Source organism: Ochotona princeps, chromosome 2, assembly GCF_030435755.1.
Source record: "Ochotona princeps isolate mOchPri1 chromosome 2, mOchPri1.hap1, whole genome shotgun sequence".
In the NCBI taxonomy this organism is placed as follows: Eukaryota; Metazoa; Chordata; class Mammalia; order Lagomorpha; family Ochotonidae; genus Ochotona; species Ochotona princeps.
In genome coordinates, this window is record NC_080833.1 from 116,612,709 (window position 1) to 116,756,887 (window position 144,179).

At 40.9% G+C, this 144,179-nt stretch overlaps 1 protein-coding gene and 1 pseudogene across 1 annotated transcript; one reads left to right on the forward strand and one right to left on the reverse strand.

Moving 5' to 3' along the window:
* Positions 1–12,728: 12,728 nt before the first annotated feature.
* On the reverse strand, positions 12,729–74,531 carry RGS5 (regulator of G protein signaling 5). Its single transcript, XM_004589130.3, has 5 exons — positions 74,352–74,531; positions 37,455–37,562; positions 30,186–30,247; positions 18,222–18,388; positions 12,729–13,117 (listed from the first exon to the last, which is right to left on the reverse strand). The coding sequence occupies exons 1-5, from the start codon at positions 74,393–74,395 to the stop codon at positions 12,956–12,958; spliced, it is 543 nt and encodes a 180-aa protein (XP_004589187.1). The 5' UTR covers positions 74,396–74,531; the 3' UTR covers positions 12,729–12,955.
* Positions 74,532–82,993: 8,462 nt separating this feature from the next.
* On the forward strand, positions 82,994–84,030 carry LOC101525441 (glyceraldehyde-3-phosphate dehydrogenase-like; annotated as a pseudogene).
* The last annotated feature ends 60,149 nt before the right edge of the window (positions 84,031–144,179 follow it).

The following is a 144,179-nucleotide window of genomic DNA, read 5'->3' on the forward strand; positions in this document are numbered from 1 at the left end:
AATAGATTTAAGAAAGGATAGGAAATGTTTGCAAGAATAGATGATATTAACATCTCCTGAGGTGGAATTTGGAAATCTGAGATGCTACAATGACTCTGAAGGAAGAGAAACTGGACATGGGAAATTAATGTAATGCTAGGCACAGAAACGTTTTGGAAATTCAGGACACATCCATCTGTAGGAGTCATTAACACGCATACAAAAAGAATAAGATCATGACAGAACAAGTCAACACCAGGCTGACATAAGTGGACACAGGAGTATAACCTTAAATGGTGGCCAAGAGCTTCAGAGTTAGAATGGAAACAAAAGGTAACAGCATAGATAATGTAATCTGAGATCAAACAGCCCTAGACAAGGGCTGCAAACAGTATCTATACTTGTGCTCCTATGCCCTTCTCTTTTTCATATCCAGTTGGATGAATTGTGGACCTATTCATGTCAACCCTTCAATGAAAAAGATTTAAAAAGGAAAACATTTGTATTTTTATGCATGCACACTTCATGCCAAGGATCTTCAACATAGAGTATGCAAGTATCATTCGGAGTCCACCCTCTATGTTGCCAACCCTGCACAGATGCTGTAATGTAGCGTTTAGCAGCAACACACCACAGAGGAGCACCCAAAATAAAGCCATAAGACCCTTCTTTTAGGCTTGGCTCTACTGATACTGATTGTGTAGCCTTGCAAAGTCCTGCAAACTCTCTGAATTCCAAATATTTAATGGGTAAAATAGAGATTTTTTTTTATCTTGCATAACTTCACAAAGTTATGGCAATGATCAACTGAAATAAAATAAAGGAAAGCTATGCAAACTTCAGGAAGGATTAGGTCACTTAATAGGCTAGGATTGCTGAACAGTCCAAAGAATCCATGTAGATGGCTGGTTGGCCAGTTAACTGGTCATAAATCTGCATAAATTGGTCTTTTAAGCTCACAGTTAGGAACTGCTTGAGGAAAGGAGAAAGTGATGTAGAAACAATGGCATGTTACTAATTTCTCTCCTGGGAATGCCTAAGGATGTACTTACTTTCTCTGATTGTCTCCTAATGATTCATGCTAGGAACAAAATGAAAGGAAGCCAATTGCCCAGATGCAGATCTAAGACACCAGTCTCATTTCATCTACTCCTTAGCACCCATGTTATATAAAAATAATCTAGACCCTCCCAAACTCGCCCCACCTCTAGCTTATGGCCGAGGCGCAGAGCTAGCCTTCTAGCCCTGTTCCTGAGGTTCCCTCATGGCGGGCTTACCCGGGGGGAGGTGGTAGCTCTTGGGCCTGGAAAATAGCCAGGGACCCCCTCACTGCCAGGGACCCCCTCACTGCCTTGCGGCGGTGGTCTTGGCATGCTGAGTCCTAGTTCTCGAATCTGGCCTGGCTGGGGCGCCCCCCTGGGCCGCCCAAAGCCCTGGGGGGCTGCCAGTCACCCCTAGCCCAAGGTTCCAAACCCTCCCAAACTCGCCCCACCTCTAGCTTATGGCCAAGGGGCGGAGCTAGTATTTTTAACACATTGGTTACTCAATACTATGTCAATTAATTCCATAATGATGTAAATTTTTGCTGATGGTATGTTGGAGCTTTTAGTTGATCGGGATGATACTCTGCGGGCTCTGCCTTCAAACCAGAGAGGGTCTTCCTAAGAAGCCATTGAACTTGACTGACAATCAGATGCTGGACTCTATGTTTGGCATATGCTTGCAATGAGGGAATCTCAACTGAACTTGAACTATGGTTATGCAACAAGGTGGAGGAATCCACCATGGGGGGAGGGTTTGGGGAGAATCCCAGTACCTATGAAACTGTGTCACATAATACAATGTAATTAATGAATTAAAAAAAAGAATCATAAAAAAATCTAGATTGTTCTATTTCTATAGATAACAAAAAAAGGGTCAGGGTTACTTGTGTTACCCAAGATCATATAAAGGAAAAGCCTAATTTATGATTCATAGGCTGTCTCTAAGCCAGATAATCCTGTCAACTAGAGTGAATCAAAGGTTTAACTATAAAAGTCATTTCAAAAAGCTTAATATTATCAACACTCAGTATTTTGCTGATTTATCTACCAATAGTTCAAAGAGTCATAGGTTTAGATTTTATCAAACATGCCATCTATATCTTTGAGATGTCTTTTCAATCTGTTGTCTGTCTTGAGGAGCTAAGATATTAAATAAATGGCATCATCGGGTTTCAATTATCTTTATCCTCAGATGCAGTCACTTTGTAGGTTACTGATTAATAAAATAGTCCCTCACACAAGCTAAAAATATATACACTTTGCTTCTCTCTATATTGAGTCTTTCTAGAAGACCAGTCTGAGAAGACAGGGCCAGATGAGAGTCATGTAATTGCCAACTGCCATTAAACCTTTTAAGAAGAATAAAGTACAGTTTCAAAGGAGTATGATTAGCCTTGTACTCCTGCTTACCTCCTAAAGTGAAACAGAAATGTATTACTGGAAAAAAAATCAAATGCTATCTACCAAGACATCCTCAAGAATAGTGCATTTATTTTTTCTACTTTTTAATAGAAAAATTGGCTGGTGATATGCAGGGTAAAGACCCTGACACATGTTTGACCTGCTTTTCCCGAAAGGAACAAAGTCTCAGAACCAATATTCAAGGCACAGCTAATTTGAAACAGATAGGATAGATGGTAATTTACAGAGAGGGGTCCAAGGTCATCTATAGTCTCACCAGCCTCACATCTGCCGTGACATCAGTCTCGTCCTCCACCCCTACTGCCTCTATCTTGCTATTTATGATGCTGGACAACATAGAGATGTGGAAGGAATATTTTTTTTTCTTTCCACAGCAATTCCAATTTCCTCTCCTGGCCTATTGGCCGAGCAATTTAAGGGGAGTTTGGTATCTGGAAATTTTCATGTCCAATTATTTCAAAAGCTAAAATGTGAGACCTTAAAAGAATATCCTTTAACTGTCTGACACAGTTACCCTATGTAACTGTCAGGGACATATTCTTAGAGGCATACCAAGTTAGAGGGTGGTCCCCATTTCTATTCACTTATCCCTGGTGAACTGGGAAAGACGTTTCCTTGAGGAGGGTATCTGGTTGCTACTGCTTAAAGCCTGTGTAGGTGTAATCCAAGTGATTTGCGGAATGCAACGAAAGGTCTAGAATATGAGGAAGCATGATGCATTTAAGATTTTGCAAACAGTAGTACTTCTCTGGGTGTTTTAGAGGCCTTTGTGCATCAGGCTGAAGATTCAGGATGCTGTTAGAAGACGGCAATCAAAATTCTTGAAGTACAGCAGTGTTTTACAATTCAGACTGATTTTTTTTAAAGATTTGTTTTATTTTTATTGGGAAGTCAGATATAAAGAGAGGCAGAGAGACAGAGAAGAAGATCTTCCATCTGATGGTTTACTCCCCAAGCAGTCGCAACGGCTGGAGCTGAGTAAATACTAAGTCAGGAGCCAGGAGCTTCTTCTGAGTATCACATGCAGGTGCAGGGTCCCAAGGTTTTGGGCCATCCTAATCTGTTTTTCCAGGCCATAATCAGGGAGCTGGATGGCAAAGTGGGGCTGCTAGCATTAGAACCGGCGACCATATGGGATTCTGGCGCGTTCAAGGCAAGGACTTCAGTGGCTACACTATTGCGCCGGGGCCCAGACTGACTTTTTAAGAGATCTGTATGAAATACAATAATATCATTATGTTTTCATTTGAAGCATTTAAATGTTAAGCTGATAACAATTTTTAAAATGTTGGTTATCAGCGGCAGTCTGTTGAGCTATGTTGCCATCATTGTAGCTAATATAATTTTTAAAGTGAATTTGTATTGCACTATTAACATGAGCCCCTGAGCTAATTTAAGATCACGAATGGCTAGCTAGTCAGCTTCTTATTACTTGAGCTGAAATACCTGAGTTATACTCACTGTTTGAACCTCCACAGTTCAGGACCTCATGTCCCAGCGAGCTTGGTGTGTCTGGCAGAACCTACCTATGATGGAGCAGACAAAGAGGATCAACCACTTTGTAATCCAGGAAATAGAAACTGGGCAAAACGTGGCTTAAATAATGAAGCTTTCTGCAAGAATCACTTTCTGTGGCGGCTTCTAATGACCTAAAGACCTTCCAGTAAGCTGCCCTCTCAGACACCACATACAGACCAAGTGTTCCGCTGTTATTCGTCAGTCCTTCAAATATGATTTCAGAGTTAAGACAGCTGTGTGAGTTTGGGGAGCCAAGTCCTGTTGGGCCAAAAAAACAAGGAGGTGGGGTGGTGGTGGTTATTGTTCTTCCAATAACAAGGGAGGATGCTTGCGTGGGTTTTTAGATTCAGCAAAGCTCCTTTTCCCTGGGTCCACAGTCTACAAGAGACAACAGAAGGCTGGAAAACCATCAAAAGATTTAAACAAAACAATAACAAGATTGGATAAATGATCTAAACAAGTTTTTTTCCCCACAATTCTGTAAGAGATTTTTGTGTTACCTTTTTTTTTTTTTTTGAGAATTTTGCTAAAGGGAAAACTCTTCAATAATGGATAATACTTAACAAAATGAGATAAATTGTAAGTAGTGGCTTGCAATGGAAAATTAGCAAATTTAACAATCACTTTGGCTCTCCAAGTCCCAGAAAAAGCTGGAGGGATGGAGTATAATTGCTTTAATCACATATGGATGGAACAATGTTCTGTGCCCATACAGAGGTGTTTATTCCTGATGCTTTCAGAGAATGGAGCCATATATAACACATGGACTATCCAATCAAGAAATATCATGGCATGAGACAGATTGCTCTCTCCCTCCTTCATATCATTCTTGTCCATCAGAACACCTAACCCTCTGGCTGTCTTCAGGGAGAATTTTATGAAATCAATCTATTATACTATTGGGATTGCATCAAATAGGGATAGCTGATAGGATAGTTTACACTTAAAGAAGTGTTTTTTTCAGTCCCTGAAGGTATGCAGTTAAGAAAATTATTACAGAGTTAAGAAAGAGGAGTCTATTTGTGTGATACAGGGTTTTTCTAAGCCAACCCTCCCATTTCGCTGTTAGAGCTCTTTGACATCAACTTTAAGACTACCTGTTATCACGTTACTCAGGACATGATTGTGGTAACACATGAAGTGTTTTCTAAAGAAATAGTGTTCTACATTAGGAATCTGATAATCTAAGAATCGTGACATTATCCAGGTGTATGGTTTTGGACAAATCCTTTTACCTTAATGAGCCTCCATTTCATTATTACAGTTTCATTGTAAGAATGGATCTTAGGTACGATAATCTTTCAGGTTATAGGAGTGCATCTTTGTGTCTGGTGATGGCTACCAAGGGCCTCCTTTGTGCTCCAGGTTTCAATTGTGTCCTTCTGCAGGGGTGGGCCTCTTAGGCAAGGAGGATCTTTGAAAAGAGGATGAGTGAATTTTCATTCAGGGACAAAAGACACTTCTCTCCCTGGTTATTGTCAAGTTATAGAGAAAGCTAAGTAGGAACAGAGCTGAAGATTCATTGCCAAATTAAGAAACAATCAAAATAAATATTCAGTTAAGAAAAATATAGGGACATCCATCTCCCTCATGCTGTTTAATTAAGGTCCCGAGGCTCCAGTTCCACTCTGTCCTTAATGTTTTCCAAGAATTCTGCTTGGAAGCAAAGAAGCTTTGACCATGAGCAATACAGACAAGGCAGGCATCTATTTCTCGCATGTCACAGAAAGTTCTTTCCAACAGTAGTCACAAGACATTGCTGTTTCAAGGCATCCGTAAGGCCTCATTGATCCATAAGTGTACACAGTGCAGGCCTGTGATAAGCAGCATTATCTTGCAGAGGCTGTGACTTAGACGTGAAACTTTCTTCTTAGTTGTTTTTCATTTTTTTAATTTCTTTTTTTAAAATTTATTTACTTTTATTGCGAAGTCAGATATACAGAGAGGAGGAGAGACAGAGAGGAAGATCTTCTATCCAATGATTCACTCCCCAAGTGAGTGCAACGGCCGGTGCTGTGCCGATCCAAGGCCAGGAACCAGGAACCTCTTCCGGGTCTCCCACATGGGTGCAGGGTCCCAATGCATTGGGCCGTCCTCAACTGCTTTCCCAGGCCACAAGCAGGGAGCTGGATGGAAAGTGGAGCTGCCGGGATTAGAACTGGCGCCCATATGGGATCCTGGCACATTCAAGGAGAGGACCTTAGCCACTAGGCCACGCCGCCGGGCCCTTTAGTTGTTTTTTTCTTTTTAATAGATTTATTTGATTGAAGTCAGAATTACAGACACAAAGGAAGGCTCAGAGATATCTCCAATCTGCTGGTTCAGTCCCCAGATAGCTGCAAGACTAGGTCTGGGCCAGCCCCAAGCCAGGAACTTCTTTCTGGTCTCTCACATAGGTGCAGGAGCCCAAGTAACTGGACCATCTTTCACTGCTTCTCCCAGGCCATTAACAGGGAACTGAATTGGAAGTGGAACAGCTGGGACAAGAACAATTACAGAGGCAGTGTCTTCACTCACTACACCTTAACGCATGAAACTTTATTTATTTATTTATTTATTTTTGGTATTATTGGAAAGGGGGATTTACAGAAAGGAGAGACAGAAAGGAACTCATCTGAACCCAGAAGTCAGAAGCCAGGAGACTCTTCCGGATCTCCCTTGTGCGTGCGCAGGATCCCAAAGACTTGTGCCATCCTTCAGTGCTTTCCCCGGCAATAAGCAGGGAGCTGGATGGGAAGCGGAGCAGCTGGGACATGAATGGGTGCCCATATGGAATCGTGGCACTTGAAGCAAGAGGTTCAGCCAGCCTACATGGAACCTTAACAGAGATCTGGCTATCTGGCAATGGAACATGACTACCAATGCTGAGAAAACTGCATGTTCCTCACTTTGCTTTTTCATGCATTATTTTCATAAAATGGTTTAGCCTTAATCTCTTCTTATTTTAACATACTATAACACTAAAATGCAGGATTTAATGAAATGTGGGAATATATGGGGAGTGCCAGATGAGATGAACTCAGAATGCTGTAGGGAAGTTAGGAAGTCATCTGGAAAAAAAAAATCAATATATTCCAAAAAATGGTTTGTGAACATAATAATGTTCAAATTTTTGCTAATTTTGGAACATGTAAAAGTAGCAAATGTGCTTTAGTGATCTTAATGCTTGAAGAGTGTGGCCTACCCAGCCGAGAGATGGTAGAGTGGGTTCATTTAGTCCGTGTCCTTAAGTTAGAGACAGTAACGCTTGTACCTTGAAACCACATAGGATTTCTCTGCTGGTAGGGCAATCCAGGTAATCTCTTAAGTTCCATTTGGCCATGGAACTTACATAGTAAGTAGATGGGGAACTGTCAGGGATCTTTGCTCTGGTAGTACTTGTTGGTGAAAACTCAGTGATGAAACTAAAGAGAGTAAGATGTATTTAGATAATTCAGGGGTGACGTATCTATATTAAATATTGCTGCACTTTATTGGAATAGCAAACTAAGAAACATCTCATAGAGGGAAATTCCATTTTATCTGAAAGACAAAGAGATAGAGAGAGAGAGAGAGAGAGAGAGAGAGAGAGAGAGAGATCTTTCACTCAGTGGTCTACTCCAAAATACCTGAAATTGCTGGGATGCCAGGAGACTGAAGCTGGGAACCCCAAGATCAAGTCCTGTTTCCCACAGAGGTGGCAGGAAAAGAAGAACCTGCTTGCTGCTTTCTAGGGTGTCAGCTGGAGGGATAGCACAGAGTCAACATGTTCACCTAGATGCTTTAGTATGGGATAAAAACAGTTTAATTTGTATATTAACTGCTGTGCTAAATGCTTGACAGCCTGTCTATCACATGAACGCTTAGGATTTTTTCTCACTGTAAATCTGTACTTGTTTGTACTTCTCTCTGTGTGCAAGCTTTCTACTGCTTGCACAATCCAAATGCCTTACCTAATAATCCTAGTAGCAAATCTAAAGTGCAATCTCTCACCAGTGCAGGAAGAGAAAGGAATTGCCTGCCATCCTTGTTGAACATTGTAGGATCCAAATGTATTCAGTAAGTTCCCAAAAGTGAGTTATTGTCACCTGAAGCCAGGCAAAGGCGTCACCACAGTTTGAAAATGGTCACTTTGCATCTTCTTTTCTGAGTTTTGCATGTCAAGTTCTGCTAAAATCAGCACCAACCAAAGATCCTCTCAACAGATTCACCTGGTATGAGAAGCATTTTGAAGTCTGTATGAAGCTGCACATTAAAAACACTTGGGAGTCAAGAAGGACTCATATGAGGCTATTACAGAGTGATATGGATATATATTTAATGTAACATGTGATCATGATTACAGATCCATATTTGGTGCTTTATTTATCAAGAAAGGTGAGTTGCATAGTACAAATGTATTGAATACAAAAATCAGAAGATGAACATGTTCTGACTTTAATAGTTATGGAATAAATGCAGACAAATGGATTCATAGACCCTTCATTTCTGCTTGCTGTGTCTTCTGATGGCAAATGGTAAGTTATAGTATTACAAACAAGTTGTTTCCCCAAATTCTGATCCTGTATAGCACAAAAAGAAACTCTAGTAAAACTTAACTAGATTACTGTTCTCTGCTAGCAAATTCTCACATTTTTCTTTTTCTGTTTTGATGCTTTAATCTTTACATTTTCCTTCTTAGAAAGTTAAATGCTTTCAATGTGCTCATTGTAATTACTTGATTTATATGTAGAATATTAGAATGATAATTAGACTCAACTATTGTAAATATTGCCTACTTCAGGGGAGAGGAAAAGGGGAGGTACAGGAGAAGGGGGAAGAAATACCTTCGGTGAGAGAACTTGGAAAGACTTAATTAACTAGATGTGAATGTTAACTGGTTGATTTGTAGCTACTATATTAGAAAAGTAAATTATTATTGAACTGTAAGTTGAGAATAATATCCCTGTTGTTTTTTTTTTTCCTGCCTGTCACTCTGCTGTGCATTTCTGTTCAAAGCCATGCACATCTCCTCAATGGGAAGAGTTGACCCTTTCATTTCTAGGATGATTAACTAATTCTGGGAAATTCTTTTTGGGTAAATTATGCTCTGCTTTGCTGAAGAAGCTGGTGAAATGTGAACTTAACAAAAGCCACAAATACTGAATGGTTAACCAAAGAGCCTTCCACTGAACAATTTAAAAAAAAAGCGTTTGCCTAATACAGTGAAGAAGACACAAATCTAGAGAAGGCAACCAGCAAATCAGCTGGAACTGGCTAACGTGCACCTAGACTTCATGTCCAAAACCCACATAGAGTTTCCTAGCTCTTGGGTTTGGAGGTCTTGCTTCTCTGCTCCCTGCATAGTCAAGCCCAGTGGAGAGATCAGATGGTTCTTATATGTTCTTTTCTCTAGGCTTTCTGGGTCACTGAAATAATATTTTTCCATCCAGCTGCACTGTGAGTCAAGAGGCACCTTGCAAGTCTGGAAGAACATGAGGGGATGTGATTTCCAACCAGGCTGAGCTGCTCTTAAATATCCCCTAGTGAGTGAATTCGTTTCACAGCTCTGAGCACTTACTTGCTTCTTCCCACTTCTCCCCTAACCTCCCTGCTTTCTCATGGCCCACTTTCCTCCCAAAAAATTCTACAAAAACTGGGAAAATGACCTGCTAGCAGAAACATTTCCCTGAACTCTAACTATGCTTTCCAAAGAATCTCAACCTTTCAAATTTGTGATAAGATTGCAGTGTGTGAGAGGGTAATGCTCGCTTATTTATCTACTTATTTGTGAATGCTTAAACTTATCTTGAAACTTCTAGACACTTATTTTTTGGAAAAATTCACAGTTTTGTCCTATTCAAATGGATTTGGTGTTAAAAAAAACAACCACATTAAGCAAGTAAAATGCATGCTTTTGCAGATTGCAAATAAAAAAGCATTATTTTTCACCAAGTTATTTCTTTTATGTGTTAAAACCTGAAATCTACTCAGAACCTAACAGCCAGCATCTAGGAAAGGAAACACAAAATGTTTCCATATGAATTGACTTTGCTGTTTTGAAAGCAACGTTCCTGCAATGCCTCAATTCTGTATTTCAAAAAGTGGCATGTGGGAGGAAAAAAATTATCTGTGTGTGGGAGTGGAGAGGTAAGGGGTACAGAAACACTGCTTAAACAAGGATTGCTGTGGCAGATACACAGGGGCCATAACCTATTCTTTTTCTCCTGAGGTGCTACTCTCTTTTTGTCCTGGTCTATTTCAGATTTTCATTGGAGCCCAATCCCTACTAGATCAAACCTACGCAGAAAAACTTAGGTTCTGTTTTAGATCTTGGGCTAAACTCTCAAGAGTGAGAAGCGTATATACTCCTATTTCCATGGGTCATAATTTGGTTCCAACACCACTCTATTTCCCAAGTCCACTTACAACTATAATTACATTTTCACAAGGAAGGAAAATGCAAGCAGCCCAGGACTCTTACATAAACCTTCATACTTTCCCAGGCCGTTGAGTCAAGGGAAAGAAGAGAGGAGGCAAGACAAGGGAAGGAGAGTCATAAAAAGAAGTTATATACTTTTTTTTTCCTGGAAAGGTCTTTCCCAAATTTCCTAGTCTCCCAGAATGAAAAGAATGGTATTTTCTTTGTGTTGTTATGGAAACTAGTAGCAATATCAGTTTGTTTCATTCTTTTTATGTTTCAAAGAAAAACTTTCAAAGAAATCCCTTGGGTAATTTTAATATAATTGCTTTCCTAATTTGGGTCTAGAATAATTCTATTCCTTTTGATTTCTTGATTGACTTCTCATGTTGGAAGAGTTTGTAATTATGGGTGTATATATTTCTTTAAATTTGAAAGTATGGGTGGTAGATAGAGATAGATGAGATAGATGATGGTAGGTAGAATGCCACCCTCTGGAGGATGTCCTTTCTTTCATTCTTTTTGTAGCCTCACAGTCCTGTCCTCCCTCATGATGCCTTCCTGACCTTGGTCTCCTGCATTCAGCTCCCGTGAAGGTGAACGGGGTCCTCCTCCACTGACAGGTCTGCACGGTTACCTGGGGTATGCAGCGCATGCGGGCAGGAGCCAGCTGGAGTCTGTATCATCTACTCTGAAGATATGCATCTGCTTAATGCTCTTCAAATATATACCCATTTCAAATAATGTGAATACTTGACTTTTACGTTTGTTTTTCTCCCTTGAAAATGTTTTGGCATTCAAGAAAAAAAAAATAATTGATGTGGATTTTAAGGTTCCTATCATTTCTGGCTCTATTACAAATGAAAAATTGGAACTTTTTGTTTGCTTGTTTTACTAATTTGGGGCACAATAGACAGATGCTGAAAAGGTGAGGCAGAGTGCACCCTGGAGGGTTTGTATCTGAGTTCTTTATCAACCTCACACAAACAGAAGAGGCAGGAACATTTTTGTGCTTACGGTGGTGATGCAGCCTACGGTGGAGTCTCTCGGACCACCTCCCGCCACTGTTGGCAGCATACCCAATCACTCGGATCTGCTTTCATAGTGTGAAACGGCAAGGATTCAGTAAGGGAGTGTCATCTTTTGAAATCACAAAAATAGGCAAAATCAGTGTGTCCTCCCCCCCAAAAAGCAAAGAGTAACATAAATGCTTCACGTCTGATATTCTTAGGATATAACTGCATACATGAGCTACATAGGTAAACGTAAAAAAGAAATAAAAGGAAATTCAAGACTAGACAATCTTGTCTTCTACTTTAATATTGTGGAATTTTATTAGTCCTTTCAAATACCTCTTCTTTATTCTTCAATCACCCTGTATCCTAACCTTGATTACTTTCACACATGGCTTAGTTTGATTCTATATAGGACTAAGTTTTGTAAATCACTACCTTAACCTCCTGTGCTAAAGATAATTAACAGTTTCTAAGACTTACAATAATGAACTAAGGAACCAAAAGCTAAAACCTACTAAAAAAAATAATGTGACTTATAACGATTTGTGCATAAGGTGTATCAGGAATACGCACTTTTTTAGTACAAATTAATATTGCGTGAAGCAAAATAGTGAGGGGAGATGGTGTTGCTAAAAGTTCTATTATTCTGCAAAGCAGGACTCTTTAAAATCCTTTTACTTCAAAAGCCTCTACATGGAGCCTCAGTAACTTTTCCCAAGATATTTTGTACTTTGGAAGGAATTCTCATCATGGAAAAAAAGATAACAGAGTCACGGAATAATTAGTCATTTTAAGCTTGATAATATTTTCCCATTTTTTTTATATATTACTATAATCAAGGCAATGAACACTTCTATGGATACTTTCATTTTACATCATGGGAATTAGAAATCTGTGAATTTTATACTTACGAGCTTTCAAATATGATAATTAAAACTTTGGCCTACATACGAGGGGGCAAAGATAGATTTGTTATGCTGGTCTCAGGTCATTGGTTTTGAAAACAACTTGAGAACTTAAACAGGGATATAAGAGTGGGAGGTAAAACGGTATAATCAACATGAATTTGTGTTTAGATTCATGCTTGTATCTCTTATTCTAATGCCCAAGCTAACATGAAAATGTTGTAATGGAAAGATAATAGTTTAAATAATGAATCTGCTTAAAAATTAAGTAAGGCTACTCCAGAAATAGAGGGGTGATCTCCCAGGGTAGGAAGTAAAATACCGAATGAGGTGACCTTTCCTCATCCCTATTCTTTTGTAAAACCGTTGTAGGTGGGGATTTAATGCTAAACCCAAACATAGCATGTTTGTGATAGGCATTTCTCTGCCTCAGACACGGCTTTTCTGTGCTTCAGCTTGGACCTGACAAACTTGCATAGGGTTCAAATAACACTGGGGCAGGAAGAACAGAGCATGAGGACCATGGGCAAACATCCAACACAAGGTAGGAAAAATAAGCAACACTTCTCGGGAAGTTTCCTCGTAGATATCTTCAAGCAAAGCTGCTATGGGAAGCTACGGTGTTACGGCGGAACCTGGGGTGATGACGGAGGCGCTAACTCACTGGCTGATGTTCAGAGCCTGACCAAGTTACTACTTGATAAGCTCCTGATAAAACTCAGAGCGCACAAAGCGAGGCAGGGAATCCTTTTCCATCAGAGCATGGATTCTTTTCTGGGCCACATCAAAGCTGCTCAGCGAAGGTTCCACCAGGTTCTTCACTGTGATGTCTTTAGTGAAGTGGTCGATATTCACCTGTGGAGCAAGAGACAGGCTCACTGAGTCATGGACAGCAGACTTTGACAAGAGGGGAGGGGCGGGCAGAAATTCTCGCTGGTAACATGCGTGGAGGAAATTCACAGTGAGAAATGACACGTTTATTTTATGGGAAATCTGGGGAAGCAACTGATACTCCAATAAATAAATGACTCAGATTAAAATTGCCAACATTAGATACCCACCAAGTATCAAAACTTCTGCCAGAAACTCATGCATGTCTTGTTTAATCCTGATTGCTTTAAGAATAATGCTGCCTTTGCACGCGCGTGCGCGTGCGAACACACACACACACAGACACTCACGTGTGCAGAGAATTACGTGGTCATAGAGCCAATAAATGAATCTGAACCTAGGAATTAGATTTTGAATCCAGGTGTAATGATACCTGATTCCACTATTTTTCTACCCTTGCATTTGGTTTCGTGTCTAGTGAAGGGAATGGAAAATGAGAAAAAGATAAAGACAACCATGCATGACCTTTTATCTAATTGCAGAAACAGTAGTTCAAAAAAATAATATGGTGGCTAGCAGATGTTCGCATTTATTGAGTGTTTACTCTATGCCAGATGCCTGGCTGAGGACTTTAAAGGATGAAATTCTTTAATCTTACAACTCTATAGAGTTGATACCATCCTGTGTATTTCTTAGCTGGGGCACGGAAATGTTATGTGTTCCACTCAAAGTCCTTAGAGGTGGGCAGAAAGCTCAGAAGCCCAAACATGTGTCTGTAGTAGCTGAGCTGTCAATCTGTGTTGGAAGCAAGTGTGACTCCTGAGTCCTGAGTACTGGACTACTGCCTGGCACAGTCCCCAAGGACCTCATTCATATCAGGATCTAGGTTAATGGTTTCCCTGGAGTTGGCTGGGTACAGCCCGTATGCATTTCCCTGACTACCCTTCAGGAGAAATGCATATACAATTGTGAAGCAGTCCAACTCTGAAACAGAAAGAAAGAGAATCCAAATTAAGCAAGTATTTTGCATCAGAACATTAGAAAATGCTTCACTTCTCTCCTGAGCTCTAATGAAGCTTCTGGGATTGAAAGGAGTTATTTGGTTCAGATAACATTCAGACAGCTGTGTTTTAAAAACTGATTGGTGTGAGAGGCAAAGACACACACACACAAGACAGAATGCACTCATCTGCTCATTCATTCTCTAAACAACCACAATGATCAGAGCTGGGATAGGACTGGGGCTGCACTCATAGACTGGGAGTCCAGTCCAAGTCACCCTTGCAACTGGCAAGGACCCAACTTCTTGAGCCATGCTCCATTGCCTTGTAGGCTGTGTGTCAGTCAGCAGGAGCAATGCGGACCTGGGACTGGAACTCAAACCAAGGCACTCCAATGGGGAACATGCTCCTGTCACTGCATTGTAGGGTCACAAAGAAAGGCATGACTGCAGAGTTCCAGGCTAGCCTGAACCATCTTTGAAAGCTCTGCACATGAGCCTTAGGCAAGTAGAGTGGAACAGCCTCAGGTGATGGAGTCCAATGTCTGCCTTGCCTCGTGCAGACCGAGGTCCGGCCCAGAAACAGATAGGATGGGGCAAAGGTGAGACTGCCACACAGACTTTTTTATGATCAAGTCCAATTTTCTTCCCCTTAGATGAAAACAATGTGTTTTGTTTCTCTTATTATAGATATTGTTATATACTAAGCTAGTTAGGCAGCTTTACTACAACTAGTGACATTTCCAAAATAATTGTAAATATCTACTAATGTAACTTTTTAAAGTCCTCTAATAGTGCACACCAATAAATAACAGCCTCTTCTAGTAAATCATTCCGGTACTTGTGCATCTGTTTGCTGAAATAGGAAAATACAATTTCATTGTCTTTCAATATGAACAAATGTTAATTTGCAATGAATAAATGATTTGCTTGTTGAACTATATATGACCGTGTTTACTTTTATGACTCACAGTCCCAATTCTTTTTATTTTATAAAAGATTTATTTATTTCTATTGGAAAAGCAGACCTACACAGAGAAAAACAAACACGGAGACAAAGGTACTCCATCTGCTGGTTCACCCCTTGAATGGCTGTAACGGTTACAACTGAGCCTGCTATACGTGACTGAGTCCATGATTTGACTCAGGTGTTAGAAGAGAAGTGGGGAATGTTATGGAGTGCAGCCAGTGATTGCTCCTTCATCTCTCCTTGTACACTCTTCCCCCCACATGCTAATTCGGCCGGGATGTTGGACACAGATGAGTCCAATTAGTCTTTTTAGCTACAAGCCCAGTTCCTGTTCCTGCCATCCCAATGAGCACTAATTAACTCCTTAACCCACAATGCGTATTCACTCCTGCCCACCTGTGACTCGCCTATCAACTGAGAGGAGTATTGCATTATTGTGTAACCACTCCCCTCACAAGCCCCTGTAAAAGGTCCGTGAAGCGGGGGCTCACTCTCTCTCTGGTCAGGTGTTTCCGTTACTCTGGCATCTCGACTCTTGGCTGATCCAAGACAGGTAATCCCCTGAGCATGGTCCCTGTATACAGATTTGATTGGACTTGTGACCTGTTGTTTTAGAATGTTCTGTTATCACCAAGCTTGGTTAATAAATACTCCTTAATAAAACCTTAGACATGTTTGGTGTGATCTCGCTCACACCCCGTAACACGCCAACCTGAAGGCAGGAACCTCCCATGTGGGTGTAGGGTCCCAAGACCCCAGAGCCAATCTCTGCCACTTTCCCAGGTCACAAGCAAGGAGCTGGATAAAAAGCAGGGCAGCTAGAACAAGAACTGGATGCCAGTGCTTGCGAGTGGAGGACCAGCCAACTGAGCCATCACACCAGCCCTGCAGTCCTTCTAACTTTATCTCTCAGTCAATTCTGGTGTTGAAGAGCTGATGTAAATACTCAAAGAGGAAAAAAAAACCTTTAGGTTCCTAGATAATTTCACTGCATAAGTCAATATTATTGAAATGAAATGGTAAATGTTTAGATTGACACAAGAGCTGGAAAATTTCTTAAGACATACTGCAGAGGCACATTTATTTAATTCTGATATATGGAACATACAATTAACAGAATCAAGGATTAGAAAAATTCAATTGAAGACTTGGCCAAAGTCACACATACATGTAGGATGATCAGGAGTTAGATATTTGCACCCATTTACCTAAAAAACATCTACTTAATAGTTATTAGATGCCATGAGCAGGAATCACAATGGCAAGTTCAGGCTCATCACCTTGGCCTACCTGCATTGGAAGGTCTTATATATACTATTATACCTCTACACAAGTATAGACAATTTAGAACAGAGACCAAAGCTGTTCCTGTCTCCTGGTTTTGAATCAGCTCGGCTTTAGCCATTGCGGCCACTAGGAAAGTGAACCAGTGGATGGAGGCTCTTTCTTTCCTCTCTTTGCAAATCTGACTGTTCAATAAAAATAAATAAATTCTTTTAAAAAAAGGAATTGGAATCTGCATAAAATAGGAAATGAGTGTCCAACTTAATACTAAATTAACATATAGTTAGCATTATACTTTTTAACATAGGCACTTTTCCAGGAGAAAGGATTGGTAAGCTTGAGGGTATCACACGTAAAGAAAAGCTGACATGTGCTGGGGCTGGGAGGTTGAGGTATATGAAGGAAGATCCAGAGAGAATTCTATATTGAACATCCACAGAATGACTAAATCTAGTTCCACGTTAAGACTATTCTCATATTCATGACTTTGACTCCAGGCACCAACCTTCATACTCTCACACCCCTAAGTTCTATTCTCTATTTCTTGGAGGGACCATATTTGTTGGTTTCAAGGTATACAATATACACTAAAATATATTTGCTGTTTCAAAAGAGCTAGGGATACCTCTCAGCCATTGGACTAAATATGTAATGGTAGAAATCCCACAGTCCATTAGGCTTGTGGGAAGGAAGGGATATTGTGGGTTCTCTGGATTTATCTTAAGTAGATTAATGCCTACCCACAGGGCTTGTTCAGATTCCATTTGCACTTTGACTCCAAATCTTGAAGAAATGTTCAGGTGCAGATCAGATTCAAGGGAACAGTGTGGAATCAAGGTGATCTAACTAAAATGTGAGGAATATGTCTTGTTACGGCTCTTCCGAATTCCACCATTCCATGGTACTCAAGTCCAAGCAAAGAGCTGCTAATGATCCCTAAGACTTTTTTGATGTCAACATAGCTGCCCTTTAAGTGGATCCATGGCACATTAACTTGAATATATTTAGCACTATTATCCTATAATATCTTATTTTTCATGACTAGAGGTCCTGCTGCCCCAACTAAACTGTAAGTAGCAGAGACCAGTAATGAGAAGAAAGAGGGGAGCAGGGGGCGGGGAGCAGAGCAGTGCCATGGTAGGATAAGTCACTGTGATGCTGCTTCCTACATGGATACTGGTTTGAGTCTCAGCTCCTCCACTTTGGATCCAGCTCCCTGCAAATGTACCTGGGAAAGCAGCAAAGGATGGGCCAAGCCCTTGTGTCTTTGCCTCCCAGATAGAGTTCTAGGCTCCTAACTTTGGCCTGGCCTAGCCAGGCTATTTCAACCATTTGAAAAGTGAACCAGTAGGTAGAGGACCTCTCTCTCTCTCGTTCTCTCTACCTGTGTGTGTGTTCCCCACAAGAAAACCTTCCATAATTCTGCCTTTCAAAACATAAATATATCCTTAAAAAAGAAGAGAACAGAGAAGGGAGAGGGGAATAGAGGAATTCCAAGGTACTGTTAGTGCAGACACAGATGAACATGTTTATATCCACTCTGTTTAATTTAATCTTCACAACAACTGTACAAAGTAGTCTGCATTCTTCTCTTTTCTTTTGAAGTAAGAAACTACCATCAAGGAGAATCAATACTACATTCAAGATCACGTAGGTGTTCTCATGTGAAGATTAGCAGTGGTGGAGTGACACCCTTCTAGTGAGTGTGTGGTCTGAACAAATTCAAATTCACACTTGGTTTGTACTTATAAGTGCTCAGAGGAGCAGCTGTCAGGGCCACACATCATCCTTTATCTCAGATGTCAACCTTTTCTGCAGACTGGTCAAGCTGACCCTCAGTTAACCGCACTCACCCCCTACCCATCAGGACCAACCTCCTTAGGAGCCTCAGTCTGGATGAATTCCTCGTAAATCTGCCTGGCCTTCTCAGCCATCTTAGCAGGGGACTTGATCTTCTTGTACTCTTCACAGGCAATCCAGAACTCCAGATTTTCCTCGCTGAATTCAGACTTCAGGAAGCTCTTGAAACTGGCAAGTCCATCTAGCCAGGAAGAAATGAGAGTTGGGGAAATGTTTTAATTTAACAAACACTACACCCTGTATCATAATCTCAGACTGCTTACTGTCAAGTGTATTTCAGCAATTTCGTTTAGAAACATTAACCAAATGCGAAACTTCTGCAAAGCTAAGAGGGAGGTTGGTATGAATACCCCACACTGTAAATGAGATTCAAAAGATCAAATAACTTGCCCATAGATTACCAATTGCTGTCGAAGCTGCCATTCAAACCCCAGGCAGTCTGACTCAAGAGTCATGCATTTGTCGATTTGCATACACTGCTTCTCAACAGGTGCATGGATTCAGCTTATTGGAACAGAATTTCTACCACATTTGTATGGAGAGAAAAACATAGACCAGTATGAATGCCATGCTCACGAGAGAACAGGAAAAGGCTTGCCAGTGTCCTCCTCTGACAAACTTTAACTTTATTCAGGAATGCACTCCACGCTCCCTTTTATTCTAGCAGAGGAGGGATACGACAGAGTTATAGGGAGATGGCAGAGAACCCAGGGCTACAGCCCTGGTCATCATGAAGAATCACAGAGACCTGGCACTGGATTGAGAATTTGCCACACTGACTTCCAAAACCCCTGAATATACTTAGGTGATGAATGTTTACCTGTTAACGGAGCCAAGTAACACCTTCAACACTGACACCTCTCTGAACACTTGCCACCCAAGAGGGAAAAATATCTGTACAATTTGCATGGTCTGTGTGAGCAGCATTGATGTTGAGACTCATGCGCACATTGTAGACAGGTCTTTTTATTTCCTTTTGCAAATGATTTTTTGAAAGCTACCATGTGTCAGGCACTATAAAAAGAACAACAGATGGTTCTACCCTGAAGGAGTTTGTGGGTTCTGGAGGAAGCAGAGGAAGATGAAGAAGCAAAGATTTACCTATGCATAACAAAGGAAAAGACTGTCATAAAATCATGGAGGAAGGGGGGGTCCTAACTTCATTTTAGGATTAAGGAAGAGGATGAGGGAACGTTCAACTTGAGACCTGAAGGGAGAACAGAAAGGGGCTAATGAAGCCATCACAAGAAGTTATACATACCGATCATATATAATTTCTTTAAGATTTATTTATTTTTATTGCAAAGTCAGATATATGTATATGTATATATATATATATATATATATATATATATATATATATATATATATATAGAGAGAGAGAGAGAGAGAGAGAGAGAGAGAGAGAGAGAGGAGAAACAGAGAGGAAGATCTTGCATCCATTAATTCACTCCCCAAGTGGCTGCAACAGCCAGAGCTGAGCCGATCTGAAACCAGGAGCCAGGAGCCTCTTCTGAGTTCTCCCACATGGGTGCAGGGTCCTGAGGCTTTGGGCCATCCTTGACTGCTTTCCCAGGCCACAAGCAGGGAGCTGGATGGGAAGCAGGACTGCCGGGATTAGAACTGGCGCCCATATGTGATCCTTGTGCGTTCAAGGCGAGAACTTTAAGTCTCTAGGCTACCATGCCAGGCCTGATCATATATAATTTCTTATACTTAATCTATAACAAGCATGTATTAATCCACATCTATCATCTAAGAAAAGGAAAGGTTTGTGAAGGAAAGAGGGAGAATAAGTAGTTTTTCTACACAGTCCATCCAAATCGTAAGCATTCCTGGCTGGTCACTTTGCCTCCAGTGGCAGAAGGCAGGACTGGTGAAAACTTGGATCTGTGGTGTTCCTACCGGGAAATACTTCTGCAGTCCACGAGTTTTGCTTAGAGAACATATTCATGTTCCAAATTCCTTTCCTTTGACAGAATTTCAATGTATTTCCCTCCATTGAGTATTTTTCCTCATCCTTTATTCTAGACTAAATTTTCAGTCAGTGGCCACCGGGATCTCATGCAATAAGTACAAAATATATGTGAAGATTAAACCAGAGATAAATACTGTTTTACTGCTCCTATGTTCCTCATGGTACCCCTACAATGATATTAAACTATAAGGACAAAAATAGCCAAATGGTATTTATTTTGTATTAGGGTCATCGTCATTCAGGATGCAAAAGACAAAATTCGTAATTTAATCTTCTTTCCTTGTATTTACTCTAAAAACATTTTCTAATGGATCAACATCTAATCTGAGAACAATGGTAGCTATGATAAAGAAATTTCTCTAGAATAACTAACTGGAGGAATTGCTTTAACAAATATTTGCAAGCTGGTATTTTGGGCCACAGGTTAAGCCCACACCTGAAATGCTGCAGCTTTGTGCTGCCGTGCCTGAGAAAACAGCATACGATATTCTAAGTGCTTGCACTCCTGCCATCCTTGGAAAAGACCCAGATGGAATGCCAGGTTCCTGGCCTCCATCTGGACTTACCCAGGTTTCTCTCTCTCTCTCTCTCTCTCTCTCTCTCTCTCTGCTCTTGCTCTCACTCTCACTCTCTTGCTTCCTTTGTAATTCTTCTTCTGCAAAAAATAAATCTTTTCTAAAAATTTAATAACCTGTACTTGGATAAAATCAGCTAAGATCTCTTCCTCTTCTTACCTGTATTTTTACTCTATTTCTAGCACTGTCTGTAGTCATTTGATGATATGAAAATCAGCATATTTGTTGGAAAAAGAAATAAGGTGATTTCTCTTGGTACTGTGGTTAACATCTTCATTGTTTCTTAAATAAAACATGTTAAGCAGTCCTTGTTGAAATGGCAAAATTCATAGGTGCTTTCTAGCTGCCAGGAAATGAGGCCTTTTGTGTTCTCTCGTATAACTGGCTTTCAGGCAGGAAAAAGAAATATTTCTGCAGAATAAGCCTATAGGAAATTTATCCTCATTAGGGTCATATTCCCACAACCTGCCCACACCCTGAGTCACTCATCCTGTCTCTTTGTAAAGTACAGTGAGGAAGCTCCAGTCTCAAGCACTGTTACTTCTGACCCAAGGACTCGTGCCAATGTTCTGCAACAACATTAGTATTTACTACCTGTCAAGCGCATGCTCGTGGAAAATCACTTCCCAGCAGCACAGCGAGTGGATTTCCTGGGTTAGGCTTTCATCATTTGCGTCGAATTCCACACTACTGTTTCACGGACTTGTTGATGTATACCTTTTAAGCCAAGGCTCATAAAACGGCTTTACACTGTCTTGATCTGCATGATGTTTGCAACTTCTCTTTCTCTCACCTGACACTGCAGAGTGCCAGACTGGAGTCCTCCCAGACCCCTCTGGAGGCATATTTTCCTTTGCAGCCTCTGTTTCCTACTGGCCCATTACACAGACTCTTGGTTGAATTCCCATGATTCCTGAAGAGATTTCATTGGGTCCAAGTCAGAGTATCGATGTGTACTTTGCCCAAAACACACGTCTCCTTTGCTTCACCACCATTCTCCTGCCCACCATACAACAGTAGAGCTCAGGAAAACATCACTCAAGAGCCACCATGTTCCTCCTTGCTGAGCCTGCGTGACCTCTCAGATTCGCTTACTGTATAACTTTACTGGCATCTGCTAGCTAGAAAACAGTTAGCAGATGCCAGAGGATGCCACCTGATTCTCTGGCTTTGTGGAAATAGTCTAGGTTATAACCCACACTGTAATCCCTGAGCTGGTGCCAATTTTGACATCTATGTAAAGCACAAGAAAACATGGAAAAATTTGTGAGGATCAGTGTTGTGACACAGTGCGTTGAGCTGCTTCCTGCAGCACCTGGAGCCCATATGGGTCCTGATTTGTTACCTGACTGCTCCAGTTCTGATCCAGGTCCCTGCTAATGGCCTGAAAAAGTGCCGGAAGATAACCCAGAAGTTTGGGTCCCTGTCACCCACATGGAAGATCTAGAAGAAGCTCCTGGTTCTTGGCTTCAGCCTGGTATAGCTCCTGCTGTTATGGCCATTTGGGCAGTGAATCAGTAAATGGAGGATTTCTCGCTGTGTGCCTCTTGCTTTCTCCCAAAACTTTCATATAAGTAGATAGGTATTTTTAAATAATCGCAAGGAATTAAAAGATAAGTTTATTTTAGTTTAAAAAGTTTTAAATAATTCATGCATAGTTCTTCCTAAAACACGTTTTCTATCAAATTTTTAAATATCTTTCATAGAGTGACAGCTGTAACCTGGGAACATAAGGCAAATGGATAAAGAAACTGAGGTATTTATCTACTCCGTGGACTACTACATAGCTATTTAAAAGAATGCAGATTTTACCATTTGGAACAAAATGGTCCCAACCACTATGTTAGTGAAATCAGTCAATTTCCAAAGGAATTGTTCTCTCTGATACAAAATAACATTTATGGAAAATATACAACACATAGATTTATATGTGAACAAACATATACATATATACTCATAGCTGAATTGTATAAGGTAGACTAGTATACCAGGAAGCAGATACGTTGCAGTAGGCATCTCTACTCCCAAATAAAAGGAGGACTCCCAATAAAACAATTAAATTTCTCTTGACAATACCAGACTTTTTGCTGTGCTATACCTGTAATACTATGACGCACTTGAATAGCAGAATGTCAGATTTTGAACTATTGCTGAAGAACTATACTACTGTAGTCAGGAAATAATGGAAGGAGACAGTAGGAGGTGGGATTGGAGAGAGAGAAAGGGGAGGGAAAGGAAAAAATCCCTATGCCTATAAAACTGTATCATGGAAAATAATACAAATAATTTAAAAATAAAATTAAAACACTATTAGGCTCAGGTGTTGTAGTGTAGCCAATAGAAATGCTGCTTGCAACACTGGCATTCATATAGGATTTCAGTCCTAGCTTCTGCACTTCCAATCCATTTCCCTGCTAATGGCTTTGGAAAAGCAACAGAAGATGGCCCAAGTGCTTCAGTCTGGCTTAGTACCAGCCCCTGGGGCCAACAGAGCTGTGAAGAAGAGGATAAATGATCTGTGGGGCAGGGGGGGAATGGGGGATTGGGAGCGAAGGGGACTCCTCTCTCTGTAATGCTTTCTTAAAAGAAATCGCAATTTCAAGAGCCAAAAAAGAGAAAGAAAAATTTGGCAACCAAAGAGAAAGAAGCAAAAAAGGAAATGCAAAGATGAGGATTAAAACTGGGCCTGGATCCAGTATGCTTTATTCCCCATGGAAGAATTCAAATCTCCAGTGTTAGCCCAGGAAATGTTCTGACCTTTCCGGACTTCTGGGAAAGGAGATCCATGTAACCCCTTGCTGGTACTGGACCGAAGGTCATTTTCCTCTACTCTTAGAAATGGTCAAATCTGGAAATTATTTAATCTCTCTGTCTCATAAATTCCTGTGTGTAATTTATTTCTGTGTTTAAAGGACAATATATGGACCTACTAAATGAAAACAGATGGCTCTCCCTATAGGCCTGAAAGGAAAACATGTAAAGATTCTAATATGTTGTGTGATCAAAGTTTCTTTTTAAAATGAGGAAAATAGGTCCCCTACTCATTGAAAAAAATATTTGGTTTCATTTTAACTGCTTTAGGGTCTTAGTGGCTGTGCCAATCTCATGCCTACTCAAGAAAAATTAAGAAAAAGTGGATTTCAGCATGACTTGGGGAATTCTATTAACTGTAAGAGTCAACATCCTACATTGGGCCCGGCGGTGTGGCCTAGCGGCTAAAGTCCTCGCCTTGAACGCCCCGGGATCCCATATGAGTGCCGGTTCTAATCCCCGTGGCTCCGCTTCCCATCTAGCTCCCTGCTTGTGGCCTGGGAAAGCAGTCGAGGACGGCCCAATGCTTTGGGACCCTGCACCTGCATGGGAGACCCAGAAGAGGTTCCTGGTTCCCGGCATCGGATCGGCACGCACCGGCCCGTTGCGGCTCACTTGGGGAGTGAATCATTGGACGGAAGATCTTCCTCTCTGTCTCTCCTTCTCTCTGTATATCCGGCTTTCCAATAATAGTAAATCTTAAAAAAAAAAATAAAAAAGAGTCAACATCCTACATTAAAGTAAAAGGAAGCAAAATATTGCTTATAAATCAACAAAAATACCATTCTTCAAGTTTCAATGTTTAAAACCGATCAAAGCAAACATTCAAGAAGAGACTAAAAGGGGATTTATATTTTATTGTACATTTTGTAGTTAGAGCAAGGAAGAGAGAGCTTCTAATTTTCTGGGTCACTTCCCAAATGGCCACATTAGCTCAAGCTGCACCTAGGTCCCATCCTGCAGCTGGTAATCCCATCTGATTCTCCCATGTGGGCAGCAGAGACTAAAGCACTTGGGCCATCTTCTACTGATAGCTCAATGCATCACCAAGAAACTATTCTGGAAGCAGGTTGGCTGGGAAATAAAACAGGACTCCAACACGGGTTGCCAACAATGCAGGTTGCCAACAAAGAAACTTCATCTGCTGTCACAATGCTAGCTCCTTTATTTGAAGTTTTTAAATGCACAATTATTCAGCTATGTCATTCTTCATTACTTGTGTTACAGAATATTAGTTTGCACTGACTTAAATAAGAATGTCTCATAAAAAGCAATCAATTTAACCTCCAGTTATTTGTGATGCACAGAATCTGATGTTTGGGGACATGGCTCAAATCTTTTTCCTTCAGCTTTATAATTCTGGTATACAATTGTGGGGCTCATTTATTATTCCATTTATTCTCTAGGAACAAAGACATTTGGTTAGGAAGAGACAGCAATAGAATGAGGGAAAAAGAAAAATAATGTAGAGCTAGGGAGAACAGACTAATAGAACTGGAGGTGAACTGTCTTACTAACCTATGGCTTTGCCTCCTGCAGGGCATGACCTCCTCTGCCTCTCTGACATCTCTGCATCCCTAACATCAATTGTTTTTTTTATTCTTGGACCAGTTTAAATGGAAACATGTCTCTTTCATGGAAGGAACTGATAGTGTAGTTATCAAAAGCTTTCGTATGTATTGCTTTAGAGAAACTAAATTCCAAACTATATATTAAATAGAAATATATTTATTTTTCTTTCTTTATTATTTTTATTATTTTTTGAAGAACAGATTTCATTTAATTCATAGACACAGCTTTAAGACTATAATATTTATCCCCTTGTCCCCCCCTTTTTTCCACACCAATATCTTTTTTTTTTTCTGTATCTGGGGTAAGAGGAGAACCAAAGAAAGAAACCCCACCCAGCCTCCCACTCATCCCAGGTCCCTGATGTGGGGAATGCTCCGAGGGTCCTGCTAAGCAATTTTGATAGTTCAACAGTTCTGAATTGCTGCCAATCTTGCCATTCCAAGCACGATGAAATCTATTCAGAATCCACTGGCTGACATAGCCTCTTCATGGCTGAGGTTCTGAGATCAGCAATTCAATTTGGGGAATCTCCAAATAAACTTCATCTGAGGTGATCCCAGACCTATTTCTTGTGTGTGCTTGCCAGTACAGGGTCCGGCAATGTCCATTGCCCCAATCAGCTTATGCACATGCTGTTGCTTGCAATTGTTGGGTCAGTTCTGTTTCCAGTCCTGTCTTCCACTTGAACCAATGGGTGTTACAGTGCATCCTGATCCTGCCCACATCACATTCTGCCTTCACGCAAACCAATGGGAGCTGCAACCTAGTCAGGGTGACTCCCCATCACCCTACCAGGCCTGCTCCCTACCCTGGTTCTATGCTTGCCATTATGTACCTCAGATTTGTACAGTCTGTTCCAATCCCATTTAGCTCTCATACACGTCAATGGGCATTGAAGCCTAGTCCAACCCAAGCAGCCCTACCATCCAGTCCACACACATACTGGCAGGTGCCACCAAAATATGTTCATTATTTAAGAGGATAATTATGTAAATCTGATGATTATATACAAATGTATATTTATACACACAAGCACACATATACTCACTATGTACACACATATAATTTGAAAGTATATATGACATACAATTTAAAATATTTGACTCATACACTGTGCTTGCCTATGACATATGCAAACACATTGGTGTGCATATACGTGAGTGATCTCCAATAAGCTCAAGCAGAGGCTGGTATTTGGCACAGCAACTGGCACAAGAACCTACTTGAGAAACCCACATCCAGTATTGGAAAGAATGCTTGAGTACAAGTTCTTGAACTTCTATTTTCCTCCTAATGCACACTCTGGGAAGTGAGACTGATGACTGAGGTAACTGGGTTACTTCTGTCCATAAAGGCCTGAGTTGTGTGTTAGGTTCCTTGCCTTGGCCTGCCCCATCTCTAGCTATCGGAAGAACTGAAAGACTAAAGATCTCTGTATCTCTGAGGTACTCTGACTTTAAATAAACAACTGAGAGAGATTTTGCTGTTTTGTCTAGCGATTCAACATGTATTCTTCGTCACTGACTTTGTGCCCATCAATCACGATGGCCCAGTGAAGAACTCTTAAGTGCTTGTGTTTACAAACACACTAGCAGCTTTCACGTTTCATTCAGATTGTGAAGATGGAGAAAGAAGGACTAAGCATTTTAAAGTGAATCACAATTTTGAGAGTAAATTATTCAAAAATATTTGTTTTCCCCATACTACATATTTCCTGTTATGAAATTATCCAGATGAAAAATTTCAAGAATTGGTTGTCAAGGCAGCAAGTATTAAGTGATATCAAAAAAAAGTGCTGACAACAGCGCTAAATGTTCAGAGAATGAATGGTTCATTCTAAATGATCAAGGAAGACTAGACATTTGAGGTTTAGATTAATTTTTGAGAGAGAGAATTTCAGCACAGAGATATAAATGCAGTGTATTTCAGTCACAGGGGTTATATGGAGAAATTCTGAATTGAACAGGGAATGGTCCCATTTGCTCATGGACCAGCTACATTGTTATCATTGTATAGCTTGATTATGATAGACTTGGTACTTTAAGCCTTGGAGATCACTAAGAGTCTCATAGTAGGGCAAAGGCAAGTAGAGCTCGTTGATACATTGCTATTAGCTTGGGAAAGAGCTCCAGACTAGTCAACAACTTCATCATGTCTTGGATGAATATGTAAAAGAAATGCTCTTCAAAGAGAAGATAAAGGCTGGAGTGGGAGGAATTCACTGGGCTACTTGGTAGTTAGGGTCTGTGGTCCCTAGTGAAGCTATTTTTTGAATATTTTTTGAATATTTTCTGAATATCTTGTTTCTTCCCCAATTTGTCCTTGGAAGGACACTGTCGGTCTCCTTGCGGGAAAGCAAAGGGACAAAACCAGAATGGCAATCCCCATCTGAGTTGTGGTGATGATCAAAAGCAAAGGGATGGTACCTGATTTTGAAGTCTCTTATAAAAATGGGAGCAGGTGTGGCCAGTCACACCCTGTTGGGAAGGATGGAGGTAGGAGCTCTGCCCGTTGGGAATGGGTTCCCCTCTCCCCTTCAATTCATTTGCCCTCCTCCCTGAGATGCTGTCTAGAAGACACCACTTACACCCTTTTCTTATGTCTTTCCTCTCTCGGAGCCCCCTCCTGGCACTATGACAGAAGACCAACCTCTCTTGCTCTCTTAAATAAATCTTGCTAGGCACACTGAAATTGCATGAAAATTCTTCTTTCATGTGAGACAAGAATTGAGTTTGCTGCAGTCTTTTGTATTGAATTCCCCATAATAGGAGAAGACAAATATCTATGTCAGGTGACAAGGGCAAGTGTTAGCAATTTGTACCAGGATGCACTACTTATGACTTGTCCAGTGATCTTTACACTGGCATGCCTAATCCTATCGAAACTGATTTTCCTGGCTGATGCAAGAAAAGTAGCTTCTTTTTTCTTCTTGTTGGTGAGAACATTCAGACGCATACAACTCAAACTGCTTCTTCTGGCTCACCCAAATGACTGGGTGGGGGGTGCTTAGAAACACAATCTACTTTGTTGATTGTTTCCTTTGCTGTGCAGAAGCTTCTTAGTTTGATGAGGTCCCATTTGTTTATTTTGGTCTCGATTTCTACTGCTTTTGGTGTCCTTCTTAGGAAGTAGGGACCTACCCCTAGATCTTGCAGAGTATTTCCAACATTTTCTTCCAAAAGTTTGAAGGTTTCTGGATGCAGGTTTAGATCTTTTATCCATTTAGATTTGATCTTAGTATATGGTGAGAGATGTGGGTCTTTTTGTTTCTACAGGCTATCAACCAGTTGTCCCAACTGCATTTATTGAAGAGACCTTCCCATTTGCCTGGATTATTGTTTGTCCTTTTATCAAAGATTATTTGACTGTATCTGTGTGGGTTCCCTTCTGGTGTTTCTATTCTGCTCCATTGATCTTCCTCTCTATCTTTGTGCCAATACCAGGCTGTTTTGATAACCACTGCCCTATAGTATGTCCAGAGGTCCGGGACTGTGATTCCCCCTGCTAACTTCCTGTTCTTCAGGATGGTTCTGGCTATTCGTGGTTTTTTGTGTTTCTAGATGAACCTTTGGATCATTGTTTCCAGTTCCATGAAGAATGTTTTTGGCAATTTGATTGGAATTGCGTTGAATGTATATAATGGGAGAAGATCTTCGCGCACAACATAGGTGATAGAGGACTAATCTCCAGAGTATACAAAGAATTACAAAACAGCCAAAACATCAAAATAAACAAGCCACTCAAGAAATGGGCACGGAAAATGGGCAGACATTTCACAAAGGAACAATCCCAAATGGCAAATAAACATATGAAAAAATGCTCAAGCTCCCTGGCAATAAGGGAAATCCAAATTAAAACATCAATGAGATACCACCTAACGCCAGTAAGGGTGGCCCACATGAAAAACACCAACACTTGCTGGCGAGGTTGCAGGGAAAAAGGAACCCTACTCCACTGCTGGTGGGGCTGCAGATTGGTACAGCCTCTATGGCAATCAGTATGGAGAATATTCAAACAACTCAAAATCGACATACCGTATGACCCAGCTATAGCACTCCTAGGAATATATCCAGAACACTTGTTTTATGAGAAACCAACATGCACTCCTATGTTCATAGCAGCACAATCAGTAATTGCAAAAACATGGAAACAACCAAAATGCCCATCAGCAGAGGATTGGATAAGAAAGCTATGGTTCATCTACTCCATGGAATACTACTCAGCTATTAAAAAAAACAAAATGCAGTTCTTTGTGGCCAAATGGGCCAAACTGGAAACCATAATGCTAAGGGAAATGAGCCAATCCCAAAAGGTTAGATACCACATGTTTGCCTTAATTTAATGTGATATGATGTTAAGCATATCATGTTATGTTATGAATATTATGTCATTTGTAGTATATAAACTAAAATTGAACTGTGAATGGGGGGTCACAGAAAGTGGTTAAGAAATCGCATTTATTTTTAACATGTTGACTGCTCAATACCATGTCAATTAATTCCATAACGATGTTAATTGTTGCAGATGGTATATTAGTGCTTTTATTTGACCGGGAAGATACTCTGCTGACTCTGCCCTCAGACCAGAGAGGGTCTACCCAATAAGTAGTTGAACTTGTCTGGACTATGGGATGTTGGTCTCTATGCTCGGCAAATACTTGCAGGGAGGGAATTTCAACTGAATTTGAACTATGGTTATGCAGCGGGGTGGAGGAACCCACCATGGGGGAAGGGTGGGGGGGAGAATCCCAGATTCTATGTAATTACAACACAATATAATTAATGAATAAATTTAATGAAAAAAAAAGAAACACAATATCTACAGGATAAGTCTTCAGGACTCCTTGTTTTCTTGTTCTCCACAATATGTTGCCCTCCCTCTTCTGTGATTTGGATAACCACATTTCATAATATCCTTTCTTTGTTAACATCACTGAAAACTGGAAGAAATAACAACATTCAGGAAGAAAGACGTGACAACCCAAAAGTGTTTTGTGTGTCTCTCCCTCACTTGTGTTCTATTAAGAAACAGGGCCGACTTACAATTGTTCTGTAGGAGTCTGTCCAGAGAATCACGCCACTGCAGGGCCTCATCCAGCGAGGGTCTGAATAAAGAATAAGGGAAGACGAGGTTGATGACACAGAGAGTTAGCCACATATGCCAAGAAGGACTTGATTCTGTTTATCACAGATATAAACAACACAACCAAGGACCCATGCTCAGAGCAAGGATGGTTGACTTATTTTTTTTTCTTACTACTATGTTGTGTTGAACTGTGTTTGTTTCCTTACATCTATATCACATATCTTCATCAATTCCTGTATAATTGGGTTAAATCTGTTTTGTTCAAGAAACAGTCTACTTGTCATGAAACAGTGTCTTGATATTCTTTTATATCCTCTGAGAGTGGCTCCAATTGTGGTCATTTTTCCAAATATAACTTAATGAAATCCAGTTTTCCCATTACAGGGATTGAACTCATGTTCAATCATGACTCACCGACGCTATACTAAACCACTTGATTTAATCAGCAGATGACATTGAGTTCCACATTCACAGCCCAAGGCCATCTGATTAGGCTAGTGGAAGAAGGTATGTGTGTCATGCTGTCTTCTGTAGGAAATGTGTTCATATATATACAGTCACATGTATATATATATTTTTTTTCATTATTTCCTGCCCAATTAGAAAAGGATTATATGTGTCTAGGCAAGCACAAGTGCACATTTTTTGTGAGCAAAAAAATGTGCATAATATATCCTAAATAGAAATGTTACAAATACTTGAGATGCTGACTCAGAGAGAGGAAGGTAAGAGCCACTAGATCATTTCTCCTTAGGTTGTTTTTATTTTCACTTTTATGTATGCAGAAACCCTGTGGCTATTTCGTTTGAACCACAGATCTTTCTGGCACAGCAGGATGTATCAAGTGGAAAGGTTGTTGTCTGGCAAAAATGGCTGACTGCATTCTCCCGGACTCACCCTGCTTGAACTTTTACATTATGATGCGTGTTCCTATCAAGTCAAAACAGACTGACAAGGCATTTATTAGAATATTGAGGCCAAGGGGAATGTTTTCCCATATCAGAATTTCATTAGCTCTTAGATTGTTTATTAATGTCTCAGACAGTCCAGGAATGTTCCTGCTTCCAGTTCATATAAAATAATATTTATACTATTTGCATTATTTATATTAGCAGCTAAGGTTGACTAGACAACTGTTTATTGTGCTTCTCAATTTTTTTTTTTTGTCCCAGGCTTAGATTCAGCCTTACTTTATTTATGTCACTATGTAAATAAATTCACTTTATTTATGTAAGAAGTCCAGCAGTCAGTGGACTGTTTGCCCAAAGTACTGTGAATAATTCCCTTATTTCTCTAGCCCTCACTACAGAAGAGTTTCAGATTCTGAGTTCTATAGGTACGGTCCTTCACTGAAAGTCACACATTAGCCAAAGTGAGATACTAGCCCTTGCAAAATAATCTTAGTTTTTTTTTTTTTCTGGTTTCCTTGCTGGAAACATGGGCATCCTCGACTGCAAACATAGAAATTCCTTGGAAATTCAATTGTACCAATTGAGCTACCTTCCCTTGCACCCCTTTCCTCGGAGCACAGGAAGGAGAAATGGCATCAACAGGGGATGAAATGTATCCTTAGCATGTCTGTCTTACGTTTCTTTCTTTCTTTAAAAGATTTATTTATTTGAGAGTTGGAAATAGGAAATACAGAGAGAGTGGGAGAGGCACATGGGGATCTTTCACCGACTGCCTGATAGCTTCAACAACCAACGCAGAGCCAGGCCAAAGCCAAGAGGTCTCCCACGTGGAAGAAGCCAATCACTTGGGCCAACTTAAGCTCTTTCACCTGGGCCATGAGTGGGGGGCTGGGCCAGAAGTGGAGCAGTTGAGACACAAACTGAAGCTCATATGAGAAGCTGGCATAGCAGGGACGCTTTACCCACTACACTACTCTATTTTATTTCTAATGAGAGAAAGATCTGTTTTTCTAGCAATCAATAACTCTTTTTGAATCTTTCGTTTTACCTTATACAGTAGACCCTTCCCAATAGCCATTCTGCTTCACACACACATACTTTTATGTAAAGCCTTAAATGTTTTAATGTTCCATTACCAGGGACTCAGTAGTGTGCACACAATCAGTGCCACCAAATCCCCATAAATGGTTGTCAGGAGCTACCAGGCACTAAACTACTGGCTGAAAGAAACTGATTCAGAGAGCGGCTTGGTTTGCTTCCTGACTATCCCATCTTTTTAAACAAATATTCTCTTTAAAAGAAATCTATTTTTTAAAAAAAGATTCATTTATTTTTTGGAAAGTCAGATATACAGAGAAGAGGAGAAACAGAGAGGAAGATCTTGCATACATTGATTCGCCCCCTCCCCCCAAGCAGCTGCAACGACTGGAGCTGCTCCAATCCGAAGCCAGGAGCCAAGAGCTTCTTCCGAGTCTCCCACACGGGTGCAAGGTCCCAAGGCTTTGGGCCGCCCTCGACTGCTTTTCCAGGCCACAAGCAGGGAGCTGGAAGGGAAGCAGGGCTGCTGGAATTCGAATCAGCACCCACATGGGATCCCGGTGCGTTCAAGGACTTCAGCGGCTATGCTATTGTGCCAGACCTTTTAAAAAAATCAGTTTCTCACTCCTCATTTCTTCTAACTACTATAGAGGGGCCAGGAAGAAGAAATGACACAAGTAGGTACATCAAACTTAGGTTACCAGACCCAATTTGTTCCTGATGGTCTTGTTCAAAACAAACTAATCATCAATATCAACAGCACATTGCAGTCAAGATTCAGTTTTTCAAAGGACATGGGCAAACCCCACGTGGGGGTGAAGCTTCCCCTACACATGGATCCTGGGGTTGTGACCATCAGCCTAGGAGGTAACAAAGGTCCACTCCGTCCTTAGTCTCAGAATCTGCCAGTCCTCATTAAGTCTGACTTCTTTGGAAACTAGATAGATGTAGATCCAAATGATCATAAGGTCATAGCTGAGCATTGATGGCCAGCGGTTTCTCTTTGTGAATGTGAAGGGGGACGAGAGAAAGCTAGTTCAAGTGAAAGTTAGAATAAACATTGATGGAAATGATTAAGTTCATGGTTGACGACGCTCACTGTAAATGCCCCCCGGCTCAGGAAGTGACCGTTCTGTCTGCAAGCATGCTCTCTCTTCACTGTCACTACGTTGAGTCACTGAGTCTCTCACGTGGCAATGATCCACCCTCCACCTAAATGTGTCGCTTGTGACTCATGGGAAACATCAGCCATTCCATCCCATCCTCTTCCATGTCTTCCTCTGCATCAACCCAATACACACAAAGATATGTATCAGGTTGATAAGGAAACAAATAGCAGTTCATTTTGTTCAGGTTAACCTGGTTGCCGAAAGCTACAAATGGTCTCATACGCCATTCAGTAGCATGTTATTTAACTTCATGCTGTTGTGAATTTCTATTTTTCTTCCTGTTGTTGATTCTGTTTTGTGGCTTTTCATTTAAGGGGATGTACAGTAACTGTGTAATGGAGACTATCATATCCAGATGTGAGGATACAATGCAGTATGCATCTCTACTTCCAAACCAAAGATGGACTCCCAATGAAACTATTAGATATATCTTGACAATAAGATGCTGGGCTCTCTGCCATTGTCCATACCTGTAATGTCAGGATACACTTAAACAGCAGAATGATGGGCTTAGGACTGTTTCAAAAGGACTATATAGTATTGTAAAACTATGAGGAACATCAGTCTAGAGGAGCGGATTTGAGGAATGGGGAAGGGAAATCCAAGATCCTATGGAATTGTACCATAAAAGCACGAAATTTAAAAAACATATTTATTTATTTGAAGGGTAAAAAATGGGTGAGAAGGAAAGAGAGAGCTCCTATCTTCTAGTTCCTTCCCCCTAAAGACCAGGATAGCCATGACGGGGCCAGTCCAAAGCTAGGAGCCTGCAACTCAGTCTGGATCTCCTAGGTGAGTAGGCGGGATCTAGGGACTTGAACCATCACCTGTCGCCTCCCACAGTATGTGGTAAAGTCAAGAGAAAGTCAAGACTGAAACCTCGGTGCTTCCATCACCTTCTGCACGTATTGCTGTGTCAAGCACTTGCCTCCTCAAACTTGGATTCCAGTGGTCAGTTTCACAAACCATCATCACACTTTTGGCAACTCTGACACTAGGTCTAACCACAGTAGAGTATTTCAACCTCTCTAAGCATCAGTGCTTGGTTTTTGTTTGGTTCTGGTTTTGATTTACTTTGGTTTGATTTGAAATTGACACAGTCCTATCACATATCTAAACATGTCTTTCCCCTCCTCTATTTTATTTTCTAGATTTTCCATTAACTTTAATACTGTACATTTTTATAGGGCATCGTGTAATACCTCAAGACATATGGGTAGTTTAAATCAATCAAAGCAAGCAACCGGCCTCTCCATTTTCTGTTTGTGTGTACTTTCCAGCGTTAATAAGGAAAGTAAGAGAACAAGGCTGAAGCAGAAGGGAGAGACGACTGGGAGAATATTTTGCAGTGAAATCTGGGTCTTGTCTATTCCTTGTTTGAAAGGCTGAAGAAAAAAAGCTATGGGGGGGTACCAAAATAGCAACAGAAGCTGGCTTGGGCACATAAGGAACTTTTTCTTCTCTCTCTTTTTCTTTCTCTCTCTCTCTTTTTTAAGCATCAGATTTTTCTACCAAATGAAAAACTTTAAATCATATATAAAAAAACCAGAAAGCTACTCTTTGAGATAGGAGTCCGACTGATGTCCAATAATCCAAAGAAGATGAGAGGGCTTAAAAATACCTTCAGTAAAAACAAGGTTTATTTTGTCCCCAGGAGGAGGATGACATATTTTGTTTTAAAAAGTTGCAGAGAGATTTTAAAGTGGAGGCAAAAATGATGGATCAACTGTAGGCAGAAGACAATATTTTGCTGTCAAGTAAAAAAAAAAAATCACAGACATTTGCCAAGCCTGAGGAGGTGGCATGAAGTTGACAGGTTTGGAAGAGGCTGAGAATCACTTTTAGTGTTCTCTGCTAAAAATGCAATAGAAACACATAACATTTTTCCAAAAAAAATATTCAAGCTTCTCAAAGGAGAAAAGAGATGGCAGAAGAGAGAGACAAGTCATCCACGAAATGTCAGCCCCAGGTTTTCTTCCAAAACAGATTTTCTCTGAATCTTGTTAAGCCAAACAGTTCAAGCGTCCACGTGTGGCGGTCAAGCCCAGAATCAACACAGGAAATGTAGTACTATAGTTGTGGTTTTTTTTTTTTTTTAACTCACATGGATCAGTAATCATCACATTGTTTGCTTCAAAACAGACTTTTTGATCTGTGACTGCTCTGAAACGTGGTTCTCTTCTCCAGGATTGCTCGGTGCCTGCTGCTCCACATTGAATTAGCTTCCTCTTTTTAAATGGAGAAAACTCAATTATGCCTCACTTCCGGTTTGAGATCACTTTGAAGTAATGAAAGCAAGAGAATGGAAATATCCACTTATGTTGATGGAAAAAGAGTTTTTTAAAAAGGCATGACCCATCTCTCTTATCTCCCAACCAACCCAGTTATATTAAGTTGAAGGTCATTTGGTCGCAGGAGGGTTGTCCAACTTCTATACAGGTTAAAAGAGAAATGAAGAGACTCCTCAATGTTTACCACACTTCTGAGATCTTTTTAAGGATCAGAGTGAAAGAGTTTGAACATACTAGACTTCTCCTCTTTCCCTTTTCTTTCACTGTTTGATTTTCCTAAGTATTTTTAAAGGAAAGATGGGAGTGGGCATCCATTCGGGAAGGTAAGATGCTGCTTGGAACATTCAGATCCCATCTCCCCTTGTCTATGTTAGAGTGCCGCTCCACTGGATTCCAGCTTCCTGCTAATGCACACCCTGGGAGGAGACAGTCATGGCTTAAATAATTCCGTCCCTTTCATCCACAGGCAAGACCTGCAATAAGTCCCAGCACCCCCACTTCAGCCTGACCCAGCCCTGGCCTTTGAAAGCTTTTGGAGCCAGCAGATGGAAGCTTTCTCTCTCTCTCTCTCTCTCTCCCTCCCTCCCTCTCTCGCCACTCTTCATTTCTCTTTCTCTCTTATTATCTCTCAAATGAATAATATGTTTTAAAGGTGGGGTAGGAACATGATGTTTGTGTATTAAGACCATGATAATGCAGCTATTTGATGGAACCTACACAGTTACAATGTTATAATGTTACCAATGACCAGTTCAGTGGGAGGAGGGGTGGTATAAACTGTAGGAGTTGAATTCATCACCCTAACATTTCGTTTCCTTAGAATTACAGGCTCTCCAGGGATGAGAGAGAAGAAGGACTGCAGAAACAGTCTAGAATATTAGTGAATGGACTGGCAAAATTATTTTATATGCATTAGATGAAAACGGCTGGTCCAGTAGTCACTTCTCCCTTAAGTAACACTCTGTTTGTTTGTTTGTTTAAGAATTAGTTATCTCTTTGAAAGACAGATTGAGAGAAAGAGAGAGGGAGACCATTTGTGTCTGTTGATGGAGAAATCATGATAGCCAGCACGGAGGTAGCCATATTCAGGTGCCAGGAACCCCCTCTGGGTCTCCCACGTCGGTGACCCGGACTTAAGCAGCTGAGTCCTAATTTTCTACCTCCCAGATACATTAGTAAGGAGCTGGATTGGAAGTGGAGCAGGCAGGACTCGAACCGGCACCCTGCTGTGGGATGTAGTCATCCCACCTGGCCAAGCAGTCATCCTAAATTGTGGTTGCCTCAGTCACAATACCTGCCCATCACAGCCTTCTTCTGTTCCTTGTTGGACCTGGATGTGAGGCTACCCTGGACATAAAACTATAAATAGCATGCCTTACTTTAACATCTGCAAGTGAAGTATTCTCAGCTACATCTCCTTGTAGAAACCATAGCCTTGGATGGTCCCTCAGAAGATGAACAGAGCGTGCTCCCCACGAATGACAAAGAGATGTTTTCCCGACCCAGGGCAGTAGGCAACAATAAGGTCTGCTGATCACTTGATATGGAAAATGACTGAGAAGGTGGCCACAACCCTTTTACAGTATGACCCATCTTCCCAGAGACAAAGCAAGATTCTATTTTGTGGGTTTTTTTTTTTTTTTCTTGTTATTCAACCAGTACTCAGTATGATGCTCCAGACGTGGAATAGTAAAATCATACGGCTGTTCAAAAATGTTTATTGACAAACTACTTCCTTGTGGGGTCTAGGGCCTCGAGAGTCATTGCACTTGAACATCAGCTGAGGGAAGGAACTAGGCTGTGAATTTGTGACTCACCTCTGGGCCTTGGCTGGCTTCTCCGGCTTCTCGTTGTAAGGGATGACAAGATCAGCCGAGTCTGGCTTCTGGAGGAGAATTCCCAACTTAATCTTAATCTCCTTGGCCCTGAGAGAAGAAGAGAAGTACAGGATAATGAGAAGACCACACAGGCATTTAGACTGCTGAGAGGTGTTTCCACCTGTATCACAGACACGCATGCGTTGTGATGGGAAAATATTAAGGCAGGAACCGGGACACGTCCACTTAGCATTCACCTAGCTCTTATTCTGCCCCCATCTTAATAATTGTTTTATGCTTTTTCTTCGTTTTATACATGCCAGATACTATGAAGAGTGATCATTCTTGACTGTCAAATGTCAGTTCCCTTAGCCACGAAATAATAGAATGATCTAGGTGGCTTGTTCAGCCCTTGGTAATTATCACATCAAATTATTCTACTTGCTGATGTAGCTTTCTAACGGTCTTCTTTTGCAGCCCTCTGCCATTGTCCCACCGTGGAAGCTGGAGTAACTCCCACACAGGAAACCTTCAGGCGAGGGCTGTTAGTTGCTAGGGCCCCCCCAATACGACATCGACTTAGCATTTTTGATATTTTAGTGAGTAGATATGATCTGAATTCTGGATACTGCTCTGCCATCAATGCAGCTGCTTCTCTGTTCAGCTTTGAAGCCCCTTTCAGATGCTGCACCACTTGACTGCGCTTCTGAATGTAGAAAGCACCCTGCAGACCTCAACGAGTAAGTTACAGTGTAAGCTGTCGTAGATGGGGAAACCCAAAGATCCAGCCTTCCTCGTCACCCTGGTACTCGACTTTCCAGTATTCTATTGGAGTTCAGGATGGATGTTTTTGCCTTCCAGGCTGGCTACTAAATTCCAATAAGAAATGGAGTCTCGAAAACCTTTTCACCCTTGTCTTTCACCCGATGCTTGGCAACGTAGCAAACATGAAAAAAGAATTGCCATCTTGAACTAAAAATATCCTCATTTTGTTTCTTGCAGATCTGCTAACATTTAATCCCCTGATTGATACTAAACAAAACCCAAGTCTGCAGAGAGCTCGGGTGGGAGGATTTTGTAAACTCACTTTCTCCATTTATTTCCAGAGAGACTGTAAAGAGGAAACTTAAGCAAATACAATATCCAAAATTAGCAACCATGGGTATTAGGGATAAAACGCGAAGGAAATCTATGATAAACTTTTCAGAAACTGCAAACATATGCAACAAGCATATCTTTTTCTCTAGCAGCGTAAATATCCTGAAACAAGGATTTACAATTAGTCACCTGTGCACGGTGTTCTCACTTCTGCTTCCATTTCTCTCCAGGACTAAAGCCATCACGGATCCCACACACCGCGCACAGCAATAAGGCAGAAACTGTCTGCCTTGCCATGAGTGAGCTTACGGGACACACCAGGAGGCCTAAGACCCAGCAGGTGTCTTAATTTTCAGCATAAAAACTGGGACTAACAAACCACAACATCCTAAGACTTTGGTGATGATTAAATATGATAACGTCTGTGAGTCACTTGGCTCGGGATTTAGCATGGATTACTCCTTTTTTCAAAATTTAAAGTGCACAATCATTTTCCCCTGCCCCCCCGCTAAAAACAAGACCCATATTCTTTTAGATTTGAGCACCAAACTAGAATATTGGAAAAAGTGCCACAATGTTACTAACAAAGATTGCTGTGCCTGTCACCCACCAGCTCCTAACTCTGAGGACAAGAATCGTCAATTAAATGTATCTGAAGTACAAAAAACATGAAGTAGAGAGAAAATGCACGCAATATCTGTGCCTGCCATCTGCTGGCTAAAGCGTAGTACTACAGTTAGAGACGCACCATTCATCTTCCCGGTAGGGCAGAACTTCATCCACAATGCCCCTCCTCCTGACTCCATTTGCCCCACACTTCCCACCCACATGCAGCAGGTGTCGACATACAGTTAGATGAATACTATCTAATAAACATCTAATTTTGAGTGCTTTTGATTTTATTTATACATCCCCCCCAACCCACTTCTTTACTTATCCCCTGCAGCCCCACTAAAGAATTGTGTTTGCGGCTAATAGTTGCAAGTTGGATAGTAAGGGATCATTAGGATAAAGAAACAAGTATCTTTTAAAATGAAAATGCATTCATCTATTCCTTCCTAATTTCCTCCTCGTCCATATTTAAAGTGCCAGGAGGTATACAGTAAAATGTTGGAATCCGCAGGATGGTGGGCTTACAAGTAGCCACAAGGAGCAGGGCCAGAGACAAGCCAGGGACAGGTGCAGGAGCACACGTGTGTGAGAGGTACTTCTCAGAGGAGGCTCGTGGAAAGGAAAGGGCTGGGCCTACTGGGCAGAGACCAGGATGGGCACACAGTATTGGAAAGGATACAAAGGCAGTTTGTGCTGTTGGAGTGTGCGTGAGCGAGGCTAAGAGACCGCAGAGCCACCCTGTGTGACGGCAGCTCCCCAGGCTTCCCCTTCTGGATGGAAAAGGGCCCTGTGCAGCACCCAGCCTGCAGCAGATTGGGCCTCAGAGGATGAAGGATTCTGCAGGTAAGGCGACAACATCCTCTCTTACCAGCTCCGTGGGTTTCGAACATTTCTTTCACTAGTTCAGGATGTGGTCCCCCCAGAGCACTGTTGACAAATGTTGGTTAGATTCTCCAAACATGTCGTAGTTTTGAAGAGCCACATGAATCAGAACCCTAGTACCACTTTGTCGCTGCTTACAGAGTATTGCTGTGGGGTTGATCTAGACTCAACCATTACCGAGAACATTGCTTACAGAACATCACACTCCACTTCCTTGGAGCACACAGACAACACGGGGCACTAGGCTACCGTCTTCCTCATGTCTGTTCTTGTCATGTAAAGCAGACAGGGAAGTCAGAGCTTTGGAAAATGCATCTTCCTATGGCTTCATTTCATTTAAACAGGAGGTTGAAATCATTCATAAAATGATCAGCAGTATTACGGTTCTGTGCATTATGGAAAAAAATGCATGGATTTCAGAAACCTTTGCACCAATTACCCCATGAAGTAAAACAGTGATATTTCAAAGTCTGAAGAATTGACAAATTGCTGAGGCTCAAAACCACATGTTCAATGCACATCTTTGAACATGTAAAAGTTATGACCTGAGGATGAACTGACATGGAAACCAGCGAAAGTAACTACCAACACAGAAACATGGTTGGATTTTTAGAAACACAATTATATCCAGGCAAAATGTATGGAGAACCACCTATACATAGAAAGTTTCACGGGGTTACAACGGCATTCTTTGCCATAGAATTCAGAAACAACTGCGTGTAAGACAGATCTTTACGTATTTGCGGATGTAAGGCATTCAGCAGCTTCCTTTCCAAGCGTGGTTGGAGTGGGCAGGTTCTAACAGAGAAGCCCCAGGATCCCAGGGAAGACTATTGGTGGGAGACACGGAGGTGTTCTAAGCACTGCCCCCTACTGTCTGGACCTCGCATTCTCAGTAATCTTTGTACTTTTCTTTTGGATCCATTAGGATTTGAAAATTACATGTGTGTATAAATGCTTGGTTATTGTTTCTCCCATTCTTGTACCAGGTCCACAAAAGCAGGTGACTATTAACTTTGCAGTTCAGCCCTCAGTACTTAACCCAAGACCTGGCACTCAATAAATAGTTCCTATGTGAGAGAGTGAATGAATGAACGAAGTCAATAGAAAAGTTATTAATAACATTGTATTTTGATGTGGGATAGGTGGAATATTGGGGGGGTGGCACAAAATGCAAAGTGCAGGACAAGGACAGCCCTTGGTTAGCTGGACAGAGGTACAGTGACTACAGCATCTCAGAGTAACTGAACTCAGCCAGCTCCTCGCATCGTTTAAGAGACACTTCATAAGGAGAAGCATGAAGTTCATTGACGCTAATTGCAAACATTAACCATTTGAAAATGATCCGTAATGAGGCCATCATTTGTCAGGATTTGAGAGAAACAGGAGGAGCTCTGAGGCGTGTCTGACAGGAAGGCTGGAAGAACTGAGAGTCACAGGCGGATTAACCCTTGCTTACGGTATGCCATAAGCAAGAGAGGGAGCAAGCCTGGAAAGCACTGGGTGGGCTTTCCCCAAAGCACTGTGTCTCCCGGTCCCCTTTCCCCGCCGCCCCACCGCCAGAAGACGATGCAGTTTAAATTACCAACACTGAAATCCGTGTTGCGGATGCCCCCTGCTGGCTGTGGGAAGGAGTGAGTCGGAAGAAGTGCAAATACACCACAGCACCAAGTGATTTCAGAAACCCTCCCTAGAGTGTAAGGACATGTCCTGAAAGACTGGGGCCGGGATGCTCAGCAGAATCCTCTGAACATGTTCTCTGAATCAAGGTTGACCCTCAAGGGCAGCGGGAAGGCATTGGGGAAAGAAAGAATAGATCACCTTGGCGGTTACCCTGTTCCTGAATTGGCCTACCTCAGCGTGGAGTGAAGCAAATCTGTTCATTGTTACTGCTTTTATAGAATCTGAAAGAACACTCTATTGATGGAAAGTGACAATGACACTAAAAAAATACATATTCAGTTTCTTATCTGATTAAAGAACATACTATATATTATGGAAAATGACTCTACAGTTAATGAATATAAAATACTTCTCGGTGGTCCAAAGGATGGATGAAGAAAAAATACTAAAGAATGCTCTGTATTATAATTATTAATGTGTCATAAGACTTCAGAAACAACAGCTGTTTCCAATTACGAGCAAATCCTTCTCTGGTAGTGCTTTAGGCTTTTGCTCATAAAAGATTAATTACATAATAACCCACTTGAAACTACGAAAAAGATACAATTGATGTCAAATGTGGGGCCAGTGTGAGGCATGACAGGCAAACCTGCCACGGGTCCCACAGGTATCCCTTATGGGGACTCATTCCTATCTTGGCTGCTGCGTTTCCAATCCAGTCCATGCTCACGGCCTGGACAAGCAGCCGAAGATGCCCCGTGTGTTTGTGTCTCTGTGGGCGCCCCGGATGAAGCCCCTTTTCACTGGCTTCCGCTTGGCTTGGCCGTGACCATCTAGCCGTCTCGAGAATCGATCAATGGACGTTAAGACCTCTCAGACTGTCCCTCTTTCTGACTTTCAATGAAATAATTTTTTTTTGAACAATCCAAAATGACACCACATAAAACACATTCATCTGTTATAGTCTTCTAGGTTTTATATTTCCTTGCAGGAAATTCTCTGAAACACAATTATTTTCTATTCTTGTTTCTAAACTCTTCAGCTGTCCCAGATCCCTTGTTGTCAGCCATAACGCTTCATAGGCAACTTGCAAGAAGAAACCGGAGAGGCGGGCATTTGGCGTGGCTGCGAGGATGCTGTTCAGCATGTCTGCACTCTGTGTCACAGCTCCTGGGATTAAGTCCCAACCACTCCACCCTGGGAAGCAGCAGTGACGGCCCCGACACCCTCCTGCAAAAGCCTGATCGAGTTTTGGTGTCCTGGCTCTGGTTTGGTCCAACTCTGACACTGAAGGCATTTGGGGAATGAGCTGGCCAGGTGGGAGTTTTCTCTCTCACTTTGTCTCTCACCCTCTATCTGTGTCTTTAAAATAAGTTTAAAAATCCCCTAAAGCATGGTTAGAAGCCTAGGGACTCTCAATATACTTGTTTAAATAAGCAGGTTTATAATGCTAAGGGAAATGAGCCAATGCCAAAAAGTTAGGTACCACATGTTTGCCTTGATTTAAGATGAAATGATGTCAATATGAAAAATAGTACCTGTAAAATGTAATATTATCTCAACCTCAAACAGCCTATCTCACATGCAATAAGATATTGTGAAGTAACCAACGAACCAACCATCAATGTGAGTCAGACTGCTTATTATCTACATCAAAGAATTGTAAAACCTAATATGCTTTTAATACCTTATGTTATTCCATAATGGGGCGGGAGAGCAGAGAAATCTTCCGTCTCCTTAGAATGTGTGAGGTAGATGTGAAATACAGCCTACCAGGATCATAATTGGTAACTCATAGACAACAGACTCGAATCAGTATTAGACTATAGTTAAACTACAAAGACATACAGGGGGAATCAAGAGTGATCCTGACAACCTCTTAACAGGAGGTCATATGCACAGAGCAGGGGGGTCCCCAGAGTGGAGCAGGGGGACAGGAGAAGGCTTGTATCCCAACCCTGAAGACTCCCGGATTCTCACCAAGGACTATCAGTACGAGCACCGAGGACTACATCCCAACTGCCAAGACCACCACAGGGAATTGGAGTGCCTTCAGAGGCCAAGAACTCTGAGGTCACCCACTCCCATTTGTATCTACCACATGGGATGGAAGAAGTCCAAATCCTTCCTCGCAGGATCCAAGGGCATCAGAACAACAGCCAGGAGCCCCGAGCAGTCCGCAGAAACAGAAGAACAGAAAACTTCTTCCGGTACTAGGGAGGAGAGCTCTCTCTGGTCCTTGCTTGGTTCCAACTTTGGGTCCCCACCCTCTCTCGCAATGACCATCAGGATCGCTCCGGAAACCCCTCAAAACAAACAAACAAACAAACAAGAAATCTAGAATAGAGAACAACAAGGAAAGCTTAGAAGGGGGAAGGGTTTGGGGAGGGGAGGAATCCCAGTACCTATAAAACTGTGTCACATAATGCAATGTAATTAATAATAAAAAAAAATGAAAGAAAAAAAATAAGCAGGTTTATTTCAGGATGATGGTGAAAATGCTTGGCCTACATATTTTCTCCTTTTGTTCATTTTTTTATTTGACAAATTAAAAATCAGCTTACTGAATGCCTGCCACCTGTCATAAATGCTTTCAAACATCTTGTGAAACAGAGACGAGGTTCTCTCAGGGAGGTTTTATTTTTGTAAGATGATATAGACCAAAGCTAGAAATAAAAACAATGAGACAAAATTTTGAGGTTGTAATTTTAGTTGGTTGACTGCTATCCTGTGACGTTATGTACACAGAGAATTTCCGAAGCTTGCCTTAGTTAACAATTCACACCTCAGTGGTGGCCAAGCTTTGCAGAAAGATTGTGCCCGGAGGGTTTACTGTAGGTGCCCTGGCTGTTTATCTGCTGTTGACCAGTCGGTTTCCAGCCAGCAGACATGTTCTAGAAATGAGTCCACTAGACAGCGGCCCCTCTACAACCACCATCATTCAGGGCATTGGACTGGTGGCGCTGAGGCGGAAATGCCTACACATTCCATTGACGAGTTGTAACCAGCTCTGTGTGCTGAGAGACAACCCCTTTGGCTTAGCCCTGCACCGTCCTGTGTCCAGGTGTGGATCTGAGATTGCTTGTTACCCGGTCTCCGTGATGAGTCTCACAATCCCATCTCAGCATCACTCTTGTGACTTGGTGCTCCTTTCTCGCTAGGTATAATCAGAGCAGCGGAAACCGGGACTATGCTGGATTATGAGACAATTTGTCAAAAGCTTTTGCATCTGCTTATTGATACGTATTTGATCAAAAAACATGATATAACAGGATTTCCTTGTAAGTGTGGTGGTCTTGCCTCCACAGATAGCAAAATTATAGATAGATGGCTACCATTCTTTTTTATAGACACTCAGTAGTTATCAAACATAACCTAGCAGTTAGATATATATAAATTGACTTACTAAGTGACCTTACACAAGGTATGAAGCATATCTAGGCCTCACTTTTATCATCTGTAAAGTGGAGATAACAGTAGTACCTATAACAAAAAAAAATTTTTAATGAATATTTTCACTTTTATTGGAAAGTCAGATTTACAGAGAGGAAGATCTTTTGTCCATTGATTCACTTCCCAAGTGTCCACAACTGCCAGAGCTGAGCCAACCCAAAGCCAGGTCTCCTGGTTCCAGGTCTCCCACACGGTACAGGGTCCCAAGGCTTTGGGCCATCCTCGACTGCTTTCCCAGGCCACAGCCAAGCAACTGGATGGGAAGTGGGGCTGCCAGGATTAGAACTGGCATTCATATGGGATCCTGATGTGTGCAAGGTGAGGACTTTAATTGCTACGCTATCACAGCGGGCCCGATTTATTTATTTTTATTGCAAAATCAGATATACAGAAAGGAGGAGATACAGAGAGGAAGAGTTTCCATCCGATAATTCATTCCCCAAGTGACCACAACAGCCAGTGCTGTGCTGATCCGAAGTCAGGAGCCAGAAACTTCCTCCCAGTCTCCCACATGGAGCAGCGTCCTAAGGCTTTGGGCCGTCCTCGACTGCTTTCCCAGCAGGGAGTTGAATGGGAAGTGGGGCCATTGGGACACCAACCAGTAACCATATGGGATCCCAGTGTGTGCAAGGCAAGGACTTTAGCTACTAGGCTACTGCGCTGGGCCCAACAAAAATGGTTTTGCAAGGAGTACAGGAGACAATATATATAAAAGATAACACACTGCTTGGCACACAAATTATATGCAATTTATGATAGCCAACATTATTATCTTTATATCATCATCACCATCACCATCACCACCACTTCCTTCACATATTTAGTATCTCATACCCCTAGTGGTACAGTTTGTAGAGGATTGATTCATCTCTTCAGATATGAGTGGTTTCCTCTCTTACCTCATTTTTCTTGGTTGAAATATGGATTCTACACCATAATTATTACTTTCCTTGTGAAAAAAAGAAAAGAAAGTGAGAGAAGTAGGAAGAAGGATCAGAAGCAATTCCTGGGGCGTGCACACTGAGACGACAGGGGAAAGCTACTTGTTGAAAGCCAGGAAGGCACTGGATGGCAAAACAGGTATCAGATAATGAAAGTGAGGAATACAACATCAAAATGTCTGTGTTTGACCCCTGCCTCTGCCTCCTGATCCCAGCTTTCTCTCCACACAGACCCTGGAGGCAGCGATGGTGCCGGAAGTCACTGCACCCAGCTGGCGGACCTGCCTTGGGGTCCCAGCGCTCAGCTTCAGTTGTTGCTAGTTTGTAAACCAGCCATGGGTTCTTTCTGTTTTAGTGAATGAAACCAAAAGAAAATGAGACCCAGATTGATTTCGAGTCAGTGTGGAAAGGTCTGCTTTCACATTCCTCGTTGTTCGCTTACTGCTGGACCAAGGCTGATCGAGTCTAAGGTTACCACTGTGTAGCTTGCAAGGGTGTCTCCCTGTTCGTTGGTGCATCTTCTTCCTCAACCACCGAGGGAGAAACACACTCTGTCGCCTCACACCCCTGACACGGCTGAAGGTGGAAGAACACCTGAGGTCATGGGACATTCAGTGTAGTCGTAGGGTCCCTGAATTTGGGTCCAATGACTCCACCATCGTTAGGCAGGCATCGCTTCTCACAGCAAACAGGTGAACTGCAGCAACTCTTCCAGACAGTAGAAATAACTTCTACAGCTGCCACTTCCCTAAGGCATTGATTGCTATCTTCCTGCATGCAGGTCTCTAATGTTCTTTGCAGATGGCAGCCAGGCATCAGCGCTTTCTTACACGTGAGAAATGGTTTTCCAGGAACACAGACTGATGGTAATTAAAAGCAGCATCTTAGTTTTCTCAGACCCTGAACTCCGAGAAGAGATATACACTGGCTTCCTCCCAAAGAACAGACTGCTTTTTGAGACATGATCAAGAGGATTTGTGGTCTAGAGGTTTGTAGACCTCTTTTAATTGTAATGAATTAAACCTTTACTCCCCTTGCGTTCACACACTTTGACAGGACTCCGTGGGAATGACAGAACCACAGCAGGGGGCAGATATCAATGTCCACAATGAGACTTGAACCCGAGTGCCAGAACCCCAGCCTCACTCAAGATGATACCCACACTCCAACCACAGACCTCTGGTGCACTTCTGAGGTTCTATGGAGATTCCAACAGGAATATAAATAGCAATGTATCTACTTAAAATCATGGATACAATGTATCTATTTAAAATCATGGATACAGTGTATCTCTTTGAAACAGTGGATACAATGTACCTGTTTAAAATCATGAATAAATGAGCACCCTGAGAAGAGGCACACACACAAAAACACAAAGATTGCTTAAATTATTTAAATTATGAGAGTCAGTCCCGGAGAACTTCCTATCCATAATTGTGATGGAGCCAAGGCAATAGTTACAATAAATACTAACAAGTTTCTAATAGTGCAAAAAGTTTCCAGTAGTATACCAAAAGAAGGCTAGCAACAAGCTAGTCTGATCACCTAGGTATGTCCACATGACCCCATGAGACATTTTACAAATGTGTATTCCTTTTTTACAGTCACAAAAAACAGTCTGCTCCCTGCATTTGGCAGAGAAAATGGCCAGTTTCTAACAGTGGCAGAAATTCTGTCTCAGGTTCTATAACCAGAAGAGTTTATGAAACAGCCAGCATACAGGTCAGAACAACTGTCCCTAGAGAGGTAGTCGGAACAGAGGGGAGCGGGGAGAGGGCAGGGACAGGGTGCAGGCAGCAAGTGCTTATCTAGATAATATAATACCAAAAGTAAGCTCTTTTTGCTTACTGTCCAGGAAAGAAGGAAGGAAGGAAGGAAGGAAGGAAGGAAGGAAGGAAGGAAGGAAGGAAGGAAGGAAGGAAAGAAGGAAGAAAGGAAGGAAAGAAAGAAGTAAAGAAAGAAGGAAGGAAGGAAACCGATTGGGTGAAAAGGCTCCATATCCCCTCTGGATCAAATAAAGACTTTAAGATGATCATGATCAACACTTGCAGTAGATGAAACATAGAATCAAAACTGTGAGATTTTCCCAGGACTGTGAAGGGTACCTTATATTCCTTTCTCTCTCAACCATCCCTCTCAACAACCCATTTTTGTCTGTAGCCACAAATTTGTATTTCTCTCTTATATAATTTATGTGCTCAGATCCACATTCAATTCTTTATTTTCCTCACTCCCAAGAGCTAATGTGTCACAAATGTTGTTCTTTCTCCCTAGAAAATATGTCAACTATGTGCTTCTTTCCCCTGCCCGTCTGAATTCACTACCTCTCCCCAGGCATGGACCCTGTGCCATCTCACCGTGCTATTTCTGTCCTCCTGCTGCAATATCTGTACCCCTATCAGCCTTTTGGAAACAGTTCCCTTTTATTTTGTTAAGATTATTGCTTTTCCCAAGAGTAGCCACTCATTTCTCAAAGATTCCCATGGAAATTGAAATATTTCCCAGGCTTTTATGGCCTGTCCCTGACACACTCATCATGCAGAGTAGGTTATTGGGGGTAACAGAGGAGACAGTGGAGGGACAAGCCGGACAGGACAGAAAGATTTTATTTCCTTTTGACCTTTAATTCCCCATCTTATTCAAAATATTGTTGGCAGGCTTGCTGGACTCTTGGCAATTCATTTTGGAAGCCACATCATGAACGGTGGGAAAATGGTCCTCAAGTTCAGGAAAAGAGACATGTGGGCTTATTTTGAGTTCCAAAGGTGGAGGGGTCAGAAAGGATTCCCATGGGAGTGTCTCCAAACAGTGCTTGTCACCCACTGAGCATCTCCAGGGCCTTCTGCTTTCAATTATAGGGAAGGACTTTCCAGACCAAACGTTTCTTATCGTACAGACACCCTACCTTTAACTCATGTGATAGGTCACCAAGGAAAGAAATTTAGAAGGTTGTGAAGTATGCCAGTGATAGCAGGAGCACAAAAAGAAGCAACATTAGTTGAGATCCAAATACACATTAACATCTAGTACATGACTTAGTACAACCACTTTTCCCAGGACTACATGTGCTCCAATGCATATATGTGGTAGATGCAAACGCATGATCTCCAGTAATCAAACATTTGCTCAATATTGACCCCTGCCCAATTCCTGAAAGATTTTTCTAAGTAAAACCATGAGGACTATAAACAGTGTCTTTGAAGCACAGAAATAAATTACAAATGTTGTAACAGTGGGCCATAGTCCTGAGATGTCTACTTTAAAGATTTAGGTATTGATTCATGCATTGTTGTGTGTTTGCTTATTTGTCAGACTTAATAGGACCCTACCATCTGTCAGCTTCTGCATAAATACATAAAGGAGATGTTTTAAGAAACTGATAAAAGGGGCTGGTGCTGTGGCTTGTGGATAAAGGTGCTGCCTATGGCATCTGCATCCCAGGTTCAAGTCCTGGCTGCTCCACTTCCTATCCAACTCCTTTATAATGTGTCTGGGAAAGCACAGACGATGGCTCGAGTGCTTGGGACCCTGTGTCCACTTAACCTACCGCTCCACACCAGTGCTCTGGCCTCAATAACTAAGCAATTTTTAAAGGCAAAATTAGCTCAAGTAAAGTTTAGTATTCAATCAAATTGAAATTTGAGCAAAATAGGTTGAGAGACAAAAGGAATTTTAGGGAAGGAAAAAAGTTCTGTGAGCATTCCGAGAAAGAAGGGATAGAGTTTTCCTGACGGAACTTTAGGAGAAGCTTCCCGGAGGGTTGACATCTGCGCATGCGTGACTCAGCTTAGCGCTCCGTGCCAGAGGAGTCGGGCTGCTGGTTTGGATGCCAAAGCCTGTGCCCTCCGTTACTCTTCTGCCCAGCTCCCCAGGGCTTCCTACAAAAGTTTCCTGTGGACATTCACGTTTTCTCAATTTGTTTCCTCAAAATATCAAAAATGTTTTCCTGGCGTGTGAGTATGCTGCGGGGTCACACTTCTGGAAAATCTTCCCCAGTGATCATACAAACAGTCCCTGTCTTCCTGCCTGGCTGTGACACAGCAGGAACTGAGGAATGGAAACACCCTAAGTCGTGTGGTTACTGAGATGGAAGTTACGTAGGCAGAGATCTGGTCTTAGGATAGGAACTGAATTCTAGAACCAAGTAGGTTCTTCCCCAGTTACCACCAGACAGGGGCCACGCCGGAGTCCTGAGGCCGAGCACATTCCTCTAGGCTTAGACCTGCGTCCTCTTGGATAATTGAGAATGTAATTTTATATATTGATAACACAGGTTGTCATTAATGCAGGAGACCATCCCCAAAAGGAAAAATGACATGAAAACTTGCGAAAGGATGCCTGGAGAGAGTGCTCCTGACACCGCACAGGAAGGAGGAGGGGAAGAGCATAAGCAGTAGCTTATCAATAAGAAAGGATCTAATTAAGCCCTTGATAAAACCAACAGATCTCCACTTAGGTGACGGAGAAGGCACCAGAGTTGTGGTGTAACAAATGAAGTTACCTCTCATATAGGTACCGGTTTGAATCATGGTTGCACCATTTCCTTTCTAGCTCTCTGCTAATGGATCCGGGGAAGCAATGGAAGATAACCCAAGTTCTGGAGCCCCGGTATCCAAGTGAAAGACCTAGTAGATGAAGCTCCTGGATGCTGGCTCCATGTGGCTCCGCCCTGATGGTTGCGGCCATTTGGGGGAGTGAACGATCAGATGGACGGTCACTCTATTTCTCCCTCTCTCTCTGCAATTTCTTCAAAGAAAGTAGATAAACCTTTTTAAAAAGATGACAGAAGAAGAGTTAGCAAGATCGAAAAGCAAATGAAAAAGAGGTAGGGGGAGTGTGTCATACGGCAAAAGTTACGTCTTCTCATCTTCTCAGCAGCGCTCCTCCAAAGATGCCCACATGCTAACCCCTGGGATGAGTGTGGAGGTATAAACTTGTGTGCCAGAGGCAACGATGGAAATGTGAGAAAGCTAAGAATTCTGAGGTGAGATTATCCTGGATTATTTTACATGGACCTGATGGAACCACAGAGTCAGAGGCTTAATACCATGGACGGAAGCAGAGAGCCACACTGGAAATGTGGTGCTCCACCTTGCGGATGAAGGAGCAGGCTACGGGTGGAAGGCAGATGACCTCCAGATGTGAGAGGAGCCTAGCATGGGACCCACACCCTGATTTGAGGTTAAACCTCTGCCTGCAGCACCATCATCCCAGACAAGCATCAGTTGGAGTTCCAGCTACTCCACTTGGGACACAACTCTTTGCTAAAGTGCCTGGGAAAGCAGCAGAGGGGGTGGCCCAAGTGCTTGGACTCCTGGAACCTTGTGAAAAAACCCGGATGAAGCTCCTGGCTTTGGATCAACTGAGCTCTGGCCATTTGGAGGCCATTTGAGAAGTAAGCCAGCAGATAGAAGATCTTTCTGTTCTCTCTCTCTGTGTGTTGCTCTGTCTTTGAATAAAAACAGATAAACATTACAGCAGAAGAAGCAGGAGGAGGAGGAGAGAAAAAACTTTTGAAAAAAAAAGAAGAGGGAAAAAATGGTTTCTCCTAGAGCCTTCCTTGGGGATACAGCCTCTCCACCCCAATTTTGATTTCTGACCTCCAGAATCACATGAGAACAAACTGGTGTTAAGCCGCTAACTTTGTGGCCACTGTTAACAGCAGCAATAAAAGTTAATCCAGTTTTACATAGTGTTTACTTTCTGAACTTTGTGTTTATAGAAGAGAGACTTAAAACCAATCAGATTATTTGGGCCCAGCGCCACAGCCTGTCCACTAAAGTCCTCTCCTTGCACGCGCCAGAATCCCATATGAGCGCCAGTTCTAATCCTGGAGGCCGTGTTTCCCATCCAGCTCCCTGCTTCTGGCCTGGGAAAGCAGTGGAGGATGGCCCAAAGTCTTGGAACCCTGCATCCATGTGGGAGACCTGGAAGAGGCTGCTGGCTCCTGGCTTCGGATCAGCTCAGCTATTGCCATTGCGACTGCTTGGGGAAAGAAATCAGTGGATGTAAGGTCTTCCTCTCTGTATCTCCTTCTTTCTGTATGTCTTCCTTTCCAATAAAAATAAATGAATGTTTAAAAGGAAAACCAATCAGATTATTTGCTGAGCTTCATTCTATTGTGCTGGTTTCCATTCACAGATAATGTTCACTATCTTAATCTTTGCAGAATGGTCTTCTCTTCAGTTTTTTGTTATGTAATCTCCCTTCCCTGAAGTAACTACTTATTCCAACAATTCTTCTCTCTTAGACCCCAAAACCCAAACTAAAGATTAAATGCTGTTGTGTATAATATTTTACATGTGTGTGAGCTTCATTTTTATATGCAATATATAAATCATTCCCTATAAATCATGCATATGAGAATGACTCATAATTTTTAAATGAAACTGATGGCTAGGAAGTATTGAGCAACTATTAAAGTGTCTAGTAAGGTCAGAGTAATGGATTCTCTGATCCGATAGCATCCCAAATTCCTGAAAGACAAGGTCAGAGTTCAGAAAACTCATGCCTGCAAAGAGTTCACCCTCCAGGCCACCCTGTTGTGACAACAACACCGGTATTCTTTTTGAGGGTTCAGTTGTGGCCACTGAGCCTCCCTTCTCTTCTCTGGCACTCTCAGGCACTCTCCAACTCCTTGCCCCGTATTTGACTAATCTTCACACTTCTATTCAGTGCTGTTCGGGAATGAAGACAGTTGCTTCTGTTTTCAGTTTCCTTGTTTTAGTTCCTCCTGAGGCTGCTCCAAGTACCTCCCAACCCGAAGATAATTAGAAAAAAAAAGTACACATTACAAGAAACCAGAGAGTCCCCAGTGAGCAAAATGGTTCACTCAACACACAGTGTGTAGCCTTACTCAGTGTTCTCAACAAGCCTGCGAAGGAGCTATGACTACCAACTCCATCTTGCAGCTGAAACGTATGGGGGTTAGCAGCTCAAATTCATTCCATAATTGGCACGGATAGGATTCAAAACCACTTTCCTTTCAATATTTGTGCTGCTAATTATTGTGCAAAAGCTGTTAGCTAAAGGTATTCTGATATTCTAATGAGCAGTTATATGCACTTGGCGTTAAAAAAATGTTTAAATTGCCATGTAGTAATCAAAACTTTTGGAAATTCTGAAAACCATGTACTTTTTTTTTATTTCTTTGTAAAAGAAGGATGTATGGAGCAATGAGAGAAGAGAAAGAGCATACAGCTGCTTGCTCTTTCTCCAAATGTCTACATCAATAAAGAGTGGGTCAGGCGAAATCTAGTCACCACAGCCTTAATCTTCACCACCTCCCCAGGCGGCTGGGAGCCAAGCAGTTACACTGTCACCTGCTTCCTCCCAGGCAGCACAGCAACAAGAAGCTAAAATCCAAAGCAGAACCAGGACTCAAACCCAGACCTTCCAGAATGGAATGGAGGTATCCCAGACATAGACTTGGTGCTGCACCAACTCCCTAGCTCAACCAAAACCTTTTGAAATGTGGTGTTGATGGAAGAGTAAATATCTTTAACAGAAACACAGAGTTATGGTTACATCGCCAAAACTGGGAAATAAAATTAGGAATAAGTGCCCGGCGGTGTGGCCTAGCAGCTAAAGTCCTCGCTTTGAACGCCCCGGGATCCCATATGGGCGCCGGTTCTAATCCCGGCAGCTCCACTTCCCATCCAGCTCCCTGCTTCTGGCCTGGGAAAGCAGTCGAGGACAGCCCAAGGCTTTGGGACCCTGCACCCGCGTGGGACACCCGGAAGAGGTTCCAGGTTCCCGGCATCGGATCGGCGCGCACCGGCCCGTTGCGGCTCACTTGGGGAGTGAATCATCAGATGGAAGATCTTCCTCTCTGTCTCTCCTCCTCTCTGTATATCTGACTTTGTAATAAAATAAATAAATCTTAAAAAAATAAATAAATAAAATTAGGAATAAAAAGTATGAGTAAGGTGATTCGTAACTCTAAAGACTTTGCACTAGCTCCCATGCTTAGTATCTATGTTGCTCTGCATGAGTTACCAAAAACATTTTGGATCTCTTTCCTCCTACATAAAAGTGAACAGGTTGGTCTGGTACCCGACACCACGGGTCCATCTGTGACTCTAAGCTAGTCGTAATAGAAAGAGGGGGCACATCCCATTTGAGAGGCAGAATTTATCCCTCTATTCTCAGACTGTTGCTGAGACTCTCAGTGTGATCAAACTGTGCTTCGGAATTCCTTCCTAGACTGTCACGACTGTCACTTGTCTTTGGTGCCCTCACCTCCTTGGCTCTTTAGGCAGCATCCACTCAGGAAAATGTGCTGCCTAAGTGGCGTTGATGGCTGAGGATGTGACTCTTTTCCGGAGCACAGCACAGCATAATTATTAACATCAGGGCCTGTCAAGACCAAAATGGGAGATAAAAGCTGAGCTATACTTAGTAGATCTGGATAAAATAGTAGAGGGGAATAAAAAAAAGAAGCTAAAATGTTTTAAAATTTTCACATGAGCCTTTTGAGAAAAACCTCCATTTCTGTCAGCTACAACGGGAAGTATATGGCTACCTAGTCTCATGCCACAGAAAAGTGTAGCTGTGCTGTAGTCAGTTACTGAGGATCAGTGATGCCAGGGGAGTTTAAAAATGATAGCTCTGGGCCTGGTGTGATAGTGTAATGGTTAAGATTCTCGCCTTGAAAGTGCTGGGATTCCATATGGGCACCGGTTCTAACCCCAGCAGACCTGCTTCCCATCCAGCTCCCTGCTTGTGACTTGGGAAAGCAGTGGAGGATGGCCCAAAGCCTTGGGACCCTGCACCCACGTGGGAGACCAGGAAAGAAGTTCCTGACTCCTGGCTTTGGATTGGCTCAGCACCAACCATTGTGGTCACTTGGGGGGTGAATCATCGGATGGAAGATTTTCTCTCTGTCACTCCTCCTATCTATATATCTGCCTTTCCAATAAAATCAATAAATCTTTAAAAAAAAAAATAATAGCTCCATCCCCTGAAGCGTGCATTCATTAGTATGTAAAAAAGAGTGAGCATGCTAACCCCACAATCCCTTGATGTTTGTAATTTTCACGTAATCTTAGCCAACAGGCTGAGAAGCATATGTGATGTTTGCTATCTGTAATACCTCGAGAGAAAGAAATTTCTCCTGGGATTTGAGCCAGCTCCCTGCAAGGGGAAAAATTCTTCAGGCAACAGAAAATGCCAACAAGACCTCTGATAATCAAAAAGGCAGTCAACATACTGCAAAGGCAAAACCAAGGAAGTCCTGACACCGTGGGAATGGAGTTATTTCACTTTGGAGATCTCTGTCCTCTGTTTTCAGAACATTTGTTACAATAGATTCCAGGCTGACACCGGAGCACAGCTCACTGCAAACTCACGGGCGGCTCTGAGGACACAGACACCCAGCTGTTGCTGAGGGAGGAACCTGTGGAACTGGAGAAACGCCACTTCAATGACTGTACTAAGAAGGGTGCTGCTCCTTTCCCCCTATGAACATCAAGAGGGTCACATGTGAATAGGTGGATCCTATGCCAACTATATCCATTGACTCTATTGTGATAGCTACTCACCAAATACCGATTTTATCCCTGACATATAAACGCTGTGGGCAAGGGACTCCTTCTGCATGGTTGCTCACTAACATCTCATGGCCACGAAATTCAGCAATGGGAAGCCTGATTGAATTTATTGTCGTGGCTTCCTCTCATGATTCTAACAGAGGTTAATCAACAAAGGGGATTCTTTAGCAAGAGGACTGGAAAAAGCAAGGGAGACAGTCAAGGGATACTTCTAAACAAGGTGGGAAAGTTTAGCCAGCTACTGAAATTAAGTGAGTTAAAGAAACACTGACGGATCAAAATAAAGAGAGAGAGAAAAAAATGAGATGTATCAGGAACATATTCAAACATGGTGAAATCTTTAAAACATTAAGAAATGGAGGACCCAGCGCCATGGCCTAGCAGCTAGAGTCCTCACCTTGAACGTGCCAGAATCCCATATGGGTGTCGGTTCTAATCCCGGCAGCTCCACTTCCCATCCAACTCCCTGCTTCTAGCCTGGGAAAGCAGCAGAGGATGGCCCAAAGCCTTGGGACCCTGTACCTATGTGGGAGACCTGGAAGAGCTCCTGGCTCCTGGCTTCAGATTGGTGCAGCATTGGCCATTATAGTCACTTGAAGAGTGAATCATCAGACGAATATTTCTCTCTGTCTCTCCTCCTTTCTGTATATCTGTCTTTCCAATAAAAATAAATAAATCTTTCAAAAAATGAAATGAAATAAGTAAATTTGGACACTGATGTGGCTATGACAAGGCTCTTAACACACACACTATCAAAGGTTGGATGATTCAAGCGGTCAGCCCTGATTCTCCAACAGGAAAGACCCCAAACCCACTCTATCTACTCCAGTTTGGAGGGGAAAACCCAGAAAGCAAAGATCACAGCAACAACCCTGACCTGAAATGGCTTGGAGCAAGTCGGTTTACTCAATCTGAACAAACATGGAAAAGGAGGTCATCATCCTTGGGCTCACTCTGTGCTGGGAATCCAACGTCTTTTGCACATGAGCAGGTAAAATAATTACAGAGTGGAGAAGAAACATTTCTGGACTCCTTGTTCCTGGAACCACATTCACCTAATATCAGAATTCGTTGGAGAAGTCCTAACTTGGACTACAATTAGAATTAGAGAACATAAATTATAGAATCTATCGGATTATGTAAGCTGCAGTATTTCAACAGGCTCCATACGAAGTGATTACATCGCTTTTACTATATCATACTTTGGGGCTTATCTTCGTATCTGACTGAGAAATGTTATCTCTCCTGAGTAGTGTGAAACAGAACACATGCAAATCTGTCCTCTAAGCAAAGCTAAATGGGCAAGTCAGATGGAAACCAGTAAGATGAAGCTGCGTGTTGGCAGGGACAACTTCTGTGTCCAGCACACTTGTGAGCAGCCTAGATTGGGGTTTATAACAAAAGCCTATGAATATCTCCAACTCACAACCATGGGGACTTTGGACTAGAAAATTTCCACCGAGGAGCAATTATTACCTTGCTATTGGGCATTAACTGAAACTGCCTGTACTCCTCCTCAAGGTCAAAAATTTCATTTGAATTCTGAAATACCACCATGTCTTGGTGATGTCAAAGAAGCAGTGAAATGGAGAGGTCAGTGCCCCAGAGTAGTTCCATAATAAAATGGAAGTGGTTAGTAAAAGACCGCTGCATGGGGGGTGCAAGGGCATGAGCTATAAGCCTCCTTTCTCTAGAACAGGCTCTAGAATTGTATGAAGAGCTTCTGCATTCTAGTATTAATTGCACAGTGGTCAATAAATGGGGTTCAACTGACAAAGGGTTTCCTGGTTTAGGAAGAGAAGTTCCAAAGTGAGTGGAGCAGATCCTATTAGAAGGTTGCCTGACACCCAGATCAAAGAAGATAAAACAGATCAGCCCACAGGGCTGATTTGCTGTTTTCCTAGCAATGATGGAAGAATCGATAGATAATAAAATGCCATATGTTTTGTTTTTTACTGACTCATGCATAGGTGGTGGCCAACGGCTTGTCCATGTGGTCAAGCAGAAAGGCTACAGAAGCCTCGCCTATTGAGCAGAGAGATATGGGCAATCCACCATGGAAATTTGCGATGTACTTGAGGGCAGGTGAATGGTTATTCTAACTCCTTTCTTGGTTGAGAAAGTGAATGAAACTAACAAGCAGTGCTTACTGGTGGTAGTTAGCTGGGCCATTACATGAAGAGACAGGAGCATGTTGACTCATATGACTGCTACGGACATACTTCTCTTGCCTATTCTGATGTACAAAATGTTGATATGAGTTATTCAGTTTGAGAGCAAGAAAGAGACTGCCAGTCACTTTGTGGAAAATTCACTGTTAGGAAGGCCCAGGATGTAACTGAGAAGTCTGAATGATGCCGGTAGCCTTTGGAGAAAGGACATTTCAGGTACCAACAGATCTTGATACGATTAGACAACAACACTGAACGGGGTTTAGTTTGACAACTGTTAGACTTCCACGCTCCGAGTGCTACAAAGAAACAGAAGGTATCACACCAAGTACCATGTATTGAGACCAAGGAATACACTTTTAGTTTATAATGCCCAGCAAGCAACAGAGAGATCTTCTTCAGAACAGTTTAATAGAGAAGTGGAACAGGAATTGGAAACTGACAGAGATGGGGACAAGAAAGATTTGCTTCTATACCATTATGAGTGTGCGTTCACACTCAGCATGAATGTGTCCAAGGAGTACACCCACTAGATAGTTCCATGTTACTGGTAATTTTGGGAACAGGGGTGGGAGAAAGTTACTAGTCTGACTATGCAGTTCTTGCCAAGGGTAAAGGATGCTGTTAAAACCATTCTAAATTTACGTCTGAACTGCTTTCTCTTCCTGTTCAATGCAGTCCTCATAGGACAAGAACAACAACAAACTTTGGAGTAGAAATGATTCCTAAAGTTTGTGGGGGACAGATTATATTCTCAACTCATATAGGAAATAATATATCACATTAACACTTCAGATTCTATTGTGCTCACTTAACAACAGATGTCTTAGAGAGTGAAGCCACATAGTATGGAAAACACTCCTGATTTTTCAACCTAACAATACCCAATAGAAGTGGATGATATCTGCATATGGTACAATAATAGCCTGTATTACGAATTTATGACTGAATTTTGTGATCATGTTACCATTATGGGTTCATGGTTAGAAAATAGGAATTAAACTATGTCAGGAATTGGTCCTTTTTTTGGCGTGAACCTCATAATATTCTGCTAATTTCCTCAGCAATCAAGGTGATCAGAATATCTTTTGTTCTAACATTTGGTTTGCAACTTTTTTAGTCCTTAGCACGGAGTCTAAAATCCCTTGGGGATTCATAAATGACAGGAGTGACTTCTTTTCTAATGGGGTGAAGTGGTGGACTCCCACCTAGACATAGGCTGATGAACAGAAAATTTAAGCCACGATTAGACTGTCAGCCCCACTCCACCTTCTGGGGAAGAGAGAATGCAGGAGGTGGAGTTAATCATCAATCATGTCTATGTGATGAAACCTCACAGAATTTCCAGCTTGATGGACAAACACACATGGAGATGCTGCAGTTGTGTTTGTGTCTTGGGGAGATGTTTTGGGGAGATACTGCAGCTCCCCCCAAAGATGCTGCAGCTCTCCCCAAAGACTTCACTGCATTGACTTCTTCTGGAGCTGTTGAAATGCCCTTTATATGTATATATATAAAAAAACAGTAGATGTAAGTAAATTTTTCCTTGAATTTCGTGAGCCATTATACCACATTATTGAACACAAGAAAGGAGATGTGGCCAGTGATGTATAACTAGACTTGCAATTGGTACCTGAAGGGAGGGAAAACTTGTGGTGCTGAACCCTTAACCTGTGGGATCTGACACTAACTCCAAACAGATAATGTCAGAATTGAACTCAATTGTAGATCACCGCTGTGGTTCATATATACTTTGAATTTTTAGAGACTATGTTCAAATCTGGTCCCGAATGCAGAGCTTTGGGAGATAGCATGGAGCTTTGTTTTTTAAGTTGCATTTATTTTTTATTGCAAAGACAGATATATAGAGAGGAGGAGAGACAGAGAGGAAGATCCTCTGTCTTCTGATTCACTCCCCAAGTGGCCACAATGGTCAGAGCTGTGGTAATCCAAGCTAGGAAGCATGAGCTTCTTCTGAGTCTCCCATATGGGTGCAGGGTCCCAAAGCTTTGGGTCAGTCCTCAACTGCTTTCCCAGGCCACCAATAGGAAGTGCATGGGAATCAGGGCCCGTGGGATTAGAACCCAGGGAATAGAACTGGCCTTCATATGGGATCCCGGCACATAGAGGGCAGGGACTTTAGCCACTAGGCTTTCTTCCCAGATCTGACAGTGTGGAGCTTTTAAAAGGCTGTTCAGTTACTGAGACGGATCTCTAGCACAGGAACAGATCAAGTGAGTCAAGAGATTGTCATAAACATGACCCATGACCGCTACTTGTGTTCTGCGCCTTCCTCCCAGGCATGCTGCTCTGCTGCCTCACCAGGCTTTTGTAACACAGCGAGAGACCTTCTCTCGAAGTTGCCAGCATCCAAAACAGTGAGCCAACATAAATTTCTTCCTTCTGCAAATTACCTAATCTCAGGTGTGATGTGCTAAGCATACACGCACGCGCACACACAAAAAGGCTAAGACAGATGTCCCACTGATGCCTGCAGAAAATCAGGATTTCTTCGTGTGAACAGTTTCTCACATCTGTGTCAAAAGTGACAAATAGTATGATGTGGAAAAAGTTTCTCTTTCTCCCTTACTGAGAAAGGCAGACCATCAAGGCAGCAAGTACGTGCTTGTCTATAAAGTAAAAAAGGAGTCAGTCTGCATTGATCTTAGTAGAAGAGGTCTTGCATATTCCGGACAAGTGCTGCTCTACCTTCAGTTTGTCTGCACAGATCTCTGAGTTGAATAAGCATTCACCTATTCTCCAAGTCATAAAATAATCAGAACCACATGTGTGTAAGTGTGCAAACATACAGGCATGTGCGTGTTCAAATGATGTACTTATTCTAGACTTGGAGAAGTCAGAGCAAGTTCTACAATGCGAGAAAATTAAACTCCAGAGGGGTTCGGGCCTTGGGATTCGGGGGCAACTGCCGCTCCTCACAGTGTGGCGGCTGTGGGGGGTGCCCCTGCCGGGTCGGACCCAATGCTGGGGGCTCACGCCAAAGACACTGCCGCAAGGCAGTGAACGAGTCCTCGGCCTCATCCAGGACCCAAGAGAGCTCATTCCTCGGGTAAGTGCACCATGAGGGAACTTGGGAACTGGCTTAAAATTCCTAACTCCACCCAGCTGCTAATATCTGGCAGCTAGGTGAGTTTGGGAGGGGTTCGGGCCTTGGGATTCGGGGGCAACTGCCGCTCCTCACAGTGTGGCGGCTGTGGGGGGTGCCCCTGCCGGGTCGGACCCAATGCTGGGGGCTCACGCCAAAGACACTGCCGCAAGGCAGTGAACGAGTCCTCGGCCTCATCCAGGACCCAAGAGAGCTCATTCCTCGGGTAAGTGCACCATGAGGGAACTTGGGAACTGGCTTAAAATTCCTAACTCCACCCAGCTGCTAATATCTGGCAGCTAGGTGAGTTTGGGAGGGGTTCGGGCCTTGGGATTCGGGGGCAACTGCCGCTCCTCACAGTGTGGCGGCTGCGGGGGGTGCCCCAGCCGGGTCGGACCCAATGCTGGGGGCTCACGCCAAAGACACTGCCGCAAGGTAGTGAACGAGTCCTCGGCCTCATCCAGGGCAGCCAGTGTAGCATGTGGTCCCAGGCTTTGCCTGCTGGCCGCCCGGCCGGGAAGCTCTGGGGTAATGGATGTCCGAATTGCTGCTTAGATAGCTCTAGGGTGACCCCACTGTTTCTGGGTTCTGAGTCAATCCTAAAGATTCCCAACGCCAGTGGCTCTTCTTTTGGAGAACTTCTAATCACTCAATAATGCTGAGCTTTGAACACCTATAATGCAGAAGATAACCCCCAGATTGTCTAGCAGGATATTTTTTTGCCTGACATGATGTTGGCTCAGGAGACTGGTCACATTAGGCAGGTCCATAATTTTAACTAGCACTCTAGAACCTTATCCTGGGGTGGACTCTGTGCAGGATGTGTGGGCCACACCCTGTAGAAAGTTTGGCCCCACTGGTAAACCTAAATTTTAGGTGGTTATGGACTAAGCTAGGTGTGACCAAGGAGCCTGCCATCAATCACAGGTAAAGGGATCCTCCATAGACTGGACTGGGCAAGGCAGCAGCACCCAAATGTGCATCCTGAATAGGTTGTGGGGTGGGCCGGGCTGCAACATTCACCAGCTCATACAAGGCCAAATGGGAGGCCAGAGTACACCGGGTACTGGCCTAAAAACCAATGGCATGTATGTAAACTGGGTTTGGGAGTGGATCAAGTGGAGGTACTTGGGAAGCTCCCATGGCGAGTCATAGCTCTCGCTGGTGAACACGCCGTCCAGATCTGGGGGTCGGACAAGCAGGGCATAGTAGCTCCAAAATGTGTAAATTGGTAATGGAACGTAATGTACTGGGCAGGACTGAGCAAACCTTTGTTTACAAGCAAAACTGGAAACCAGCATGGAACACAGGTCATACCGAGCTAGGCTCTTGCACCTACTGGTCCTCAGAACAACCACGGGCAGGTGCATGATTTACAGCTATGAACAAGCCCAATCGGGGAGGTAACGGGACACCCTAACAAGGTTGAGGTTCCCACCAAGGGGCGTATGTGCTAGAATTGGAGCTGCGTTCTATCTAGGAAACAGTTGCAGTCACCCGAGGCACTAGTGTGGGCTGGGATTGGATGCACCAGGCCAGTTCAGACCCCAACACCATCTGGTGTCATGGAGAACCAGGGGGTAGATGTGGGACTGACTAGGCTGGGTCTCAACCTCCTACTGAGCCATGCGTGAGCTGTATGTGGGTATGGACGAGCCATGGCCGGGCTGAAACATCCAACAACAAGAACCAGAATGGGGTGAAAGCCAGCCAGGAAAAACCACTGTCCCTGCTAGGACAGGACGTGAACTGAGTTGGGTTGGCTCAAGGACCCCCTGGCATGCGCAAAACCTGCCATTGGGAGGGGTTCTGATGGAGGAGCCTGGGCAACTCCTCTGGCAGGACACAGTTCCTGCAGGTAAGTGCAAGAAGCATGATAGGAAACAGTCCAGAATAGGCCATGGGAAGTTTCCCACTGGCACACATTCAGCATGAGTCAGGAGCAGACCAGGCTGAATCAGTCCATATCACCCACTGGCAAATCCGAACACCAGATCAGAGTGTGGGATGAACCGGGTTTGGTCGCGACAAAACCAGTACACATTATGGAATGCCAGGGCATGGTTGCCTGTACTGGATATGAATGCAGCACCCAACCAGCACACGTGAGATCCAGGAAGGAAGGGAGGGGCAGAACTCGCAGGGGGATTAAGGGGCTGGTTCCCTCGCCGGACAGCTACTCCCACTGGAGAGTGTGGGCTGGGATAGAGACAGACTAGACTATGCAAGGCTACAACACCTGTGCGCTGCATGTGGACTAGATCAGGGAAAAGCCAGGCTGGGCTGATTATTCCGGCTGGTGCAAGCATAAATTAGAGTGGGTGAGGGATGTTTGGGCATAGCCGCAGAAGCTGGCACTGGGGACTAATTCTGTCAAGTCAAATCACAGAACCACCTAAAGAGTGCATAAACCGGGACAGAGAGACCTGGGAGGGAAAAAGTGGGTTCCCCCTTCTTGGGTCAATAGTCCCGTGGGAGGGCATGAAAACTAGGACGGGGGCTGGGATGGCTAGATAGAGAGGCACCCATGAGGGCTGGATGGTCGAGTTGGTTAGATAGAACTAAGCTTTAATACCCATTGACAAGTGCCAGAGCCAAATGGGATGGGGGACAGACTGGTCTTCTGCTACACATACTGGCAAACCAGGGTAGGGGGCGGGCCTGGTGGGGGTTATTGTGGGTCGCCCCGACTAGGCTGCAGCTCCCACTGGTTTGTGTGAGGGCCGAGTACGTGCAGGGCAGAACCAGACTGGACTGCAGCACCCATTGGTTCCAGTGCAACTCTGGACTGAAAACAGAAGCAACCCAGCAATTGCAACCACCAGCTGATCGGGGTGATGGACTGTGCCGGGCCCTGTGCTTGCTAGAACATACAAGAAACTAGTCTGGGAATACCTCAAAGTTTCTTTGGAGATCTCCCCAATCGAACTGCTGGACTCAGAACTCTAATCAAGAAAAGACAGAAGACAGAGCAGATCAATCATTCATCTCAGCTACATGTTGGCAGCGAAAAATGGGGCAAACGGAGACTTTATGATGGACCATATCAATCAGTGGATGACCTCATTGAGCGAAACTGGCAGCGATTCATAACTGGAGAACTATTAACACCACTAGAGCACATATCTCAGAGCATGCCCCACATCCGGGACTCGGGGTGGGCGGGAAACCGGGTGGGGCTTCTCCCTCAATATCCTCCTTTACCTCAGATACAAGATGGAAACAATATGGACATAATAGTATTGCCCACTTCCCTATCCCCCTGAGCCCTTTTTTTTTTCTTTCTTTTTCTTTCTTTAATTAACTATGTAAAGATTGTCAACAACAACAAAATAAAATAGATTATAAGAAAAAAAAAAAAAAGAAAATTAAACTCCAGAAAGCATCAAATCCCCAGACCTGGGAGAAAGTCGTCTGTGTTGTCCTTGTTCCAAAGTGGTCCCAGTCATTTTGCGTCACCCTCCTATTGACCCAGGTACTCTTATCAACATCACTTAAAATCAGTTGTGGAGACGCAGGAAGTTCTATTTTAATAGTACATCTTGCTTATTTCTCAACTTTCCATAGACAAGTGCCTCATGAAGAAATAGATGTTCTTTATAAGAACATATCGAAAAGAGGTAGCTTGACCAAAACAGCTCCACACACTCAACTACTAATAATAAACACTTGAACAGTAGAGCACTTCACATTTTAATAAACACTCTTTCATGTTGAATTTCTTCCTCTGACTCTAATGCGAAATGCATATTTCTAGAATCCTTCTAAAATTTAGACTATTAAGACTCCAAGTGAGAATCTGTCTAGATGGGTTACATGCTGTTTTGAGAAGTGTTTGGGGAGGCGATTGGCAAGAGATACATGGAGAATATAGAATAATGGTCTGAGCCTCATTTGCTATTCATGAAGCTATTGCAATCCTTAAGTATCTACTCTTTCAAAATATTCAAAAGCTCCTTAGCTGAATCCTTGAAACACTGAAATGTTTCCTTTGAAGGTGAAAAAAGAAACACCAGTTTAAGTTATTCCACCTGCGCATCACTGGTAACTAGGACACCTTGCTGAGAACTGGACAATTGAGACCTTCCAAGAGCTCTGTGGTAAGGGTTAAAGACATCTGTGCACTGGCTGTACCAATAACACACGCTTCCTGTAATTAGGTTGCCCACACCAACAGATTTTCCGAGAAAGACCCAATTTCTAATGCCTGAACTAGAGGCAAGCCATATGTTTACACTCTGGCTTGAAATTACAGTTGCTATGCATACATATGCCTGACAGGGTTTTGTGCAGACAGAAGCAATCTTCACGGCACTTCCAGGAATTGTTAGTACTCAAGGACCCTCCCAGCTGGGGGATAAAAGTTTTGGAGTTGCGCAGGGGCCTAGGAAATCTGACTCACCCAATCTCAGCCTGAAGAAAGGAAAAATCTTGCACTGGGAACAAAAAACACTTCTCCCTCAGGAAGGTTGGTGGGGGTCCACTCTCCCATGGACTGGAAAATGATATGCCGTAGTGTACAAGTAGTCAATGGTGCTACAACTCCAAACCCAGATATGCTTGCATCCTGGATTTAATTTTTTTTTTCTCCCTGCCTCAAAGAATCCATGCTCTTGAGACAAGAGAGAACTAGATGAACTGCAAGGAAAGTAACCGAGTTGCCTACTACTAGAATCAGAAACTGGTAGATTCTATCTTATTCACCCTTGCAAGACACTGAAACCAACATTTTCCTCGCCTGTTGAGTGAAATTCACTAAAGTGAACATTTCTGATCACTGCGCATGAATATGCACTTCTCATGGTCTTTCCATGAATCTTTCAAATAAATATGAGGTTCTCATAAATGTGAAGTGTGTCATTGAAAAATTTTAAGGAAAGATAGAACGGAAGGAAGGTAGAGAAGGAGGGCAATTAGGATGAAAAGTATCATATTCTCAGAAATACATGAAGTTTGCTCATTTCTGTAAGTAAAAAATCATGAAATGTGAGACTTAAAACCAACTGGAGCGCTCACTGCAATTATGATGGGCTTAAAGGCTGTCTCTGGTATGCCATTAACCTCCAGCCTGTCTAAGAACAAGAGGTTTGTTCCTCATTTTACCATGGCATCCACACAATACCAGGAACAAAACAGACTCAGTTTGTGCCTACTGGATGATCAAATTCTTTTAAAACAATATCATTTATTCATTGTTGGCTATATTCCAAAGAAGCACTGTTCTTTGTGCCTAAAAAACATGATCAGCCAAACGAAATCTGTCCTGATAGAGTTCAGAGTGTGAAACACTGAACAGAATAATCCATTAAAAATATGTTGAGGTTTTTCATTAAGTCCATTGATATCAAACATGGTAAAAGCATAATTGCCCATCTTTAACCAATTATTGCCTTTATCTACTCCCAGAAGTTTGTTTCCTGGCCTTCTGATGCGATTTAAATAAGATGTGCATTACAACGAAAACTGAATCTTTTCCTAAAACACAGCGTGTTTAAATTCAGAATAATTCAGTAGTAGAGACAGAAAAACTCAGTTTCATGGAATTGCTCAAGCACTATTAAAAAGACAATACTAGTTGTGTACTGCAGTGCGGTGGGTTAAGCTGCCACTACTTCACTTCCAATCCAGTTTCCTGTGAGGCAGCAGAGGATAGCCTGAGCATTATACTCAGACGGAAAAACTGGCTCATACTTGATCCTAAGTTATTTAGTAGAGGTTAAGATAACAATTCAGGAGGCCATCACTGCGACATAGAGCATTAAACAGTTGTCTGCAATTCCAGGAACCAGTTCAATCCCTGGTTGTTCCACTTCAGATCCAGTTCCCTGATAATGTGACTGGGAAAGCAACAGAAAGTGGCCCAACAAATTGGGCCCTTGTACCCGTGTGGGGGACTCAGATGAAGCTTCCGGCTTAGGCCTGGCCCACCACTGATTGTGGTCTGGGAAGTGAACTAGCAGGTGGAAGGTCTCTCTCTTTGGTTTCCTCTTCTCTTTCTGTAAATTTGCATTTCAAACATAAAAATTCATTTAAAATAAGATTGTAGTTCAAGATGTTTGGATTCCTCTTATACATTTAAAATGTTTCTGATACGTGTGTCTAAACAAGCTGTGTTGTGCTGGTGTCGTGGCACAAACAAACCAGTCTACCACCAGCATGTGACCTGAGTGCTGACTGCTCTGCTTTTCATCCAGCTTCTTTCTAAGGGATCTGGGAAAGCAGTAGAGAATGGTTCAAATGCTTGAGTCCCTGTCATCCATGTTGGGGAGACCGAGATGGAATTCCTGGCTTCCACCTAAATCAGCCCTGGCTTTTGAACTTATTTGGGGAATGAATAACAAGTGAGAGATCTCTGTGTTAATCTCTGAATAAACACACACACACACACACACACACACAATCCTGTGCTCTACAAATTCTAAAGCGAAAAAAAAAAAAAGGAAACCTGCTTAATGAGATTCAAAAGACTCTCATGCAATTCCAGCAAACATGTTTGGATCTTGACTCAAATGTATCAACGACAAACAGACCATTGGGGCTATCTGAATGCTTATTGGGATATTTACTGGAAATAAAAAAAACCCTGCCAATTTCTAAGTACAATCACAACCTTCAATGTATATTCTACTGTTTTGTCGAGCAGGTATGTTTTCTGAAATTTGCATATTGAGAGATCCATGGTTAAAATGGTTTTAAAAAAACACTTTTTGGCCTTCTGGCTAAGATCAAGTGAAATAGTTAAAAATCTTCTAGACTATATTATAAATCTATGTTATAAATCAAGACTATATTATAAATTATTACTTGGAAATGATGATGTGTTATAATGATGAGGGACCAAAAAAAGAAAAAGAAAGGTTTTATTCAAGGCTTTGGCACCTAGCCAACAACTTAAATGATATTTTCTTGATTATCTACAAAGAGAAAAGAAGGATGGAGAAAAACTTGTTCAACAGAGCACTGGCTATTAAAAATCAAGTCAGAGTCCAGTGCAGTAGCCTAGTGGCTAAAGCCCTTGCCTTTCACACACCAGGATCCCATAAGGGAGCTGGTTCCTACCCCGGCTGCTCCACTTCCCATTCATCTCCCTGTTTGTGGCCTGGGAGGGCTGTGAAGGACGGCCCAAAGCCTTGGGATCCTGCACCCGTGTGGGAGACCTAGAAGAAGCTCCTGGCTCTTGGCTTCGGATCTCAGCTGTTGGGCTAGTACGAGAGTGAACTAGCAGACGGAAGATCTTTCTTTCTCTCTGTAAATCTGCCTTTCCAATAAAAATGAATAAATGCTTTAAAAATACCAGTTCATTCATGTCTTTCTTATTGGTAATTTATCCTGTAAGATAAATATCCTCATTTGCAGAAGAGGCAATGAAGCTCGTAGCCACTTTGTGACTTTGCCAGGTCACACTGTCAGAAAGTGGCAAAGGCTACTTGCTGTGGATGTCAAGCAGGAGACGGCCTCTGAACTTCCGTCCTTCCTTGCTCTGCATTTTCGTTTGTAACCTTAAAATATGTCATTTTTGGAATAACTTTCTCAGGCAGTCAGAAACAATCAGGCTTTCATTCTTTAGCTCTGTGACCTTTAAAATACAGTGCAGATCCAGTGTTATCTGAGAGCTGATTAGAACCTCAAAGGAGGAAAGAGATAGGGACCTGTTATAGGGACCCGTTATCTTCTGGCCTCAGGCTGTACTCTGGTTCCTGTTAGCAATGACTGATCCCGACTGGATTCATTAAAACATAGCTCCTTGCCTGTCCTTTCAGCGGAACACAGTCATTAACACTGGCCCCAGAAACATAAATAATCAACCTCCTTAGACTCCATCTATCCCATGCGAGTGTGTAGAAGGAGAAACGAATTAGATACCCTTTCAGGGACCCTTACAAAGGCAAGTGTCTGGAATTTAGAAGTTTTTTAAACTGATATCCAGTGATTAAACATAGGCAGACTGGATGAAAGAAAGAACTGAAGTAGGCAGCCCGTTAGAACATGGAATGCGACTCATTGGAGAGGATCCCACAATAAATGTGTGACAAATAGTAAGATTTCCTGTAATTCAGCAATAGCCAAGGGTGGTTATCGCCAGTAGAAACCGAAGACTTGACCTCTTTACTAAAGTTTTACTGATGAAATCGAACTAATCCTGGCTGTTCTCTTTGAGCCTTCTTTCTTCTAAGTCACAGTTCCCCACCCTCCCAGCAGGAATCCCTCTTTTTTGTGGCTTGCAACCTCATTGCCAGTAAGGTTCTTCTCAAGTCCCTTGGGAAGCGAAGAACATGGCTGCAAACAGTCCTGTCCCCACTTGCTCTGAGTTAATTCATGCACTATCCGGAAGGGATACTTACTAGGTACTCACATGTGCCAGGCAAATTATCTTCTCTAACTGAATTCTTTAGGCAATGGTGGTGGTGGGGGGTAATATTCTCTCCCCTGAGCAAATCTCTCCAGGGCTCTCAGTGGGGAGTGGATGGGCACTGGAAAGTTCCCTTGGGGACCATAGGTAAGACTGACAACCCAGTAGATCAACTGTGGTTGAAAACTCAGAGGTTTTGAGTTCAGAGAGATCCACTTACAAGTCTTAAGCACAGCCAGACTTCTGCTCTCTCACCTCCCTGTCTTCAACAAGCAGACCTACTTCCTTGGCCAAGAATCTCTTCCTTATCTCCCCTCCTCTAACTCCTCTGCCCCAGAGGACTTAGCTCAAGCATCAGTTTTTACAACATCTTCCAATTCCTGGCTTGACTACCAACAGCCTGTTGAGCCCCAGTCACTCTCCCGACTCATGCATTCCTTATCATTCCAGTCTTATCACTCCATGCATTTATTTCATCATAGAGGATGGCAATACTGAACGTTCATTTTTTTCCCCTCTTGTTTACTTCCCAAACTGCTCTATCATTTCCTTGGGAACAGGGCAACAACTGTCATTTGTAGGTGTCAGTCACAGACACAGATCTGAAAAGTAATGAAATAAGCAATAAAGAATCCAAAAGATTTTCATAGCTGTCCTCTTCCAAATTTTATTATTTAGTTCACTTACTTTCTTAACATCATAATATTACACTGAAACTGTTTCAGTTACTGGACTATGATACTGAGTGTTAAATCCCCACTTATTTCCAGCAAGCCTCCAGCTGGAGGCTCAGCCAATGATCTATGCTCATGTTTGACTTCTGCTGTATTCATTCTGATTGAATCATCACTTGTTCAAGTTGCTCATCACAGTCTTTAATTCATTTGCTGTTTATCTGTTCTCTGCAATGGACCTAATGAGAACTCAGGAACCTTGATCCATTCTGTTTCCAAACGTTTAACAATTTTGAAAAAAAGTCGGGCTGATTAGTGACCTTGTTTAGTTTCTACTCAAATTGTCTACAACCAATCTACTTATGTTAGAGAATACTCGTGGGCAGGGTGGGAGGGGAGTTTGAACGGTAAGGAGACATTTTTACATAAAAATATAAAAAGCAAATATAATACATCATAAAGATTACCTTTCACATTTGCTCTCTGTAATCCCTGAAGTCCTCAGCTTTCACAAATATTTACAGACCAGAAACCCATGAGTACACTGCAGATTAAACATGTTATACCCTTAGCAGCCTTAACAGTCCTAAGTAGAGCCAGACCTATTCCAGACACCAACAGCAGCACGGGGCTTGTGACACTTCACTATTAAACCGCTGACACACATTGTCAGCAGCTGAGTCTTAGCACTGCTTTTACTGCCTTTGTTAGTTTATTCCAGATTATGAACCTAGTACTAAAACTAGTCAACACCAATGAACAAAAATAGAGCCACCACACTGGGTGCTGGATATCATGTGGAAAAACTTTTGGGGAATCACAACATATTTTTTTTTTAATTTGAGAATACTTCTAACCTTTCCCAAAAAGCAATATTTACCCAAGCATTCAATTTGCCTAATGACATTTCAAGGACACTGAAAATAAAATATATTTTAAACAGAATATTGAAATTTAAAATTGAGGCACACATGTAAAAATAAGCTGTTCTGTTGACTCAACTCTTTCATTTTGTGCTGACCACCCAGAAACCCAAGCTCTGTGGTACTTGCATGGAGGTGGCCAGTTATTCCTTGAATGTCTGAATTATTTGTCTTCATTGAATATTTTTAAAAAATGAGAGCTAGTTTGAATTGTAATGAAAAATAGTCCTAAAAATCTAAATAAATAAAGACAAGCATCTGTAAATATGCCAAAGCTGATGCCAGCATAATGTTTCCCTAGAAATTAGGAAAGGAATATTGAAGTTCCCCTTACAAGAACTAAAATACACTTTCCTGTAAACCAGTTTTAGAATCACTGAGTGGCTTGTTTCCGCTCAGAGGTTCCAGTCCAGGGTTGGATCTTTGTTGGCGTTCATGATTGAACTCCTTTCTGCCTTGAAACTTTCATAGAAAAAAAAAATGAGGAAAAATTTCCCTTTGTGACAAGTATCTTTCACTTCATTCATACTGTGTTAGAACTGGAAAGGATTGTAGAGAACAGCTAAGCCAAAGTTCACTTATTTCGTTTGAGGGCCTTAGGAAGAAATGGCTTGCTCAGGGAGGCTCTGCTCTTTCCCTTAACCAGCGCACTTTCCCTTGTGATCAATGACATTATGCTAGCCATATTTTTGTTAACTGAATTCTATTTCTAATGTAATGTAAAGGTTGTAATTTGGCGCCAGCACCATGGCATCGTAGATTAAACCTCTGTCTGCTGTGTGGGCTTCCACATGAGTGCTGTTTTGAATCCCCTCTGCTCTACTTCTGATACAGCTCTCTGCTAATGTGCCAGGAAAAGCCACAGAACAAGGACCAAGTTTGGGGGCCTCTAACTATGCGAGGCCTGGAAGCAGTTCCAAGCTCCTGGCTTTGGATCTGCTCAGCTCAAGCCACTGTGACCATCGGGGAGGGACCAGCAAATGGAAGATCTCTCTTTCTCTCTCTTTTTCTTCTCTCCTTTTAAATAAACATTGCAAAGTCTTTCTTTTTAGAGTTATAATATAACTCTTTAGTTGAGCTTTGCATTCAAAACACATTTGCTTTCTAATGCACGCCTGCTGCACCGATGTTTTCTCTGTGGATGTTTGGAATCTCTTTAAGCACTGAAGCATTCCAGATTCCTTTTGGAGATTTGAGAGAAGAAATGAACAGGAAGGAACCTGCGCAAGAGAGGGAGTTGAGAGCTGGCGTGGAAACATAGAATCAGGTTTGAAAATATCCGAGCACTTTTTGTTCCTTTTATTGGTATACAGTGGCAGTGTCCCAACAATACACTTCCCTTTCTCTAAAAAAAATTGTTCCTAGGTTTTATTGTAATACAAAATATGATAACGATTAATGTAAAAGATAATCACATTCAATAATTGCAGGATATTATCACTTTACAGTAAATTAAAAGGTTCATGTTAACACACACACCAAAACTTGCTGTATCACCACTTTTAAAACCCCACATAAACATTGGCTATATTCTGAACAGTAAGAATTGATTGTGCATTAAAAGATACATAAAATTCAATATTAAGGTTGATAGTGAATCAGATATGAAATAGTAATAATAGTCATTGAAAGAAATGTTCCATTTGGATGTCTCTGTAAACATTATGCATATTTACAAGAATTTGTAAAGGGCCAAATTAGTCACCCTGCCAAAATCTCATGCTTTTTCTTAATTGATTACACACTAAATACAAAACCCTGTGTCACAGAACCACAAAATTATTGGGAGACTAATGTTAGAATCATTCTAGAATCAATTGTACGCCGATTAATAATGTAAAATTTGTCTACTATATGAGAGTATGTGGACTAGGGAACGAAAACCATCCATTACGGTTGAGCAATTTGTGATTCTCATGGTTGCAAAACTGAGAAAAAGGAACTCATTGTCTTTTATTTAAAGGACTTCAGGTCACTTCCAGTTCTCTTTAGTTTCCATCTACCCCTAACTTTAGGAGGGAAGGATAGGCCAATATCAATACGTAGAGCCCAGCATTAAACCCAGAACTAATCCCTAAGGCTGGGCCAAGAACAATCTAGTTACAGCATTTGTACTGGAATGAGAATTAGTCTTGGTGTTGAGATATCTGCACCCCATACGACAGTGCCTGGCTTGAGTTCCTAGTTTTACTGCCTGAGTCTATGTACTGCCAATGCATGCATTGGTAGGGCGTAGTAATTACGGTACAACAGCTGGCTTCCTGCTCGCTGACTCCGGAAAGGCCCAGCCTCTGGCCATTCTGAGCATCTGGGGAACAAACCTGTAGATCAGAGTGCTCTCACCTTACATACTCAGAGCTGCATGTATGTCTATATCTGCTTCTCGAATACAGGAAAAACAAAAAAATCAAAATGATTTACGTTTTTGACAGGAAGGAATAAGGCCCCTCACAGGCTTCCTTTTTAGTCACTAACAGTGTCATTAGAAACAATTGCAATATTATCTCCTTAAAAACATCCTAGGATATTTTCTAGGAGAGACATCATCCAAAAGAAACCTGAGTTTCTAAAAAGATGGAAAACATGAGGCTCACTAAACAACACAGCCCTTTTAGATGAAGACAGTCATTGCTTAGCAATAGAGGCAGACTGGACAAGGCTCACTTTCATTTATTTTTTTTTAGCAATAAGAGATCAAATCAAGTGGAATCAAATTGATCAGTTTCTAACAGCGAGAGAAATGCTTTCATTTCTGTGCATCAGATAATGAATTTCTCACAAATCAGATATGTATTCTTTCTTTTTCATTGTCCACAACACTGACCAGCCTGAAGACAACCAGGGAGTGACAAAGTGTTGCTCGTTGTAGAATTTATCTTAGAATGCTAGATAAAAATAACCCTAGGTTCCACCTTCCTTTTATCGAATGAGGTCATGGTAACAAGGAACAATGAGAAATTTTCTGACAATGCAAACCTGTCCTCTCTTCTCATTCCCTGTACACCAGCTAGCATTTATTTAGCTCTACTCTGTGCCAGACACTATTCTGGGCATTTTGTTTACAAGAATTTATTTGATCTTTAACCAGCTGGTGTTGACATACACTCTTAATATTTCTACTTTATAATTAAAAAAGAAATCTGAGGTACAGAGAATTCAGATAAATTGTTCCAAACCACATGTACAAAAAACAGGGGAGCCAGGATTCAAACCCAGACAGTTTGATGTTGGAATCTACATTCTTAATGATGTATTTGTATTCCACTCTGAATAAGCAGCTAGAAAGCATCTCCTTGAAGAAAATGGTGTATTAAATATGCCATATTGTGTCAGTCCTCAGCTCAAATCTTTCAAATTCTCTGTTGCAAAATGAAAAGAGACAATTCCCAGGCTACAGACAAAATGCACCTGTTTCACTTCAGTTTAGCCACAAAGCAAACAACCTCTACTGACGCTGGCATGCTCCCCGGAGCGCTCTCTGCATCTTTTAAACCAAAATAACTTTATTCTCACCTTTCCAGGCACGAGTGGGGCAAAGCTGCAAGTCCTTTGCACATTTTGGCAAGTGGCTGGGATCCTTGGCTTTGAGCACAACTTCTTAACAGCAGAACAAGTCTCTGGAAACTTTAAAACTGTCTCACAAATATATAGAGGATCTTTCCCAGCAGGCTGTCCCTTCTTGACCAATCCAGAGCCAGGCAGGAAATTGCAGGCTGCAGAGCCCCTGTTTGGTGCATAAGAGGGAGGCTGGAATCTTCCCCTGTTGCACTCCCAGCTGGAACATCAGGCTTCCAACTGCTTATCACAGCCTGCTGTTGCAGCATTGTCCAGGGCAGCTCAGTCATGTTGGAAGTCCTAATCTGAGACCAGCCACAGGAAGAGTTGGAAAAAGCCTCTAGAACATCAAAGACTTTTGCAGGGGGAGGAAACGGGGATTTATATAATGTGTATGTGAGCACCTACCTTGTACCAGAAACCTACTGGGTGTTAGGGATTCAAAGAGGGTCCCTGCTCTCATGACCCAACAACACATTATATGGAAACACGGCGGGGAGAGGTGTAGACAGCCTTAGATGCTTTGAGCCTCCAGGGAGTACCCAGCACGACGTTCTGGAGCTGAGTAAAATAATTGACTATTCACATAAATCAAAACACATTGGAGTAAGGTTTATGAATTTCTGTATGTGTGAAGGTATTAGGAAAAGACTTGCAAGGCCATACGTTAAAACCTTAATAGAGTTTAAGCATGATGAAAGTGGGAACATAACAGATGAGTCTAGCCATTAGGTATGATTCACAAATATTTTAAATTCTGTAAGTGGTCTTCTGGTTATTTTTTGCTTTGATGGCTAAGTTAGGTCATTCCTGGGATCTATATCCCCCCCTTTTCATTCTCACATCCATCTTGGCTATGCTTGTCTTCCCTTCCCCAGCAACGTTTTTGCTGTATCCTGTGATTATCATTCAAGGAGTATCTCTGCCTAAATTATGTCTCATCCTAGGGGGATTGGAGTGCTGGTAAATTGATACTTAAATGTTAATATAAGATTCCATGCTCAGGATAAGTAGCATTGAATAAGGTGTGCGAGAACGTCTGAATTTAGAATTGAAAATCATTCCCATAATTTCCTTGTTATTTGAAAACATTTGTATTTAAATGACCCTTTCCCCATATACTCTTTCATTCAAACCGTCAGTCAAGAACAGGTATGAGCTTCAAGGGTTAATTCAACATATTATGAGCCAATGTTTCCAATTATGTAAATAAAATGGACAAATACTCCAACTACAAGGATATACAAAATGAATCATTTTCTAAAATTTTACCTATAATCATATAGACATGTGAGTTTGCTTGTGTGCAGGGTGATTAGGTAAACTGTATTTCTTATTGTAGGTTATAAAACAAGCCACCTGAGGGAGTAGGCATTGATCCCAGCAATCAAGGCACCTGTGTTCCACATAGGAGTGCCTGTGTTCATTTCAACATTTTAGCTCCCTGGGTCTGGCGTGATTGGCTTAACTGGCTAATCCTCCATCTCAAAGCACCAACATCCCAAAGAGGCACTGATTTTCATCCAGCTGCTCCACTTCCCACCCATCTCCCTGCTTATGACCTGATCAGGCAGTGGGAAATGGCCCAAAGCCTTTGAGACCCTGCACCTATGTGGGAGACTTGAATAAAGTTCTTAGCGCCTGGCTTTTATTGGCTTAGTTCCAGCTCTAGCAGCCATTGGAGGAGCAAACCAGCAGATGGAAGATCTTTCTGCTTATACTTTTCTCTGTAAGTCTGTTCTTCCAATGAAAATACATTTTTAAAAATAGAGCTTCAGGTCCTCATTTGAGCGTCCTGGTAGTGAGTTCCTTGGTCTGCATGACTAGGGAAGCGGCAGTGACCAGCCCAGCAATCAGTCTTCTTGGCACCCACATGGGAGACGGGGATTCCATTCTTGGCTGCCAACTTTGTCCCTGGCCCAAACTGGCTATTGTGGCATTTGGAGAGTGAATCAGCAAACCAGAGCTCTGCCTGTATCTCTGTCTACCTTTCCATCTTTCAGACACATAATAATAAAGAGTGTCCAAAGCCTCATTGTTTCTCGCTCTTCACTTTTACACTCCTAGTAGCAAGCACAATGTCAGGTCCAGGGAGTATACACTTATAAATATATTTTGGTTTAAACACAACAGTTCAGGCTTTGTCTTTTATTGTTATATAAACCTCATCATGTTTCTTTTGAGACATGAATGCTGTTACTGACTACTGAATCTAATAGTGCGAATATAAATCTGGCAAAGACCCTGGATAAAAGCCTAAGTCAGTGTCTGATACCCAAAAACACAAAACAGCTACACTCAATGCAGACAGTGAAAGCGGCTGTCTTGCTCAGGGCTGAAAAATCAAAGCAGGTTTCTGATTGTTCCAGAAGAGTTTGTGTGAAGGACTTTGCATCAATTAAAATTGTCCTAAAAGGATGCTCTAAGACTAAAAATGGAAACTTCAACAGGAATAAATACTAAATCTAACACAGTTTAGCTTCCTAAGGATGAGCTAGCCGGAGAGATGTACAAAGAGCACATTCTAGAAGAAGAAAATGAAGCGGTAGGATGGCAGGAGGACAAATTGAGAGGTTAATTGCAACGGGAATGAAGGTGTAACTATGGGAGGTGACAACTCCTAGGGCTCTGCTCTAAAACATGAATAATTAGCAGGTAGGTTTCACGCCATGCATTTAACCCAGTAAGAACAGAACACACACTTATGAAATAAATTTTACACCTGAGATTTTTCTTTGCCTTCCACATATCTCTAAAAATGTATAAAAAATGGGAAAAGCTGCAAGAGCAAACAGAATAACCGCCACCACACCTGAGCGATTTCCACCTCTTCACGGAGGGCGGAAAAAAAGGGTGGAGAGGTAACTAAGAAAACACAGGAAGACTTCTGAGGCTGCTCTCAAGTCCTGGAGAATCCCACGGAGTCAGGACTCCAAAGTACCAGTACAGACAAGGCAGGAGTTAGCCAGCCATGGAGGCAGACTTTTTATCAGATGAAAAGATCTCTTGCTCACACATCTGCTTTGGCTCTTTTTAAACTCAGTTTCTTAAACAAATCATGAATGTATTTTCTCCACTATGATTTGCATTGTATTTCTCAAGATGCACTTTGTAACTTACCTTCTGAGGATCTCCCAGACCAATTAGCCAACATGGAACAGGTGTTTACTCATTAATGATTTCCCTGATCGTTTCCGAATGCTTCACCCCAGGCCAGCGGGAAGCACACGGAATAAACAGCCACCTCACATATGACCTTCTTTCTTTCTGATAAATGTTTCAAACTATATACAAGCTTGTTCGCTGTATAGTTCGCATACAATCATTTCTTTTAAAGAAACTGATATGTGACAGATGAAACTAAGGCTTTTGTAAACGGCTGCTCTTTATTCCCATTCTTTTTCCACTTTCGCCATACTCAACTCCTGTTAAGGTTTGTGTGAGTGGTCTTCCAGATAATTTTAAATCATCATGTGTTGAAACTTAATCACCACCAATGTGACCGTGGTAAGAAGCGGGATCTTTGGGTGGTAATTGATCGCCTGAGGTCAGAATACTGGGGAATGGAATTCAGCCCCCACCAAGGGGCTTGAGGAAGTGAGTCCGTTATCTTCCACTCTTGCTGCATGAGGACACAGCTCTCACCCCCACTAACCCGCACCCGCCCTTCTGTTGTGTGAGGGCTCAGCACAAAGATTCATCTTTGAAACAGAGGGCAGCGAGGGCAGACTTCATCAGACACAGCACCTGCTGGATCCTTGATCTCGGATGCCCCAGCCTTCATATCTACAAAAAACAATTTGAAAATCAGCCAGCCAGCCTCAGATATCATGTTATAGTAGCACAAATGGTTTAAAACAATAGATTCATAAAAGATCTAATAATTATATCTTTCTTGATTTGTATGAATACTATGATCTGAATCTTACCTTTTTGTATAAAACTAATAATTTTTAAAAATTTTGATCTTAAATTAAAACAATAGCTAACACTATAGAACATTTCCTGTATTCTGAGAACATTTTAAACCACTATTCATATACTCACATATTTATTTATAATTATGTACAGTTGCATATTTACAAATTCTCACAATGAAATCATGAGGTAAATGATATTATTGCTATTATTGGTATTATTTTTAAAATGAGGGAACATCGCGGTTTTCCAAAAGAGGATGAACTTTTTTATTATTGTTTTACTTCTTTTTTACTATTATTATAATTTCATGATATAGTTCCATAGGCCCTGGGATTTCCCTTATCCCTAGCCCCGTTTCCCTCCCATCCCCACTGAGTTCCCCTATACTATTACTATAGTGCAGTTCTTGTTAAACAATCCTGTGTCCATCACTGCAGACATGGACAAGGGCGGAGTCCAGCATCCTATTGTCAAAATATAATTAACAGTTCCAGATCATAGAGGAGTCCCAGTGAGGATGAACTTCTTGAGGGTTGAAAAGCATTAGTGTTGTCTTGGTGAGTAGAGACCCTACTCTGTATCTTTAGTTTATGCTTTTTTAAAAAAGATTCATTTATTTCTATTGGAAAGGCGGATATACAGAGAGGAGGAGAGACAGACAGGAAGATCTTCCATTCGATGGTTCACTCCTCAAGTGAGCACAACGGCTGAAGCAGAGCCAATTAGAAGCCAGGAGCCATGAGCTCTTCCGGTCTCCCACATGGGTGCAGGGTCCCAAGGCTTTGGGTCGTCCTCGACTGCTTTCCCAGGCCACAAGCAGGGAGCTGGATGGGAAGCGGGGCTGCCAGGATTATAACCAGTGATCATATGGGATCCTAGCGCATGCAAGGCGAGGACTTAAACCACTACACTATCGCGCCGGGCCCAGTTTATGCTTTTTAATTTCTATCAGTTGCAAATACAATTGCACTTCTCAGTAGACTCAGCAATGAACATTTAGTTCATTCACAATTTTTAGCTTCTAGCAAAACTGCTTAAACTCATTTTCCATATATGTCTCCTGGATCAACTTCTCCATGAAGTAGTTCATAAACTGGAATTGCTAAATCATGAGATCTTCTATGACAAAGTTATAAAGTCATCAGACTCATGTAGAGTTGAGCAGTAAACTTTTCGTCACTGTAATAAAACATCTCAGGCAGTCTAACTTGATAAAGGGAGATTTGTTTTGGCTCATTGTTTTGGAGGTTTAGTTTTTCAGACCAAGAACCAAGAGTTGAGTCTTTTTTTCTCATATTAGACCATTAGGATTCAATCTAGGCTCCATTGTGATGACTCCCTCTAACACAATCACTTGTGTAAGTCTCCACCTGCAAACATCATTATTGGATCCAGTTTCCACCTGTCAATATTCTGTTAACCTAAGCCTCTGGGCTTTAAAATTCCACATGAGTATTAAGGACAAATATTCAAACTATGACACCTCACGACAGAAATGAATGAAAGCATTATTTCCCACTTGCTTTTTCTTGTATAAAACATTTTCTAGACTTTAATTTTGGTTAGTGACAGGCAAAAAAATGCCATGTCATTAATTTGTACTGTTATAATTTCTTACAAATTTAAGCATGTATTCATATCTGCCATTAAAATTATTTTCTTCCATTAGATGTATGCTTTCATGTTTAAACAATCCTATTATGGTGTTTGACTTTTCCCTATTGATATGAAGGATTATTTATATAGTAATTAAACAAAATGCAAGAAAGGAGAAAACTAACAGTCAGACCATTGAATAAAACCAGATAAATTATATAATAATAAACAGGAGAACAAAGATATATGAGCAAAAGTAATCTCTCAAAGAAAATTGTAAGCCCTCTTAAATATCAAAACCAGAAGAACACACATTCCATATATAACAAAAACAACAAAATACAATGTAATTATATAATGCTGTGAAGGACTGAGACCAAACCTGTAACGTATGTTAATGAATATAAATAGGATTTCCCACCAGTGGTTCACTCCAGAAACAGCAGCAACGGCTGGAATTGAGTCAGAACAAGTCAGGAACCAAGAACTTCCAATGAGCCTCCTACGTGGGTGCCAGAGCCATCACATCAGCGGGAAGCTGAGTTGGAACTGGAGGAGCCAAGTCCCAACAGGAGCTCATTTAGGATGCCAGTGTCCCAGGCAGTAGGTTAGCTTGTTAGGCCACTGGGTCAGCCCCAAGAGCTGCATCATTTTTTTTTTTTAAATCACTTATTTTTATTGGAAAAGTAGATCAGATTTACCAGGAAAAGAAGATACAAAGATCTTCTGTCTGCAACAAACAGAATTGAGCTGATCTGAAGCCAGGATCTAGAAGCCTCTTCTGGGTCTCCCATGAGGTTGCAGGGTTCCAAGGTCTTGGGCCATTCTCCACTGCTTTCTCAGGCCACAAGCAGGGAGTTGGATGGGAAATGGAGCACATACATCATGAACTAGTACCCATGTGGGACCTGGCACCTGCAAACTGAGGATTTACCCACTGAGACACTGGGCCCCTACACAAATTTAAAAGCATATATAAAATGAATAATTTTCAAATGAACTACAGATTGTTATAATAGACACCACGAAAGTGAGAAAATTCAAGTAGTTCAATTTTTATAGAATATGATGAAAGTAAGGGCAATGCAAGTTTACCACCAGGGAAAGTCAATGAATCCTCCAAAGCCTAGGCAGCAACGATGCTCTGTGAATTTCCCAGTTCATTGAAAAGGAAGGAAAACTTTCTAAATCCTATTTATCATTTATGTTTAGTATTAACAGGCAAACATGATGAAGGCAATAAAGAAAATTAGGCAAATATCATTCAGAAATGTAAGAACTAGAACACTAAATATTAGCAGTCATAATCAGCATTAACAGAGTAACACTAATAACAGTATTTACTGCAGGAATGAAAGACTTTTTAAATACTAGGTAACTCATTAATATTATACTAATAGATTTAAATAGAAAACCAAGGTGGAGGAATCCACCAGGGGGGAGGGGCGTGGGGAGGGGTGGGGGGATTCCCAGAGCCTATGAAACTGTCACATAATGCATAATAATTAATAAAAAAAGTTAAAAAAAATCAATATTATTGTTATGGCTACTTAAAAAGCCTGTGCTAACTTATATTACTGATAAAAAAATTAAGAATAATTTACTTTTTGAGATGACAATAAACACATTTAAGAAAAAAATACATATTTTGAGTTAAACCCAATGTGATATTTAGGGGCGTGCATGATGACTCAATTGGCTAATCCTCCACCTATGAGTGCCAGCATCCCATGTGGGTGCTGGTTCCTGTCCTGGCTATTCCACTTCCCATCCAGTTCCCTATCTGAGGCCTAAGAAAGCAGTAGAGGATGACTTGAAACCTTGGGAACCTACACCTATGTGGAAGATCCACAGGAGGCTGCTAGCTCCAAGCTTTGGATCGGCTCAGCTCCAGCCTCTATGATCAGACCATTTGGGGACTGAACCAATGGACTGAAGATCTCTCTCTGTCTTTCCTCTCCGTGGGTTTGCCATTTCAATACAAATAAATAAAGCTTTTTTAAAAAAATCAATGAAACCAATGTAATATTTAAAGAGGAAAAAACAAAAAAAGTCCACCAGTAACAGGAAAAATAAAAACATGTCCATTTCAGTATTATGATAGAAGTATTAAATAACATAATAAAGAGAAATTAACTCAAGGTCTAAGAATTGGTAATAACAAGGAAAAATAAATCTTGTGAAGAATGCATGATAACATACTTTAGATATCCTGGAGAATGAATTTTAAAATTAACTCTAGCAATAAAAATTTCAGTATGGTCTTATACACATAGCAAGAAATCAATTAGAGGATAAAACGTTAGCAAAAATTCCAAGCAAATCAAATATGTAAGAATATATGTAACAAGATATGCAAAAAGCAATAAAAGGAAAGAAATTTAAGTATTCCTGGCAAACACAGATATACTCAAATAGAGACATCCCTGCTATTGAATGACTTGGCTCAACATTAGAAATATATCAATTTTTCCTAAATTCATTTATGAACTTAACACAATCCTAATAAAAATTCCAACTTTCTATGAAATTAAACCAATTTGACCCCAAAGTTCACCTGGTAGAAGAGTGACTTAGCATGAAACCCCTGACATTAAACATGCCTCTGATGCTACATAATTAAAACTAAGCAGGTCAGGTGTTTAGCATCCTTAACACTCTGCTTGAGAGACCCCGGTCCAGCATGAGAATGCTTGGTTTGGGTTCTGGGTCTTCTGCTTCCTGATCCACTTCCTGCTACTGCATGCTCTGGGAGGCAGGTGGTGATGATCAACACATTGAAGTCGACCACTCACGTGGAAGGCTCAGACCCTAGCTCCCGTCTTCTGTTTGGCTAAACATCATATGGGCAATTTGCAGAGTAAATTAGAGGATGAGATTCTCTCTCTCTCTGCTCCCTCTCTCTGCTTTTCAAATAAAATGAAAAATAAATACAAAAATAGGACCATGATTAAATAATATACTGGTATAGTAGAAGAGCCCAGAAACAGACCTAAGAGTGTGTATGGTAAGGGTAACAACTCAGTTCTGTACTCCAAGTTGGTCTGACAGCCCCTGCATCTCCTGCAGTGTCTATGCGGCCCTGAGACAGGATGGTGAAGATCGGAGTGAAAGGATTTGGCCGCATCAGGTACTCGGTCACCAGGACTGCTTTCAACTCTGGCAAAGTGGGCATTGTGGCCATCAATGATCCATTCGTTGACCTCAATTACAAGGTCTACTTGTTCTAGTATGATTCCACCCATGGCAAGTTCTACAGCACAGTCAAGGCTAAGAATTGCAAGCTTGTCATCAATGGGAAAGCTATTACCGTCTTCCAGGAGCAAGATCCCACCAACATTGAAGGGAGTAATCATGGTGCCCAGTATGTGGTTGAGTCCACTAGTGTCTTCACCACCATGGAGAAGGCTGGGGCTCATTTGAAGGGTGGGGCCAAGAGGGTCATAATTTCTGCCCCTCTCTGCCAATGTCCCCATATTTGTGATGGGCATGAACCTTGAGAACTATGAAAACTCTCAAGATTGTCAGCAACGCCTCCTACACTACCAGCTGTTCAGGCCCCCTAGCCAAGGTCATTCATGATAACTTGTGAAGAGACTAATGACCACAGTGCATGCTATCATTGCCACCCAGAAGACCATGGATGGCCCCTCTGGGAAGCTGTGGCATGATGACCGTGGGTTTGCCCAGAACATCATCCCATGCTTCAACTGGCACCACTAAGGCCGTGGGCAAGGCATCCCCAAGCTAACAGGAAGCTCACTGGCAAGACCTTCTGCATGCCCAGCTGCAACATGTCAGTTGTGGACATGACCTGCCACCTGGAGAAAGCTGCTGAGTATGATGACATAGAGAATATGGTGAAGCAGATGTCGAAGGGCTCCCTGAAGGGCATCCTAGGCTACACAGAGGACTGAGTTGCTTCCTGTGTCTTTAACAGTGACACCCATTCCTCTAACTTTGATGCTGGGGCTGGTATTGCCCTCACGACTGCTTTGTCAGGCTCATCTCCTGGTATGACAGTGAATTAGGCTACAGCAACAGAGTGGTGGAACTTATGGTGCGCATGGGCTCCCAGGGTAAGAGACCCTGGAGCCACCAACCTCAGCAAGAGCACTAGCTGAAGAGCAAGGCTGCTGGAGAGTCCCTGCTCCCACTCATCCCCCACCACACTGAGAATCTGTCCTCTTCACAGTGTCCACCCCAGAGCCCCTGAAGAAGGAGAGGGGCTTGAGGAGCCCTACCTTGTTATGTCACCATCAATCAAGTCCATTAGATCACCCTTCCCAAAAAATGATAAAAATCTACATATGAGAAAGTGACCTGTGCTCCTATATTTGCAGAAACACAATCTGCAAAAGACACAGAAACAATCTAGATGCCCATTGAAAGAAGAGCGAATAAGGAAACTGTGGTACATCTACTCTACGGAATACTACTCATCCCTTAAAAAGAATGAAATTCTACCACTTGCAATAAAAAGGTCCCAACCAGAGACCATTAGGCTCAGTGAAATAAACCAATCCCAAAAGAACAAATATCATACATTTTCTTTGATGTAAGGCATTATTCATGCAAAATACAAGATTAATAGGTAACTATGAATGTACGTATAGTCATCTAGAAGAACTGTGTAATAGAGACTATCATACTGAGTTGTGAATATAGAATGCAGTATGCATTTCTACTTCCAAATCTAAGGTGGACTCCCAATGAAACTGCTAAATATATATGTTGACAACAGGATGTTAGACACTCTCCCATTGTCCATGCCTACAATGTCAAGATACACTTAAATAGCAGAATGGTGGACTTATGACTATTTTTGAAGGACTGTACTATTGTAATAAAGCAGGGGAAATCAGGGAAATCAGTGCAGGGGGGGGATTTGGGAAAATGGGATGGGGAAATCCCAGAGACTATGGAGCTGTATAAAATTAAATATATATATATATAATGAAATAAAATAAAATTTATTCAAAAAAAGTACATTTGAGGGATGGGCATTTTCTACAGCACATAAGCCACCACTTGGGACACCATATTGAGGGGTCTGATTCAAATCCTGACTCTGCTCCAGATACCAGATTCCTACTAATGTGCACTCTCAGAAGTGATAGGTGGTGACTGGATTAGTTGGGTCCCCAGCACCTACAAAGAAAACCTGGATGGAATTTATTGCTCCAGAAAGAGGGGGTTGATTTCTGGTTTCCTGCTCTGGACCTGATTGGGCCCAATTCTTGTAGGCATTTAGGGGAGTGAACCAGAAGATAGAAACTCTTTCTCTGTGTTTCTCTGTCTTTAAAGATGACAGAAAACCCATCTAGCTCTATCTATGTCCTATCCTGATCTTGGAGGAGATAGGAAAAGCATTACCCTCATTCAAAATGAATTCTCACTGGGGCAGGTGTGTGTCCAGTCACGATGTGCATGTCCCTGCCTTGCAGCACCTGGGTTGGATTTCGAGCTGTGTCTCTCTCCTAACTCCAAATGTCTGCTAATTGAAACTGGTGAAACTGCAGGAATAGCTCAAGTGACTGGTTCCTGTCACACAGGTGAAAAGACCTGAATTGGGTGACCAGCCTTGGGTTCCTTTCCTGGCTCAGGTGGACATTTAGGGAGTGAGCCATCAGACAGAAGTAGTCTGCACACCTATATCTCTGTGTGTGTCTCTCTCTCTCTGCTATACATAAATAAATAATAAATAAATAAATAAATGTTTTTCAAGTTCAATAAATAAAAACTAGGAAACTATTTGGTCTGGCATTTTTTTTTTCTTCAGAGTATGTTTTATATTACCATTTTAGTTTCATTATTGTTTACAAATTGAATTTCATTTCGTTTGCTTGGGTCAGTTATGACACTTGAAAGTGATTTCCTGAAAAAAAATTTTCCACTTCATTACTCCCCAAATCTATTGTGTATTGCCTGATTTTCAAAAAACAAAAAATACTTTGTACTTTTATTTCTTTTTATTTCTATTACCATTTTTTTCTTTTAATTTTTAGCCTTGACTAGTCTTTTCAAAAGTTTCTCGTACTTGTTAACCTTTTCAAAGAGCATTTTTTGTGTGTGTAAAAATGAGTCTCTCTTTTGTTAGGTTCTTTATGACTGCTTGTCAGCACATTTACTCTATCCTGTCTTCTGCTTCTGTAGTGGTTACCCTATTATGTATATTTTAGGCTGGTCGATACTTTATAATCAACTTTTCTGTCATTTGAAGTCATCAATCATCTTCTAAATACTATGAGCTCAAATAATACAATTTTTGATGTATTAGTCTACATCTTTAATGATGATTGCTAGAATATGCTTTCAATCCATTCTTGGAAGTATGGAATTTTAAGTTCATATCTTACTTTCTGAAAGCTTTTTGTGTGTGTGTGTGTGTCTTTTTTTATTATTATTTATTATTTTTAATTCATTAATTACATTGTATTATGTGACACAGTTTCATAGGTACTTGGGTTCTCCCCACCCCTCCCCAAACCCTCCCACCATGGTGGATTGCTCCACCTTGTTGCATAACCACAGCTCAAGTTCAGTTGAGATTCCCCCATTGCAAGCGTATACCAAACATAGAGTCCAGCATCTTATTGTCCAGTCAAGTTCAACGGCTTCTTAGGTATACCCTCTCTGGTCTGAAGACAGAGTCAGCAGAGTATCATCCCAGTCAATTGAAAGCTCCAACATACCATCAGCAAAAATTTACATCATTATGGAATTAATTGACATAGTAATGAGTAACCAATATGTTAAAAGTAAATGCGAGTTCCTAGCCACCTTCTGTGACCACCTCACATACGTTTCAATTTTAGTTTATACACAACATATAACATTCATAACATAACATGTTATACATAACATCATATCATCTTAAATTAAGGCAAACATGTGGTATTTAACCTTTTGGGATTGGCTCATTTCCCTTAGCATTACGGTTTCCAGTTTGGCCCATTTGGCCACAAAGAACTGCATTTTGGTTTTTTTAATAACTGAGTAGTATTCCATGGAGTAGATGAACCATAGCTTTCTTATCCAATCCTCTGTTGATGGGCATTTTGGTTGTTTCCATGTTTTTGCAATTACTGATTGTGCTGCTATGAACATAGGAGTGCATGTTGGTTTCTCATAAAACAAGTGTTCTGGATATATTCCTAGGAGTGCTATTGCTGGATCATATGGTATGTCGATTTTGAGTTGTTTGAATATTCTCCATACTTTCTGAAAGCTTTAAGGCAATTTTAAAATGGTGGGTTTTCTATCTATTACACTTACTTGAAAGACAGAAAGAGGCAGAGGAAAATCTGCCTGCAATAATCAACACTGGGCCAGACTAAACTGGAAGTTGGGAGCTCAACCCATAACCCATGTTGGTGACCGGGGCCCAACTAATGAGTTATCCCCTGGTGCCCCAGGATGCTCGTCAGCAGGAAAGTGGAGTTAGGAGTAGAGTCAGAACTTGAACGAGACGCTACTTACGGGGTGAAGGTGTTCAAGTGGTGCTTCAGTTGCTGTGCCTGCTGCTTGCTCTTGATCTACAGATTTTAAACCTTGTTATTTAAATAACCACTAGTAGTAAATATGCCTTATATTAGAAGAAAAGTATATATATTTTTTTCTTTTTCAGATCTGGATAAAGTTCTACATATTTATTAATTGTAATTACTCATTTATTCAAATCTCTATGTCCATATGTGAGCTCCTGATGGATACATGTTAACATTTCTCAATATGACATGAATGTTGAAACATTTCTTCTGGCAACTGAAGGAAGTGATGTTTGTTTTGTATGTGGTGACGCTACACTGTTGTTTGGTTGCAAGTGTTTGCTGTGTTTATAGTAGTAAATGTTTGCATGTGTATATGTTTGATGTGTATATAGCAGCTATCATTGTACGTTTCAGAAAATTTTGCTCTGAATATCTAGAAATTGTGTAATAACATTTCTACCTCAGTTTGTTGATTAGTAATTGCCTATTCTCATCATTTCTGGATCTATTTTGCTTAGTTAAAAAATGCATTACTGCATGCTCCAAATCTCACATTGTGTATGTCCTAACAGAGGCTTTTTCCACTTGTTGTGACCCCAAATAGCCTCAAGCATACCATCACATCATATTTTGGGCTTTCTTTTGAGCCTTCTGCTTAAATTACTGTGTGTGTGTGTGTTTCCTTTGTACTTATTTTCAAAATGTTGTGAGAGAGCATATTTTTAATCTGCATTGTAATCAAAAGTTTAATAGCTCCACTAAATAAAAATTCGACAATAAAAAATAAAAAGCCCACAGTCCAGCATGAAAATAAGAAAGGGTTATAAATAACAATCAAAGATGATCATTCAATTTCACTCAAAGTCGGTTTTAAAATAACACAAATCATTATAACTACTGTATTACATTATTCCTATCAGCTTGTTTGACCAAGATTTAGGACAAAGCTTGCAAAATACTTTATATGCAGCAGAATTGATACACAGAGACATTTTCTTTTTCTTTCTTTCTTTTTTTAAATTTAGCTCCCACATATAAAAGCAAATATGCAGCAATTGTGTTTCAGCATCTGGCTTGTTTCACTCAACATAATGTCTTGTACTTCGAAATATTTTGCTCCAAATCATAGAATTTCATTCCTTTTTTATAACTGAATATTACATTTATTCTTTTGATTATACTTTATTCATTTAGAAAGTATACATTCTATTTCGCAAATATCATGCAGAGTTTATGGCATGCATATTAAATGAATGCTAATATTCTAATATTTGTGTATTTTTCTCTATACCCCATAAATGATAGGAAAACCATCATAGTTCGTAGTACTTCTTTATGCAACAATCTGTGGGGGTAGACTTCGCAAATCCTGTATTTTTAAAAAGGACAGAATGTCAGTTTGCAGTGGTTTTTTTTTCGCTGACCACTCTGGATACTTACTTTATTGTTTTCAGGTTTGTTGCTACTGATGTAACTTAGGTCTCCGTGGTTGCTATGTTGTGAAAAATCTCTGGGAATAGATAAGATTTTCATTTGTTTTTCAGATAATGGGTATGAGAGAAGCCTTCCTTCTGAGCCCCCTTGAACTTGAGGACTGTTCAATATGAGACCTAATGTCTTTCTTCAGTTTCAGAAATTCTCAGATGTTCCCCAGCACTTCTGTGCCTGTTTGCCGCTATTCTTTTGGGCTTCTTGTTGACAATTTTGAACACTATATTCGATTTCTGTTAACTTCATTTTCTTCTTTAAAAAGTACCGAGTAGTATTCTGTGTGATTTTCTTGGTGCTGTTTTTTTAGCACTTTAATTTTGAATTTAGCTGTTAGGATTTTATTTGTTTTTAAAATGAGATTAAAATTAATGTCTATAAACTTCATTCCTAGTATTTTCATTTCTTTCAAATAACCATGTTTGTTCTAGTCCAATGGAGTAAACTTGAAGTTTTGAAAAACACTGATCTTAAAGAGTTTCAGTGACTTTTTTGTTGTTGTTGCAAACAGATAAGTTTATTTGCAAAGGGACCAGGTGAGCAGGGAAGGGAGAGGAAGGGGAAAGCACCTCCGAAGAGCCGGGAGGTGGGGTGCCTCTCGAAAGAGGAGGGAGAGAGAGACACCAAAGGTTTGAGGAAGGGTCTTGGGATTTTAAGCTTTTCGTGACCCCTCCTTGTTGGGCGGGGAATCTACAGGTAAGATGTTCCCCATTGGTGGTCTCTTAATTAATTAGAAAACGGGTGGGCAATGCTGGTGCCGCCCATCTGAAGGTGTGGCCAAGACCTCAGAAGACCTAGATGGTCTCAGTCCCCTCTCTTGAAACCCCACATCCTACTTCTGTAGGGGTAAGGGGCGACGATATCTTCTGGCTGCTTCCTGCTGAATCGGGTCGTCGTTTGGGTAAGGGGTCCCTAGAGGTGTGGGATCCAGAGAGATGGTCCAGGTCATCCAAGTTGTTGTGGCAGAAGTTGGTCTGGTTGTCATCCAAGTTTGCATGTTCAAGGCCACCTGGAGCCTGAAGACCCCTAATCAGGAAACAAACATAAGACCATAAGACAATTGAGAAGCCAGTTGCGTGCTGTATGTGAGCAGGAGCCAATACAGATGCAAAGAAGGCCCACAGGCTAATTCTCGCCATCCAAAAGCTCAAAGCAGGCAGGCAGGCTGTAGTGTAGCAGGTTCTGGTGCTCAAAGGAATCCTAGTATCCAAGGTGGCAGAGGTTGAAATCTCTGTTACACTCAGTCAACCTTCCACACCTTTGGGATGTCTCCATCAGAACAGTTTGTGTCCAGTAGTGAAAAATCCGCTCCTGTTCCCTGCACTGTGTTAGACCTAAGCTTTTGTCTGATACCAAGTTGACAAGCCTGCTCAACAATGGCCCTGATTCTATAAGCCTACAAGAGTTTCAGTGACTTTTTAAGAAGTTATGAGTACAGACGAGTGGGCACATTCAGGGTGGTATGGCCATAGACAAACCACTTGAGCAAGTATCTCAGAGCATGCCCCACATCTGGGACTTGGGGGTGGGTGGGAAACTGGGTGGGGTTTCTCCCTCAATATCCCCATTTACCTCAGATACATGAAGGAAACAATATGGAAATAATAGTCTTACCCACTTTCCTATAGCCCTTGAACCTTTTTATCCAAATTAACTATGTAAAAATTGTCAAAATTAAAAAAAAAACCCAAGGATGTAGATAAAAAAAAGTTATGAGTACAGACTGAAGATACAGAGATATATCAGTTTAAGCACCATTCCATCCACTTTTGATTGACACTGGGAAAATCACTCGAACTTTTTAGTAACTCAATGCTTTCTATAAAGAAGAGCTTGAAGAAAATTAGATTCCTGAAATGTGTAGCACTGTGACTTCTGCTGTTAAAGTTAACTTACATTTTAAAGTTGTTCATGACACTGATTCTCTTCATGATTTTTTACCTCTTGCGGTATTCTCTCTAGGATTCTTCTCTGAGTTCACAGACTACACGAGAACGAGTTTCCATACCAATTGCTCCAGGCTCTACAGGGGGCATGGAATATTTTTTTTCCTCACCTGGCTTTTTTTCCTTCTTTCATTCACCCATTCATTCATTCATTTCTTGTTTCCGTTTTTCTTTCTTTCTTCCTTTATTTCTTTCCTTTTCTCTCTTCCATTCCTTCTTTCTCTTTTTTTTTAATTTTTATTTTTCATAATACAGTTCCATAGGCTCAGGGATTTCCCCTCCCACCCCCTCCAATGACCCCCCCACACACTGTTTTCCCATACATTATACCAATAACATAGCCCTTCAACAACAGTCACAAGTCCATCATTCTGTTATTTAAGTGTATCATGACATTGTAGATATAGACAATGGCAGAGAGTCCAGCATCCCATTGTCAAGATACAATTAACAGTTTCATTGGGGATTCATCTTTTATTTAGGCGTAGAGATGCACACCCAATTCTTAGGTTTGTGTCTTGATTGGAACCTGGAGAGTGAGGTGAAAAAACTGACCTATTTAACTCTGCCTCATGCATATGGAACACCAGAAAATTCCTGGTGAAGGGAATAATAGGGCCATGCTTCTTTGGTAGTCCTACATGTCTTAACTAATGAGGCAGAAAAGTTCCAGTGGCTTCAGAAGGATTCCCACTCTTTCCACTTAGCTCGTGGGAGAATTCCTACTGGAAAACTCATATTCTAGTAAATTACTAAATATTTTGATAACTGGAATTCTCGTTGGGGAATGACATTCCTGTATCCAAACACCACTGTGCTGTAGCACAAGATGGTTCTTATGGGAATTGCAGGTTTATCTCACCACATGTGCTAACTCAGAGTAGGGTGGTATTGGGATCAGCCTCAATGCTTTTTTTGCCTCTGGAAGAAACAAACAAGAAGGCTTGCTTTGTCTCTAAAAGGAACATGGGTCACACTGTTCTGTGAGAGCTGAGTTTCAGATATAATGACCCTAACACAGTATTTATCTTGAAGGTCACTAGTAGCTGTTAAAAAGCATGCCCTGTTCCCTGGAGAACAGTGTCCACCCTGACAAATAGTTTCTGCTGGAAGAACATTCTGTGAGTCCATGTTCTCACTACAAATATTAGCCACTGTAGCCCTGAAGGTCATGTTCAACACAAAGTCATTTTCTATCTTTCTTAGTAAATAAATATCTAAGATTTAATTTCCTTTCCACAAAATAAATATAATTGTTTGCTTTGAGGATTATTCTTTACTATCATAATCTTCATCTCCTTCCCAAATGCTTTTTCTCCCCTTCCTTTTGGTCTCCGTAACTGCATGAAGAATTTGAATGGGTGATTTCTCAGCTCCTTTTGGTTTCTGATGTCCTAGGACATCAGCTATATGTGTCTTATTACCTTAGTAAATATTAAGCTTCCAGGTAACATGTTTGTCTTTGGGTCTCCTAAAATGCATATGATAGAGTACCTGTATCAAAAAGACCTCTGTTGTGAAAAATGTGGGATAAATACATGGCAATACCTCCATGTATCATAGTACTAGCCAAGAATGTTGCCTTAATATGATTGAGAGAAGATACACTTTGGATGACTGGATAAAGCAAATGTGGCAATATGGACATTATGAAATACTACTCAGCCATGAAAGAGAAAGAATTCCTGGCTTTTGCAACAAAGTGGATGTGAATGGAAATCATTAGGCTTAATGAAATAAACCAGTCAAAAAGAAGAATATCATGTTTTTCCTGATCTGTAGTAGTTAATGCAGAGTATAAGAAAATGTCATCCAAACGAATGAGACTGACATTGTTTATAGCCTGTATATGTACCCTTGAGGAGAAATTTTTCTTATCTCCTTGAAATCTTTACCCAATGGAGGGTTAACCCTGCCATTGTGAAGTGAAATGGAAACATGCCAGTGTAACCACTTCAAAAAAAAAAAAAAAAAGAATGAAGGGGTAGGTGGCTGGGGAACACAGACAGGAAGGCAGGCAGGCTGAGAACTGAGAACTATCACTATACCTCTCAATCTGTACTGTGCAAATTCTCACTTCATATAAATAAGTTTAAAAAGAAAAGAAGCACTTCTAAATGGACAAAGCCTCTAAGTGCCCTGCTTGAGGAGTGGAACGCTGGCTGATGGCCAGCCCCCTGCTCCCTCTCTTGAGCCTGTGCTCTGGGCAGGATCCAACGATGCTGGATATGGCACACCCTGACTCTCAGGAGCTTGTCCTGGGTTAGTCCTGAGAGGCAAGTTGCCTCTTGTCTCCTTCAGGTCTGTGTGGAACTAGAGGAGACAACTGTCTTAGAGCCACCAACTCACTAGTCTCAGCATCCAGACCACAGTCACACAGAAATACCCACCCTCCTCTGAAATATGATTATGGACCACACCAGTATTCTCCTGTTGATCTCATAGACCTCCTGAAGTAAAGTCTCACCGACGAATGGTGAACCTCACATGATTCTGACCCAGTCCCTTCTCTCCCCTTATCTTTAGATTCTTTTTGTAATTGTTTTATTGTAAAGTCAGATATACAGAGAGGAGGAGAGACAGAGAGGAAGATCTTCTGTCCATTGATTCACTCCCCAAGTGACCGCAACAGCTGGAGCTGAGCCAATCCAAAGCCAGGAACCCAAGGCCTCTCCTTATCTTTAGATTCTTAAAATGCCTACCAAATCCTGGATTTCACTGAAATCTGTACCTCAAGTTAGAGGACATTTTATTATTTGTTTTTCTGTTTTAATATAATAATGTGTGGCTTTCAGGATCAAGAGATAATTCAGCCTTCCCACTCGGTATATATCATCCATAATTATTTCTATAAGAATAAGTCTCTTTTTTCAAGCAATTAATTTATCTACTTTGTCTATTTCCTTTGTCTCTTTCTTTCTGTACTCTGTCTTTCAAATATATTGATCTTTTAGAAGTTGGAGTGGGGAGGGCAGATAGCATTGTGGTGCAGGGGATTGGAGCAATGCCATCAATCCATATTGAGTGTGGGTCTCACTCTAGGCTACTGTGCTTCCAATTTAGGTCCTGCTACTGTACCTGGAAAGGTAAAAGACAGTGGTCCAAGTCCTCAGACTCCTGCCAACTGTCTGGGGAACCCAGATGGTATTCCTGGCTCTGACCTTTGGCCTTGCCCCACCTTGGCTATTGCAGCCACTTGAAGAGTGAACAGATAGGAGGTTCTTTCCTCTCTTCCTTTCTTTCTCTCTCTTGATCTCTCTGTCTCTCAAATTAATTAATTAATTAATTAATTATAAAAAAGACTTACATCTCCTGGATATAATACATGGAAGATATAACTAGTTGCTTATTTATTACTTGTTCTCTTTCTTTCCAAAAGAGAAAAATCTTCTTTATGGAGCAAAACTATATCCTGACTTTAAAAACCATTTGTATTTGCTAAAATTAGTCAAGTCTCATGGTTTTGACTAATGTGATGAAAGCAGAAATTACTGGGAATTATTTATAGGAATTCACTTGAAAAACAGTTCATTTCAGCTGGTTCTCTGATTTTGTCCTTGTTCCTTCCCATCTAAGTGCATGCAGCGTTGCCTTGGTGCTACATCGTGGCAAATGTGAAGCTGCAAGTGGGAACACACAAAAAAACCAGAAAACAGAGATTGCTTAGAGGAAAGATGAAAGAAGCCTGATGGCATCACGTGGCTGGTGGATCAGCCCGGAAAGTATACACCCTGATTTCCTTCCTGCCATGCAGGAAAAACAGAATTCTTTATTAACTTCACCCATGTCTGAAGCTATAAAAAACCAAATTGACTTTCCTCTGACTTTTCCTCCTCTTCCCTCAGAACATCAGCTGCAGGTTGACACTTTTCCATTCAGCATGACATCTATTATCCAGAAGGAAACTCTAATCAACATCCCCTACTCAAAATCCCTACCTTCAATTAAAACAAAAAGATCAGATTGGTTCATTTGTAGCTAGCTCTGTTTCACTCAGGCAAAGACCCACTCGGGATTTTGTCATCACCAGAAATTTTCCTACTTCAAATCCAAGCTTTGCTTTTCCTATTCTTCAATATGGCTGATCAAATAACTCCACCAAAAAAACCCCCTCTGATCCCGTAATCATAATCCCATCATCGTAATCAATCCTCTGAACTATACCTTCTCAGAAACTGTGAGGTCCAATCTGTGTCCGCTTACCAACTTTTTCAAGTTAGATTCTATGGAACTGAAGTATATTTACTCTTTGTCAAGCATTTTCTATATCCTGGACACCTGTTTCCCCTATGTGTTCTCATGATAAATGAAGCTTCATTTTACCAAGCAGCTAAACTTACTGGAAGAGAGACACACAGGTTTCCATGTGGAGGCGATAGGCTTCACGTTGAATTCATGATCAGCTACTTCGATGGGTTCTTGACCTTTGCCAGTCTTTCTACCAGGTTGCCCTAACATTTGTCCTCTTACTAAAGTAACTACACCCTCAAATGTTTGCAACTTATTTCTTTGGAGATGAATCAGGAACTTGGATTTTTAAAAAAATCCTTTCTCCTCTCCCCTTTATAAAGATGTATTTATTTATATCAAAGGCAAAGAGATAGAGGAAAAGGGAAAGAAAGATCTATCTGGTGGTTTCCCTCCCAAAAGACCACAGGGCTAAGCCAGCCTGAAACCAACAGACGAGAGTCAGGAGCTTCATCCAGGTCTGCCACACAAATACAAGTGTGCAAGCACTCCAGCCATCTTCCATTGCTTTCCTGGGCACATTAGCAGGGAGCTGTGTAGCAACGGGGACAGAAACTGGTACCCACTGGAAATGCCAGGACAGCAGGTAGCAAATTAACGTGCTATACCACAGTGCCAACCCTCAACTTCACATTTTTATTTACGCACATATAAAGGTGTCTCAAAACTTTCATTTAAAATTGAATTAAAAGAAGTTCAATATTTTGGTGCAATAGAACTTTGAAATCCATGCTTGAATTGTTTATAATATGGATTTTCATGCACTTTTTGGAGCCCCCTTGTATCTCCTCTCACTAAACAAGCAGCAAGGTCTTGCTCCTTTAATGACCACCCCCCTGCATTCACTCTCATCACCTCTCCCTTTCTTCTGGCTCAATCTCAGTCATCATAAAACCACAGACTACCTTCTCTTGGAGATTTCCCAACTTATCTCAATTCCCCACCTTCTACCATAGCCATTACAATAACTTTCCTCTCTTTCACAACCAAAATATTTTTAAAAGTTCCCTTCATATTCAGTCTTCATACATTCCTCTCCTATTTACTATAACCAATTTTATTTAACCCTTTCACTGCTATTACTATCCATTTTTGAAAATTGATTTTTTGACAGTGCTCATTTAGTGCAATGAGTGGTCCATCAAAAATGCAAGCATTCGTGACATAGAATCAATGATTACTTAAATTTTCTCTTTTCCAGCTTCTCCATAACTTTGGAGTTTTTAAATAAATAACGCCATATAAGATTCAAATTTCTTTTGTTCTCTGCTATATGTATCTCCTCACATTATCAAGAAAATCATTGTGATATGTTTAGTTTGTATCCAGATCATCTTCTACATTTTACCACATACACATATACATATATGAAGATAGTTTATAAAGTTCATGGAGGCTGGATTTAAATATATGCCCATTTTAGCACTCAAATTTTGAAGTGCATGCATGCAACTGATACTTAAAAAGCTTATGAGAAATGAGTGTTATGAAAAATACTACATTTGGATTACAAACGAAGACAATTCACAGTGATTCATATTTATCTATTCTGTTCATTGTAAGTGCTCTATGTATCCCACCCTGTAAATTCAAAATCATTTATATAGGAGTAAAGTGAGAAAGTGCAAGGACTTTGAAGCAAATTGAAACTCACTCTGCTCCTTTACTCAGTCTATTTCCCTTCTTTTTCCAAAAGGACTACTGTTGGACATCTGGTTTATACCCAAATTATGTTTTAGAATTTATATATACACTCATATGCAGACTTCTAAGCTTCTTCAAAGAAAGTTAACTGGGACTTACGATAGAAGTCAAGTAATAATGACCTCCTTACTGTCTGCTTTCAAAGAATATTTGCAAATGTGTGTTCAGTGGCACGCTAGATCTGTAAGGAGTTGGTGAGTTTTTTGGCGAATAAGTCCAGGAACAGTCATTAAAAGTAAACAGTTCTTCCACCAGAATGTCTTAGAGCTTTAATTGTGCTAATGTGGGAGTTAGGAATGGTTCTCCGAAGCCACGTTACTTACTCTCGTCCAATGCTGAGCAAGTTCAATGGGAGATAAGAGAAGGGTGTCCTGAAGACTTTCAAAGTTGAGCCAAGAGTCAGGCAGACATCACTAGAACTCCAACTCCTGCAGCTTGGGGGATCTGGTGAAACTTCTTCGCTCAGGGAATTTGAATCAAGTGAAAAGTGACAAGTCAAAACTGACAAACCTGATGGACCCTCATTTTCACACATTTCCGTTACTGTCTTGTGGAGCAAACAATTAATTAAGACCAATTAATCTATGCTTAAAATATGTTGCCTTATCAGGAATTCATTATATACTGTTTATAGCAGATTAATTTGAAAAATAACACAATAGAGATTTATAATGTGTCAGCAAAATCCTTTAAGGAGGTTTTCCAAGATCAAGGTTGACAATTATAACAATTGTGTTGCGTATAAAAATGATGACTGTGGTACTAGACTCATGAAAGATATTACTAAGTGAGAACTAAGAAATATCAAATATTTTGCAGATAGCTTTAGAAGTTTCCTCAGGAGCATAATTCAGAGTTCTCAGCTGGCCCCAAGAAAATGTGGATAAAGCTCATTTTAAAATCATTTTAAGGAAATTCAATTTGAAATATATTCTGGTGGGCTTTGTCAACTGCATCTCCAGATATTCACATTACAGTGAGTTTCACAGACTCCATTGGGTTTCGTACATCCAGAGACAGTCATAAATAGAAGGCAAATGGACACATTGAAGTGGAAATATACTATATGGGCTCCGGCTTGCCTGTCAGGTTGCACAGTTGGAAAGATGAACTGAGACATGTGAATGAATCATGCCCTAAACAGCTCCAACATGCTTTGTGTTGCTGTATTTCATTACGAGGATGAAGTATGGCTTCAAGCAAGAGTAAACAAGCTGATAATGTTCAGTTTTAAAACTTACATTTGTTCTGAAAGTAAGAAGGAGCATAAAGGGCCAAGATTGCTAGACATCACTTCTCTGTATGGGTGATGCGTCCTGCTAATGAAATCGGACGTTGACGATGCAAATCCGTATCTTGGTTCTTCCACTCATGAAAAAGGAGCAGGCAAAGGAGTATGACCCAGCTGTTTGAAAAGTCAATTATTGCTTTGATATCTTACTTTGTCAAGGGATGCAGGTTCTTCTGGTGTTCTTCATAAGTCACAAGTTTAGCAATTGAAAGCCACACAGTGAAATTCAGTCTCTAAAGTACATGAAAGTGTGTTGGCTCAAGAGAAAGGGTCCTGAGAACATGTTCTGCAGCCTTAACACTCATGTCAAGCTGGGTGCTTATTCTACAACCATTCAGTTTCACTGTGTTTATGGAATTTTGAAAGTTTCCCAAACAGTGGCATCACTGTTTTGCACTTCAAGTACTTTCCCTGCAGATTCCACAAAATTTAACATGACAGCAAACCGGAAGTCTATCACTGAGATGTCAAAAGGAAATTTTGTTGTTGTTGTTGTTGTTGTTGTTTTTAAAGATTTTATTATTATTGGAAAGCCGGATATACAGAGAGGAGGAGAGACAGAGAGGAAGATCTTCCATCCGATGATTCACTCCCCAAGTGAGCCGCAACGGGCCGGTGCGCACCGATCGGATGCCAGGAACCAGGAACCTCTTCCGGGTTTCCCACGCGGGTGCAGTGTCCCAAGGCTTTGGGCCGTCCTCAACTGCTTTCCCAGGCCACAAGCAGGGAGCTGGATGGGAAGTGGAGCTGCCAGGATTAGAACCGGCGCCCATATGGGATCCCGGGGCTTTCAAGGCGAGGACTTTAGCCGCTAGGCCACGCCGCCGGGCCCCAAAAGGAAATTTTAAACATGTATATGACATCTGCGTCCAGCAAGGAGATTAATGAAGCACAGGCTACCTGTCCACAAGCTCGCATGGGGTGATATGGTTAGGTCAAGTGCCAAGGCCTTCCCACCCCGTGACAAGATTTACAGATTGAAACATTGTTCAACTTGCAAATCACTTCTTTGTACAAATCACTGCATTGACTTTCTAAGCTTGACCTGGAAGTGAGTCCAACTTCAAAGACAACTGTTTATAAAATAGAATAGAGATAGAATAATTCTGGACACTATTTTTGATTCTCTTTTCTAGCAGAACAATCTATGTATGCAAAATCATTATAACTCTTAAAATTCAATGACAGGAAGGCACATACCCTATTCTAAAATTGAGAAAATTATTTGAACACACGCCTCACCAGAGAAGCCATACACATGGGAAATAGGCATATGAAAAGTTGCTCATCATCAGATATCATTAGGGAGAAATGCCAAATAAAATAAGGAGAGACCTCTAAAAATCTAGAACATAGACGACGTCGAATGCTGGTAAGGAGGCAGAACAAAGAAAATACTCATTTGCTGCTTGTGAAAATGCAAAATTGCACACTTTATTTCGAAAGATAATTGTCATTTTCATACACAAAAGCTAACAAAGGTTTAATGAGGGAGACTTAGCAAAAGCCATGAGATGGGAGACAGCACTGTGGCATAGTAGGCTTATCCTCCACCAGTGGCACTAGCGCCCTATATGAGTGCTGGCTCTGATCCTGGCTACTCCACTTCCAATCCAGCTCTCTGCTTCTGGTATGGGAAAGCAGTGGATGATGAACTAAGGCCTTGGGACCTTGCACTCATGTACGAGATCTGGAAGAAGCTCCTGGCTCCTAGCTTTGATTCAACTCAGCTCTGGCCATTATACCCATTTGCTAGGTGAAACAGTGGATGGAACATCTCTCTCTCTCTATCTTTATCTCTATCTCTCTGTCTTATAGGCTTCTCCGAAATTCCAGAGTAGACATTAATACTAAAAATAGTTAAGAATGTTTGCCAAAGGTAACATTGTTTAGAGAAGAGATGGTGAGACATACAGTTTAGGAATGGGATTCTGGTGAATGATCAATTGCCTCTTGGCATTCCCTAGCACTTCCTAACAACTGCTCACCCACAAAGAGGGCAAAGGTAGTAACAGTGAAGGTGTACCTGGAAAACAGCTGGAGACCTCGGGGCAGACTACGGTGATCTTCCGCAACCATACCCGTGTTTGCCGTGGTGAAGGAGAGAAGACTGGGCTGCAGCGAAGCTTGTTGCTGGGAGTCTGGGATTCTCACACTCAAAGAAATTACATCTTGGACATGGCACCGTGGCCTAGCGACTAAAGTCCTCCCTTTGAATGTGCTGGGATCCCATGGGGCCACTGGTTTTAATCCCAGCAGCCCTGTTTCCCATCCAGCTCCCTGGCCTGGGAAGGCAGTTGAGGAGGGCCCAAAGCCTTGGGACCTTGCACCCATGTGGGAGACCTGGAAGAGCTCCTGGCTCCTGGGTTCGGATCGGTGCAGCACCAGCCGTTACGGTCACTTGGGGAATGAACCATCAAATGGAAGATATTTCTCTCTCTCCTCCTTTGGATATATATATCTGACTTTGCAATAAAAATAAAAATAAATCTTTAGAAAAAATAAATTACACCTCTGGGTGAAATAAAGGAATTATAAGCTCAATAAATTCTTATTGCACTTATAGTTATTGCTTCATTAAAATGTAATATGCACGTGCTCAAAAGTATTACAAGTGTACAGCTCTGTGAATTTTCATAAACTGAACACACCTATGTAACCAACACACAGAGAAAACACTAAGAAAGCACTGGATGTGATCTTTTTCTCCATTCTCAGAACACTCTCCTGTTCTGATCTCTCATCATGCAGTTCAGCTTTACTGAATACTGTATTGTACCATTTGCATAAGACTTACAAAGAATCAGCAAAACTAAACTGTGTTGTGAGAGACCAGAATAGTGAGCTGGTAATATTAAGCTGCCAATATTATTTCTTCATTGTCATTTTCTCATAAATGTGTAACAGAGTTTTCTAGCAGCTATGTCTTACGTGACGATGCTCATATATTCCTGTTTCTAAAATGTTTCTCATATTAGGTTTCAATGGAATAAATATTAATAAACCTAAATCACAAACAATAGCTTCTTGAATGCTACAGTAATTGTTAATGAAGAAGTTCTTTTTAAAGATTTATTCAATTTAGTTTGAAAGGAAGAGTTACAGAGAGAGAGAGAGAAGAGACAATGAATTCTTTCATCCCCCAGTACATTCCTCAAATGGCCTTAATGTCCAGGGCTGGGCCAAGCAGAAGACAGGAGTCAGGAGCTTTATCTGGGTCTCCTGTGATGGTTGCAGGGGCCCAAAATACTTGGGGCATCTCCTGTGTATTTCCAGATGCATTAGTAGGGAGTTGAATTGGAAGTGGAGTATGTAGGTCTTGAACCAGTGCTCATATGGGATGTGGAAGTGAAAGTTGACAACCTATTGCATCACTGTTGGCCCCAACAAAGAGGTTCTTAAACCAAAGAACTTCAGAATCATTACCGCAAATCTGTAACTGTAACCCAGTTCATTTTTCCATCATATTGTTGATGAACATCTGGGATTTTTAGTATTTGGGGGCTGCTGATAAATATGCTCCCAGGGGAATTTGGGGGGCTCATATATCAGGTGTGTATATACCTAGGATTGGCAAATATTGTCATTTTTCCAGAATATCTATACCAACCAGCACTCCCCCTAGTTATTTACAAAATTAATTGATCTACTATCCAACTGATACTGTTTGTTGATTGTTTATCACTTTAACTATCTTATTATTTGCATAGCAACGTTATACCAAGATTTTAAATTTCAATAACAATATAGTTGTTATTGATATAGTTGTTATCAATGTAGTTGAACACCATTATAAGTGTACATGTATTAGTTGGTCTTTTGTGAGTTGCTTACTTATTCTGTTCATTTCTCTATTGAGCTGGATATCCTTTTCTATAGAGTTCTAGGAAATATTTTTCTTTTTAAATTATCTTCTGTATCTATTGAAATGAGAGCATGCTTCGTTTTCCTTTTCTTTCTCTCAACCATGTGCTCCAAATGGGTTGTGTTTTTAAGGATTAAATCACGTTTGAAAACCCATGTTAGTCCTAGCGATAAGGAGGTATATCTAACTTACATATTGCTGGACTTCTATTGCTAATTTCCAAAGACTCTCTGCTGCTAACTTCATGACAAAAGTTAGTCTATAATTGTGCTTTTTGATACTGTCCTTGGTAATCAAGGTTATACTAGCTTGCTAAAATGAGCTGCAAAATGTTCCCTCTTTTTCTATTTTCAACAACCCAGTGCTATTGTTTTTTTAATGTCAGAAAGAATTTGCTCTCTAAATTACCCAGGCTTGGAGCTTTCTTTATAGTCAGATTTTAAACAGCATCATTTCAGGGGATGTCAGACTATTCATATTTTTTACTTATTCTTCTGTCTGCTTGAGTAAGTTGTATTTAAGGAAATTATTGTATGAAAACTATAAAATATATTCATATAAATGTTTATAATATCCTTTTAAAATATTTTTGCTACTCATGTAATCTGTAGGAATATTAACTTGTATTAGTAAGATGAGTTTATTATTTCTTTAAAGATTTATTTTATTGAAAATGTAGATCAGATTTTTATGGATAAAAGGAGAGATAGGAAGATCCTCTGTCTGCAGGTTCACTTCTCAAATGGCTGCAGTGACTGGAGCTGAGTCAATTAGAAGCCAGGAGCCAGGAGTTTCTTCTGGGTCTCGCATGCAGATGCAGGTTTCCAAGGCTTTGAACTGTTCTCGACTGTTTTCCCAGGACAAAAGCAGAGATCTGGATGGGAAGTCATCTTTTACTGCTTTCTAAGGCCATAAGCAGGGAGCTGAATGGGGAAAAGAGCAACCAAGACATGAACCAGTGCCCATATGGGATCCCAGCAGTTACAATGTGAGGATTTAGGCATTGACCCATTGCTCTGAGCCCTATATTTTTATAATGTGTAAATGTATTTCATTGCAGTTTTTACTTAATATAATCTATTTGAAATAGTTTCGATCCTGTAAAAAATTGTGATACAGTACAATTCAAGGGATTCCCCCCACCTGCTTCTTTCAGGTTTTCTAATTGTCATTCTTCCAACTTTGTTCTTTCTCTCTCCTTTCATTCTTTCTTCCCAAAATTATGCTCTGTCATTGTAGATGTTTCCACATGAAGTCACCCAAAATAAAGACTCTTTTCTCCTTTACCACCACCTAATCCTCCCAATGAAGAAATCAATGTTGATAACATATTGTTATCCAATATTTCTTCTTTTCCTCTCCTTTAGGCCCTTGACATTCACAAAGAGTTTACCTTTTTCACTCTTTATGGTGAGTTTTTTAAAAATCTACTTAGTTTACTTTTGCTCAATGTATTTATTTTATTTATTTCCCAAATGTAGAGTGACAGAATGAGGGTGAGATGGCAAGAAAGCATTTTTTATCTGCTGGCTTAATCTCCAAAGGGTAAAATGGCTGTGACTGGGCTGGACCACAGCCAGAAGCCAGGAACTCCTTCCACATCTCCCACGTGAGAGGCAGGAGCCCAAGCAAATGGACCATCCTCCCTTGCTTTCCCAGGAACATTAGCACGGAGCTAGGTTGGAAGTACAGTGGCTAGGACTTCACCTGACACTCCAACCTAAGATTCTGGTGTAACATAGTGGTTTAACCCATTGCCCCACAGTTCTGGTCCCTATGGTGGCTTTCAAATATAACCAACATGGTACTTCTACATGGACAACTCTATGGAAAACTAGAAATTAATGCAATGATCTTGAGGCAGTTTGAATAATGACCATTTCCTTTTGAAAAATGACCAGATCTTAAATCCTGGAGTTTGTGAGCATGTTACCTTACATAGTAAAAGAGATTTTGCAGATGTAATTAAGGATAAGGATCCTAAGAGCCGTATTGATTTGCTTTAGTGAAGACATTACATTGAAAGTGGCAATTGCAATTGGAGCTATGACCTGATTATTTAAGCTAAACGACAAAGAGGTAGCTGTTAATATCCCTATATCTTTCAAGTCATTGATGATGTTGAGAATTCCTACAGTTCTCTGAAAAATCCAGTATTATTTGTGGTTTACTATCCTGGTAGACAAAGGAGACTTCATTGCACAGGTTTCAACTGGCGATTCCTTTCATAATGATTCCTTTCATTATAATGGGTCAGAGGGTGTACGTGGGAAGTCTGCCGGTTGCCAATATATTTTTTAAATATTTAGATTCAGGAACCAGAAGACATGATGATGATGTGGGTCAAGTCATATACTTGAAAAAAATCACACATGTTACCTGACTTCTATAAGGTCCCACTTTCACTAGAGGGTGAAAATGGTGAATAGAGTCTTAAAAGGCAATGTTTAGTAATACTTGAAATAACTAAATTATCCTTTTTCTTTACCCTACAGATCTCACAATTTTATTCAACAGCCACAAAGTCCCTTATGGCAAACATGGGATAATTTTTACGGTATATACATGTGACATGACCACAGAGAAACTTGTAAAGGAGTTCTGACCTCCTCTTCAATTGAAAGACTGGGACCCTGAATTGGGTATAAGACAAAGATTCTTTTTTGAAATGACCAAGAATGTGAAGGTTTCCCTTTTACATAAATCAAAAAGTCGGGCCCGGCGGCGTGGTCTAGCGGCTAAAGTCCTCGCCTTGAAAGCCCCGGGATCCCATATGGGTGCCGGTTCTAATCCCAGCAGCTCCACTTCCCATCCAGCTCCCTGCTTGTGGCCTGGGAAAGCAGTCGAGGACAGCCCAATGCTTTGGGACACTGCACCCGCGTGGGAGACCCGGAAGAGGTTCCAGGTTCCCGGCATCGGATTGGCGCGCACCGGCCCGTTGCGGCTCACTTGGGGAGTGAATCATCGGACGGAAGATCTTCCTCTCTCTCTCTCCTCCTCTGTGTATATCTGGCTGTAATAAAAAAAAAAAAAAAGTCAATGTGTCCTTCCACCATCCTAATGACATAACAGAGAATGACTACAGCCTAACTCTAAGATCACTAGTGCTTGTCTGTTAATAAGTTTCTGCATGTCTGAAGAAAGGACTTGCTCTCTGGACTGTTTGCAAGAATATAGTATGGCAGTTGGTGAGTGTGTAGGTCACAAATGGTAAATCCACCTAAACATTCCTGTATCTCCAGACCTTTGACTTTCTTCTTCTACATCAAACCAAGGACAAATTTACATGCCAACCTCTTAATACATAGCCCAAAGTTCAGTTAATCCACCAAATGAACTTATTTCCAGCTATAATCCAGAATACCTGGCAGGAGAACTCACATCCACAAGATCATCCAAGTCAAGATTATGTCCCTTTTTTCTTAATCTAGTTAAAATATATATACTTGACACATACTCTATCAGCTTAAATTACTTATAATTTTCTCCATGCATAAACTATTTTCTTCCATGCCAGTTTGTATACCTTCCATCTCCTGCAGGATTTGTTGAATTCACATGTTAGTTTTGGATGTAGAAGCAAAAAGTGATGATTGGGCAAGTTTTAAAGAGAATGCTAATGTATGCAGGATTGTTAAGGATTTTTAAGTATGGGAATCCCAGAGTCCCCAGAAACAAAAGGAAAGCTTGCTTTCACTACCTGGGGAGGCCAGTCAGATCTGAAAATTTTCATTTGTATATGAGGTTATCCAGATTCACACATTCTTATAGATTCAAAAATTCTTGTCCAATAAATTCAAGGCTTCATATGAGATATTTGGAGTTATGACACTTCTATAACATTTGCAATTAAATTGGCCTTGCAGCTGTAAGATTAGAAAATATTTCAGGAATGCCCAACAATGATTTTTAAAACCCACTATTTTCATTTGAAAGACAGATTTACAGAGAGAGAACAGATGGAGAAGGATCTTCCATCTATTGGTTCACTTCCCAAATGGTCATAGTGGCTGGATCTGGGCTGCTCCAAACCCAGGAATCTGGAGTGTCTTCTGGCTTGCTCATGTAAGTGCAGAGCTCAAGAATTTGGGTCATCTTTCCCAGACTTGCAGGGAGCTAGAACAGAAGTGGAGCAACAGGGACTGAAACCGGTGCCTATATGGGATACTGGTACTGCAGGTGGATTTAACCTACTCTATCATTGCACCATCTTCTCCACCTACAATTTGAAATTGTTGCCTGGATGTTATTACTTGTCTCTTAGCTGTTAGTTTAGTTCTAAGATGCTAAGATGTAGGTGGACTTAGTACACATGGACTAATGAGTTTAATTCGTTCTTGTCACTGCTGTCACTACTCATACCCCTGGCCATTCATGACTAGTAGTGGAGATTGTGTCAAACAAAGTGGTTTTTCCTACTATTTCAAATGTCATTCTAAAGTTTAGGCTTTAATAACAACTAGTTCAGTGACACTATCCTCTATCAAAATTGCTTTTATCATTAATTGTGTAAATGATAGAAGACATAAAACTTGATGTTGACCTTCAAGAACTCATAGTATATTGCATTTACACAAATAGAAGTTTCTAATGTATATGATAATTAAAATGGAATCCTTTTGAACAATTATCTGATTAGTTATTTATTAGTTATTCATTAGGTTTTCCTTAGAATCACCACAAATATAATAGAAGTTGTCCGTAAGGGGTTCTCTTAAAAACGCACATAGAAATTTGCCCACACAGGAAATTTAACCTTGTTTGCTATCATTTTCCCATTGTTTATTATAAGACCACAACTTCATATTTTAATATACTTTATCGTAATTATTGCAATTTGCTTCAAATCAGGAATCATTTCTTGGTCAATGCAGCTGGGCAGAGATGTATGTAAGTCAGAGGTAGTGGTGAAACAGAGGAATAGACCAAAGGTAGAAAGATATCATTGACAGGACTCTTTCCAACACTTTCCTTTCTTTTTAATAATAGATAGCAACATACAGTATGAAAGAAATTTACCTTTTAGGGGGTCCTGACAACAATAGTAATCCTACGGCACCTCTCACCACTGCTATATTAGTGGATGGAGTCCAAATAAATCTGGGTAGAGGCACGGGTGTCTGGATCGTCCAGCCACAGGGCTGTGGCTGGGAGATTCTAAGCTGGTCCAGGGTTCCTGGAACCTAGCTCCCTGTTGACCACTGGCATGTGGTGGGCAAATCCTGAGCTTGTGGACGGGCAGAGCAACAATGGAGCTGGGCTTTGTCTACTGGCCACCTGGCGGTGAGCTCTTGGAGTATTGGGGATGTGACATTACTACCTAGGAACATCCATGGATAAGGACACCGTACGTGTAGGTGAGGAATGAATCCTGAGGGACACCGGATGATGGGGCCTCTGTACTTGCAAGTAAGGGAGAGGACAGAGATATGGTTGTTTGAAGGGGAGAGACTGGAATATCTGTATGGGTCAGACTCATGTACCAGCCCACATGGGAGTCCTGTGTTGGGCTTGTTAGCATGGAACATTGCTGAGCACCACACACCAGTACACACAAAAGCTAGGGTTGGGGACCTATGGGCTAGATCTCAGTACCCAACTAAATGTTGGAACAGAGGATGGGTCACATTAGAAAGGAGCATGACACTAACTAGCATGTGAGAGAGCCAAAATTCTGTGGGGAATATGTGGGCCCAGCACTGTGGAAATACAAGGCCCGCTGGTTAGCTCAAGAGTTGGGGTGGTGATGGGCTAAGCTAGGAGTGACCATGGAACCTGTCAACATTGATGGGTATAGGGATGGAAAATAGTGTGGGCAGGTCCATGCTGCAGCGCCTGATTGTGCATCACAAAACAGGGTGGGGAGCAGGCAGGGTGCAGCATTCACCGGCTCATACAAGGCCAAGATGAAGGGGCAAATTATGCTGTGCGTAACACCCACTTGCATGCATGAGCTTTGGGTCTGGCAGTGGGCTGAGTGGAAGAGAACATGAGAAACTCCCCCAGCTCCTACTGGTGAGCCTGTGGTGCACGCCTGGGGGTCAGGCAGGCTGGGAAAAGTAGCACCATCTGTTGGCAAATGTGTGGTTTGGTTTTGGAAGAGGGCAGACCAGGCAGGGCTGAGCAAACCTTAGCTTGCTGGCAAGTGCAGAAACCAGGCTAGAGCACAGGTGATGCTGGGCTAGGCTGTTACACCTACTGGTTTGCATGAGCCAGGGATGGGAGCAGACTGGGCAGGGTCAGGTTCTAGCATCCACCGGTGAGAGTTGGGACTTGGAGCAGGCCTGGCCAACGCAGCTACAACATCCAAAGGCAAAGGCCAAGACAGGTGAGGGATTATGCCAATCTGGGTCAGAGCCACTACTGACATGCACAAGATCTACAGCTGGGAACATACCTGGCTTGGGAGAAAAAGGGGACATCCTAGCTGGGTTGTGGTTCCAACTGGTGAGTGCAAGGGCCAGAGTGAGGGTTGCTGTCTGTTCTTGACAAGGTTGCAGTGTTCCTTGGCACAAGTGTGGATGGGGACTGGTATGGCTAGACTCCAGCACTGACTGGCACTCATGAGAACCAGGGTGGGTGTAGAATGGACTGGGCTAGGTCTCTGTCCCTGCTGAGTCATGTGTGAGCTATATCTGGGTATGGACAGGCTTTGCTTGGCATAATACCAACAGTAAAAACCAGAATGGGTGAATGCCAGTCAGGAAAGGTCACTTTTCTTGCTAGGACAGAAGGTAGACTAAGTAGGGCTGACCCATGGACCCAATGATGGACATGCGATCTGGCATTGGGAGAGTTTCTGATGGAGGAGCTTGGAGAACTCCTCTGTCGGGACTCAGTCTCTGCAGGTGAGCATAAGTAACATGATAGGGAGGCAGCCACGACCAGGCCACGGGAATGGCATCCGCTGACATACCTTTGGCTCAGGTTGGGGGCGTACCAGGCTGGGCCAGTTCATATCACCCACTGGCAAATCTGAGCACCAGAATGGAGTGTGGGTCAGGCCGGGTTGGGCCACAACACAAACTTATTCATATGAAGGTCAGTACTGTGGGCTGGCTGGGCTGGGCTAGGCTGTAGCCCCCACCAGCGTGAGTCGGAATTAGTGGTAGGCCTTGCCTGGACAGGCTAGAGCACCTACTGTCAAATGTCAAGGAGAGGCAGACCATGCCAGAGGGACTGCAGCACCCAACCAGCACACATGAGACCCGGGAGGGAGGGGGAGAACCCGCTAGAGGGGCCGTGAGTAGTGCTTGGAGTGGTGAGATTGGCGGTAATTCACAACTGTTGAATTATCAAAACCTCTTGAGCAGAACTCTCAGAGCATGCTCCACATCAGGGACCCTGGAGTGGTGTTGGGTGGCTGTCCTCCAGCCCAGGAAACAGAGGTGTTTGAGAGGCTGGGTGTGGCTTCTCTCCTTGTCTCTCCACTTCCCCAAGATATAGGAAGGAAAAAGAGAATGTGGAAATGTTGATTTCATCCACCTTCCTTAGCTCTTAACCTTTATCATCCTAATCAACTATGTAGAAATCATAAAAAAAAATTACAAAAAAGTAATCCTGTGCATTTGCATAAGCAATTGAAAAATGTATAAAATGCTTTGTACTTCAAGCTGCACAAACCTGTGGCAATAATAAAGCAGTTGTTATTGGTATTGCTTCCATTTTATAGGCAAGAAAACAGGTTTGGAAGGCGTAACTGACATGCTGCAGTTTGTGCACTAATGAAGCCTTTGTTCAGGTTAGAGGACACAAGATGGGAAGTTGGTTTTGTAGGAGTGACTCCAGGAGGACTTCAGCTTTTGTAATCTCTTGTGAAAAAATATTTTGTCTGAGGATTTAACAATAGGAAACCAAACAATGTCCCTGGAATAAACTTTAGGTCTATTTTTGAGCCACAGTTTGCACAAGGCCAGGGTAAGCCTGGAGGAATGTGATTTGTGTGGTAGGGCACAAACTGAACTTACTTGGTATTGTTTCCTTTGGTCCACACCCTTGTCCACAGTTTCCAGGAACATGAATGCTTATGAGGGTTCTCTCATCCAGTGCACCAGGAAGAAACAATAGGTAACATCAAATACTGGCTAAATGAGAAGTTTCTTCTCTTATAGATTATAATTGGGGCTTTATTCAAAGCATCTGAGGGATACAATTTAGTCATCTTTCCTTATTAATGGACAAGTGCAAAAGTTGAGCTCTTTCACAACTACAGTAGCTACTATAACCTAAAAAGCACAGTTTTCCTATTTAAGAGCGTAATCAGAGGGAAAATAAATAGGAGTAACAATACCCGACTAAGTACTTGTCCATAAAGAATTAATTTTTTTATCTTCAACCGTGTCCCCTGTTGTGGTTACGCTGCTCTTACAAAGTTTCTGCAAATTGCAAGGACAACTGTGTAGGTACTAGATCAGATGGCTGCTTAGTTTGAGTTAAGATGCAACCCCACAGTTCTTTGACAGAATTTTTTTTTCTGGAAAGGTATGAGGTGGAGATTGATCCATTTTTCTAATAGTTAAAGAACATTTTTCTGAATTGTTTGTTTGCTCAGAGTAGACACACACCTTGGTATCTCTTTACTCGTGCTCATACTTGGTGAAATTTCCTGGACCTTGAAAATATGGAGTCTCTGATACATTTCTGGTTATCCAAGTTATTATGCCCAAGTCCCTTGCATTCAGTGAAGCCAGATGTGATATTGACTATGATTTTGAGTTTGCATGTTCTTCTAATAAGTTGATCCTTGAGAGAATGGAAGGATACTCTGAGTGCTTGTCTGTAAACCAAAACCATGCCAGGGACTGAAGCCTGCCTCTTCAGTCAGGGAATAGGCTGTGATTTTTAATTCAATAATGTTCTATCATAACCATAATGTTTTTCCTATTTTATATATTTTATTTTTGACATTGTTTACATAGTTGTGGGTCTCCAATTAAGGTGGGGGATGTGAAAAAACGGTGGAACTTGAATGGGATAGGGTTTTTCAATTTTTTCCTGCTATTATGTCTGCAGGTAGAATAGAGTGGGGAGTGGGGTTACTCCTTGCTGTCAAACTATACCAGCACCTAGCAATGGCGGACAGTCCTGCGATGGTGCCTTAGAGACCCTGATGGGGAAGAGAGGGAAGTGTGCTCCAATGGTATTCCTTGAGCAGTTTTGACAGTTCTGATACATCATCAGCTTTGTTGCACCAGAGTTGAGAACGTCTTTCCAAGGTCTGTTGGTTGACCATGTCCAACTCAGTGTGCGTCCACAGGCCTAGGAACATGTTGCAAAGCTTGGCGAGGAGAGCTGCCCAACACGCTCTGCTTTCCATCTTCTGATGAGGTACGCGAGTCTCTTCCAGGCTAGATGAACTGGCTGTCATGTCCCCTGTGTGCATCTGGGCATGCTGATCTTTTTCCCCCATGTTGTTGCAATAAAAATAGTCCTTCAGCTACACACACACAATTCCAATATTCTGCTTTGTAAGTATACATTGACATTTAGATATAAACAATGGTAGGAAGACTAGTATCCGATTTTCAAAGTATATTTAACAATTTTATTGGGAATCCTCCTTTTATTAAGGATTACAGATGCATACTGCAACGTATCTTTACATCTGGATATGGCAGTCTCTATTACAGTTACTATACATCCCCTCAAATGAAAAGCAATAAAACAAATTCAACAATAGGAAGAAAAATCAAAAACTTACAACATGAAGTTAAATAGCATGCTACTAAATAACCAATATGTCACTGAAGAAATGAAAAAGAAAATCAAGAGCCTTCTTGAAGAAAATGGTGCTACTGTATGAATTATATGTCACTATATATTGAGATCATGTTTCTCCTTTATTATCTTAAGATATATTATCTGTTGATTTTTATGACTTAATCTTGCATTCTTGAAATAAAACACATATTTTTACATTTGAAATTTTGGTGATTTCATTTTACAATATTTCTTTCAGGATTTTTTGTACCTACATTCATGAGCAATAATCTCACTTTTTAATAAGTATGTTTCTTCATTATTTCTACCACATTGTTGCTAGTTACGTAAAACTAGTGGTGAGGTGTTTCTTTTTGCTTTGTTTTGGGAAACTTTTATATAGAATGGTTTCAATGCTTCAATAAGTACTATAAAAATAATTTGTGAATCCATCTAATCAAGCAGCTTTCTTTGGTGTCAGATTTGATATTAAAGTCAATTTCTACCTGGATTATCTATTCTTCTTCTTCCTCTTCTTCTTCTTCTTCTTGAAAAAAAAAAAAGATTTGAGAAAAAGAAATAGAGACACAGTGAGACAAAGGACTCGTTTGTTGGTTCATTCCCTAAACGCCACAGTGACCGGAATCAGGCCAAGGCCACTGCCAGGAGCTAGGAATGCAGTCTAGTTCTCCCGTAAAATGGCAGGAACTCAATTACTTGAGCTATCCCCTCTGCCTCCCAGGTTATACATTGTCAGGAAAGTGGTTAGGAACAAGAGCCAGGAAATGAACTAAGGCACTTCAACTGGAAACACGGGTGTTTTAACAGGCTAAATACCATTCCTCAAAACCTTCTGAAGGTTTCTTCTCACCATTACAAAACCATAAATGAAAACTTTTTATCTTCTTGCCAGCAGAACACACAAATAACTCTTAATAACACAATGATTGAAACCACTATATAAACTATTCACAATCACACAAAATGACCAACAAGGACTTCAAGCAGGGTTCAACATCATTAGATGTCAGAAAAATGCTCATTAAACTCACAATGGCATAGTTCCCTCTCCCCACTACATTTGCTAAAAATGAAATGATATCAACAGGACAATACCAAATGCGGTTTATGTGGAAGAACCAAAAATCATGTATCGCTGAAGAAACTGCGAAGTGATGCAATCACTTTGGATAACTCTTTAGACATTCTGTTTCATTTGAAGCAGAAGAATACATTGGCTGTATGTCCCAGCAATTCCTCTCTAAGCATCCATCACAGGAATATAAAACGGTGTGTCAGCATGCGGCTGGCATCATGGTGTAGCCTGTAAAGCTGTGACTTGTGATGCTGGCATCCCATATAGTCACAACTTCAAGTTGGCTGCTGCAGTTTCATCCAGCTTTTTCTTAATGGCCTGAGAAAAGCAGTAGAAGATGGACCCTGCCACCCATGTGAGACACTGGAAATACCTGACGTGATTTCAGTCTGGTCCAGCCCTAGCTGAGCAGGCCAACTTCAGAGAAAACCAGCAAAGGAGGATCTTCCTCTCTTTGTGACTTTCAAATACATAAATATTTTAAAAAGCTATTCCAGCTTAATGATATATACATAATAGTAGCTTTATTTGTAAGTATCAAAAAGTAGGAACAATGCAAATAAATGCCAAGCAGGGAAACAAATAGCTGTGGCATGTTCGTACGTGGTACTGCTAGTTATCAGCTGGGATAGACTACTCATCCTTGAAAACATCTGAATGGCTCTTACAAGCATACAAAGAGTTGCCCCCCCAAAATGCATACTCTATGGTTCTATTAATATGAAGTTCTAGAATGAGTGGAACTCTTTTATAGCGGGAAATACTGGGTTGTATGCTTCAGGGGTCAAAGTGTTGCCTAGTGGGGATGAAAAAATCTTTAGCGGAGATGAAGAAGATATTTGGTACCTTATTTGAGATGATAGCTGTAGGATTGAATACATGTCACTCTGCATAAATATTCCGCTCCTGGATATGTCTGATTTGTGGTGGATCATCCCCTTGTCTGATTTTGTATATGGCCTTAGTGCTCCGGACCCATGACCTTCCTGTTGCTCATACCTGCCAAATACGCTCATCCACTCTGTATAGTTCATGCTTTCTTCGCTTAATATAGTTTTCTAAGATTGTTACGTAATCTATTTCTTTTACACGAAGTGAAAGATCCTTGGCCACTCTCTGAAACTGTATCCATCTGCTGACTTATCTCTGTTGCCCCTTACCAAACTTCACTTTTCTTCTCTAATAAGTTTTATGTGTTAAGTATTTGTGTGTTTATTCTCTTATCATTCTAGGATATAAATTAATAGATAGCAGGAATCTTTGTTGATAACTACACTATTCCTGGGCCCTAGAACAGTATCTGTAGATACAGAATAGACCTCAGTGAAGACTTACTGAATGGAGGAATGTGTATTCCTTTAGCTTTACTTGGAAATACCTTATCTGCTAATTTAAATAAGGCCGGGGGTTTTATTCTCCTTGCATCAAACTATTCCAGTACAGTTATGTTGTCCCTCTCTAGAAGTACCTCCACTTCCTATAGAACCAGTATTAAAATATCTTCTTACCACAAAGTTGTTCTTTCACCATATGTTTTAGATTAAAGTTTTAATAATTTACTATATCCTTTCAGATATATTTGGGTCATGCATACATAACCAGACACATATATTCTCACATTATCTGGATTCCAGACCAGCTATGTAACCTAAAACAAGTGACTAAATTGTTGATTCAATTCACTTGTTAAGTCAAAATGACTGAAATGAACAAGCTGACCAGACTTAGGAACGATCATTCCATTCTCACATGTTTCGTTTGTGAGGAAACATTGACGCAAATGGACATTCATGTATAAAAATAAGTTAAGGGAGTTGAACGAGAGAAGGATCCAATATTTTCACTAGACCCACAGAGTCAGCCAGTGGTTATGATTGATGTTGCATGTTGGTTGACCTCCTGGCAATGTGCTCAGTCACTGTTAGGAGAATGAATGACTGTGAATACCGCACAAGTATTCTATACTGAAGGCTAAGCTATGGAGATTGTTCATAGGGTATTCATCTCAGTCTACTCCTCCATATTCCACAGCTTGTTTCTGGGTTAAAGGAAATGAGATAAAGAATTGGACTTCATTACATGGAAGATTCTTCTGGGAACATAGTGACTGTAAATGTTTGATTTCACATGTACAGAGGAGTTCTGTAGAAGTTTTGACCTAAACATCCGAATTAGAGGCTTCATGAAGACAGATGATGAATAAAACACGGCATGCTCTGTTTTAATTTTTAATGTTATTTTTAATATTTTTACTTAGTTGAGATGGATGTATGTCCATGCGGGCCTCTGATTAGGGTGGGGATTATTAAGATATGGAGGAAGGTGGGTGGCATAAATGTTTCAATTTCCCTCTCCTTTCTTCTGTATCTGTTGGAAGGCAAGTTGGGAATGGGAGGGGACTGTTCCTTGCTGTCAACTCAGCACCAGGGGTGGGGGATAGGATAGGTGATTCCTTGGAGACCCTGATGTGGGGAAGAATGTTCCAAGGATGTTATCTGAGTGGTTTTGAGATGTCTAAGACATTGTCAGTTTTATTGCTCTAGAGTTAAGACAATATTTCCAAGGTCTATTGATTTACCTAATCTGCCTTAGTGCATTCACAGATCCAAAAACATTTTTACTATAAACTTTGGCCAGGATTATGGTTCATTCTGTTCTGTTTTCCATCCTCTGACAACGTACTTGATATGTTCTTCTGGCCTACATGAGTTTGCTGTTGTGTCAGCCATGTGAACCTGTGTATGCACTCCAAGATCAGATCACATATATTGTGATTTTCCCTCTGGCCAGAGTTTGAGTCCAGCAGTCTAGTTAAGGAGTCCTCTAAGAAACCTTGCCTGGAATGACCTCAGACCTGACTCTTGTGTGTGCAAGATAGCATAAAGTCCTGTTTGGGTCCTCACCTGCACCAGCCAATGCACATAATGGTGAATGCAGCGGCCTAGTCAGCTTCACCTTCAGCTCCATCTTTCACACAAACTGACAGGTACTGCAAGTAGCCCAACCCATCCACCACAGACCCAGTCCTTATGTGTACCAGTGGGTGCTACACATTCGTAGAGAAGATCCCCAATAACATCCACCAGGCCCTTTCCCAGCCCTGGTTTTTGCCAAGTACCAGAATGTGAGAATGAGGAAGAGATGTTCTTTAAAATATTGGAACACACTTGCATTTTTGTTGTTTCATGGCATAAGTACATTCTATACATTATTGGAGTAGATACAGAAATAGATACATGATAGCAGCTGTTTCATTCAGCTTAACCATATCTTATGAGTACATATTAAGCATTATGCAAGACACCGGGTATATAAAATGAGCCAAATGTTCTTGTTCTGGAAAGAAACACAGAAGAAAGAGAAGTATGAAAACAGACACACGCAAATGAGTATTATACTCTACAGCAAAATTTCAAACACACCGTACTTGAATTCTGTGTAGAATTAGAGCATAAAAAAGCAGATTCTGTCATAAATGTTTGCATCAGCACTGGTAGAAAATTTTAGGCAGAAGATACAGCGAGAGAAACGGTGCACAGCTGAGAAACGCCATGTGAATCGATGAGATCAGTGCTAGTCTACTATGTGCGAAACTGGGAATCCAAGAGACTATGTAATGAGTAGGTTGCACAGTGCAGCAGGGGAATGCTGATGAAAGGTTGAAGATTATTCTTTACTATATTTCCATAGGAAATACTCAACTTTTCTGAATTTTGTAGAAACATGGTTTGGTTCGTGCTTTCAAAAATGTAGAACTTGGACTGTGGAAAGTGAAGTGAAAGTGCCCTACATGTATGCAACTGCCTAGGCTGCCTTGTAGCTAAGCAAGTGTTTACACTGTTGGGAGAAAAGCAGCCATTAGCTGGTGTGCATTCTGAGTCTGATTAATAGCAAATCTGTGTTACTTATACCAGTGTGTCAACATAGTTGCCTATTCTATTATGTTTTAATGATATGTGAGGAAGTTTAGGAACCCAGGCTGCGACATGCCACCTAGGCCTCCAAGCTGCATTGGGAGGGAAGTGGGTGAGGGGATGTATTGGAGTGGAAGTGGATAAGGGTATGTTTGACAGGAGAGGAATGACTTCTGGGGTTTTCATGGAATAAGCCACTGTACTCACAAATAGGTAAGGGAGCTGAAACAGAGTGGTTTAAATGGGGGAAAATCAGAGCACATGTCTGTGTTATGACAATGCTCCTGCCCACCTGGGAGACCTTGGTTGAGCTAAATAGCATCACCCACTGCATGCAAAAGCTGAAGCTGAGAGATATGTCTGGCTGGGTTAGGCTGCAGTATTTGCCTGCAAGTGTCCAGGCAAGGGATGACTGTGACAGGCTGGGCCACAGCACCCACCAAAACCTTGTCCAATTGCCAGGTACTGATGTAGTTTGACAGCAAGGAGTTGCCCTCTTCCCTTCCCTCCCTGAGGATTATAGGAGAAAAAAAGAACTGAAACATTTATCCCACACTTTCCTCCACACTTGACCCTCCCCACCCTAACCAGAGAGCCACATGAGTGTGCATCTCTCTCAATAATGTAAACTATATTAAAATTTTTTAATTAAAAAAATAGAACTCATACACCAAGAAAGTAAAGGCTGCTTCTGCAATCAGCTGCAGTGTTCTATGAATGGTGATGGTTCTATTCTGTGTTAGCAAATATTCTATACTTCAATGAGCAGAAAAGCATTTATATGGTATCTTCTTTACCTAGGAGGTGGCATCTGGGTACACACACACACACACACAAACACACACACACACTGCTATGGCAAGCAGTGACTACTGCAGTGGCCAGGACGTGATCCTTAGAATTATATGAAAGTCTGGTACCTGGATATATAATTTGCTTAATGTACTTAAATCCTCTAAAATAAAATGGAGCTAAAATGGTTCCTTTACCATTCTGCTAAGCATCAGTACAATAATTTGTGTGCAGGATTTCATATAGTTTTGGCCTGGGAGGTATGCCACAGCTAGGAGCTAACATTATCAGTGCTATCATTCTTAACAGTTGTTGTTGATTTGAGACCTACCCCAAGACAACAAATACTATTGTCAGTAGCATTTACCAAAAGCAGCTTGAAGTCTCCACAGTCAGGAAGCTAAAGTCCATGCCCACCTTGACCATGGCATTGCTATTGTAACAGAAGAGCTGGACGTAGAACATAGACGCCTCTAAATTGTGATTCACGTTTCTTTTCGAGAAGTTACTTCAGTGAGTAAACCACTCTCCATGTCCCTCGCTGCTTCACTACATTCTTATAATTCGTTAGATTACTCTCACTTAGGAATGATTGGTAAAAGTATTTAATCTAGTAAAGTTTGCCAAACATGTTGCTCCCAGCCTCTTGAAGTTTATATTAAGACACCCCCATGCTTGAAGAAGACAAAACAAAAGCTACAAGTCTTAAAAGTGATTTTTAAAAATTTAATTGGCAAATGTTGAAAACACTATCAGCAGAAACAATGACATTCGCAACAAGTGAAAAATAAAGCAAATTTAAAGTTCTCAGAAAATGATCAAGATAATTTGTCCACAATTCTGGTTGTTGACTCACTGGGAACTAAACAGGAATAAACAACCAAACCTATTCACTGGAAACAGCAATCAATGAAAGCAAGATTGAAGCCTTGCTCAGGTATGAATCACAGAACTCAGCCAGATACAGAATCATTCGAAGGGTTTCATTTGCCCGTGAGCCTTCATCACAGCAGCTCGTTTACAAGTCCAACGGCGGGGACCTTGCAGAGTGCAGCATCCCAGACTCCACGGATGATGGACAAGGCCAGACCTGTGGAAGATACACAGAGCTCTGCCTCTTTACTCTTGCCCTCTCTCCATTGATCTTACTTTCTTCTCCAAAACTGCCAACTCCCTGGTCAATATGAGAGATGAGCACTGGAAAAAGATGAACTGAGCAATAAAGCCTTGGATGACATTGTTGAATATTCTCAGCTGAGTAGATCTTATGAAAATGTTAACAATGAAAAATATTTCATCCACTGACAAATCTTGGGATGCAGTAAGCTTTTTTGCAACTTTAGAATTTTTCCATTCTGTTCTTTGAAAGCAATCTGTGGCTGCATTGTTTCTACCAACTTCTCTTTCTGCTACATTATCCTCCCTCTTAGCTCTGTGTGCAGCACAAACTCCATGTATCCACAATCTGGGAAGTGTAACTTATACATTTATGTAAACCCTTGTTCAGAATTTTGTTTCCCCCATTAATTACAGATAAAAGTTTTAAAGCTCCATACAACTCTCTTCTCCAAGAACCCATGCCAGGGTTCATTACACAACTTTAGAATTTTTCCTATACTTGAGCAATGATGCCATCACAAATGTTAGGTCCTCAGCATACTGCAAAATCCTAGAAATGAGAAACAGAAGCTGTTTTCTTATTACATCTTCTTGAATGCTTGACATGATGTTTACTGCATCACTGTTGAGAACACAAAAGTAAATCTTAGCTTCAATACTTATTATCCATGTCAGATGGGTATATTATTTTAGCTCTTAGAATTAACCAGAAAGCCTTCATCATAATGTGTCTGTACAACACAGATAATTCAAAAGCTTGCTGTTAGGATTAACTACATAATTATCTAAGGCACTTTAAATAGCATTTGCTTCATTGTGTGTGCTCAATAAAAGGTACTTTAACTCAAATTCTATGTTCTGCTGAGTTGAAGTGTGATAATTATCTTCTCCACATAACTGGCTCACATTATGCTCTCAGCTTGTCCTTCAGGTAAAAACAAAGCAGCTATTTGTGAACAAGCATACCTAAGCATTAATGACAACTTAGGTCGCAGTGTGAATAGCTCTTTTTACAGGGCCATATTGTAACCAATCCTGCTTGTCTCTGTGAAAAGTTTACCATGACTCCAGTGCTGATTCCACTGGGATTTATTGCAGTGACAAACTTCTCAAAAATTAGAAAATTTTTCTATGATACATTAAATAGTCATCTAGATAACTTGAAGAAAGCATTTTTTAACGAAATGTGACTTTTGATCCACTTAGTGAACTGGTAAACTTTTAAAGGTCTTCTCAGCCATTTTGTATGGCATTCTTACACCTTGAGGCTGGTGATCTGCTCTCTTCCTTCAATGTCACATGTAATCGGTAACTAAGATTGACTGTCAGACAAGCACAATTAAATAAATTTCATGTAACTTTGCTGAAAACGTTTTCACATTACCTGTATGTGTTTCTTTAGTTATGGATATTATGCTGCAGTTTTACTGAAGATGTTATTTATTTATGCCTACAATGCTTGGATTTCAAAACATTTTTGCACAAAAATAAAACTGCTTTCTTGATATATAGTACTGCACACACATACATTTTTAATAGAGCTTTTCTGACTCTGCTTTCCAAGAAAAACGATGCCTGTTCTGAAATGATCTGAGGCTCCCCCGTAGTTATCCTAATATATCTTCTACAGTGTTTTTTTTTTCTATCACCATCAATACTTTATTGTTCTTGAGGGTGGGTAGGGAGCAAGTTTTAATCCTAAATCCTAAAGGACACATTGCACAGGGTAGACAGTCAATGAATGTCCTTTCAGTAATTGCACATGTTTTCTGTTTTTCCTACACCATTATTAACCTGCCCTGCAACTTTGTGTACAAATCAACCTCTACAGGCCTTGTCTATTTCTTCCACAAAAAACAAACTTTAGATACAGTGAGCGTGTTAAATACACAGCTTTCCTGGTCTCACTTTCTTCTTGGTCATATTCTTTCCCTTTTTATAGAAAGTGACAGCGTTAGTAAGAACAGAGATAAAATTGCATTCTTTATTAGATCTGAGTGAGGCCAACAGGCCCCCAGAACATAAAGGGAGCCAGATCTGCTTTGGTTTTAATATGGTTAGAGAGCATGACTCGACCTCACCTTCAATTTTCTTCGTGGGCTGATTACCAGGCACAGGGATCAAGGACTTCTGCTGTTTATCTTTAAGCTTTTACGTTAATGCTCTCTGACACTCCATCAGAGTGTTCCTGGAAGCCTAGAAGGGGCTTTGATCATCACACAAGATGGAATGATAAAAAAAAAAGATCTTATCTGTCCTGATATATATTCTCACATAAATCTGAAGAAGGATAAGAAACAGCATCACCCTCATCTAAAATTAATTTCCTTAGGGGCAGGATTTAGCCTATGAAGACACCACATCCCACACAGGAGGGCCTGGGTTGGATTCCTGGCTCGACCTGACTCCAGCTTCTGGCAGTGCGGATTCTTGAAAGCAGCAGTGAGGGCTCAAGCAGTTGAGTCCCTGAGAGTCATCTGGGAGACCTGGAGAGAGTTCCCGACTTGCCTCTGGCTTTGCTTCTTTCTTAGCTCAGCTATTGCATACATCTGGGGTGTGAACCAGCCACTGGGAGATTATCTCTCAGAATTTGGGGAATGAAATACAATGAACCATCCCTGTGCTTATTAAGACATAAGGTTTGCAAGCCTATAGAGACTGACTTCCTGGTTCTGAGCACTCATCAAGTGGGAAGCAGATTATTCTTAAAGTATCAACTACAAGTATTTCCCCGGAAAAGCAGTTTTGTGACTATGAGTTCTTAACTTATCTCTCCACTGATGTTTCTCTTGGAATCTTAAACGCTAACAACTCCTGTTCTCCTTATGATCTGATCCTAATAGGCATGGAAAAAGATAGAGAATGTAGAAACAAACAGCTCTATCGATGGCTGTTCAGTGAAACACAAAATACAAAGCTTCTTGTTAAATAGGAATATGACATTGTGGCTGGGACCAATCCTCCACGTCTTAGCATGTCACCTTGCATGCGGACATGGACATCCACCAGTGGGTAAAGGTTGGTTTAGTTTACTCATTCACCTCTCAAGAGAGAAGCTGAAAAAGGATCTATCTCTGTCAACTAGAAACAACCGCTATGATTCCCTGCTTCATGATGTGAGGAAAGGATAAGAAAGCCTGGCCCACTATGATTAAACAAGGTGCAGACAGACAATGCAGATTGTAAGGAGAGAAATATGCGGATGTTGTCACTGAAGTGAATAAACTTGCCTTAAATGCGGTTACTTTCACAGGACATGAGAATCTCAAATTTTAAAATATCTGCCCTTGTTCTCTAAATTGGAATATATGGGTGGGGAGGGAGAAACATGAGGGATTCACCTATAGGGAGAAGAATTAAAGCGTCTCTCCTATGGAAGGAGTTCCTACTTCTGGAAACTTAGTTTATGTCTTCATCATGTTCCACTTACGGTATGGTGATAGTTTCTAGATTATTAAGCTTTCAGCATTACTTTAATTTGTGTTGCTTGCTACGTGAAGAATCTCTGAAATTTCTTTTAAAAAGTCACATATTCTTCTGCTCTACAAAAGAAGGTCCAAGGTAACTGCCATGGACGTAGTCTGTTTCTTTGCTACTTTGCACCTGACAGGCTAACACCACAGGTTTTAATAGGTGATGGCTATTATTTTCCTTTTTACATAATTGCTGCTCTCCCTTTTCTCAGGTCCCCCAGAGATGATCCTTGGACTCCTGCAAAATTGTCTTAACTCTTTCACAAACATGACTTAGGTTCTAGCATGCCACAGGTATCTGCCAATGACCTAGAACTTATACAATAGAGAAACACAAGTGAATAATTTGATCTTTTGGAGGTGATCATTGCAATTACAATAAATGAATGCAAAAAAAAAACAAGAAAATTAAAGATAAATTTGCAAAGAATATTTATATTGAGGTTCTTGGTCTTTAACCACGAAATATGCTGAACCCGTTCATGAATACCATCTCAAATGCTTCCATGGAACCAAGGAGACAGTAAATGATGGGTCATGTGACAAACATGGTAACAGAGTTATTATGTTTTTAATATTAAGACCATGTCTCTACAAACAAAATGCATGTGCTCCAAACTTCTACTAAAGAAAGCATCTGAAGGCAGGTGTGCTGGGAATGGAGTAAGTTTTTCCAGGGGTGATAACAGGGTGAAGTTTTAAGATTTGGCCTTCAGAAAGCAAATATCTTTTTTTTTTTTTTACTTCACTGTTTTTTAGAGCTCTTGGTAGAAGGGCTTTGAAAATAGAACATATTATTAGTGTTAGAAAACTGCCAGTATCAGCTAAGCTCTGTTGAGTCAGTAATTCAGTGAAACAGGGTTGCTAGAGAAGGCAAGAATAAATCATGTTTAATGTTCTGCAAACATTTGAGTTACGATATTTAAAATTCCATCCATAAAAGGAAAAAGAACTAGGCATGGACAAAATATAGTCGCATTCTTTCCAGGTCTTAGTTATTAACAAGGAAATATTTCATGAAGGTAAAATTTGAGTATTTCTGGGTTTGTAACAATCCTAAATGTTTAAAGTACTATGGAACCTTGTTAAGTGGAAGAAAGTATACAAATAATTAGACAGACACTGTCCCTGGTCTCATGAAGCTTAAAATCTAAAGAGGAAAAACTTAATGCTGAATATTACCTAATTTATACACACACACACACACACACATTGGATTTTCCATTGTTTTCTTCAATACATTTATAGGAAGAATCTTCTGAAAGTTGATTGCAAATGTGTATTATAAAAAATTGTACCAGAATCTTAATTTTTGGCAGCAAAATAACATTACTTAGTTGTTACACTACGTCTGATCAGAGTAAGTTGTGGCATGATGAATGATGACATCAGCTTGAAATGATCCCCTACTAGAGAATCATGGATCCTGATAAAATTGAAGCAAGAATAAGCATAAAAGTTATGGTAAAATATGAGTAGAAGTGTGGTGCAAGCACTGATATTTAATGAATAATTTATGAGACAACATGCCAAAGAAACTTTCAGTTTACAAGTTGATACACTAGTCTAAGGAGGGATGAGCACAATTTTAAGACAAAACAGAGGACAATGGAACATTCACATCAGTTTGCAGGGAAAATAATTTTGTTTGTCTCCTGTTTGAAAAGTATCTATGATTCACAGCAGAAACAACATCCCAAACCATAAACATCTCAATTGGTTCCATTTACACAGTTGTGACTGAAAAATTAGAATGAAGCAAATATTGTACTCTATAGGTGCCAATACTAACATGCCAAGATCTGCAGATTCTTCTGTGCCTTCAATCCAAATCTGAAAGAGATGGGATCAAGGCTCAAGTGTGTCCTTGAAAAAAAGTGGGAGAGGAAACATACTTTGACCGGCATACGTCTGAAGAGAAACACAAGTTCAAGCAGCAGCTACCAAAAACCGCAGGTGGTCGAAAATATTGAAGGCATAGTATTCGCTGAATTTCTGAAAGGCCAAACAATGATAATATCTGCTGCCTAAGAAAGGTTTAGCAGAGAGTCGTCCAAAGCTTTAGTATGAAAACCCTCACAACCACCTCACTACACAGTTGACAACGCCTCTCATTAATTTTGTGGGAGTTACAATGGGAAACTGTTGGTTATCATCTTGTAGCCATAATTTGGCTTCATCTGTAGATTAAGTTTGTATTCATGGCTTGGTCTAGCCCAATCCTGACTGTTGAGAATATTTTGGAGAGAACTAATGGATAGAAAATCTCTCTCCATCTATCTCTCTGTCTCTAACTCTCAAATAAAGTGAAAAAAAAGTTAACTGAAAAGCCACTAACTTCTTTAGTTTACATAAAAAAATACCTACATTAGTATGGGAAAATTCCCAGAACCTTCAGTTCTTTATGGATAGATTGAAACATATGTCATCACTTATGAAAGTGCCTGAAATCCTGTGGAACTTACATTAGGAAATAACATATATATACACACATATATATTTATATATATATATATATATATATATGTGTATTTATATATGATTTATTTATTTTTATTGGAAAGTCAGATATACAGAGAGAAGGAGAGACAAGAGGAAGATTTTCCATCCAATGATTCACTTCCCAAGTGACCGCAACAGTTGGAGATGAGCTGATCTGAAGCCAGAAGGCAGATGATGCTTCTGAGTCTTCCAGGTGAGTGCAGGGTTCCAAGGCTTTGGGCCATCTTCGACTATTTTCCCATTGACAGGCAGGAAGCTGGATGGGAAGCGGGGCTGCCTAGACACAAACTTGCACTCATATGGGATCCTGGCGCTTGCAAGGGCAGAGACTTTAGCTGCTAGGCTAAAGGTTAGCTAGCTACTAGCTCAAGGCTCCCAAATTCTATATTTTTAAAAATACTTGCATTGCTTAGTTCCTTTTTCTTTTAATTTTTTGAAGGTCTTCATATAGGACAGCAGAAGCACACACAAGATAAACTCCATCTTTTGTCACCTGTGAAATGTTACGGCTACCGTATTTCTTGAATTAGGAAGTTTTCTCTCTGAAAACCGTTGGCTTCTTGGTATAGTTTCAGTACTTAAAGGATCCAGGAAATGATAATGGAAGATTTGTTTCACCTTTAAGGATTTTACAAATGTATCATGTAAGATGTATTTGCAACTTTTTTTCATTTTTAAAGAAATAAAACTGCAAGTAAGATAATGCTTTAATATGTTAGAAGCCAGGGATTGGTTCATGGAATTTTCCTCTTTCTATCTTTAACCATTCCAAAGTGGTATCATCTAATTCTATGGTGTTAATGATATCCATATGCTAATGGAGTCTAGATTTGTAACTGTCACCCAGATTCCCTGATTTCCCTTTAATGTTTCAGCCATCTCTCTTCTAGCCTTCAGCAGGAACTGTTTCTAGCCCCTTAATTTTTTGTCTTTGACAATGTTGCATAAATGGAATTAGACAGTATGGAACCCCAGATATTGACTTTGCCTCACACAGCGTAATTCTTTGAGAGTCATCCAAGTTGTTTCATGAATCAATCACTCATTAATTTTCATGCTGTAAATGTGCTGCCTTTTATTTACACTTTAATCCACTAAAAGACACTTGAGTTATGTCCAATTTTTTGGCTAATGCAAATAAATCTTTTTTACAGATATTCACAGACATGTTCTTGTGTGAGCATATGTCTTTATTTTTCTAAGATGAATGCCCAAGAACATGACTGTTGGGTTTTGTATGATGTATATATTTAGTTTTCTAAGAAACTTGACAATTCTTTTCAAGGACAGCTGTACTCTTTCATGTTCCCATGAGCAATGCTTGAGAAATCTAGTTTCTCCTTATCTTTACCAACATTTGATAGTGCATGCCTCTTGGATCAGAGCATTTCTGCTGATGCATAATGGTATCTCATTTCAGGAATAATCTCATTTCCTGATGATGTTGAACATTTTTCATATGTCTATTGTGCACTGGTGTATTCTTTTTGATGAAATATCTTTTCACATACTTTACCTCTTAATTATACTATTTATTTTTACCATTGATTTTTTGAAAGTTGTGCATCTATTGCACATGTGTCCTATTTTTCAAAATTTTGTTTACTTTTTTCTCACTTTATTACAGAGACAGAAATACGAAGAGATTTTCTATCCATTAGTTCTCTCTAATTAAGACTGAGCTAGCCTAAAACCATGAATATAAACTTAATCTACATCTCTCATATGAATGGCAGTGACTCAAGTACTAGAGCCACCATCTGCTCCATTTCCAGTGTACGCTAGCAGAAAATTGGGTAGGAAATGTAAAGGCCAGAGATTTAGCCAGGCAGCCTGATATATGGGATGTAGATATCCCAAATGGTGACTCAACTTGGTCAGCCTCTACATGTGACTTTTGTTGAATAATGTAAATATTTTCTATGTGTACTTTGTCTTTTCAACCCTGTTACAGGGCCTCTTGCAGGGCCAAATTAAATATGTATTTTCAAGTCTCTTTAGTTCAATATTTCTCCGTTGAGCTGACCAAGATTTTCTTTCTAAATTGCCCTTAATTCACATCTAATAGATCACAAGCTTCTGTTCAGAACACAGACTTACTTACATGCTTTCCAGCTGTTCTCTGCATTTCTGCTCCCTGCATCCAAGCACATCTGTCTGATGACCCCATTTTTTTATTCAGAGTTCTACTCTTTTCTAGGGATCAGGAGCTAACCTGAAACAAAATCTGCGCTATAAGTGCTAGAGAATTTACTGTGGCTCCCAGTTGTACATTTGTGTTTTACTGAGGGTTTTATGGAGAAAATCATAAAGCATGCATGTGGTCTGTAGGATCAGAGTTTTATCCTATACTGTAACTGTTTAAAGAAAACGTTTATTTTGTACCAGTCGTGGATTCCAGTTTTTGATTCACCACTAACTGTATGTGTGGTTTTGAATAAACCACTGTAGCTGCACCCTAGTAAAATGCACTCATCTGTAAAAATGAAGAAACCATAGCAAATTCAGTGTTCTATAATTCTGAATTGCACAAATACACCATTTTGTTGAGATAGAAATCTCAAATGTGATTAAAACACAGCATGACTATAACTGGTAAGGCTCAAAATGGATACTTGGAGTATGGGGAGTTTTTAAATTACCAGCTAAAACTCCTTGGAGTGAACACATTTTTGGTAATATTTTCCTAAAAAGCTAGAGGGTAAATTTTATGCTTCTTATAGGACGAAAGTGTTGAAGCAACCCTTCATTTCTGCAGGCTTTCTACATCAGGGTGCTCCAAAATGGACATACTAGTTCTCCAACTATTTAAATTTCTCATCTAAATTACACCCAAAGTCAGTGATCAGGAATAAATTAATAGAATATAAGACCATCTTTTCTAAAGGTAAATGGGGCTAGGGTTTGATGGGAGAAGTGGTGAGAAAGAAAGAAGCTGTTGAGGCAAACTGTGAAGACTGATCAGTAGGCAGGTGCACAACCATCCGATTAGGAAAACAATACTGACTTCTTTATAATTAATTGCAACAACATCCTGGCTTAAAAGGGAATTTTGGGAAATCACTTTAAAAGATAACTTTCTTCTAACTATTCATCCCAAGACCAAGGAACAAAGGATTCTGTATAGATACAGGGTGAAGAAAGTGAGGGAAATAGTAGTAAACTAAGAATATTATAACCTTCTGTAGTAGCAGAGAGAAGCAGGCATGTGAGTATAAGAAGGAAGTGACAGAGTCTGAGGAAACAGATGGGACAATCATAATCACTAGGTCACGCTGATATTTAGAAAACTAATTGGTTAGATGGATCAATGGGTATATCAGTCATGTTGCTTTTTTTAATATTCTAAAATGTATTTTCAACATTTGATATTCATTGTTTCATTTACTAAGGTTTTTTTTTTAACATTACTTTTTGGAGAAAGTACTGTCTTAGAACTTGAGAATACCAAGGTGATCAAGATGCATTTTCTTTCATTAAGACACTTACATTCTAGTCAAGCCTAATTAAGATAACTGAACAAGCGGTTAGAGAGTAATACGTGGTCGATGGAAAACCTAAAGGAAGAATGTTTATTTCTGTCTGGGCAAGTAGCAAACTCATAGGAGGAGACTGGTGCTTAGGAAATGCAAGATTACAAAAGTGTTCACAGTCAGCGAGGAATCGCCTCTGAGTGTCTAACATCACCAGATTTGCCCCCACTGGTGAGAGCTGAAGTGGATGAGTTAGAGACCAAATGGCAAACAGGATCCTCTTTTTTATTTCAGCATCAGTACTTCCAAGTCATCCAAAATGCAACCTGTCTGTGCTTTGGGTTTTGACTGAAGGAAGCTACTTAGAATTGGCAACACAAAATTCCAGCACTGGAAACTGTCGCTCAGAATGCAATTGAGAGTAATCCTTCTCATGAGGAAACTGAGGTTCAGAAACACAGCGACACACACAAGGGATTCTTCCAACACAGCTGCAACTAAGCTTCTAACCCAGCCTCTTTTTTTCTTTTTTCCATTATCTCTACCCCCACACTATTTTTTTTTCTCTTTTCCAGATGATTCTTGTAACCTCCCTATGGTCCTAGATTATACTTGCATATTCCAGCTATTTTCATTTTTGCATCATTTTCCCATGAAGATTTTGTTGTTTCCTCTTTCAGACATGACCTGTAGACCTTAGAATGGTCTCATTAACTGATCCCAGTGGCATCTTAAAAGACAGTGCTCCCTGGGGGGCCCAGGCTCAAGGCTGCTGGCCCTCAGCTGCAGCGTTCCCACCGACTCTTGGGCTCCCAGCAGAGCTAGGACTCAACCTTTAGTCTACATTGAGGAAATTATGCCTGTAGTCAGTATGTTTTCTTCCAATGTCACTTACAACTTTGGGGTTTGAATCTACTCATACAAGAATCAATGGAAGATTCTCAATGTTGCTGAAGAAGAAACCCAACTGATCTCTCAAGAAATTCTTCTGGGAAGACTTCAGTTTTGGGAAGGTGATAATTCAGATGGTCTTAGGAACACAGTTTATCAAAATACTTGCCTGTTCGGAGTTTAGGAATGACTCTGTATGAGTTGACATGGATCTGCCACAAATAGGGATGGCTTCCCTGTGACAAGGCTTTCCCTTCTATATCTTTGTCTTTGTACAGTTACTAACTGAGGAGCCTAAAGCCAAACTGGTGTTAATGTAGAGGAGCCAAAATGGGGCTACATGCACACATGATTTGGGAAAGCTAGACATTGATCCTTGCTCTAATTTAGCCTAATGACATTCTCTATCAGAGGTACACATTGAGTTATTTAACCATAAACGACAACTTTACCTTCACCAGGAGAATACTAAAAACAGGTATTTTAATATATACAAAATTATTAGCATATAGAAAAAAGAGTGTTCTGGGTGAATCATGTGATGATAGTGTACTCATTTGCTGAAAAAAATTCTGAACTCCTAGTTTCCCCAGAGTGCTGTAAAGATCAAAGAAGACACAGTCTCAGCCCTCAAAAAACAGAGTCCCTAGAGAGAGAAAGAACAGTAAACATGTCTGCAATACAATGTGATATGTGATCCTAAAGCAGGAGCCAACACATGTTAAGAGGTCATTAGGAAAATGGGACAGAGGAGGGAAGTAGAGACATCATTCATCATCTGCCAGAAATTTACTGGGAAGCCACGGAGAGCTTCATCAAAGGGAAGGCTAGTTAGAAAAGGCAAGTATCAAGGGTTGGTAAAAGAGATTGTGGTGTTGGCAACTCCAGAGTACCTGGCAGTGGGGCCAAGGCTTCCTTGGGAGAAGTACAGGTGATAGACTAGTACTTCTGAGATCTGAGCATGGGATGTAACAGATTGACTGTGTCCTCTGACAGGAATGGAAGTCACAGAGGAAAATGCCAAGGAATGGAGGCCAAAGAACTCTGTGGATACGCTTGGTACTTCAGATAGCCCATGCTCTTCTCTGATCATTGATATGGCATCAATATATAACCTTTCTATTTTCCATGGAACAAAAGAGAATTTCTGTGGGGATTAGAGAGAAGGTAGCTATTTTTTTTTCATAATAAATATCATTTATTGAGAACTTACATTATCATAATCTTTCAAAATATCTTAAACTAATTACCATTAATTATGTCTCCCAAAGAGCAACCCTGTAAGAGTGGAATTACTAGCATCATTTTAAATGTAGAAAATTGAGGTTCAAAAAAGTTAAGAGTGTTACAGGCATTGTGGGACAGTATATGTCTCGGGGGTCTTCTGTCCAGCAGGTCCCCGGAGGATTCAGATGGCAGTGTTTTTCTGCAGCAGAAAAGCTGGAGACAAACTGGTGGTGAGGGATGTCCAATTATTTGAAAAAGTTACAAGCTTCTATAGAGTAGGAAAAGTGGGCAGGAAGAAGGGCAGTCCTCTCTCTGGATGCTCCAACGAAGTTAAAGATTAGGAAGTACAGGAAGCACAGGAAGCTATGTCTCAGGGCAAACTCCTTACCTGCTGAAAAGCAGAATGAATGTAACATTTTAACATTTGACTTCCTAGAGTTGTTTACCAAGGAAATACTAGCACAGTTCGTTAAAGTGGCATGGAAGAGAGACTGGAGTGCAGCCCATTGCTCTTGCTACATGCCCAGTGAACAGGTCATGTTTGGGTCCAGGTTAGCCAAGAATCCTGTCTCCTGGGGACAAGGTGTGCCATGTGCCTACAGTCTCCCACATGGGCTAGGTAGGTGGAGATCCAGGGGCAATCTCCTACATCACATTATCATAATCTTTCAAAATATTTTAAAATAATTATCATTAAATATGTCTTCCAAAGAGCAACCCAGCAAGAATGGAATTACATCATTTTACATATAGAAAATTAAGGTTCAAAAAATTAAGAAAGTGTTACAGGCATTGTAGGATAGGATATGTATCTGCCTCCTGGGACTCCTAGATACTCAATTTTGTATCCTCCTCTGCCACTAACTTAGTTTCCTGCTAATTCACCTAAGAAAGGAACACATAGATGATAGCCCAAGTGTTCAAGTCCGGGCCACCTATTTGGGAGACCCATATTGAGTCATAAGCATTTTATAAGTTAACCAATAGATACAGTCTCTGTCTCTCTCTCTCTCGCTCTCTCTCTCTCTCTCTCTCTCTTTCTCTCTCTCTCTCGGTGTGTGTGTGTGCACGTGTGTATGTGGGTCCCACTTTGTAATACTGTCTTTCAAATAATATAAATAAATTTAAAGCTCAGAAAGGATAAGTAACTTGCTTAAAACAACTAGAAAGGTCTGAGACAGAAATTCAGACCCACAGCCTATGCTTTCTCATCATGCTGCCATAATGCCATTTGAAATCAAATGCAATTAGAGACTTGAATTCCGAATAATGAGAATAAGCTTTATTCTTGTCTCCTGCGGAATTTTATTTTTACTTCTTTTTCTTTACAATCTAATTATAAAAACCAACTGATCTGTTTTATTTAGAATTCTATGTAAGTATTTGCTTCTCTCATTGGCCTATTTTGGCTTTCTTAAGAAAATGTTCTTAGTTTACTGAAATTTTCAGGGATTCAAAGACTGAATTTCACTCCATTCGGCATAACAATTTCACTGCGTAAACATTAGATTCTATGCCAGTGAACGCTACTCATCCTTCCTGAGTAGACTTGGGTCTTTTCATTGCTCTTATCACCACTTTACATGTCAGACACTTATTCCTTGTACAAATTGTCTATCCCTGCCTTGTACCGTGAGGTCCATGAGGTCCGCAGCATCCTCAGTTTTCTTCCAGGATCTAACACAGGAGCTCTTGGTTCATTCTGGAAAGCTGCAAGATCTCTTCAACTATTTGTGATTGAGTAGCCATTAAGTTTTGAAGAAAATAAACTGACAAATAGCATCAATGGACATTTAACTAGAATAAATCTGGAGCCTCACATTCAATGAACTTGGCTGTGTTTTGTAACAAACCTAAATTGAACTTCAAACCCATATTCTGCTAAAATGGCAGAAGTGTTGTTCTCCTTCACTTAGTCTGTGCCCAGCACTGAACACGTGCTCATGAAAGTCAGTCCTCAGGCGGGATGCTGTGTGGACCCTGTTCCTCTGTCCACACTGTCATTGCTTTCACATCTTTGGATCCTCTCTCGGTGAATCATCTCCACCTGGTAAGTCTCCCTGTTCCTTTTCTGGCATTGCTTTTCTACCACCTCACAAAGACTACTATTGAAACTCTCTGCTAAAGTACTCCAGGCATGGACACAGCTGCTGGGGTCTTGCTGCCTCTCTCAGCATGTGTTTTTTCTTTTAATTTATTTATTATTTTTAATTCATTAATTACATTGTATTATGTAACACAGTTTCATAGGTACTTGGATTCTCCCCACCCCTCCCCAAACCCTCCCACCATGGTGGATTCCTCCACCTTGTTGCATAACCACAGTTCAAGTTCAGTTGAGATTTCCCCCATTGCAAGCATATACCAAACATAGAGTCCAGCATCTTATTGTCCAGTCAAGTTCAATGGCTTCTTAGGTATACCCTCTCTGGTCTGAAGACAAAGCCAGCAGAGTATCATCCCGATCAATTGAAAGCTCCAACATACCATCAGCAAAAATTTACATCATTATGGAATTAATTGACATAGCGTGTGTTTTAAAAACTGATCCCTCTTCTTGGAACAACATTCCTGAGAAAAGATACAGGGCCACTCTCCTCTTGGGTCTGCAGAACTTTCTGTCCTCATCAACTTTTTTATATTGTTCTTTCCCTTCCAGAGCCTAGAGCAATATTTGTCTTGCGTGGGATGGGAAATAATCTTAATCTTCAATATATGGTTTCCAAACATTTGGATTTCCTGCAAAGCTTTCCTGAAAAGCTTTTCGGAAAACAAAGTTGGGGGTCAAAGCCCTCTTAATTTTATCATCCTTTCCTGGAATGAGCAGAAATAACTACTAGCTTGCGTTATGAGGCAGCTTTTTTCAAGACCACAATGAAATACTTCGGGTGACTAAATTTATGAAAAGTTTATATGACAAATAATTTGGGACGTTCAAGTCTAAGATCATGTAGCCACACTGATTGGGTCTTTAGTGAGGGTAGCAGAAGGCTAGAATAGGAGCCCATGGTGAGCCAAGAAACTGAGAAAGCCTGTTAGCCCAAACTTACCCAATGGCCCTTTTATTTTAAGGATCCTGTGAGTCTTGTCTATAGTGACCCAAAGACCTACCGTTAGGTCTACCCTCAACAGGTTCCACCACCTCCTGATGTCACTCCCTGGAGATGAAGCCTTTAACCTAAAGGACTTTGAGGGCCACTTCACATTCCAACCAAAGCAGTTTCTATAGAAAGCAGAGAAATGAGGACATAAAGCAGGGAGATTAATATTTCAAGGCATTATTTTGCTTATTTGTCTCTTAGCAAATCTTTACATTCTTATGCTAATGTGGCATTTCTTTGTGCAATTGTTCAATTTCCCCTCTTTCTCTAAGAGAACTAAGTCTGGGTCTATCCAAAATCAGGTTTTCCAAGACAGTCATATCCTTGAACAAATCAATGTACACAAAGGTAAATAACACAGTCTGTATAATGCAATTATAAATCCAGAAGTCATGAAATCTGTCATCAAACTGGCTCACATGATTAATACTGGAATTGGGAAGCCGGTTTGTGTCCTAGCAGCAGTGGGGAATTTCTGTACCATGGACCATAAAAGGCTTATAAAATCATTTGGTCTGACCATGCCAAGGTAATCACAGGCAGAATTAGAAGTGAAAAACAGGTTAATCTTTATGGTCCAAAAATGATGGTATAAATAACCAAATGGCCCTTGGCAGAAAAAAAATGTTCTCCAGCTCTGATAGTGTAACGCTGAGCATTCTATCATGAACTTCGCCTGAGTCCATTGGCTCCTCTTCACAGAGACTTACTCATAAAGTTGATATCAATGTGGTTTTTTAATTTAGAAAAAGAGAGCAGGAGAGAGAATGAGACACACAGCCACCCTCAGGATTCCTGTCTGTTCCTCTGTTCCCCATGACTACAGTGTGTGGGTCTGAGCCATTATAAAAGTCAGGAATCCAGAATTCAGTTTAGGTCTTCCGTGTGGATGGCAGGAACACAATTACTTGAACCATCACCGCTGCCTTCCCAGGGTCTGTATTAGTAGGGATCTCCAGACAGGAGCCAGAACTGAGTCTCAAACCCTAATACTTTAATATGGTCTGCAGGCATCCTCATTGGTACCTTAACTTCCAATGCCCTTCTCATATCAATAGTGTAGTAGTTATTTTAGCAATGGAGCATGAGTTCTTGTGTGCACACTTGCCCATTCAGGTTCATTCGTACTCTGGGAGCACACACTCTTCAATGGCGCATTGTGGGAAGTTGTAAGAGGCTATCTCTTTAAATGTCTTTATGTAGGGCAAGTGCTGTAAACATTTTTTCTTATTTTCGGATGTTGGTCTGTGTGCTTCAGATAGTATAAACCTGGAAGTGGTGAGAACTGGTGCTCTGTGGACTACTGTATAATCTATGCTGCCATCAACACTATAGGTTTTACTCTGTTGGGTGGGATGCATTCTCCATTCCACACTCTCCAGGGATTTCTCCAGCTCATCATTTCGTCCTCCCACTGATGTCCCACATTCATCTGGAAGCCCTCTCTCTGAGTATTTATGTACATTTTTCATCCCTACTAAAGTTACCCCAGAAATCAGCATGGGTTAGAGATTCCTATGTCTCTTTGAATAGCAGTGCCTTTTCTACCCAACTCCTCATTCTTTGTCAGATCAAGAATCTTAGGAACTTCACCAGCTGCAGTTTATAGCTCAGATTCTTTTCCTAGATCCTGGACTGGAGATAGCATGCTTAACGTTTTTGCATCTTACTTGACAAACAGTTTTCTCCTGATTTACTCTCTGGAGGCCAATACTCAAATCTAATTCATGGTCATTCATTTTTCCTTTAGTCTTTTCCCTCAAAGAAGGACCCTGTCCTTTCCTAAGCCCTCTAAATTTTCACTGCTGTTTGTAGTTTGACATTCTTGAAGTGTATCTCTTTCCAGGAATGGTTTTGTAACTTTGTGTCTTCCAATGTCGGATCATTTTTCTCCTATGGGCAGTTCCTTTAGTTACTAATTAGACTAAATACAGTTTAGTCACCATTTCTTATCACCTGCTTCTTTCTAGGCATCATTATTGGGTAGGAAAAGTACCAAACTCCAGAAGACTAAGACCAATCTTTCACAGTTTCTTTCGTAGGTAAACTCAACAGGCAGAAACTGTAGGAAAGTGGGAAATGGAATTAATTTCTTTAAAAAGTGTTCAACTGTAATAGGTTTGTGAGGCGAATGTGATAACCACTACTCTATGGAAATTACATCAACTGTAATAGATCTGTTGGATCATAAAAAAGAAATAGATGACAATGACATTGAAAAGTAAGAGCTCTTTTACTCCCAGAAGCATGGGTGTTTTAGAAACATTTTGCCCCAGTGCCAATCAGCGCTTTTATTTGTGAAAAGAAATGAGAATCATGGGTAAGATGTGAAACATGTATTTCTTTATGACGCTTTTAAATAGTGCCCGAGGTGCTTTATGTCTTACTTCCTGCCCCTTTTACTAAACCGTCTACTACATATATTCGAATTAAATAGAATGTCAAGAAGCACCAACTGTGGGACTGAGAGTCAGCTGTGTTCTCTTCCTTGGGGAAGCTGAGCAGCACATTACCTAAGCCTTTTGTTTTCTTTAGCACACTCTGAAGAGGAAATAATTCCTTCATTTTAAGCAAGGCTTCAGGAAAAGTGTTCATTACCCACTAGTGGGTTTCACATATTACATTTGCAGACTTTTGTTTGGGTTAATGATTTACATCTTTAGATATTTCTGTATGAAATGTATGCTTCAAGGGTGTGCTGCAAGGAATGAAAGTTTACAATGGCCAAGACAGCTTTTCATCCTGGGAAAGAACATGAGAACTATAATCAGAACATGCTGGCTGAAATTTCAACTGCGTCACTTAGTGGCTGGATGATTTTTGTTAGGCAGTCCCAGCTAAAATCCCAGACTCTTTATCTATAAAATTGCACTTCTCATGGGTCCTGAAGATTAAGTGAAATCTTATCTTAGAATAACATTTGGTAAACTGAGTCAAATAAAAGCGCATCTGTTCTTTAATTACCCTCCATCTTACTCTGTATCTCTCATCACTGAGTATTATGAAATGACTCCCAATTCTCATTTTTGACCCAACTATTGCCAGGATCACTCATGTCTGCATCAGAAGTAAGACCTTCCATTTCAGTTACCCAGACACATGCCTGAAGCTGGTCCTTGGAATCTGTGAGACAATGGTAAATTCCAATGCTCCAGGATCCTTCCTGTATCATTCTGCTTTTCAGCTTCATTGAGACAATGTTCCTTAAATATTTTCTTTTAATTCATCACTTTTTTGATGGGTTTCCTTTACGGATGTGTTCCTAATATCTACACAGCAGACTTTTTTTTTTTATGTTAAGCAGTTTTCTTTTTTTTTTTTTTAATTATTTATTATTTAACTTCAGTAATTACATTGTATTATGTGACACAGTTACATAGATACTTGGGTTCTCCCACCCCTCCCCAAACCCTCCCACCATGGTGGATTCCTCCACCTTGTTGCATAACCACAGCTCAAGTTCAGTTGAGATTCCCCCATTGCAAGCGTATACCAAGCATAGAGTCCAGCATCTTATTGTCCCGTCAAGTTCAACGGCTTCTTAGGTATACCCTCTCTGGTCTGAAGACAGAGCCAGCAGAGTATCATCCCAGTCAATTGAAAGCTCCAACATACCATCAGCAAAAATTTACATCATTATGGAATTAATTGACATACTAATGAGTATCCAATATGTTAAAAGTAAATGCGAGTTCCCAGCCACCTTCTGTGACCACCTCACCTATACTTCAATTTTAGTTTATACACAACATATAACATTCAAAACATAACATGTTATACATAACATCATATCCTCTTAAATTAAGGCAAACATGTGGTATTTAACCTTTTGGGATTGGCTCATTTCCCTTAGCATTATGGTTTCCAGTTTGGCCCATTTGGCCACAAAGAACTGCATTTTGGTTTTTTTTAATAGCTGAGTAGTATTCCATGGAGTAGATGAACCATAGCTTTCTTATCCAATCCTCTGTTGATGGTCATTTTGGTTGTTTCCATGTTTTTGCAATTACTGATTGTGCTGCTATGAACATAGGAGTGCATGTTGGTTTCTCATAGAACAAGTGTTCTGGATATATTCCTAGGAGTGCTATTGCTGGATCATACGGTATGTTGAATTTGAGTTGTTTGAATATTCTCCATACTGATTTCCATAGAGGCTGTACCAGCCTGCAGCCCCACCAGCAGTGGAGTAGGGTTCCCTTTTCCCCGCAACCTCACCAACAAGTGTCGTTGGTGCTTTTATTCATGTGGGCCAGTCTTACTGGTGTTAGGTGGTACCTCATTGATGTTTTAATTTGGATTTCCCTTATTGCCAGGGAACTTGAGCATTTTTTCATATGTTTATTTGCCATTTGGGTTTGTTCCTTTGTGAAGTGTTTGCCCATTTCCCGTGCCCATTTCTTGAGTGGCTTGTTTGTTTTGACATTTTGGTTGTTTTGTAGCTCTTTGTATATTCTGGAGATCAGCCCTCTATCACCTATGTCGTGTGCGAAGATCTTCTCCCATTCTGTGGGTTGCCTTTTTACTTTGTTGATTGTTTCTCTAGCTGTACAGAAGCTTCTTAGTTTGATGAGGTCCCAATTGTTTATTTTGGTCTTCATTTCTACTGCATCTGGAGTCTTTTTTAGGAAGTGAGGGCCTACCCCTAAGTGTTCCAGTGTGTTTCCAACTTTTTCTTCCAAACGTTTGAAGGTTTCTGGATGTAGGTTTAGATCTGTTATCCATTTAGATCTGATCTTAGTGTATGGTGAGAGATGTGGATCTATTTTTTTGTTTCTGCAGGCTATCAACCAGTTGTCCCAACAGCATTTATTGAACAGACCTTCCCATTTGCCTGGGTTGTCGTTTGTCTTTTTGTCAAAGATTATTTGGCTGTATCTGTGTGGGTTTCCTTCTGGCATTTCTATTCTGCTCCATTGATCTTCCTCTCTATCTTTGTGCCAGTACCACGCTGTTTTGATAACCACTGCCCTATAGTATGTCCAGAGGTCCGGAACTGTGATTCCCCCTGCTAACTTCCTGTTCTTCAGGATAGTTCTAGCTATCCGTGGTTTTTTGTGCTTCCAGATGAACCTTTGGATCATTGTTTCCAGTTCCATGAAGAATGTTTTGGGCAATTTGATTAGGATTGCGTTGAATGTATATATTGCTTTTGGCAGTATAGACATTTTAATGATATTGATTTTACCTATCCAGGAGCATGGGATGTTACTCCATCTTTTGAGGTCTTGTTCAATTTCTTTTTTAAGCAGTTTGTAGTTTTCTTCAAATAAGTCTTCTACATTTTTGGTTAGATTTATTCCCAGATATTTCATACTTTTCTCTGTTATTTTGAATGGTATCTTGCTGGTTAAGTCTTTTTCCATCTTGGGGCTGTTCGCATACACTATGGCTGTTGATTTTTGTTCATTAATTTTGTACCCTGCCACTCTACCAAACTCTCGTACAAGTTCTAGCAGTCTCTGTATTGAGTCTCTTGGCTGTTCTACATAAAGAATCATATCATCTGCGTATAGTGAGAGTTTAACTTCTTCGTTTCCCATTTGGATTCCTCTGATTTCTTTTTCTTGTCTTATGGCCTCAGCGAGTACCTCTAGGACTATGTTGAATGGTAGTGGAGAAAGTGGACATCCCTGTTTTGTTCCAGATCTCAGTGGGAAGGGTTCCAGCTTTTCTCCATTCAGTATGATGCTGGCGTTGGGTTTTTCATATATGGCTTTAATTATGTTGTGGATTTTTCCATCTATGCCTACCTTGGTTAGGGTTTTTAGTAGGAAGTGGTGTTGGATTTTGTCGAAAGCTTTTTCTGCATCTATTGATACTATCATGTGATTCTTGTTTTTCAGTTTTTGGATGTGGTGTATCACATTTATAGATTTTCGAATGTTGAACCATCCCTGCATTCCAGGGATGAATCCTACTTGATCTGGATGAATGATCTGTCTGATGTGTTTTTGAATTCTGTTGGCTAGGATTTTGTTGAGAATCTTAGCATCAATGTTCATCAAAGAAATAGCAGCAGGGGCTCGGCAGCGTGGCCTAGTGGCTAAGGTCCTCGCCTTGATCCCATATGGCCGCTGGTTCTAATCCCGGCAGCTCCACTTCCTCTCTATCTCTCCTCCTCTCAGTATATCTGACTTTGTAATAAAAATAAAATAAATCTTTAAAAAAAATCCTTAAAAAAAAAACAGAAAGAAAGAAATAGCAGCAGAATTACAACTCTAAATGCACCCAAGGAAGTTAAAAAAAAAAATGAGTTGTGCAGTTCAGTATTCCAGGAAGTACCATTTCTGGGAATTGTTGGCTAAATATTTGTATCCTCCTAAATTTGTGTTTTGAAGTCCTATTTTCCATATAATGATATATAGAGCTGGGTCTTGGCCCAGTAATTTAGGATCGGATGAGTTAATGAGGATAGAGCCATCATGATTGGATTTTGCAATGATGAGGCTGCTTTCTCACTTGCCTTCTGGCTACCAAATGAGAAAATGGAGAAAATGACCACCTGCCACCCAGGAAGAGGGTTACTTCCAGAAATTATGTCAGCCAGCACCCTCTGTCGTCCACAACTGGAAAGTAAATGTCCGTAGGTTAACCTGCTCAGTCCTGGCACTACGTTACATCCACATCAGCAGACCAGGTTGCATGGAGATGGCTGAACATAAAAATTCATGGGCAGTGATTTATCCATCTTGTACCACCTTGTAAAGCTTTTCCATTCACTCTGCTTTTATAGTTACACATTGTAAGATGTGTGTCTTCTCTGAATGGAAGCATCTTCATTCATCTCTGAATGGAAAACCAAGATAGGGACAGTTTAAGAGTTGCCTCTAGTTGTGCAGCTCACAATTGCATCTGGTTCTTCTGTTCTCACCAATCCAAGCTAGAAAACAGTCAAGTTACCACCTTTGGGAGATCATTTGAGTTATGTAAGAGTTAGGTAGGCAGAAAAAGATTCAGGAGTGCCAATCATACGTAGAAACCATAAAATATAAACTGTATTTTCTTAACTTTCAATTGGTGTGTTGTGGGTGATGACATTAAAATAATACTTCCTTTTTAAAAAAATATATTTATTTATATTGCAAAAGTAGATTTACAGAGAGGAGGAGAGACAGAGAGGAACATTTTCTGTCGGCTGATTCACTTCCCAAGCTGTTGCAATGGTTGTAGCTGAGCTGATCCAAAGCCAGGAGCCAGGAGCTTCTTCTGGATTTCCCATGTGAGTACAGGATCCCAAGGCTTTGGGCTATCCTCGACTGCTTTCCCAAGCAGGGAGTTGAATAGGAAGTGGGGCTACCAGGATTAGAACCGACGCCCATATGGGATCCCAGGGTGTGCAAGACAAGGACTTTAGCACTAGGCTATCGCACTGGACCTAAAAATAACATTTCTTAAATTAGCCAAATGGTGCCTGTCTTCCATAAATTTTGTTTATTCCCATGTATGCATGTAACCATATTGGGGAAATCAATCAAGAAATTGAATATCAAATTGTTCCACCTAAAAGATCAGCTTGATTCCGAGTTACTTGTGTATACCTGTACATAACTGTGTCTTATCTAATAAAATTGGTTCTTGTTATTCTAGTGAGTATGAATGGAGTTCATTGGTCACTCTTTCCATCTCATGCCCTGAGTTTATGTGGCTTCACTCAACAACTCCAATGCTTTCTCTCCTCAGCTCCTATTAAGGAAAAAAATGTAGAAATGACACTAAATGTTTTCATGGTGGGGCTATTAGGCCTACTCCTTTCTTAAAAAGCACAGTTATTCCAGACATAAACAATACCTTCTACACTGGGATACAGCCATGATTTTAACTATAATTATTACTCATCAGCATAAGCAGCTCGAAGCCCATAAGTGAGCCAAGGAAGTCTTTGTAAGCAGAAAGTGTTAGGCTAACAGAGATTCCTCGTTTGATCTTTTCACTTTACGAAGAAACTGAAATCTTCAGTGTTAAAGTGACTTGATTAAGGTCTATATTGACTCTAATCATTTTCTGTATTCCTTTGTTTAAAAAAACAATACTTATTTGAAAACTATAGGAACAGAAACAGTGAGAGGGATGGGGAGGGCTCTGTCACCTGCTGGTTCACCCTTCCAAATGCGTGCAATAACCAGGGTCAGTTTGGACAAAACCAGGCATCAGAAATGTCACCTAGCTCTTCTTTGCAGGAGACAGGACCCAACCACTTGGATCATCAATATCTGCTGCTTCCCAGGTACACTGAGAAGAAGTAAGATCAGTGGTGAATTTGGGACTTAATTCCAGCGTTCCAGTATGGAGTGCAGACATTCCAGGAAGCTGCTTACTCTAATGCACCACAATTTCTGCTTCAATTTTTTTGTATTATCGCTGCTCTCCATGTAAGGCCTTGACCCTAGAGAGACTGTCCCTTCTTAGGCAAGCTCACTCCTAGGGAAAGCATACTCTACTCTGTGTGTGTGTGTGTGTGTGTGTGTGTGTGTGTGTGTGTGTTCAATGGTTAGGCCTCACAGTCCAGAGTCTGCATTCCCAACTTTTTTGTTTGTTACATTAAACTGTTCCACATCAAACTGATAGACCTCCTGTCCTAACCTGCCATTAGAGTCAGGCACTTGACAACTAGGAACCAACATGGGCCACAGACCTGAGAAGTTATCCAAGCTATTCAGGGCATCTGTGCCACCTCATCCTTTCCTTCCTGAGAAAACCCTAATGAAGGCTCTTCCCTCTCTTCCTCCTGCCTCACAACTGACCTGAGTATTTTTCACATGTGACTCTGTGCGGCATGGTATGCCTCTTATTTCTAGCATGTGAACCTATACACCTTCCTTTATGACAACCACTTCCATCCTTGCTGATGAAGGTAAATCCTGGGTACTTTCAAGTACATTCCTGTAATTATTAGTAAAAGACACCTCATCAGGGCCTTTGATCCCACCCTGAGATTGGTCATTGCCTTTTTTTTTTTTTTTTTTTTTTTTTTTTTTTTTTTTTTTTGCTACCTCCACACTACATCTTCTGCGTTTCTGAAGCAGTGAAACTGGAGATGGATTTCTGTAGAGGACATAGTGAACTCACAAAGGAACATTCTCTTGTAAAATAAAATTGACTACTGTTTCTAGAAATGGTTAAAGGAATCTAGGAAGAGGGTTTCATATGACATTGGTCTGGAGCTGGAGGAATACAGCGAGATGTCGTCGTCTGTGTTTCATTCTTAACCAATGCAAACTGTGGAAGCCACTATGTTAAGCCTGGTGGCAAATTAGATGAGCGGGTCCAATGCTTGTCTCTCTTCTTGGTCTGGATAGTACATACTCATCAACAGATCATGATAGCCAGAGAAGTTTAAGAGAAAAGACACTATCAGCTTGTATGGGAAGGGAAAAATCACTAATGACTGTGACAACTAAAGACCCTATATCCAAATAATAAAGTCATGTAAATATAATGTTTGTAATGTGACAATATCTCACCTGAACTTACACGAGCAACACATTTGATTGTTTTATGGACAAATGACACTGAAGATACTCAAATATCTGTCTGCATGTGTTGGCATGCATGGGAAAGGGAACTTCCACATAACTGCATGCTCCATAGCATCTGTTTCCTAACTGGGCCCAAGAAAAATGACACCCTTTAGATGGAATTATTTTTACTCTTCTTTTTTTTTTAAAGATTTATTTATTTTATTACAAAGTTAGATATACAGAGAGGAGGAGAGACAGAGAGGAAGATGTTCCGTCCAATGATTCACTCCCCAAGTGAGCTCAATGGCCAGTGTTGTACCAATCCGATGCCGGAATCCAGGAAACTTTTCCAGGTCTCCCACACGGGTCCCAAATCTTTGGGCTGTCCTCAACTGCTTTCCCAAGTCACAAGCAGGGAGCTGGATGGGAAGTGAAGCTGCCGGGATTAGAACCAGCACCCATATGGGATCCTGGGGCATTCAAGGCTAGGACCTTAGCCGCTAGGCCACACCGCCGGGCCCCTATTTTTACTCTTCTATGTCTGATGAATTTCTACAAAAATTTTAAGGTCAGTCAAAAGTGTGTATAAACACTATTACTATAATGTTTAAAGGCATGGTGTTAAATTTATAACTCACCTGGGAATAAACTGCCACTTTAATAATATTGAATTAGTGGACATGGAGGGGAAAGAGGCTACAATGTTCCCACTCCACTCCAGTGTCAAACCTGCAGCATGACTTTATATAAACTGTATATTCTACAACCTTGCTAAGTTTCTTAGTTACTTCTAATATTTTATGCATGTGTGCATGCATATATTCCTTAGGGCTTTTTACCTATAAGAGCGAGAAACATAGTTTTTACTTCTTTCTTTCAGTCCCGGATTCTTTCTACCTATTCTGCCTGACTGCACTGTTTAAAACCTCTAGGCAAGGAGTCAGTGGGGGATTGGAAACTAAGTGACAACTCCTGAGTCATGTGTAACTCCCAGGTCGCATCCCCATCCATGCCAGTCCAATATGGCTGAGACTTGGCACACTCATTCTTCATCATGCAGGCAAGCCTCATTCTTCATCATGTACCTGAAGCTATGACACTTCCTTAGAGATTAACCATCTGCCCCTAAGGCACCAGTCCAACCACTGCCCTCTTTGAATTTTCAAAAGTTCATGTCTGAGTATGACCCCTTCTCAACGACAAGGACAGCGTTAGACTAGATGGGACAGTTCTCCCTCATGAGATTGCCCACACTCGTGTCTATCTGTACTATCATTTTCCCCTTCAATAAATCTTTCTTTTCTGTTCAATTCTGTGTATGTCCCGGGTTGTAGTCTTAAATTCAGGGAAATTAAACCTAGGTTAAGTTTGGGAGAAGAGGGGTCTCTCCAAATGCACTGGATCCGTTGATCCGTACAACATTTCCACAATACTACTTCATGGAATGAACTGGATAATGGATCTTATTTCACTGTTTTTTCAAAGA

What these genes read in the sequence shown, in the direction of transcription:
- RGS5 (XM_004589130.3), bottom strand. Translation starts at nt 74,395, where the DNA reads ATGTGCAAAGGACTTGCAGCTTTGCCCCACTCGTGCCTGGAAAG. An exon ending in CAGACTCCTACAGAACAATT is followed by an intron (nt 18,389 to 30,185) that starts GTAAGTCGGCCC and finishes CTTCCTGGCTAG; the next exon opens with ATGGACTTGCCAGTTTCAAG. An exon ending in AGACTGAGGCTCCTAAGGAG is followed by an intron (nt 13,118 to 18,221) that starts GTTGGTCCTGAT and finishes CTTGCTCCACAG; the next exon opens with GTGAATATCGACCACTTCAC.